At 33.4% G+C, this 135,752-nt stretch overlaps 8 protein-coding genes, 1 long non-coding RNA gene and 1 pseudogene across 10 annotated transcripts in view; 4 read left to right on the top strand and 6 right to left on the bottom strand.

Moving 5' to 3' along the window:
- Positions 1-5,678, bottom strand: part of LOC131942460 (sodium-coupled neutral amino acid transporter 7-like) — a 5,745-nt gene extending 67 nt beyond the window's left edge. The window contains exons 1-10 of the mRNA XM_059302360.1: positions 5,615-5,678; positions 5,273-5,394; positions 4,121-4,319; positions 3,417-3,558; positions 2,682-2,774; positions 2,276-2,333; positions 1,676-1,810; positions 1,311-1,435; positions 698-897; positions 1-133 (exon numbers count right to left, since the gene is read on the bottom strand). The exon at positions 1-133 is cut by the window's left edge and continues 67 nt beyond it. Of these exons, the coding sequence (XP_059158343.1) occupies positions 1-133; positions 698-897; positions 1,311-1,435; positions 1,676-1,810; positions 2,276-2,333; positions 2,682-2,774; positions 3,417-3,558; positions 4,121-4,319; positions 5,273-5,394; positions 5,615-5,678 (1,271 nt within the window). The remainder of the gene's footprint in view (positions 134-697; positions 898-1,310; positions 1,436-1,675; positions 1,811-2,275; positions 2,334-2,681; positions 2,775-3,416; positions 3,559-4,120; positions 4,320-5,272; positions 5,395-5,614) is intronic.
- Positions 5,679-10,768: 5,090 nt separating this feature from the next.
- On the bottom strand, positions 10,769-18,182 carry LOC131942459 (sodium-coupled neutral amino acid transporter 7-like). Its single transcript, XM_059302359.1, has 10 exons — positions 18,119-18,182; positions 16,556-16,677; positions 15,703-15,901; positions 15,092-15,233; positions 14,372-14,464; positions 13,998-14,055; positions 13,414-13,548; positions 12,146-12,270; positions 11,533-11,732; positions 10,769-10,968 (listed from the first exon to the last, which is right to left on the bottom strand). Exons 1-10 carry the CDS (start codon positions 18,180-18,182, stop codon positions 10,769-10,771), a joined length of 1,338 nt encoding a protein of 445 aa, XP_059158342.1.
- Positions 18,183-24,224: 6,042 nt separating this feature from the next.
- LOC131942476 (uncharacterized) lies at positions 24,225-26,929 on the top strand. Of its 2 annotated transcripts, XR_009386763.1 has the most exons (5): positions 24,225-24,457; positions 24,972-25,115; positions 25,869-25,982; positions 26,270-26,327; positions 26,566-26,929. It is a non-coding gene; the product is annotated as an uncharacterized LOC131942476 (long non-coding RNA). The 2 variants fall into 2 exon arrangements; XR_009386764.1 differs by lacking the exon at positions 24,225-24,457 and having other exon boundaries at positions 24,897-25,115.
- Positions 26,930-42,054: 15,125 nt separating this feature from the next.
- Positions 42,055-48,381, bottom strand: LOC131942458 (sodium-coupled neutral amino acid transporter 7-like). Its single transcript, XM_059302358.1, has 10 exons — positions 48,249-48,381; positions 47,438-47,559; positions 46,271-46,469; positions 45,347-45,488; positions 44,652-44,744; positions 44,404-44,461; positions 44,163-44,297; positions 43,118-43,242; positions 42,408-42,607; positions 42,055-42,251 (listed from the first exon to the last, which is right to left on the bottom strand). Exons 1-10 carry the CDS (start codon positions 48,379-48,381, stop codon positions 42,055-42,057), a joined length of 1,404 nt encoding a protein of 467 aa, XP_059158341.1.
- A 9,193-nt stretch (positions 48,382-57,574) lies between these two features.
- On the top strand, positions 57,575-66,428 carry LOC131942456 (uncharacterized). The gene is made up of 6 exons (XM_059302357.1): positions 57,575-57,604; positions 58,101-58,274; positions 58,843-58,966; positions 63,285-63,457; positions 65,622-65,789; positions 66,217-66,428. The coding sequence occupies exons 1-6, from the start codon at positions 57,575-57,577 to the stop codon at positions 66,418-66,420; spliced, it is 873 nt and encodes a 290-aa protein (XP_059158340.1). The 3' UTR covers positions 66,421-66,428.
- A 2,413-nt stretch (positions 66,429-68,841) lies between these two features.
- On the bottom strand, positions 68,842-73,635 carry LOC131942455 (sodium-coupled neutral amino acid transporter 7-like). Its single transcript, XM_059302356.1, has 8 exons — positions 73,539-73,635; positions 72,907-73,028; positions 71,992-72,190; positions 70,547-70,688; positions 70,155-70,247; positions 69,639-69,696; positions 69,392-69,526; positions 68,842-68,970 (listed from the first exon to the last, which is right to left on the bottom strand). The coding sequence occupies exons 1-8, from the start codon at positions 73,633-73,635 to the stop codon at positions 68,842-68,844; spliced, it is 975 nt and encodes a 324-aa protein (XP_059158339.1).
- Positions 73,636-77,130: 3,495 nt separating this feature from the next.
- On the bottom strand, positions 77,131-84,435 carry LOC131942454 (sodium-coupled neutral amino acid transporter 7-like). The gene is made up of 10 exons (XM_059302355.1): positions 84,324-84,435; positions 83,613-83,734; positions 82,442-82,640; positions 80,734-80,875; positions 80,304-80,396; positions 80,049-80,106; positions 79,045-79,179; positions 78,540-78,664; positions 77,550-77,749; positions 77,131-77,327 (listed from the first exon to the last, which is right to left on the bottom strand). The coding sequence occupies exons 1-10, from the start codon at positions 84,433-84,435 to the stop codon at positions 77,131-77,133; spliced, it is 1,383 nt and encodes a 460-aa protein (XP_059158338.1).
- A 10,011-nt stretch (positions 84,436-94,446) lies between these two features.
- LOC131942453 (sodium-coupled neutral amino acid transporter 7-like) lies at positions 94,447-102,476 on the top strand. The gene is made up of 10 exons (XM_059302354.1): positions 94,447-94,549; positions 95,713-95,834; positions 96,660-96,858; positions 97,199-97,340; positions 97,926-98,018; positions 98,926-98,983; positions 99,314-99,448; positions 100,450-100,574; positions 101,283-101,482; positions 102,280-102,476. The coding sequence occupies exons 1-10, from the start codon at positions 94,447-94,449 to the stop codon at positions 102,474-102,476; spliced, it is 1,374 nt and encodes a 457-aa protein (XP_059158337.1).
- A 7,768-nt stretch (positions 102,477-110,244) lies between these two features.
- Positions 110,245-118,604, top strand: LOC131942452 (sodium-coupled neutral amino acid transporter 7). Its single transcript, XM_059302353.1, has 10 exons — positions 110,245-110,335; positions 110,916-111,067; positions 111,773-111,971; positions 112,966-113,107; positions 114,751-114,843; positions 115,464-115,521; positions 115,949-116,083; positions 116,741-116,865; positions 117,738-117,937; positions 118,408-118,604. The coding sequence occupies exons 1-10, from the start codon at positions 110,245-110,247 to the stop codon at positions 118,602-118,604; spliced, it is 1,392 nt and encodes a 463-aa protein (XP_059158336.1).
- A 2,962-nt stretch (positions 118,605-121,566) lies between these two features.
- Positions 121,567-128,792, bottom strand: LOC131942451 (sodium-coupled neutral amino acid transporter 7-like; annotated as a pseudogene).
- Between the last annotated feature and the right edge of the window lie 6,960 nt (positions 128,793-135,752).

Genomic DNA, 135,752 nt, shown 5'->3' with positions numbered 1-135,752 from the left:
GTTACGGTCAGTCCAAATATGAAAGTACCAACAATAATGTACACGATGCCAATCCCCCTACATACATACGCTTTTGTCAGATGTTTCTCGCCTGATTCTATCTTATTCTGCATCGTCTTAAACAAACACAACCCTGTTGGTAGAAACAATACAATAACATTTCCCTACAGCATGAAGTTTACATAATGTTTTAGTTAGATACACTGTGAGAGTGGTGGGGTTGCTATGAGGATGGTGTCGTATGACTGCTAGCTTGGTAGGTTAGAGTGCTCTCCTTGTGGAAGCTCCACAATTCAAACCAACCAGATCGTGATGGTTACCTGACCGTTAAGTGAAAGGGTCAAGGGGCAGGGTACGTCAGAGTACAGTGGCGTGCTGTGGAGTGCAGTGAGGTGCAGTGAGGGACAGTGCTGTTCGGTGCTCTTGATATTTGCTTTTGAGAAACCGAAGTTAGGGTACATCTGTACTACCTCAGGTTACCGGGACTTGCTAAAACTTGATAGAAAACTATGAATTGTAGGCTAAAGCAATACAGTTTATAATTTTTTTTTCAAAATTACAGTTTATCCTTTATATTTCGTAAACGATAAAGTATGGAAGAGTAAAACGGCGAAATCTTTTAAAATACATGTTAATTATTCATTACGATGGCAATATTTTCACTATATTCTGTAAATAGTTTTAAAAAATTACTGACCTGGAAATACAAATATAAGCACTACAGCTAAAGCACCAAGGATCTCTACGACCACGCCCATATTGGGGATTAAGACGGCCAGTAGCAGGGTCAAGGTGAACCACACCAATGTAATTATAACACGTCTCGTCTTTTCTCTTTTTACAATTTCTTCTGGGCTCATTTTCCAGAATATTCTCCATAAGGTTTCAAACGCGGCTCTATTGAGTAATAATATAAATTAAATTTGAATAGCTCGTTTGTGAATCAAATAAAATGTACTTAATTTATATAGAGTATAAAGAAAGTTACCTTTACAAACCTCTTTAATCAAGTAGAATGCATCTGTTTCTTTTACTTTAACACGCAAATAGACAGGTGTGGTCAGCACTATGCAAAGACCCCTTTACTTAAACTAACTTAAGTCAGGTACCAATCAGAGCTGGGTGGACTCAGGGAGTGAAGACTGTGATCCAATATCGAGACTTATAGGTTAGCAGTAGCAAGCACTATTATCCAACCACGCCGTTCCTAATTCTAAGGCCAACATTAACTAGACAGATAGCTAATTTCTGTTGTAAAATACTTTGACGCTGCATTTAAAGTATTCTTGATTTATACTAACTAGACCTACTTTCCGACGAAGCAAAGAATGGGGTATGCGGTGTACGTTTTCACAGCAACAAGTACTACAGCCACCATTACATCAGTTGTTGGGTTAAATGACAGCAGTATGTCATGTGTGATGTTGTCACCAAACTGTCGAATTTATAATTAAAGTCTAATGGCATACAGAGGTCTTATATATATATATATATATATATATATATATATATATATATATATATATATATATATATAACGGCGGCTGGGCAAATAGCTAACCACACCTTCCCTTCATATGCCGTCAAGAAACATATAAACTCTGCTTCATCTACCCCAGAGAATACATAACTCTTTCGTAACTTCTCTATGAATGATGGTATGATTCGAACAAACCTGTAGATAGCCCAGAATGGCTGTGGCCGTGTAAGTTATGATACACAATATCAAGGCAAGTGTTACTGTTTTAGAGAACTCTCCCATGTTACGCTTGGCCATACAGGAGTAGATGGGGACGATACCGACATGACACTAGAAAAAAATAAATAAATAAAATATATTAATACTAATATTTGTCAGAAGAAATATTCTATAATAATATTTAGTTTATATATATATATATATATATATATATATATATATATATATATATATATATATATATATATATATATATATATGTACATTCCGGTGTTGTTCTTTAGTCTATCAGAGTGTAATAAAAATAGTATCGGTGTTCTACAATTTTAAAGATAATATGTTGTTTTCTACGTTACCTTAATTAGCAAATGTTTCCATTTCTAGAGATTTATTTTTAATTTGCTTCAATTAAACAAACTATGACTTTTTTAAAAATCTAAAGTAGAATGAAATTCGATTTTAAAAAAAATAGTTTACTTATAGTTTATATCTACATATCCCAGATAGGAAATAGTTATTAATGTAATATAGAAAAAGTTATTTAACCAGTAACTACTACAGCACTATAAGGCATACCTCAAAGGCGAAACTAATGACTGGGACAAATATTAATACATCAATCCATGAATGTGGTCTGAAATTGTGGAATTGCAACATTTGCAAGCTACATAGAAACTTATGTTATTGTTTAAAAAAATAATATTTGATTTTGTTTAGTAGTTAATAAAATGTTATGTGTGGCGCATAAAATGTACTCAAAATAATACATTATAAGTTGGTGTTTTAAATTATTTAATCAACAAAATGTATTAATGCAAAAAAAAAATTTCTTCATATTTTGGTTGTAAATCAAAAATATATTCTTTAAAGCCATAAAAATAACTGTAAAATTATTTAGTTTTTCTTTGTAAGTTCTTATAGATTAAACTAAATGCTTTTTAGCCATAACAAGAACTGTAAAATTAAGTTAAGATTTACTTACGTCGTGGCAATAGTTCCCTGATTATCATGAGGTAGAAAATATTTGATGACCACTAGAACAGCTACACACAAGCTGCCGATAACACCAATAACGCTGGGTGGAGAGAAATGTTTTCCTAACAATAGTTTATGAGCAACACAATATTTAAAACAACATAACTAACTTCATGTCATAATGTAGCTTAGTATTTACATTGATTTTTAACTGTTTAAGATTATGTCATAGTATGTAAAAGTATTCTTGCGTGTTCTATTTCATAATATTCTATTAAAGTTTTAGTGTTTATTTTAAAATCTTAATTTATGTTTATAAAATATGATGGGAACTAGCAATTTTTCTGCACTTTGGTGGAAAATACAATGGACGCCAGTCTGTTTTATTATTCGTGTATTCTCTTCCGCACAACAGTATTTAGATATTCGTTTTACATGTACATTATTTTTGTGTTTCTACATGTAGACATTATACACCTACAGATCGTGCGGTGTGGTAATTTGTGGTGTATTTTTATACGTACGTATAGTTTATGTTCAAACGAACAAGAAAAACTAATAAATAGATAGTCGTTTTAAAAGTACTTCCATATCCTTTAACTTAGTATTACTCAGCCATGTTTTTCTTTGGATTTTAGAAATCGATATAGAGCTCCTGATAACAATTTTTAAGCTTATTTCAGATTTTTATAACCGATCTAGTAACATGACCCATGTAGAATTTTATGCATGTTCCACTTACCTAGAATGTCTTAGAAAATCAATTTGTTTTGAAAAACATAATGGAAGAATAAACACTGCAGATGTAAATGAAATAACAAATGTTCTTGACATGTAGAACGGTTGTGTTTGGCAGTAGAGATCGTGAGCCACATTTAGGAAAACTGAAATTAAAAAACACCGATTGTTATAATCTGATTGTAAAAGTTAGATTTTTATCCAACTGTGACAAGCTTTAATGTCAATTAATTATTATTTTTATTTTTAAAAAATATTATTATTCGATATTTATCTCAATTCATAACGTCACCAAATTGTAATAACCTTTGGGTATATTTGTAGCCATACACTATAGTTAATAGAGTAATAACTATAGCGTTAGGGTCGGCGTAGTCGACTCGGTAAAGCTCATGGTTGCTAAACCGAAAAGTCTCGAGTTCGATGAGACAACTCCAAAATCAAACAACTGCTGCTTGTGGTTTGTTCTTGATTGGACAAAGGCTATGGAAGCAAATCCAAAATTGAAAAGCAGGCTGAAATCGGAATCAATATTAACACCAGTTGACACGGTCCTAAATTGTGATGGAGGCGTGGTCGAGTCGGCAGTTGATAAATTGGAAAAATAGTCTCAAGTTCAAACCCTCTGGCAGATAAGGCTCGATCCCTTACAGTACTAAAAATTAAAAACGAAGAAGAAGAAGAAAGACTATAACGTTGTTTACTTACAAACTTCCCATTGGTCAGAAATTACAATCAGGAATATGACACACATGACAAAACCGTCTACCATAAGACAGGCAGCACACACCATCTGTGCTGTAGGGCCGCAAATGGATAGAACCATGTCAGGGTAGGTGTTAGAGCCTTTGATGTCGGCACAGTAGGCGAGGATGAAGATTGAAAAAATCACAGGCACTAGGAGGATCTGGGGGAAAAAATCGAATTAAAAATAATAATATTGTAGTTTGTATAATATTTAAAATTAATCATCCGGTTTTAAAAGAAACCTCTTTAATTGTATTTGATTATTGGTGGATCTTTTTCTTCGTTCTTACTTTAATACGTGTGGGAATTTCCTTCAACGCGATTTAATAAAATATGTAAGCCTGTTTTACGGCGCATCGATCGTTGAATACAACTTCAGCCTGCTTTTATGTTTTGCATTTGCTTCCATAACCCTGTCCACCTATGGACAATCTGTTACCCAGCAGTTAATTTTTTTTTCCTTGATTGGTTGCTATTTGTTTCCAGCTAACTGGCTTTATGTGCTAGGGCAGGGGTCTCCAAACTACGGCCCGCGGGCCGGATGCGGCCCGCGAGGTCCTCTCATGCGGCTCGCGGAGATCTTTTTGTCCAAGGAAAAAAAGGGTTTGTTGGTGATGGCTGGGGAACTTTCCCCAGAAAAATCAAAGACATGCCTGGAAGAAACTGGCCCACGAAATGAAATGTGATAGTCAATGCGGCCCTCGGAGTGAAAAGTTTGGAGACCCCTGTGCTAGGGTAAAAACTCGGGACTTTTGGAGTCGCCCGACCACAACTTTCACGTCTAATTTTTATTTACTTTTTTAGCACCGTGAAATCTTGAATTTAAACATTTCTAAAAATTTAAATATCTCCGATTAGATTAACTGAAGAAAATTCAGCTTAAAAAATGTATATTACGTTAATTAAGACCTTGCATCATATGAACTGTTTAATTTATTTTCCCCCAGTTACTGTATCTTAATGTGCCCGTTATCATTTTGATTACATTTTTTTTATAAAACTTTTATTTTTATGCTGTTTTCAAAATGTTATTTAACTAGGTGTTGCCTTGCATTGGCTGAGAAGACCACAAATGACACAAATTTCGGTGAATTTAGTCTTAAGTCAACTTACTGTCTGGGCAATCAGTGCCGTCACGACACCACCAGCCTGGTGATAGGCCATGGGAATGTTTAGAAGTCCGGCACCCAGTGTGGCATTGACCAAAAGAAATGTTGATAGAAACCAGCCAGAACCTGAAACATAGAAAATATTTTTACCTATTCGAGATGACGCAAGTTTGGTCAGAGAAAGCAGATATTACGTATTAGTTAGGTTACTGTAGTGTAAATCGTTTATGTTCGATATGCGAAAGACGGACGATTAAGAAAAAAACTATTTTGAAAAAAGAGAAACGTAAGATCATGTATGCAATTTAAAATGCATATTTAAAATATAAATTTAATGTAAACGTACCTTTTTTTAAATCTGTACTTTCTTTTGCTGTTCTGATAATTTTAAAAGGCTTTTGTTCATTCATTTTTTTTGGAAATTATTTAGAGTTGCAGTCTAAATACTTGACTTAGGTATGGTGCTCCAACTGATTTACTGTGTAAAAAAGTATAAGTTATTTAGATACTTTAGATATTTTTGTAGATATATACTTCAAAGTCAAAACTAAATATAATGAGTATACAATTGACAAAAAATATTAATTGGGTGTTGTGACCTTCTTTTATTCAACTGAACAAACTACGCAGTTCAGGCAGTTTAAGCAAAAATTGACAAAAATGAAATTTTGAAAAAAAAATATGGTCTACTGTGGACTTCAAGGGGTCCTGTGGTAATCCTGCCCCTGGTGATTTTGTACTTGCTTTTTGGGTTTTTAATTGATTAAATGTGGCGGCTGTTAGAATTTAAAAAAAATTCAAATACATGTATCAATATGCTATAGCCGAAAGATGATTAATCATTAAAGTGGACAAATTTTGCAATTGGATTAGATCGACGCATTGAACGACAATTTTTGATTACAAGCTAATAACTTCTGTGCATGCTGCAAATTATAGTCATTGTTTTGAGTTTGTGTAATTAAATGCCTGTTTCTAAAATAGAAGATTTCTCTGAATATTATAAAATCTGTAAATAAATTTGTGTTCATACTTTCGTACTGGAGGGGGGGGGGGGTCAGGTCGCTTAGGGGGACGAAAATAGGAAAATAGGTGCAAAAGAAATCAATGATAAATGATTCCGGTGAAACGCAGCAAGTCAATTTCATATTTGTTGTATTTCAACTTATTTTTGTAGATTATTTTTGGCCAAGAAAATTGTATTAATTTCATAGCATACGTCTTGATAAGTAAATCTATACTACTAAAAAAATTAAATTTGAATAAAATAGTTCATTTCTTCATATTTGATTTTCAATAATATTTGTGTCCCACAAAAAATTACGCCGTTAGTATTGCGTACTTTCAGTAGTTGAAGCTGTTTAATAACATTTTAAAATAAGTATATGTTTCTATTTGTCAAACGTATGAACAGTCAGTACAAGAACCTGCACAGCTCGAGAAAGCACAAAATCTACGAGCAGTCATTGGTAGATCCCCTAGGGTCGGAAGAAAAATTTATTTTCTACTTTTTAGTCCACAAGAAAAACGTGGTTTTTTAAAAAGTTTTTTTTAAGTATTTTATATATATTGAATATTTATTTTCAATTTTTGTCTTTTATCCCCTATAGTTAGCAGAGTAAAGATCAAGACACTTTTCTTTTCAATGGAGTCATGACGTGATCAGAACAAACATTTAATGTTACAGTAACAACAAAATATGAATATCTTTGATTATGATTACTTGTCTTATGTTTGATGAAAGTATATATTTATACTGCCTTTGAATTCCCCAACAGCATATTTGTTTAAAACTATGTCGTAAATTTTATATATATATATATATATATATATATATATATATATATATATATATATATATATATATATATATATATATATATATATATATGATTGTATACATAAATGATACTTACATTAGTGTAGTTATTTCGAACAATAAAATAAAATGCATGTCTAGCTGTTTATATTGTAGATTAAATCAGCCATTTACATTCTTCTATAGTTATGGAGACACCTGTTTACTAATTTGATTAAAACGGTAAATGCCAAGCAGCATTAACATTTTATTTAAAGCGCTTACTTAAACACTACCGTTTTTTGTTTATAAAACAATGTATCTCTAATTACAAGATATAAGCAAAATATATTAACACATTTTATAAATATGTATATATATATATATATATATATATATATATATATATATATATAAATTATATATATATATATAATTTTATAATTAATAAAATTGGAGATAAACGTATATGTATATCATTTGATGTTCCGTATGCAATTAGTACCTCAAATTTTGTATGATATGGTAAAAGAAAATGCTATCGATTAATCGAATTATAGTATTGAATAATATGTTTATAAGCTTTCATTTATCTTGTTTTCCTGTCAACCTTAAATCATGCTTCGATATAGATCACAATTTCGACCACTTCTTATCGACTGATTCGTTTCAAACTTGGCACGTATAATTTGACTTAATAGGATGTTTATATGACATAAACACACACACACACACACATATTGAGCAATCTAAATTAAATCCTTTAAAAATAAATGTTTTCTTTTAGTATTAATAATGCACAACTATCAAAATAACTACAAATAGAAGCATTTAACGGTAGAGTTAAAGTTAGTGTACATGGGTTTCATTCGCACAATCAATCCCAAATCAAATACGTTGCCTCTTATTTGCACCTATGGGTCACCTTAGCCTAGGTCAACCACGTTTTTTATCCACTACCATTCTGTTTTTCTTATTTTAAAATTTTGAGTTATATGCAATTGTTTTTATTCAAGAAAAAATAGAGAGCCACATATTTTATTTTTTCAACGAAAGTATTTTTCACATTTTTAGACTGCCAGGCAAGTCGACATATAAATACGTAGCCTTTTTGTAGGGGTTTACGATTCAAGCATGCAGGTACTTATTGCTTCAGCATGTGGAATAAGTCATTACGTATTGTTTTAATATTCAATTAGGCTTTATAAGTGTTAATGTGGGGTGTATAAGTACTGAATGTTAACACTTGATGGTGATATTTATAGCGCGAGTGCTGCTTGAAATAATAAGAAACAATTTTATATTCTTATCTTGATTGAAGATAGTTCATATATGTTATATTGCTTTTCTATTTTATCGTTTTATTATTTAGATAATTTAGAGTTATCAGTCCTGCTGGACACCCACTACAGTTATCCAGAGATCTCTATATTAAAATTTAAAAAATTAGACATATAAATTACATTTTAGGAGTGTTGACAAGAGCTATAAAGAAGTGAGAACTCTATATTTTAAAAATAGAATATAAATGTTAAGTGTTGAAAAGAATGCTTTTTAAGGTGTCTAGTGGTAAAACACATGTATTTAATTTAATATATATAAGACGTACAGAAAAATTACTTTTAGAATTGTTAAAATATTGGTTTTGATTTTAATACTTAATGTATATTCCGTAAATGAGAAAAGTAAAATTATGATTCATATTATGTTGATTTAGTTTCAAACAATTGGTAAATGTTCAACGAGCAATTGAATAGTTTGCGATTAATAACCTGTCATGCAAACGGTGACCTTTTACAAGAATCTGGGTACAAACAACACTAAAGTATACAAATGATACAATTGTCGCAGCATTAAAAATGTATGACTTTTGATCTAAATTATAGGCCTACTCTATGCGTATTACTTTCTTGTATGCAGAGTATAGAGGAAGTATTGTAATCGGGCAGAAAAATCAAATGAAATTTTGACAGTTTTCACCGTTTTACACCTCAGTACTTCATTATATACGAAAATAGGGTACTTGTTTTTCAAATTTGGCGAAAATTCTAAATCCAGATATATCAAAATTTTGGCGTTTTAAGCGTAATCAAGGCGGGAAAACTTGGCTTTGCAATTCTGTCTGTATGTCTGTTTGTGTGTCTGTGAACACGAAAACTTGAGTACCGTTGTAGCTAGGTCGATGAAATTTCATATATAAGAATTACCCCACTCAAGGAAAAATTATATGGGGCACCTGCCAATCTGGAGACCACAGTCCGTTTTATTCACGAAGTTGGACTTGTTGTCTAAATCCTCCACCGTATTCTCAATTAAGAACGAAGAAGAAGAAGTATTACATCAAATTTCTAGTTATACACAACTATTCAGTGATTTCCAGTAACCGAAAGTAGAATTTTTTCTACTTTCAGTTCTTCCAAAGCCTATAAGTTGCGTACTGTTTTTGATAGATGAAATTTCACATTTAAGTAAAAGATCTAATTCTCTGTTTTCTGTCGAATTTTAAGTAAACTTCGGTGACCGGCAGTAGAACTTTAAGCTATTTACGATTTCTCAATAAAAGGACGTGAACTTAGTAAGTACTAGTGTTCCATACTATTATACACACATTGTTTGATATTCATTTGGTGCGCAATTCTTTTTTGATCGAGATTCTATTCTATTTAAAAAAATAAAATAATGAAATGTTTTAAATAAATAAAGTCTATATACCCGTTGATGTTCCCCAAAGTGTTATGTAAGAACATTCGAGAAAGGTTTGGGAGATCACTCCCGCTTTATTTGCTTTTTTCTGAAAGGTTTATTTAGGCGGTTTTTTTGTGGTTTTGCTATATGTTGGACACTGAAGTACTCGATACAGGAAAATATGACTTAGATTATCTATAATTTTCATTTGTTTTTATAAATGTGTTCAAAGTTTCTCAATGTAGGACTTTTTATAAGCTTTTATTTAACTCACTTCCTATGTCTGTCGCCAGTTGTCAGTCTAGATCGAAACGCCCGAGCGAAATGTCGGACACTTCTAACTGACAGATACGGATCGTAGTTGGTAGGCCCTACGTTGGTCAAGACATGAAGACAATGCATCATGACATTAAAGTTGACTTAATTGGATGCCTAATTAATTTTTTTATGAATTAATTAAAATTATATATATTCCCAAGTGAGAACGACATTTTACTTTACGTTAGGTTTCGTTAGGTTTCTTTGAAGCTATCGCATGGATGTGCATGCATATATTTTTACGAAATAGATAACTAAAAAATTCGTGAATAAAGTTAGCCTTAAAGGGTATCTGAAAATGTTTCGAACTCCGTTATATCATTTTTAAACAAAAGAAAGGACTGACTATGATGTATTATCTGATGTACGGACTACAGGCCTTATAAACAACATGGTAGTGAGGTACATTTACATTGGCTTCTTGCCTTAGAATATGCTAAGTAGTATTTTTTTTAATGAAAATTACTGATAATCCAATTTGGTTTAAATTATTATTTAGTATAAGAGCTTAAACTGAATTATAATAATATACTTTGATTTTAAAATCTTATAGTATGTACAAACCAGTAAGCCACAAATTACTGAAAAAATAATTACATAAAACATATAGCTTCATTTTATGTTTATTTTTAAACATTCATAACACATAGTATTTTATTATAAATTCTAGAACAACAACAACAAGAAAAAAACAACATTTTATGAGCTGCAGGAGAATTTCGACGTGTCCGCCTTGACACCTTGAATGTCCTTTATAATGGCCTGTGTTACGGTCAGTCCAAATATGAAAGTACCAACAATAATGTACACGATGCCAATCCCCCTACATACATACGCTTTTGTCAGATGTTTCTCGCCTGATTCTATCTTATTCTGCATCGTCTTAAACAAACACAACCCTGTTGGTAGAAACAATACAATAACATTTCCCTACAGCATGAAGTTTACATAATGTTTTAGTTAGATACACTGTGAGAGTGGTGGGGTTGCTATGAGGATGGTGTCGTATGACTGCTAGCTTGGTAGGTTAGAGTGCTCTCCTTGTGGAAGCTCCACAATTCAAACCAACCAGATCGTGATGGTTACCTGACCGTTAAGTGAAAGGGTCAAGGGGCAGGGTACGTCAGAGTACAGTGGCGTGCTGTGGAGTGCAGTGAGGTGCAGTGAGGGACAGTGCTGTTCGGTGCTCTTGATATTTGCTTTTGAGAAACCGAAGTTAGGGTACATCTGTACTACCTCAGGTTACCGGGACTTGCTAAAACTTGATAGAAAACTATGAATTGTAGGCTAAAGCAATACAGTTTATAATTTTTTTTTCAAAATTACAGTTTATCCTTTATATTTCGTAAACGATAAAGTATGGAAGAGTAAAACGGCGAAATCTTTTAAAATACATGTTAATTATTCATTACGATGGCAATATTTTCACTATATTCTGTAAATAGTTTTAAAAAATTACTGACCTGGAAATACAAATATAAGCACTACAGCTAAAGCACCAAGGATCTCTACGACCACGCCCATATTGGGGATTAAGACGGCCAGTAGCAGGGTCAAGGTGAACCACACCAATGTAATTATAACACGTCTCGTCTTTTCTCTTTTTACAATTTCTTCTGGGCTCATTTTCCAGAATATTCTCCATAAGGTTTCAAACGCGGCTCTATTGAGTAATAATATAAATTAAATTTGAATAGCTCGTTTGTGAATCAAATAAAATGTACTTAATTTATATAGAGTATAAAGAAAGTTACCTTTACAAACCTCTTTAATCAAGTAGAATGCATCTGTTTCTTTTACTTTAACACGCAAATAGACAGGTGTGGTCAGCACTATGCAAAGACCCCTTTACTTAAACTAACTTAAGTCAGGTACCAATCAGAGCTGGGTGGACTCAGGGAGTGAAGACTGTGATCCAATATCGAGACTTATAGGTTAGCAGTAGCAAGCACTATTATCCAACCACGCCGTTCCTAATTCTAAGGCCAACATTAACTAGACAGATAGCTAATTTCTGTTGTAAAATACTTTGACGCTGCATTTAAAGTATTCTTGATTTATACTAACTAGACCTACTTTCCGACGAAGCAAAGAATGGGGTATGCGGTGTACGTTTTCACAGCAACAAGTACTACAGCCACCATTACATCAGTTGTTGGGTTAAATGACAGCAGTATGTCATGTGTGATGTTGTCACCAAACTGTCGAATTTATAATTAAAGTCTAATGGCATACAGAGGTCTTATATATATATATATATATATATATATATATATATATATATATATATATATATATATATATATATATATATATATATATATATATATATATACATATATATATATATATATATATATATATATATATATATATATATATATATATATATATATATATATGTATATGTGTGTGTGTGTGTGTGTGTGTGTGTGTGTGTGTGTGTGTGTGTGTGTGTGTGTGTGTGTGTGTGTTTGTGTGTGTGTATACTAAAAAAAACAATACTCCCGCACTCGTGAATACAAACCCAATCAACCTTCTAAAACCTTTCCTCAACCCCCACTCTTTTCTCACGGATTGCATAGATCAGAGGAATATAACGGGAGGGGTTGGTCTTCGTCTCGTAGAGTTCCCGATCACACAGGATAAACTATTTATCAATTTTTATCTACTGCACCATTTTTCTATTGTCATTTTATGGCATGCTTGTTAATTAAGCTTTTCTAATTTAAATAAATTCACATTAAATGTCTTTTACTCTTATCATTAATTAACATTTTTTAAAATTAGTAACATAATTGTTAGGTCCGGTCGTTAACTGTGGACAGTGAATTATCGTTTAGTTATCGGAACTGGTTATTAAATTTAATTCCCGCCCTACTCCAATGTCGTGACAAGAGTTCAACGTACAATTTTATAATTACTCACTACTGTTTGCAGTTAATAGCTAGCTATTGCGATGTTATTATTACTTAAAATTGCCTTTCTATTAAAATAATTTCACATATCAGCAGAATATACCATCATTATAAACTTAACCAACCCTTCACGTATTAGTATTATAAGTATTAGTAGAATATCATTTAAAAACGTATCCTTCACTATTAAATTAAGTTCACATATTAGTATAATATAGTTGTATTGAAGCAGTTTAACTTATCAGTTGAATATACCTAACATTATAAAACATTTTCTGTCCCTGTCAAAGGATCGGTAAAAGGCATTTAAATATAAAGAAAAAGACAACACTATCAACCTAGTGTCCGTTGCATTTCTCCCTCAACGGGTCATTTTTCTAGTGCATGAACAATGCTATTTTTCGAACAAAGGGAAACAAGACAAACCTGTAAGTAGCCCAGAGTTGCTGTGGACGTGTAGGTTATGACACAAACTATCAAGGCAAGTGTTACTGTTTTAGAGAACTCTCTTGTGTTGCGCTTTGACATACAGGAGTAGACGGAGATGATACTAAGGTGACACTAAAATATTTCAATACAAATATTTGTCAGTAAAAACATTTTATAATAATATTATATTATAAAATTATATATATATATATATATATATATATATATATATATATATATATATATATATATATATGCATAGTGGTGTTGTTTTTTTGAAACAAGTTAAGTTTTGTCAGAGTTTTATATTTGAAAATTTATTACAAGATTTTTTTAAAATGTTCTTTATGTTCCCTTAATTAGTAAACGTTTCCCATTCTAAATATTTTTTTCTTAATTTCCTTCAATTTGCAAAAATAATATTTGACACTTTACAAAAAAAAAATTACGACTGACACTCAATTATTTAAAAACAATTTTACACAAAGTTCATGTTTAAAGATCCCATATAGGAAATAGTTATTGATGTATTGTATAAAAAGTCATTTAACCAGTAACTACTACAGCACTACCAGGCTTACCTCAAAGGCAAAACTAATGACTGGGACAAATATTAATACATCGATCCATGAATGTGGTCTGAAATTGTGAAATTCCAACATAGCAAGCTACATAGAAACCGATGATATTGTTAAAAAATAAAATTTGATTTTGTTTAATAGTTAATAAAATGTTATATTAGGCTCCAAATTTACTAAATGTGTTACATTATAGGTTGATATTTTTTTTAAAAATCTACAAAATGTATTAATAAAACAAAATGTTTATTCATATATTCTTATAAATAAAAATGTATTCTTAATAGCCATAAAAATAACTTATTATCATTATAGTAAAAAAAGAAATGCACGTTAACCATAAAAATTAATTTAAAATTGAGTTTAGATTTACTTACGTCGTGGCAATAGTTCCCTGATTATCATGAAGTAGAAAATATTTGATGGCCACTAGAACAGCTACACACAAGCTGCCGATAACACCAATAACGCTGGATGGAGAGAAATGTTTTCCTAACAATAGTTTATGAGCAACACATGATATGAAATAACCAACATTATGTATTTAAGTAGTTTTGTATTCACATGTTCAGTTGTTTAAGACTATGTCGTATTTTTGAAAAGTAAAACGTATACTCTGTGTGTTCTGTTTAATAACCTTTTAGTGGTGACCTTAAACCTGAATTCGTACTCATCAAATAGAATCAAAATTAGCTATTTTTTGGACTTTGGTGGAAATCACAAGGAGCGACAGGCTTTAATAGGATTCGTGTATTATCTTCGGCAGAGCAGTGTTTACACACTTTTTTACATACTGATTATTCTTGTGTTTGTACATCTATACATCATTGCCATCATATCATGTTTGGTGGTAATTTTTGGATTTTCGTGTAAAGTTAAGTATCTCTTTTCAGCAATGTCAAACAAAGAAGAATATAAAATAAAAATTGAAAATTTCAAAATTCTGCCATATCCTTAATCATAGTACTACTGAAATATGCTTTCGTTTTTTAAGGATCATTACAGAGCACCTGATAATGAATTTCGAGGGTATTTGCTCATTGTATGACCACTATAATAACATAATCTATGTGGAGTACTATGCATCTTCCACTTACCTAGAATGTCTTAGAAAATCAATTTGTTTTGAAAAACATAATGGAAGAATAAACACTGCAGATGTAAAGGAAATAACAAATGTTCTTGACATGTAGAACGGTTGTGTTTGGCAGTAGAGATCGTTAGCCACATTTAGGAAAACTGAAATAAAAAAAAACGATTGTTGTAATCTGAATGTAAAAGTGAGCTATTTATCCAACTTTAATAATTTATATGTTAATTCTTTTTTATGTATTTACGTCTACAACAAAAACAGTGTTAACTATCATGATTTTAGTGAAAATATCTCAATAATATTCATTGTTATTTGCAAATATAAAATAAAGAATCCTCTTTATATCTAGATATCCATTGGGTATATGAAGTAGAATTCATTTGTTTCTCTACCTCGGAATATGTAGTGAAGGTGTGGTGAGAATTTTGTCCAATTGCTTTTACTTTCCCTAACATGCACTAGGCTACCAACACAAAAGTCTCGATATCGATTTCCAGTTCAAGAAAGTAGAACGTCCCTGAACCAACCCAACATTGATGGGTTTCTAACTCAGGATAATTGCAGATATACTCTCTGGTAAATACATTAAAAATTTCTACAGCGCTGTTTACTTACAAACTTCCCATTGGTCAGAAATTACAATCAGGAATGTGACACACATGACAAAACAGTCCACCATAAGACATGCAGCACACACCATCTGTGCTGTAGGGCCACAAATGGATAGAACCATGTCAGGGTAGGTGTTGGAGCCTTTGATGTCGGCACAGTAGGCGAGGATGAAGATTGAAACAATCACAGGGACTAAAAAGACCTGACCAAAATTTAAAAAAAGAAGAATGTACTTTGCACGATAAAACTCTACATAAAATCCGTCAAACACTTTGGAAACAACAGGTTTTGATTGTAGTTTATAATGCATTTGTTGATTTCCTTCTTCGTTCTTATTGTATTACAAGAGGCAATGCCTCCAATGAAATTTTATATTAAGTGTCAATCTGTTTAACCTTATGTGGCCCTTAGACTCCGACTTCATCCTGCTTTTCTTTTTTATTTACCTCCATACCCCTTGTACACGGATAAACAATCTGCTGCGTAGCTTTTAATCTTGGAGAGTTTTTTTTCTCCTTGATTTGTTACAGTGCCCAGTTTGCGAACATGATATGCCGAGGTACGAACTCGGGACTGTTTGAGTTAGAAAACACACGCTCTCCCACCCGACCACGCCTTGAAAATTTAATTGCGACATTTATTAAGAGCTTATATCATGTGAAATATTTAATGAGTTTTTCTTCCCCAGTGAACGTGTTTTTGTGTTTTAATGTGTCCGGTGTCATTTTTAATATACAATGTTTGTAGAGGTTTTATTTTTATGCTGTTTTTAAAACACTATTTTACTACGCTAGTGCCTATCCTTGCCTATAACGACTACAAACGACACATATATCTGTGAATTTATTCTACTTACTGACTGGGCAATCATGGCAGTCACGATACCGCCAGCCTGGTGATAGGCCATAGGAAAGTTGAGTAGCCCTGCACCCAGTGTGGCGTTGACCACAAGAAATGTTGTTACAAACCACCCTGAGCCTGTACAGAGAAACACGTACCAAAGTGTGATAACGCAAGTAAGGCGATATTTAAAAAATAGGAAAAAGAAAGCAGAGATTATGTATTAACTAGGAGGTCAACGTTGAGTGGATTGATAAGTAGTAGAAAGTTGTGGCGGACAGTTGGATAACAGAACTGCATTGGATAGTAGGTGTCAGTAGAGTAAGGAGAAATATATTTTAACTTGTGGGCATTTTACATAAACTCGAACATCATTGAAATTGACTTGTGCCAGCAATTAAATAATTTCACACTCTCATATGTAAAACAAATTTTATTTCACAAACGTATAATTTTAATTAAAATCATGTGGAATAAAAAAAAATCCAAGAATATGTATCATCCTTCAATTTTTTTTTAAAGTGTACACACTACTCACTGTGTTCCTTTATTGCCATTTAATTCCCTTGATAGATCACATAAAATATAAATAGCCTTTAAAAAAGACATTACATCGGGCAAAAACAAAATACTTTTATTACATTGTTTAATCCTGTGAGCAGTATGATGCAATCGTTCGTTTTAAACAGTGCTATGGACTTTGGATAAAAAGGGTTACTATAGTCCATAACTAAATCGAATCCAGGGCGTCCTCCGGCGCCCCAAAGGGTGCTATTTGCCGCCCTGGGCTTTCCCAGCTACGTTTGTTTTAAACAGTGCGATAGACTATGAATAAGATTGGGTATTATAGTCAATTACTAAGTAGAATCAGATGGTTTCGCCGGCGCCCCGACACGATGCGATTCGTAGCCCAGGTCTATTTTTTTAGCACTATGCTTTTATGTTTGGATTTAAGTTTGTGTTTATGTTCTGCAAAATATTTTTGCGTTTAAGTTTCCGTTTGTATTTGCGTTTGCGTTTATGTTTGTGTTTGTGTTTGCGTTTGCGTTTGCGTTTGCTTTTGCATTTGTGTGTGTGTTTGTGTTTGTGTTTCCGTTGTGTTTGTGTTTGTGTTTTATTTTGTAATTGCGTTAGTGTTGGCATTTTTGTTTGTGTTTGCTTTTGAGGCCGGGGCATGGCCTTGCCGGGACGACTAGTATCTATATAAAATATAAAACGACTTCTCATCGCACTGAAGTCATGCTTAATTTTTAAATGAGCTTTTTGAGAAATAAACTCTCTTAAATCTCAGAAAATTGCAAATATTATTGTAACATTAGTTTTTTATACAAGCCTTTTTTTTTATTTTAAAGTTTTTTTTTGAAGAAAGTTACTCGTGGATCAACTCTTTCATGGTTAAAGTATTTCCTATATACTTTTCAAATAAATAATCATTAAATACATCAATTAATAACTAATATAGTTTTTTTACAATAGGCGTGTGTGAGACGTTTCAAAAACATTTATTTGGAAATAATATAAATGTTAGACCATGCCGATAATAAAAATTGCATCTTAAAATATTTTCAAACAAACTTACCCTTTTTTAAATCTGTGCCTTCTTTTGATGTTCTGAATATTGGAAGAGGCTTTTGTTCAGTCATTTTATTTAGTAAGTATTTACTGGTGCAGTCCAGATGTCTAGAGATACTTGGCTTTTATAAGATGATCAAACTGATTTAAATTGAAAACAAGTATATATAATTCAGTTAGTTTGGCTTTTACAAATTTTAATTCGACGTTTGAGCCTAGAGGACGTCCCTGAGCCTACCCAGCTACGATGGGTACCTGACTCACATTAAAGGCTGTATGGCATAGTTCTGATTTCATCTTCACTTCACATGCCTAGGTAAAAAAAAAACAAGTGACCTGTACTTTAACCACCCAATGGATCATTTAACAGCCGAAAAGAAAGCCCACACCTTTATTCTCATTTATATAAATTTTCCTGACAGAGTAAAACACAATCAAACTAGAGTCGAAGGTGTCGAGTCTAATCCTTACTTAATGTATTCTGATACATACTGAATACTTCCAGCTATTTAAGCTCAACTGTAAAAATTCTGGTTAACTAATTCAAATTAAATATGTGCAGTTATTTTATTTTGCATTTTTGCTTGTTCCAGCGAAAAGACAGCTGTTTAGCAGAAGATGACGAAATAGATTTCGCTTATAGAAAATACAGTTAAAGTACAGCAAATTCACTTTTTCAGATGTATGCGATACCGTCGCAATAATAACCACAACCTTCTAGATGGTTCTTAAAATAAGCGGTATCTTTTGCCTACAAAGAAGGGGGGGGGCAATAGATTTCGGTAAATATGGTGTGCGTTGAGTAGTAAAAAAAAAAAGGGAGTGAACGCTTAAAGAATAAGATGATCGCAAAGAAAAACAAAACAAAAATGTATCTCTTGTGTGGTTAAGAGCTCGAACAAAGTGTATGTTAACTGAACTAAACATGAATCAGAAATATTGTGTCGTGCGTTTTAAGTATATATCGCATTCGTCCAAACGTCCATTCGAGAAAATTATCTGTGGGTAAACGACAATTGGACAAGTGTTCGTCGCGCATTTGTCGTAAACATGCTACATAGGGGCACAAAAATATGAGCAAATGTTAATAGAAATAAATCAATGAATAATAAAATAGATTGATTATACAATGTGCTACATAGCTTCACCGTCTGTTACACAGCATTTATTTTTGACGTTTAATTTGAATTTATTTCGCTTTCTCATACGTCAGAGCTTCTGATTAGTAACTACATTTTAATTAATTATATTCATCTAATTAAAAATATGCGGAATGGTCGCAATGTTAGGAACACGCTTGCTAGCTCAAAGGTCTGGGCTTGATACTGTAAAACCTTCATCAGTCCACCCAGCTCTGAAGTGTACCTGATTCACGCTAGGGAAAGTAAAAAGAACTGCATTTTAAAACCTACCAGTAGCTATTGATCCGTTGAAACCAGCTATCTGATCCTAGTTAGTTCATGATCTACGCTCAGTCAAGAAATCAGCCAACCGTGACAAACTAGCGCTAGTATTTCATCTTTTTATTTCCCCTTTTATTATTGAATACTGTAATTTTTAAATTACATTTTTATTACGAACATGTATAATTGGATTTTTAAAAATATTCTTTGTCATTGAAGAAGAATGTATCTGTAAAGTTTTGAAACAAATCGCTGCATTAAAATTTGGATTAAATTAAGTAATAAGATTCGACACAAGCCAACGGAAAAAGAAAACTGGCGCTGTGAACTAAATACATATGCATACATTAATATTAATTAATTAATCCATAAGTTATAATAAGTAAGCCTAATATTAAAAGTATTATAAATTATTAAGCAGTAATAGTTATACTATCAATATTAATTAATGAGCGGTAACTAATGTATAAGTTAAATTTACAACTCGGCTCAAAATTATAAGCTTTATAGTTAGAAAGCATATTATTTTAAGCAGGGTTTTAGTAGTAGTACCAATTAACTACTAACTTACCAGCTTTCTAAGAAGGCAACTTTTACAACTGTGTCAACAGCAAAAATCGAGATAGTGTTAAGAATCGATAATATGATATAGGCTCTAAATTTAGCTCTTCGCTAAAGCACGTGCCGCCCGAAACTTATTGGTCGGCTAAATGTAGCAAACTTAATACATAAAACATGTGTGGGCTAAAGTACATTTTTTAGAATACCAAATTCACAATATAGTCAACAATAGCAGTGGCAGAACAAGAAAAGGAAAATGCTCCCCCGCAAAAATGTGTATGAAGTACTTATGATTCTGTTGTACAATTGGTTTCCTGTTTTAGTATTATCACAATGTTTCTGGAATTTATATTATAAAATTTTACAGCTATGCCATTATTTATTATGCCTTATTGAAATATTAATTAAGAAAAACAAAGGTCTTTTAATGTGTTTAGTACACAAATATGTTTGAAATAAAGGATTCTACAATAAATATGGCAGGATAAAAATATAACTTTTGAAGGGTGTTTTTTTCTTAAAACCTTCCTACTTGTGTTTCAATATTTCTTCGTAGTCTTCATATTTATATACGTGTTGTGCTAGGGATTATAATGTGGATCTATAGCTAAATACAGCTATAAAGCGGAGACTTGAATAGTCTTCCATATATGCCTGTTTTTTATAAAATAAAAAAAATTATATTCCCCATTCTTTTTCTGTTTAAATAGGGTCTACAATAGCTAATTTGATATTTAAAAGAGCATTATTGCCCCCATCCCCGTTTCGACTTTTTTAAAGAAGTGTTAATGACCTCCTTTATTATTCGACTACTTAAAAATGCAGTGGATCCGTTTTTTATTTTAGCGAAAACTAGTAAGTACAAGAAAAACGGTTCTTTACAATAACAAATTTAATATTTTCTTTTAGTGGAATTTAGGCTTCCAATCGGTTTGACCCCCCCCCCCCCCCACCCCATTGTGTGTTGGCATGATAGTTTCGCCCCTGAATAAGACAATCCTATAAATGTTTTTTTTTTTCTTTTAAATAAAAAAATAACTGATAAAACAGCTTTTTTGTCAACCCTTAAGTTGGTTCTAGGTCAAAACAAACCCTGGACATAAACCCCCTGGATAAAAAAACCCCGCGACAAAAAACCACTTAACATAAACAACCCCCCCCCCCCGCGACATAACCCCCCTGGACAAACAACCCCCACGACATAAACCCCCTGGACATAAGCCCCCTGGACAAAACACCCTGGACAAAAAACCCCCATGACATAAACCCGCAGGACAAAAAAACTCCACGACATAAACCCCCTGGACAAAAACCCCCACGACATAAACTAAATGGACGAAAAACCCCACGACATAAACCCAATGGACATAACCGCCCCCGCCCCCCCCCCGCGACATAAACCCCCTGGACAAAAAAACCCCGCGACAAAAAACCACTTGACATAAACAACCCCCCCCCCCCCGCGACATAACCCCCCTGGACAAAAAAAACCCACGACATAAACCAAGTAGATAAAAAAAAACGACATAAACCCACTGGACAAAAAACCAACAAGACATAAACCACATGGATAATAAACCCCGACTCGGGTTTATGTAATGAAATAATAACGATGATGAGAACCAAGAAAAACGAGTTTAAATTAAATTAATGTAATTTTTTAACGACTTACAAAAGAGTTTCTACATAAAACCATGCAATTCGAGAGTCAAGGAGTGACCGTGGTTGTATTTGATATAGGTCATCCACATGTGATAAAAGGATGCTTTTTCCATCTTAGCCCAAACATATTCCAAATAGTTAATTCATAAAAACATTACTAGGCAATAAATTACGTCAAAGTTAATGTCGTGTTGCATTGTCTTTATGTTTTGACTCATGTACCAACCATGAACCGTATCTGTCAGTTAGAAGTGCACGTAATTTCGCTCGGGCGTTCCGATCAAGACTAACGACAGACCGACAGAGACAGTGATTTAAATAAAAGCTTGTAAAAATACAGGACTCCGAGCTTCAACAACGTTACCAAGTTGATGTTTTGTATAAACTTTTCCGATAACCGGAAGTGGAACTTATTCTACTTTTGTTTTTTTTTAAAACCTATATCGCCAGTACTGTTTCAGATATATAAGCGAAATTTCACAAATAAATAAAATATCTAATTGTCTGTTTATTCTAATTGTGAGTTATTTCCGTGTACCGGAAGTAGTTGTTTACGCCAATAGCGTAGCCAGGATCTTCTCTTGGGGGTTCAAGCATACCGAGGATGGATATTTTGGGTCTAATATATTTTTCCTCTAACTAATTAGACCTTCTCAGTGTATATTAAAAGTATTAAATAAATATTAAATAAAAAAATAAATCGAAATAAACTTGTAACGCAATATCATCCAACTTTATGACTTAGAAATACTGAAGTCATTTCTTTTAATATTTTTCTCCTTGTCCAATATATTTTTGTCAGGCATATATTATCGGTGGTATTTGTCTGGAATAATATTATCTGATGCCATGAGATATGTTGCCTTTGAGATCGTTTGAGTTACTTCGTCTCTAAGTAGTTTTAAGATATTTGAAGTAAGATACGTTGGTTTGAGGGGCTTTTAACACAGATGCTTTGACCATTAGTGATTTGACCTTTAGTGGTTAGACCACAGCAGGGCTTTGAAAAACAGATGCTGTTACCATTAGGGATTTGGCCATAGCTGATTTGACCAAAGTGGGGCTTTAAACGCAGGTACTTTGACCATTAGGCATTTGGTCATTGATGGTTTGTCCAAAGCGGGGCTTTGAAAACAAGTGCTTTAACCATTAAGAATTTAGACGTTTGTGGTTTGGCAATAGCGGGACTTTGAAAACAAGTGCTTTAACCATTAAGAATTTAGACGTTTGTGGTTTGGCAATAGCGGGACTTTGAAAACAAGTGCTTTAACCATTAAGAATTTAGACGTTTGTGGTTTGGCAATAGCGGGACTTTGAAAACAAGTGCTTTAACCATTAAGAATTTAGACCTTTGTGGTTTGGCAATAGCGGGACGGGACTTTGAAAACAAGTGCTTTAACCATTAAGAATTTAGACGTTTGTGGTTTGGCAATAGCGGGACTTTGAAAACAAATGCTTTAACCATTAAGAATTTAGACGTTTGTGGTTTGGCAATAGCGGGACTTTGAAAACAAATGCTTTAACCATTAAGAATTTAGACGTTTATGGTTTGGCAAAAGCGGGGCTTTGAACAAGTTTAGTGCTTATAATAATGAAATGTAGTTGAGTATTAATTGTATAATACAGTAAATGCAATGTTATATGACAAATTTCCTTAAAATTGAACATGTACTAAGTTACATATCACATATAAATTACTTAGTAAACTTTCCAATAATTTAGTCGGAAAAAAATACTTTTTGGTTAACTAAATGACAGATTGCAATAGCACACAATTATATCAGGACATCTGTCTGACCGTGTGTCTGAAAGCACGTTGTACTTTGCCGTTCAGCATCACGTATCGCTTCACAGCTGAATGACTTGTAAGTGTACATGATGAATAATTATGTTTTTAAATTAGGCAACACCATACAACATAATTTCGCAATGTTTTATTTCTTGTTTTGCACCTGTGATCAAACTCCCGCTGTGGGCAAACAAAATGTGATCAAAAACATTATGTGGTCCAACCACATATGGGCAAACTCATATTTTCAAATTCCCTATGGTCAAATTCCCTATAATCAAATCCTTTATGCTCAAATTCCATATTGCAAAAGCTTCGTGTACTACTATTTCGATATACTTTGATATATTTTGAGTCTAAGATATTTTTCCCTAAATAGTTGGATAAAAATGGTCTTTGATAGTTACAGTATGACAGTTTGTCCCATTATTAAAATAGTTATTTTTCAGCAGCCAAAAAGAGATTACGAGGGAGAGAGAGAGAGAGAGAGAGAGAGAGAGAGAGAGAGAGAGAGAGAGAGCACCCCATGCGAATGGCTATCTCTGTATCTGTCAATGATCGGATCACTGAGTAACTAATAGATATACGGTCACTTCCTGTGTGGATCGCCCGACTAATTCAATGATATAAGCCTATCTTTTCTTAGCTCCGACTCTATAAATAGAATCTATAAATAGAATGACAAAGCGAAGGAAACGAAATTTTAAACTGATTTCCGCCATTAAAAAATAACATGAAACCTACAGTTCACGACACATCGCATAGGAATTTAAAATAAATATTAGGCCTATAGGTTTAATACATACTGCATAGAATCTAGAAATTTAGATCTAGTGTTCTGGTTAGTTTAGAATATAGTCTAGAATCTAATCATACGGCTGCATAAAAAGAAAGTTTGAAGGAAACAGAATAGGAATCTGCAGAAGCGAAGGTAAGAAGGTTAAATTAGTAATTTACATGATTTTTATTGTACTTTCACTGTTTGTTAGGCCCAATTATTAAATCTTTAGATCAGAGGTCAAGCTTGATCATGTGTAGTATCCATTGTGGTGCATTGGAATGAAAAGCCCACATTCTTAAATATAGAATCTACTATGCCTATACTACAACTATAGCCCTATACTTTAAATTTGTTACCACAAGAAAAAGGCCTATTTACTATTTACTATTATTAGTTAGAATTAAATTAAATTGAAATATTTGTTTATCTTTATAGTTTATAGTGAATGCATGCTAATGAGCATTATTCAAGCTGCTGTTATATTTAGGCTCTATAGTTTAGGCTATATACTATAGACTATATATTATATACCAATATTAAGCATACACAATAATAATATTCATTAGACCCATAGTTACGGTAACTAAGACTCGTACTATTTAGTACTACTTTAATACTACCTTTAAACTATTAGGCATAATGAAATAATGATTAATGATTTCAGTGTTTTCCGCACTCGAGAGGAAAGAGGTTGTAGGGAACTTAGAGACTAAACCTTGCCAGCATACTGGAATTCTGGTGATGACAATAGCAGCAGATAGTATGCGGCTCAGTTAATACTAAAAACAATTGATTTTAGTAATTAGTGGTAAGCTCTTTTTAAAATAATATATTATAACATGGTATCGCAAAGATTCAGGTTGTCCGGTAAATAGTAATTAGAGTCAAGGTTATTTAGGACTATAGTTTAGTGCTTGGTTAGTAATATGCATCGAGTTGGGAAAGACAAAGAAATGGAAATACATAGAATTTAATGTGTTCATTCGCAAACGTTACTATTTTAAAAAATTTAGGCCTGCTTTTTATTGCTAAATAATAAAATCACTATACTTATCCACTATATTATGTTTAAATAAAGTGAGTTTAGATCAGTCGAGTAAATAAATTTAATAACAAGACATAACTAAAATTTACAAATTTTACTTTATTTACACTGAATATATATATATATATATATATATATCTATATATATCTATATATATATATATAATATATATATATATATATATATATATATATATATATATATATATATATATATATATATATATATATATCTATATCTATATCTATATCTATATCTATATATATATATATATATATATATATATATATATATATATATATATATATATATATATATATATGTGTGTGTGTGTGTGTGTAATTTGATTGCTATTTTATAAAAGTATGTAAATCACAGAACAAACATTACTTTGTATTGTGTCTACAGCTTAAACAAAATGCAACTACTTTGATGGATTGATCTAAATAGGGGTTAGCTTTAATTTAATAATTAGTGAGATATTCTTGCTAATCTATGTGTAAATTACTTTTCAGGACTATGAGTGTGTGTTTGTCCATCCAGATTTCATAACTACAACTGATGTTCAATAACAATGGATATTAATCAGTCTCACTGTGCCTAATCACTGTGCCTAGTTTCATCCTCAGGTAACTGTACTATAGGCATAACCCATTTTTTAAAGTAATTATTATAGCAAGAGATAGCATTATATGTTATAATAAATATAATGGATTTTAATCCAAAATATTGTATTAATTATTGTCTTTTCTTAAATTCTAATAAATCAGTGAGTTGTACAACATAGAGGTTATTTTATTTGAATGATAATTGAAACACATATTGTTACAGAGCTCAAAACTATGTACTTATCTAATGTAATTAATATACTGAAACAGTTTTATTGAAGCATATTATTTCATATTTTACCACACAGAGACTGATGTGTAAGCTTAAAGTAAAGACATCAAATCAAAGTATCAGCCATCAAGAGGGTAAATATTGATAGTCTACTTCCTTAATCTTCAATATGAATGAACACAATTTTAAATCTATAATCTTTTCTGATAATGTTTGTTTCTTGTTATTCATCATGTTCAGTGCTTTATCTTTTCAAAGTAATTAGTCATAGTAAAGAAATATTAGAGATAGTAATATAAATTTGTAATTTATTTCTCTTGCAAGTTCCACAAAAGAAAGTATCAAAATATTTTGCCTTTATTTCATTTACAGAAAAACATTCAAAATCATATTGTGATACACAAGTCAAGCAAGTCTATGACCAGCATTTTGATACAGGCCAAGAAAAAGCTGGATACTTGATTGGAAGGGTGGCACAAAAAACATGGGTTATCACTAGGGAAACAAGCTCGGAATACAGTTCACTGTTAGGACAGCAAGCCAAATACTTCTAAACTTATTTGAATCATTCTTGCTGTTTATTATAATTCATCCAATTGTCTTATTAAATATATAAATTTATATAAATACACAATTCCTAATATAGAATTTCTAAAAATGTTTTATTATAATATTTAAAAATGAAACAGACATGTTCCCAGAACACAGCCACATAATGTCAACATGTTCCCAGAACACAGCCACATAATGTCAACATGTTCCCAGAACACAGCCACATAATGTCAACATGTACCCAGAACACACCCACATAATGTCAACATGTTCCCAGAACACACAAAATGGCAACATGTTCCCAGAACACACAAAATGGCAACATGTTCCCAGAACACACAAAATGGCAACATGTTCCCAGAACACAGCCACATAATGTCAACATGTTCCCAGAACACACCCACAAAATGGCAACATGTTCCCAGAACACAGCCACATAATGTCAACATGTTCCATGAACTCACAAAATGGCAACATGTTCCCAGAACACACAAAATGGCAACATGTTCCCAGAACACAGCCAAATAATGTCAACATGTTCCATGAACTCACAAAATGGCAACATGTTCCCAGAACACACAAAATGGCAACATGTTCCCAGAACACACAAAATGGCATTATGTGCCCAGAACACACAAAATGACAACATGTTCCCAGAACACACAAAATGGCAACATGTGCCGAGAACACACAAAATGACAACATGTGCCGAGAACAATGCCCCTTACAGATGACATGTTCCCAGAACACAGCCCGTAGTTGGCCTGCCATAAAAAGTTAACAATACTTCACTTTTTCCTAAACAATTTTACAAGCAGGTAAGAAAGCCATAAATCTTTACTGTGGTGGATATAGCCAATAAAAGTAGGGTAACCTTCACTATATGCAATTTGTAGTTTTCAATGCCTGTCCCATGCATATTATTTAGCCTAGTGTTTTGGGCCTTGCTTCATTTACTCAATAAATTATATAGGCATGAGAATTTTCATTTTAATCTGCAAAAGCTACATTCTGTAGATTATTATTTTCAAACTACATCATATATTTTTCTCTTCTCTGATAAAAAATATTCCTCATATTGTTTGTGTCAAGTATTTTATTTTTATCTATGCAATACTATATTCCTATTTTATAATAATTACTTAGATCTATATACAAATTCTTTTGAAAACTGTTCTTTATTGATTTGTATCATTTTCTTTATTTCTGAAAAATAAAACTTTGTTTGGGAATCCTTTTTTTTGTTTCTGTACAAATTAATAAACATAAATACCTACTAGGCTTAATATCCAGCAACATTAAACAATTAAGTAGGGCCTATTGTTAGTAATGGTAAATTATATACTAATAAATGTGATTTCTCCTGGCCACCTTGTTCTGAATACCTTCAACTGTGTCAATGTTGCTACCAACTCCAATAATTAAAACTGAAGCCATTTACTATAAAGTAAAACTTGGGTGTAATCCAAATCCACCCAGTTGCCGGGGGCAAGGTACCAAACATGATGTCCAGTAGAGGGTTAAGAAAGTATCATTATTAAATCACTATTAAACCCCTCCTCGCCTACGCCATTGCTTGTATGCATATGGACGTTATAAGTCGAAAATGCGAAAAAGACACGTTTAACATTACTGGTTTGAAGAATAATATTCATGTTAGCTGAAACAGGTGTATTCTAAAGTTGTTTAAATTCATTTTATTGTTCATTACGATTATGTTGTCGTAAAATATAGGCCTATTTAAAAAAAGCATAACTAAAAAGTGTTTTAACGCATTTTCTTCTTACAAAAGCCTCACATGCATGATATCATTAACATTACGGCAAATCAAACCCTTGAAGAAGCCCCATCAACCATTCAATTATTACGATGGGCAACAAATAAAACGCCCGCATCAAGGTACAGTCCTTATGCTATCGACATTAGCTCAACCCCGGCAACTAACGTGTCCCTAAACCAAGAATTGAAATCTTGACCCATTATTCTGATTAATTAGTGGTTAAACATCTTTAGGCATCTGAAAACGTCAGTTTTTAATCTAGTGTACTCAAAAAGGAACAACATAAAGCTTTATGTTGCCTTAAAAACCCAATCCCATGTTACGCAAGGCGTCGATAGAGAAAGAATAAGGCTTTGAGTCAGAACAGGCAAGGGCTTAGATAACTGCCAAAATACCTAATCTGTAGACCTCACAAGTCTAGACGATATATTTGTGCCTCTGTTTTTAGACTTTCAGAACAAATACATGTGATGTGGTCAGTAGGCACATAAAAGAGAAAAGTAGTTTTAATCTAGACACTTCAAACATTTCTGAAGGACCAAATTTGAACTTGTAGGCCGTGGTGTCGATGCCAAAGTTTAGCGTCGTCCGCAAAGATAAGCTATCGTTATATCATCTCTATGCCCATATTGTGACAGATATTTACAAATGTGTCTAATATAGGACAGAATACATTGCTACTCAACAGAGATAAGCGCAATCACTTGTCCACGACTTAAGAAACCACTGTACTGCAAAACCCACCTAAATGGAAAATGTCTTAGATCTGTATTTTAATACAAATGTGTACCTCGTCGCGAGTTAGGACGTGTAGGTAGTCTGTTACTACTCTATATCTAAAAACAATAAAAAGATAACGTGAATTTTACTTGTTCGATTTCTTGGTTAACTGTATTTGTTGCATCTTGTTCAATTTTGTTAATATTGATTAACCTAAAGGGTTCAAATGTAACAAAGAAAATTGTGACTAAGTTTCCGGGTGCGGGTATGCGGACACTAGTTAAAGTTTATATCTATTTATATTTATAGAAATGAAAGTATGTTTATCTGTTTGTCCTATATGAATTACTACATCTTTTTCATCGGATCGCCATAAAACTTTGTGAACAGAGTTTTTTCCAGGAATCTATTCGGGGGGGGGGGGGGGGAAAGCAGAGCCCCCCCCCCCCACCCCCCGAAGAAAGTCTATCGACCCCCATCACCCCCGAACAAAACGGAATTTATATAGAAAAAAATATATACTTTTAACAGTGTCCGCACGCCCCCCCCCCCCCCCCGGAAAGATTTCGCCAGGGCGGCGCCCTAGCAGGAAGCAGAGGCGTAGCAACCTATTCCGGCGCCCGGGGCGAACTATCAATGTTGTGCCAACCCTATTCAAACGCTGGCAAAAAGGCGCCCATCCCTACATACACTCCCCTATATAAAATAATTGAGGATATCAGTCATGTATAAATCTGTTTTCTTAAATTTTACTGAAGAATGAGGATTTTTTAAAAATTGTCTACCCCTTTTGGCGCCCCATTCGATCTGGGGTCTCTGACAGGAAGCAATGCAATTTTTCTCCATAAAAATAAAAGCCAGATGCAATTTGACACTGTTCGTACGAGAGTCATAAAATTTTGGGGAGTTGGTGAAAAGGGTTTCGAGAAAGAAAACAATTCTTGAGTGTGGCACCCTGGGAGGGTTCGATTTTTCTCATTATACGATTATGAGCCCAGAATCCAGAGGGGAATCCAGAGGGGCTATCTCATCAATTGCGGTCATAGGTAATACTAAATTCAGCAGAGGCGTAGCGAGGGGGCCGGGGGTACATATGTCCCCGGGCGCCAACCCTAGGGGGCGCCAAAATGGGTGGGAAAAATTTTAAAGCTCATTTTAGCTACAGTTTTGCATTATAAATATAAAAAAATACGGGGGGGGGACGCCAAATTGAAAGTTTGTCCCCGGCGGGAGGGGGGGGGGGGGCGCCAAATTGAAAATTTTTCCCCAAGCGCCAGGAATGGTGCTACGCCTCTGAGATTCAATGATAAAACTACACCAGGTTCAACCGCCAGCTCCCCGGCGGTTGAATGGCCCAGAGCGGCCAAGACCCACCTCGAACGACACTACGGTTTAGATGGGTTACTATAAATGTTCACTAAGTAGAATAATGAGCGCGCGCCGGCGCCCTGGCAGTTGGCGACAGCGAGCGCTCCGGGCTCTACCGAGAGTGCCTCTTTAAAGAGCACCCTACAATAGGGACACGGTGGCACACGAAATTTTATAATTAAACCGAATTAGGGGCGCCCCTGCGGAAGTATAACCAGTGGCTCCCTGGAGCACCAAGGGACGCGTCTCTAACACATGGGCAGTCGCCAATGTGTGTTCTACCTCACTATTACAGAGGTTGATTAACGTACACTCAAGGCTTTCATACAGTGAGCCTTGGTGCGTCTAGACGGCAGTGTGGACAAACCCGCGCCCCAAAAAACGAATATGTGGGTTTGTTTGTTTAAGCATTACCAAAGATTTTATTCGTTTGTCATTCAAATTTGAGAAGCGAATGCTAATACCCCTGTGGTGGTTTCTGCGAAAAAAAAATTCGATTTGGTGGCGCCCCGGCAGGGTTCTGTTTAGCTCCCCGGGTTTTCCCGTGAGTACTATGGTAACTTTGTTCGTTTTAATAATTGCGAAACGCTATGAATATGATGGGCTTTTATAATCACTCACTATACCGAGTGAGGCGCCTTCCTACCTAGGCCCACCTACCTACATACGTAACTCCCTGCCTACGTACCTACCTATCTACTAACCTGCCTGCGCTGCTGCCTTCCTACCTACTTTCCTACCTACCGTTATTCCTGCCTAACTGCTTTCCTTCCACCCCGCCTGTCTACCCACCTCACATCCTACTTACACCCACACATATCTTCGTATGTATATATGTGTGTTAGTATGCTCTAGGACTATGTATTTTTACATTTTTGTTGTTACATAGAACTATTCAGTATAAAGGAGTTTCCTTTTTTTTTTGACGTTGTAACTGCCGCTAAAATATTCTTTTTTGTATGTGTGCATAAAATAGTGTAGGTTTATTAACAAAAGTAAATTTTAGTATGTATTTAAGTGTATATAATCATTTTCGTCAAGCCAATGTGTTCATAATCTTAAATTTAAAAACCCATGAAACTCGATAGCCAAAGATTTAGAATGAGAATAATTGCTATTTAACCAGAAACACCTTTTCTAATTACTGTAATATTTTTAAAATAAATATACACAGAGATAGATTGTTTTCTTATATAATTAATTTAAAGTCAGCTGTATTTCATAACGAAAATTAACACAAAATACATTCGAATAGAAACTGTCAAGGGAGACTACTCTAATATTTGTAGGAATAATAGTTTTTATTTAGAGTTTTTTTTATTATTAGAAGAAAAGTTAATCATGTAGGTTCTATAAAAGATTACCTTGCATTTAAAAAAAAAGATATTCGATAGGTTTAGAAAGAGAAATAGTCAAAATTATTTATTATATTCATTAGTTTTTTTTAATAATATAGTACAAAGACCTGTTTTAATTATTTTAAAAAAATCTTATTTTAATTAATAAATTATGAATGAAGATCGAGGATCTATATTTTTAAAAAATAGTTTAACTGTCCCTAAACAATTGTATCAATCGCTGAGAAATTAACAATTAATAATTACGTTTAACGCTTTATTAATTAAACGAGTTGAATTATTTCCGTTTTGATAAACTCTCTCTTTATAACTACTAACGCTTTATCATTGAGTTTCTCGAGAGAAAAATACAGGAGAGCGGTATTTATCATTGACTCTGTCATTGATAATTTCATTGAGTCTTTCATAGAAAATAGTGTTTGATCGGCTGGAGAGAGAGAGAGAGAGAGAGAGAGAGAGAGAGTATGGTAGGTGTGTTTTTTATGTTAATTTGTGTTTATATTTGAATGCGTATTTGTATGTGTGCTTGTGTGTGCTTATGTGTGTTTTTGCGCGTGTGATTGTGTATTAATTCACTAAAACATATTGTCTAAGCCAAAAAAAGTTTTGAATCGTTTGTTATTTATAGGATACGAGCCGACCCGCGGCGTATCATACGCCGCTATTTAGTTGTTTTATTATTATACTTTTCAGTAATTTATAATTTGAGAATTCGACAGTACCAACGCTGCCACTGAAAATATTTGCTTTAAAACACTAAACCCCCCCCCCCCTTTCCCCTAACCCCGACCCTACACCCCCCCCCCCCGTGAAAGCAGCCTCCTTTTAGTTACCTCTTGTAAGTTTAAATTCGTTTCAAACTAAATTATCTGCCCCTAATAGCCTTCACTAAACCCTGCTCTACGATTTGTAAACATTTAGCGTGACCACAACTCACCAGACCATGTGGGAGTGGGGTGGGGGTGGTAGTTATAGTGATAGAGAGAAAGAGAGGGGACTGCAAGGATGCGCTTGCAGCTTGTTTTCTAACGGCTCCCAGAAGAGAATTATATATATAGATATCCAACAAGGCAGGTAAATCTTGGCCGGCTAATATCCAAAATCACCTGAAGTCTGCCAGTAAATGGAAGGTGATATTGGCCAATTCGCACATTGTGCCCTCTTATTCGCCTGGGAACATCCTTAGAATTATGTGTCTGGTAAGTTAGCATCATGATTCATAAGGCGTCAAAGGCACTAATTTGCAGATAAATATAACTTCGAGTGTCCTAAGGCGCGATGGTGGTACATTGACCGATAGAGCCTTAGTACCCCCACCCCCAACAACCGCTACGGCGCCTAAGATAGATACAAATAGATATAGTAGACACCTAGACAAAAAGTGTTAAAAAAGAGACAATTATAATTCATTACCTACGTGTAGAGACGGGGCCTGCTACAAGGGTGACATCTGACTTTCACAAGCTGCTGTCTACGCCTTGATGTTCAAGAAGGAAGTTTCCATTCGTCTATCAGACTATTCAGGAATTTATGTATTTATTCCGATCGATGACACAACAGAAACAGAAAGGTGTCCGATGTTTCTGCAAATGTGGTTTTGACTAACACCCGCGATGTTCAACACTTGGGTGGTCGCTGAGTACGTTTTACCTAATTTTTAAGAAGTGTGATCTCAGGATATTTTAATACAGCACACTGTGGTGCTTCTGTGCACTATTGTTAAAAAAAAACCGCTTCCCAACAGTTTTTTACTTTCTCGTATATACGAAGTATAGAGAAAGTCTTGTAATCGTGCAAAAAAAAAGAATCGAGATTTTTACACTTCTCGACGTTTTACACCTCACTGATACGGGAAAACATAATTTTGCAATCTTGTCCGTATGTCTGTGTGTCTGTCTGTCTGTCTGTGTGTGTGTCCGTGTGTAAATACGATAACTTGAATACCGTTACAGCTATGTTGATGAAATTTCATATATAAGTATTTTATCAAAATCGTAGATCCGTATCAACTTTTGAGCGATTTCCGATAAACGGAAGTGGTACTTTTCCTACTTTGAATTTTTCACATGACTCATACACCAAGTTAAGGGAAATTTGTTGAATTTTTTTTTAACTAAAAGTACAGTAAAAAATGTATTATTGTATCTAAAATTAAAAATTGTCATATTGTTTATTATATCATTGTTCAAGCCTGTACACAATGTCATTGAAATTTATAAAATAGTTGGGTTTTTTATGATTTTTTTTGTGAATTTGTAAAATTGTAGCAAAATTACACCTTGTGCTCAATAAAAGTAAAAAAAAAAACTTGTTTTAAACTTAGTTATGTATATTGTCATTGAATTGTCATACAAGTAGTATACGTTTAATATTTGAGGATGAAATTCAATGATCTAAAAAAGAGGTTTACCGGTATAGGTATCACATCTTGCATAAAAAATGTTATGTGTTAACATAATTACTATCATTAGGCCTATTGGTGCCCACGTCAACCTTCTCCTCTTTCTAGACATGCTTCCATAGCCATTTTCCATACGAGAATAAACTGCAAGGCAACAGCTGTCCCCCACATCCACCCCATCCCCATCCCCGCCCACATTTAATAACCTTGTAGCTTGTCAACAGATGTGTGAAAATGACTTTATATATTGCTCGACAAGAGATTAAAAACCAACAATTTTAATTCAGTGTTAACCAGATAGATATTCAAGGAATTTATTCTTAACAATACTTAACATAATCAATAAGTCTGTAGGCGTCGTGAATATCTTATAGGGCTTGTAAGTAGGTCACCGACATTTCGTTCTCGTACATGCCAGCTAGTAGTTTTTAAAAACCAAATGTGGATATTTTTATAAAATCTGTAAAAAAAAAAAGAAATAAATGAATAGAAATGTAACTTCCTCTAAACCAGTGTTATTTAAAATCCTAAACAATAATACAGATAGACTAAAAGATGTATGCTAGCCTGAAGAAAAATATAACTTTCCTGTAATTGTAAGTTTTATTTCAAAGAAACAAAGTTTGTTATTATTATTTCGAACCAATTGAACTAAACGCGCTAAACGCGCTAAATAGCCTAATCCTAACGGTACTTAATCTGATTCGAGTATCACTAAAAAAAAAAAGACTTGTTGTTTTCAGGTATTCTTTGTATCTTCAAATTATTTTTCAAGCGAGTCGTAAAAAGAAGCGCTAAATGTTTACAATCGTAGAGACGTTTTAGTGACGGCTATTAGGGGCAAATAATTTAGTTTGAAACTAATTTGAAACTTATTTTAAACTTAGGGAGGTAACTAAGAGGAGGGTGCCTTCACGAGGGGGTGGGGGTGGGCTAGGGGTTGGGGGAAAGGAGGACTTTAGTGTTTTAAAACAAATAATTTCAGTGGCAGCATTGGTACGGTCGAATTCACAAATTATGAATTACTGAAAAGTAGAAAAAAAAAACAACTAAATAGCGGCGTATAATACGCCGCGGGTCGGCTCGAGCATTTATGTTTTCATTTAAGTTTGAGTTTTGTTTGCGTTTACTTTTGCATTATTTTGATTTATTGTTTGGTTTTACTTTTGTGCTTGTGTTTGTGTTTGTGTTTGGGTTTGTGTTGAATTTGTTTATGCGTTAGCGTTTATGTTTGCGTTATAATTGCCGTTTTTTGTGTGTTTCGCTTTTGGTTGGTTATGGTTAGGGTTATTTCGAAATGTAATATATTTCCTAAACCCGGGAAATGCCGGGTATATGTATCTTAATAAACACACAAGTCATGGTCCTTTACAGATAGGTTTTTTCACAACGGCCAGTCCACGACTGGCCAGGACGGCTACTATATGTAATATATATATATATATATATATATATATATATATATATATATATATATATATATATATATATATATATATATATATATATATATATATATATATATATATATATATATATAAACATTAAACTTAAGATCAAAAAAACGTTCATTCCCAACAACCATAACATATCTACCACAAACTATATATATTAGCATATTTTAAAACTTTTAAGCCCATTTAAAATTGTGAACTATTGTTTTTATTGAGGTAAACTAAACATACTAGGATATTTTTTTTAATAAAAGAATATTTATGACAGTCTTTTGGCATGTTTACAAATGTATGCTAGTTGTGACAAGTTTAGCTTGACATAATACATTGCACTCAGCATTTATAACTCCTTTTGACAGACTATTTTGAAAATAAATTAGCTGAATTTTTACCTGATCGTAAAGGGACATAAATGTTTTAATGCTTTGTTACGTGGACAGCGTAGTTCGTTGCCCCTGTATTTTAGTTTTTAATTCATGATTGTTTTATTTTTTTAAATAGCGCGGTAAAATTGTCAGGCATGATTTTTTTTTAATTGTTCGCTGTAAAAAATTTTTTCAAGTGCAAGGGAGGTCAACCAGCATAAAAAACAAGTAACAGTAAATTTATGATTGCGATTATTAACTCGTTCTGGATGGATGTGTGTCCGATGTGTGTCCGATGTGTGTCCGCAGCTTTAAGTCGTATCTCCTCCTCAACGAAGCAATATCGAGGACTAGTTTCAAAAGCAAATATGTTAAGCAAGTTCCGAGGATGATTGTGGGCCAAAAAAATTCCCGGAATTCCTTTCTGGATTTCCCGGGAAAGCAAAAACAAAAATCGAAAATATGCAGTTTTTGGCCCATATCTCGGCAACCAGACTACTTAGCGACTTGAAACATTTACCAATCGATTTTTGCCATAATTTAGAACAATATTGCCGAAGAAAGTTTTCAAAAAAAAAATTAATTACGGAAATTGCGCTTAAATTGTCACTAGACTTTTTATTAACTTGTTTAACTAGAGGAAAAATCTTAATCAATATATGTGTGTTTTATAAAAAGTTAAATAAATTGGTTGAAATTTTACAAGTTTTAAAGGGAAACAACTGTTGTAAAATTTTGTTACGTGGTCAGTGTAGTTGCTGCCCTTGTGCGTTAATATTTTTGTATGATTGTTTCATTTTTTATAGTATAGTAAAATAGACAGGCATGATTTTTAGCGCAATTTCACTACTGGCAATTGCGTTTAATAATGCGTCATTTCTGGATGGATGGATGGATGGATGTGTGGATGTGTGGATGTGTGTCCGCAGCTTTAAGTCGTATCTCCTCCTCAACGAAGCAATATCGAGGACTAGTTCCAAAGCAAATATGTTAAGCAAGTTCCGAAGATGATTGTGGGCCAAAAAATTTCCGGAATTCCTTCCTGGATTTCCCGGAAAAGCCAAAAAACCTCATAAAAATGCAGTTTTTGGCCCATATCTCGGCAACCAGACCACTTAGCGACTTGAAACATTTACCAATCGATTTCTGCCATAATTTAGAACAATATTGCCGAAGAAAGTTTTCAAAAATATCCTTTCGTTCGGTCACAATTTTTTTTTTTTAAATTACATAAACACCTACAAACCAATCGTTCTCCTAGCTTGAACGCACCCCAGCATTATACGTCTTGTGTTTTGTCCCCATGTGTGCTTTACGCTACGACAGATCTATTTTTAGATAACTTATAAGGAAATTGCGCTTAAATTGTCACTAAACTTTTTATTAACTTGTTTTAATAGTACGCTGTAACTAAAATAAAATAAAGGGTCAGGGGAGGTCACCTCGCATTTTACAGCACTTATTCCTAACAGGGTAGATCAATGCGCTCATGCCACGCAACACGTACATAATTCGTAAGTTTAATTAAGACGAAAAATTTCACGTTATAAGGATATGTAAAGAAAATTTAGCCGAACTTTATTTATTTCACTTTTATTTGCTATGTTGACTGAAAATTTTCTCATGAACATGATTTAAAAAATTATTTTGTCGAGATAGCGTTAGATAAGTGGTAATTGTCTAAAAAAATCGCATCGTTTTTATGAATATCTACTAGAACACAGGGTAGACAATATACTACAACTATTAAGACGCGGTAATATTTTATTTACTTTAATGTTTAATGAACATGTACAAGAAAATGCAATATCAAACACTTGTAAAGTTTATCGTAAGCATGCTTTTTTATTTATACTCATAATTTAAGCACTACATTATATTTTTTGATAAACATTTATCATTGATTATAAAAAAATTCCGGATACGAATATTATTTATTTAAAATATTATTCGTGCAACGTTTCTTCTTCGGCTATTCTTTTTCTGATTTCATAGTCCAAAGTAGCAGCAAATCTCAAGCTGGGAAGTGTCACCTTTACCAAATTGTTGTCAATTTCTTCTGCTATGGTCCTCAGACTTGGTTGAATTGTATGAGCAGTATGCAGAACTGAAAATAAAAGCATTTATTAGCGTTGATGTGTGTGATTTCGGTAGTTTTATAAATAAGTTTAGTATTTTTTATATATTAATAAATACGTGTTTAAGTGTAAGGTAATAGCATAAAGTACATGATTTTTTTAAAAAATAGGTTAATTAGTTTTACCTGTAGTAGTCAACAGAACGGCAAAGAAAATCATCTTTATTGGACTAATCATGTTAACTGAAATAATTGGAAAGAGAAATAGTTGAAAACACAAAGTGTGTTTCTTTTCTGTTTATTAACATGAATAATTATTCATTTTTTTCTTTTTATAAGAGCTACTAAAATATGTTTATTTGATTAATTTAATTGTAAAACAAACCCTATATTTAGTAATGAGCTAACATGTTAAATACACTATGAAATTGATCTAGACGTTAAGTTTAGGTCTTGCAAATCATGTTATTGTGTGATATAATGAGTTATAGAATCTACAAATACAGTGATTAGTAACAATCCTAATTTACTGCTAAATGTTGTGTACGAGGAAAACACTAAACTTCCCCTTATTTATTTAATTAACAAATTCGACCAAAACTTTTATGACGTGCTACTTTTCCATTTTTTACTTTCTCGTATATACGAAGTATAGAGAAAGTATTGTAATCGTGCAAAAAAAAAATCGAGATTTTTACAGATCTCGACGTTTTACACCTCACTGATACGGAAAAACATAATTTTGCAATCTTCTCCGTATGTCTGTGTGTGCGTGTGTGTGTGTGTGTGTCTGTGTGTCAGTGTGTAAACACGATAACTTGAGTACCGTTACAGCTAGGTTGATGAAATTTCATATATAAGTATTTTATCAAAATCGTAGATCCGTATCAACTGAAGTGGTACTTTTCCTACTTTGAATTTTTCAAAAGCCTATAACTTGAGTACTATTTCAGATAGATAAATGAAATTTCACATGTAAGTAAAAGAACTAATTCTCTACCTTCTGTTAAATTTTGAGTAATTTCCGTTGACTGGAAGTAGTACTTTACGCTACTTCCGATTTCTCAAAAAACTAATGTAAATTTTTTAATAAGTACTAATAATATTGCGCACTATTATGCGCTTTTTTATTTGGCGTTCACTTGGTGTGCAATTAATTTGTCTACGAGATTTTATTCTATTTTAAGTATTTAAAATGGATTAAAAATCATGTCTATAGCCCGAGTTCCCATCCCCTGTTATTTTATAAAAGAATATTCGAGAAAGTTTAGGGGAGATCACTCCCGGTTTATTTTACGTTGATGTTAGGTTTTGCCATATGTTGCTATGTGTTTGTAAAAAGCTTACATAATACTATTCCAGTATTTTATTTATAGTATTTTAATAAAACCAAAGGTGTTATTGTTTACAAAGAGCGGGAAATGAAATACAAAGTGGTTTTCTGTATACTGATTTGACTAGCATACGTATTATATTCGTGTAACGCACCTTGCTATCTAGGAATGGCACGTGATGTGTAAAGTATAGAATCAACTAAAAGTAGAGGTGTTTTGGGTGTTGTTTTGTGCATTGATGTTGACATATTTAAACATGAAAAAAAAACATTTGGATTCAGCTAATATTTAAAGTTAGATATTGCTTAAACGGCTTGAGCAAAGACTAGCCGGTAACGAATAGTTTAAATGTTTAAATATATATATATATATATATATATATATATATATATATATATATATATATATATATATATATATATATGTATATATATATATATATATATATATATATATATATATATATATATATATATATATATATATATATATATATATATATATGTATATATATATATATATATATATATATATATATATATATATATATATAATAATATATATATATATATATATATATATATATATATATATATATATATATATATATATATATATATATATATATATATATATATATAAAGAAAATGTTACTTACGAAAGTAGTAAATGCCTACTAAGTTTTTAAAAATCAGCTGCCCTTGCCAACTACCAGATTCAAAACTAGCTTACATATAATAAATATATGCAACACCTGTGCACTTATTTAAATAAAACGATGCAGTTAATCTTCATTGACGTTTTGTAAGCTTGCTGTTGTAACTACACGTTTGGAAGTGTGTCCTATTATGTAGGATGTAAAGATGTTTTTGATAACTCTATAGTAGGTCCTAGATAGCGGGAGCAGAGTCGGGTCCTTTTGAAAGAACTTCATTTATAAAATAAAGAATCAATAATATAGGGAGCACAAATATGTATTGTATGTAATAATAAGTTTATAAAGTGACGTTACGTTTGTTTAGTTAAACATATAATATTGTTCAGAAATTAATCAGACATTTGCTTGATGATATAAATAATTAACAAAAACCATTCACTGGGATCTAATTTAAATAATAAACATATTTCTTTTTGTCTAATTGAACGTAGTATTTCAAAAGAAGAAGGAATAAATTAAATCCAGTCTAGTAAAGCATAATTTGTCATTAGTAATAGAGTCAAACATGGGTTACTGACTCCAGTTTCTTAAAACCTATTCGCTAAAAATCTATCTATATACTACTAAAACTCAAGTTTATTTACAAGTTTGTATATTTGTGTTTGTTTGTTTGTTTTGTTTCAGGAGAGAATCTGCACTATGTGTAGAGCCGTAAAATACCTATTTATGTAGAGAAAAATGCTCTTTTTTACTAACTGTTAATTACAAATTCATTTACAGACGTTGATTAGTTTATTAATATATATACACCACTTTAATTATAAAAGTTCAGTACAATGACTTTACTTATAGTAACGTCACATGATACATTTTTTACAAGAATTATGGCGTCTTCCATGCAAGATCATGTTGCTCATTCAAAAGTTTAACGCATTATAAAGCTAAATTGTCTGTCGGCTATAGTTTAAACGATACTTCCGTTTGCTATTTTTATTAGGTTCCAACACTATTATCAATTTTCAACAGTTCTTCTAATTTGAGTATACAATACATTTCTCAAGATCTACAAATAAGCTGTCGGAGGAAGGAAAAGATCTAAAATCTAGAATCTAGGTCAAACCAAAATTAATTAGTTAAAATAAAAACCATAATAAAATCACAATAAATTATTGAGTTCCAAACTACGGCCCGCGGGCCGGATGCGGCCCGCGAAGTCCTCTCATCCGGCCCGCGGAGATCTTTTTGTCCAAGGAAAAATCGTTTGTTGGTGATGGCTGAGGAACTTTGCCCAAAAAAATCAAAGACATGCCTGGAAGAAACTGGCCCCCGAACTAAAAGTTGAAAGTTAATGCGGCCCTCGGACTGAAAAGTTTGGAGACCCCTGCTTTAAGGGATTAAAGCTGTATTACTAAAACGAACAACATGGCAAGGTAGACTGAATCTATAAGTTACATGTCTGAGGCAAGTAAAAATAGATAAAAAATAAATTCTCATACACACGCAAACACACACACACACACACACTAAAATAGATGAAAATAAATTCACACGCACACACACACTCATGAACAGCCACCAGGTATTTATGAACTATAAATATAAAATGTAATCATATATATATATATGTATATATATATATATATATATATATATATATATATATATATATATATATATATATATATATATATATATATATATATATATATATAATTAGAAAAAAATGTTTGTTCTGTAGACCAATTTAATTCGTTATTACAAAACAAAGTTGTATCAGTAATGAAAACGTTGTCTCTATCTGCACGTGAATATAGACGAGTCACGCTTGACACCACGAATGTCTTTCATTATAGATTGCGACAACGTCAGTCCAAAGATAAACACACCAACAATGAGAAAGGCGATGGCTATTCCCTTCATTACGTGAACTGTCTTGGGCTGTTTCTCTCCTGTTTCAATTCTATTCTGCATAGTCTTCAACAAACATAAACCTAAGAGAAAGACAAATATATCCTGTACAATTAATATATCTGTTTTGAGATTTCAAATTATTTAAATATGCATAAACTAGAAACTGTAACGTTACACTTTTTTTTTAATAATATGGAACTTTTTAAAATTAATAATAATTCCGTTAATTTACTTACCTGGAAATACGAAAATAAATACTGCCAGAAAAGCACCGATGATCTCTATGGCAACGCCTATATTAGGAATGAAGATGGACAGTAGCAGGGTCAAGGTGAACCACACCAATGTGGTTATTATGCGTCTCGTCTTTTCTCTGTGTAAAATTTCTTCTGGGGTCATTTTCCAGAACATTCCCCACACTGTGTCGAATGCGGACCTTGAGATATTATGTGTATCGAGTAAGGTTAGTGACTCGATTACTTTACTCTAAGACTTCTGGACTTACATTTATAACACAGGACTTTAAAATTTAATATTTAAGACTATGAAGTGTCTGTCTAGATTTATAGTAGTTATCTTTTAATTAAATACCAGCTTTAAAACAAAACAGATCTGCAGTTGAAGTTATAATTTATTGTGAATTATTTTATATTAAAAAGAAAATAATATTATTTATATTTCCCAACTTTTCTTAGATTATTTCTATAGTGAGGTAAAAGCTAACGTATCTTTTTGTGTTTAGTTTTACAGTTAAGAAGTTTTAAATGCTGGATTTATTTCTATAATATTTATTGTACTATTTCTTCATGCTTTTTTATGGTCCCTAAAAAAAAAACACAATATTTACATCCACAAAATTATCGCTCTCGATTATCATTAAAACAACTTAGACCTACACATTCTTTGATAGCGTCCCAACTTTCAGAAACATAAACCACATACTTACTTTCCCAGAAAACAAAATATAGGATATGTGGTGTATGTCTTCACTGCAACAAGAACTACAGCCACCATAATCTCGGCTGTTGGGTTAAACGACAGCAGTATGTCATGTGTGACTAAGTCACCAAACTGTCGATAATATAATTTTTTACAAATTTACGCTATTAGAGTGTTGTTGTTCAAATATCGTTCTACTTCTATTATCGCATTGCTTTGCAATATTCATTCATTATAATTATCAAGAAGATGGTAATGATGGTGGAGGAAATCTGAGTTTCCGACCGCAGTAGACCTGTGATTTTGAACTATTCTACTATACTTTTGTTGAGTGGGATTAGGATTGTTGCTCATTGGTTTCTATAAGTTTAATTAGATTATCATCTATGTTAAGTAATTCTTACAAAATAATAAAAAAGGGACTACTAATCTTATGCATGTGACAAACTACATAGATTAACTAATGAAATTATACCAATAGTAAAGGGGACATCATGGCAGGTATAGAAAGCTTCCCCTTTCAGATCTAACGGTCCATAAGGATGGTGAAGTAGAGTTCACATATTTCATGATCTAGGATTATGAGAAGTCCAGCCACCTTTACTTTCCTTTACCTGAGTCAAGTATCCGTGGAATCCATACATTGTATTAGCTATTTATCTTTTGGGTTTTTTCTTCTTGTTCTTCATTGTAATGTTTGACGAGATTTCCTTCAACATAATTAAGTATTGCCAGTCAACCTGTTATGCGCCATATAGGCCGTTGTCTTAGATTTCAGCCAGCTTTTCTGTTTGGATTTACTTCCAACTAAGAAAAAACTTCAAGCCAGCAGTTGTTTGATTTTGGAAGTTTCGTCTGCTAGATAGGTTGATTGCCCCAGTTATCGAGCCTCATCTGTACGGGGCCGACCTCTTTATTTTATATTTAATTTATTGCTTGTCTTTAAAAATGCATTTAAAAGCTGTCGCTATAAAAAAAAATTATTATAATAAATATATTATTGGTCATTTTAAAAATATATGCTAAAGAACAATAATGTGTAGGCTACTAACCTGAAGATATCCAAGAGATGCTATGCCTGTGTAAGTTATAATACACAATATCATGGCAAGTGTTACTGTTTTAGAGAACTCTCTCATGTTACGCTTGGCCATACAGGAGTAAATGGGGACGATACAGACATGACACTAGATCAAATCAAGATAAAGTTATAGTAAATTCAGATTTTACAAATACATGGAAGGACAATCAGTTTCATGGAAACTTGACATTACACAAGTAGGATACACTCACCTCATAAGAAAAACAAATTTCTGGGACGACAAGAAATACATCGACCCATGACTTTGGTCTGAAAGTTAAAAAGTCTTGTGCATAAAGTAAAAGGAACATTAGCTTTATTTATATTATCCGCTATTTATAGCGAATCTAAAATATGTGGGTTAATGGGTTTCGCATTTTTAAAGAAATAAATAATCCAATAATTTACATTACTTTTGTGTTTAAAATTTAAACTTTTGTTTGCAATAAAATCAACCTACCGAGTGGCAATAATTCCTTGATTATCATGAGGTAGAAAATATTTGACGGTCACAAGTGCCACTACATACAGGATACCTATAACGCCAATAATGCTGAGAAGAAAGTAAAGTATTGATCTTTATCGATATCAAAACAACTATAGTGATTTATCACATGTAATATTTTTCTTCTGCAAGTGGGGACACAACTTTAATTTCAATATTTCTAAAGTATACTTCTATTTTCTACTAATGATGTGTTAAGGGTGAAGAGGTAATTTGCCTTTGATCATATTTAAAAAAATGAAACGAACTAAATTTCCCTACATCTGAGTAATCGTGCGCTCTACATCTACTTGACCACGACGTTCCATATAAAACATTCCGTTAAATTAAATAAATGTAAATGTATTAATGTGTAGTCAAATAGTAGAGCTCAAGACAGCTAACTCAAATTTCGGATCCCGTACACGAGTCTCTAAGACGTCTTGTAGTACTCCCAGATCAAATAGGTACCTGACTCATCTTAGGAAAATATTGACGGCTTGGAGAAGTACAATATCCCCTCACTTGCTGAAGTCATTAAAACAGATAAACTCTACTTCATCTGTCCTAAATGATGAGGGTGAATGGTATTAATAAATATAAATAAATGTAAACACCACCGTTAACTTTAAAATGTAAACTATAATTGCAATAAATTATGCTACACGTACCTGGCATATCTCAAAAAGTCAATTCTTTTAGGAAAACATAACGGAAGTATGAAGGCTATAGATGTGACTGTTATAATAAAAGCTCTTGACATGTAGAATGGACTGGAGTTACAATAGTGATTGTATGAAACATTCAGGAAAACTGAAAAACGTATGGGATAGTTAATGTATAGGTTTAGGTCAACTTCAATGTGTAGGTTTAGGCGTAGGTGTAGGTGTAGGTGTAGGTGTAGGTGTGGGTGTGGGTGTGGGTGTGGGTGTGGGTGTGGGTGTGGGTGTGGGTGTGGGTGTGGGTGTGGGTGTAGGTGTAGGTGTAGGTGTAGGTGTAGGTGTAGGTGTAGGTGTAGGTGTGGGTGTAGGTGTAGGTGTAGGTGTAGGTGTAGGTGTAGGTGTAGGTGTAGGTGTAGGTGTAGGTGTAGGTGTAGGTGTAGGTGTAGGTGTAGGTGTAGGTGTAGGTGTAGGTGTAGGTGTAGGTGTAGGTGTAGGTGTAGGTGTAGGTGTAGGTGTAGGTGTAGGTGTAGGTGTAGGTGTAGGTGTAAGAGTAGGTGTAGGTGTAGGTGTAGGTGTAGGTGTAGGTGTAGGTGTAGGTGTAGGTATAATATGTATTAAATGGGGTTAATTACGCAAGGGTTTAATATAAAGATGTTACTTATACAGTGTTTTGAATCTGATTGTTTTTTTAAATTCTAATACTTTTGTGATTTCGAGAAATGTCAAGTAAAGGGTACTTTATTTTGTCTAAAATTACGTAAATAGTTCGTATTTCTGATTTAATCGTAGCTATAATGATTGCTCTTTTGTTTTAAAAACAACCAATTTATTTCAACGCACACGTGTTTGAGTTTACATTTGACTTAAAACATCAATATATATTACCTATACAGTTAGTATAATATAAAATGTGCTACAAAAATATGGACTCACTTATTTCCCATTGATCACTAATTATAATTAGAAAAGTTATGCAAATGCAGAAACTGGAGATGGCTATACTGATTGCACAAGCCAGCTGGGCTTTAGGGCCACAGATGGAGAGAACCACGTCTTGGTAGGTGTTGCTTCCCTTGATGTCAGAACAGTAACAGATGATGTAGATCGCTACAACAACAAAAAACACCAAAACCTGTAAATAGATAGCAATAAAATGGTTTTAGATAAAAGTAAGTAGTATTTAAACTCTTTTTTTTTTGCGAGTAAAGATGATTTTCTATCTGATATAGGTTTACACAAAATGTAAAATTTGTAAGATATGTTTAAACTATATGCGTGATCTTGCACCATAATCCATTAACTGGCTTTACTAGAACTCTGAACTACTTCATATCTGTTTAATATATGTTCCTAATTACTATACTGTCTGTTAGATAAATGACTCTAAACCCAAAAACTGCTTACTGACCCCATTATTGACTGTAAGATCTAGATTCGTAAACTGTACGATATAGGATCCTATACTTCTTTCTATCTCTACGTTCTAGGACACCATACTCAATTTTATGTGTAAGATTTGATACCATAAAGACAGTTGTTTTTTTTTTATTAAGCCCCTAAACACTTTACTGTCCGTAAGATTAAGATCTAGGACACAACTCATTACTATCTGTAAAACTAGGACACATAACTCCTTACTGTCATTAAGATCTAGGACCCATAACTCTATACTGTCAGTAAGATCTAGGACCCATAACTCTATACTGTCAGTAAGATCTAGGACCCATAACTCCTTACTGTCATTAAGATCTAGGACCCATAACTCCTTACTCTCTGTAAGATCTAGGACCCATAATTCCTTACTGTCTGTAAGATCTAGGACACATAAGTCCTTACTGTCATTAAGATCTAGGACCCATAACTCCTTACTGTCCGGAAGATCTAGGACCCATAACTCCTTACTCTCTGTAAGATCTAGGACCCATAACTCCTTACTCTCTGTAAGAACTAGGACACATAACTCCTTACTGTCTGTAAGAACTAGGACACATAACTCCTTACTGTCTGTAAGAACTAGGACACATAACCCATTCTTGTCTGTACATTCAATGATAATTAACCCCTTACTGTTTCTTAAAATTATGACCTTTAACTCCTTACTGTTTGTACGATGACTGCCGTAAAGATTCCACCAGCTTGATGATACGCCATGGGAAAGTTTAAAATCCCAGCTCCCAATGTGGTGTTGACAACAAGAAACGCCGAAACAAACCAGCCAGAACCTGGCCATAAAAAAAAATATGTCAGAACATTGAAGTATTTAGGTTAAAATTTTATTTTATACAAGTTTATTTTAATTCACTCTGTCTGTTCTTTACAGGTTTATGCAATATTTTGTAACTCAAATTCAACCAACTTCTAATGCAATAATTTCGTTTCAACTTTCCAGCTACTTTATGTGTTATTTATAAATGTGTTAACAGATACGATGGTTAGTTCCAAGTTATCGTGTCAAGATTATTGTTCGATATTTATTGTTGAAATTGAACTAACAGCAATGTAAATTATAATTCATTAGTTTATGAAAACATCATTAACAAAAACAAAATATTAAACGAAAATAATATTATTTAATTAATTAAATACATGTTTGTTTTCACCATGCACAAGCTAAATTATCATTTCAAAATACACTACAAGTAAATTGTCTGATTTATTAGCTGTATTTATTATGCTTATTAACCTTGCTATTAAATTATCATTTAAAATACACTACGAGTGATTATATTAAGTAGCTGTACTATGCTTATCATCCTTGCGATTAAAGTATAATTTAAAATACGCTACGAGTATGTTGTCTGATTGTTCAGCTGTTGCTACTGTATAATAGAGCTGGTAAGTAGGTCACCAACCAGTTCTACGGCTCAATAAAACCTGCATGAGCCATAGAACTGGTTGGTGACCTACTTACCAGCCCTATTATCATCCTTACCTTTTTTCTTGGCTGTACTTTCTGCTGACGAGCTACATACTGCTAGAGGCTTTAGCGCATTCAGCTCATTGTCTAAGTACTTAGTGGTACAGTGGTCCACTTCATTAGACATGCTGGACTTGGGTGAAATAATCATACTACTTGGTAAAGGTAAAACAAATTTTTACTAAGCTCGTTGTGTTAGTATTAATTTTTTTCTTTAAAGTATAAAAAGACGTAAAGAATCCACTATTGTCCAGATAAAGTAAAGTTCAAATGATTCTTATTCTTGACCTCGCATATGAAGGGAAATTGTGGTCAGCACTTTGCCCAGACGCCTTTACTCTTCCTAACATTAGTTAGGTACTCATCAGAGCTAGTTGGGCTCAGGTAAATTCTACCTGAACCCGGATTCGAACACGAGACTTTGAATTAGCAGTCTAGCGCTCTTGAAACTTAGACCAAGCCGTCCCTTTTGTGTTAGTATTACTGGCACATCATTTATAAATAATATTATTTCGAATTTATGTCCAGATATAATCAATCTGCAAGGCATCAATTGACTGTTGAATCTTCTCTAAGAGATGTGTTTGGTAAACAAAACAAAAACACTAACATGCTTAAGCTAGGGACGGCGTAACCTAGCTAGAGCGCTATTGTTCGAAACCGGGTTCAAATACCTGATTCCATCTAGCTCTAAGAGTACATAAATCACGTTAGGGAAACCAAGGCTATAGTGTGAACCAAATCATTCGAGGTTTCTAAAAATAAAGAACTCTACTTCACCTGCCCAATGATGTTTGAATAAAACCGGGAAAATATGATTCTCTTTTGCCTGCCAACGCCGTTCTGATTCATGGCTTTAAATTCATTTTTATACTCCTCATTTGAGAAAATACCTTTTTCAAGACCAATTCATAACCATAATAACAAGAAACAATTTCTAAGTTACAACAAAATAAGGGAAATCAACGTACATGGTTCAAAGACAGTAATTCCGTCCCACTACGCTGGCCACCTAATTTTAATGAAACAAAACATATTCAAAATTTAAAATCGCTCAAGATTCAACACTGTTTAAGTGCAGGTTAAACCCCAAAATTGAAAATTATGTTTTAGGAATTTTTCGAGTGGTAAGGAATTTGTAACTAACATAGAATCTGGAAAAAATGCAAAAAAAAATTACTAAACAGTTATGGTTTTCTGAAAATATTTTCCAAAAAGTTTTTATTTTTAGGGTAAAATAGCTCGAAATTAGCTCAATCGCCACCACATACCGTTTTATTTTATAAAATTTGGTTTCAAAAATATAGATATTGTTTTAATTGATCGTTACAAGCAGTGTTTATTAAAATCTTTGCAAAATTTCTGCTAAATATCTCAAGAAGTTTTTCATTGAACTGTGACTTAACTGGTACGATTTTGTTAAAAAGTAACATTTTGAGAAAAAAGCTAAATAGTGAAAAATATACTATATGTGGAAGACATAGGAAAAAAATCGAAACATATAGAGAAACAATCATTTTTAAAACCTCCCAGTTACATAAATTGCATCTGGAGCCTCTTACTCAGCAGTAAGAACATTTATCCAGGTTTTTTAAATTTTTATTTTGCCATATGTGGCTGAATTTAGGTGAATTACGTCCTTAATCTAATTAATTAAAAACACATTTTTCAAAAAATATTAGCAATACGTAATTAGGCAAAATAATTATACAAAAAAATCATAATTAAAATATAGTTTCAGAAACAAAAGATTTTAAATATACATTTTTTCTGACTTTAATATATATTTTGGTGGCGTTTAACACGTTGAAATAACACATACCTACCTGTCAACATTTAAAAGTGTGCATGTATTCCAAATTGTGTCAAGCTCGACTGCACCACAACAGTTTGAATTTTTGGAAACTAGCATAAAAAAAAAGCTCGTTTCAAATTACCAATGCAAAAGTATTGGCAGCAGATGTCGCTTGTGGATAATTGAAATATCGTTGACCGGAGACAGTTTGCAATATATATATATATATATATATATATATATATATATATATATATATATATATATATATATATATATATATATATATATATATATATATATATATATATATATTTCTTTTATTGTAGCTGAATGGTCTGTCTGCCTCTTGGTATGACGGTACTTTTGGTCCATGTCGCATGCATTAAATAATGTTAAACAAACACGAACCAGCTATATTTTTACCCACTCTTAAAAGACAGCCAGAATAATAAAACTCAAATCTCAACGTTGAATATTTTCCAGCGCGTCATACAATACACGTTTTAAAATGGAATTAAAATCGAAAAATGTATCGTTTACGTATTAGTAAGTTAGTTACGTACCGTTTCAAACTCAAGTCTTTTGGGTTCGCAGTCGTATGCTCTATCAGTTAGACGACCACGCTTTTACCTTTATGTAAAGCTAGTGAAAAACTTCTCAACGAATGGTTACGATAAAGCATTAAAAGAGAAAAAATTTGCAGAATAAAGTTGATGAGGGTCATGCCCCTACACTAGAGTCTTTTGTATTCCTCGTTTTGAATTTTAATATTGGAGTTAATTACCTTTTATATAACAATGTGTCACGTGTCAACATATTGTGTTGACGCCCACCTCAGGACTTTTTTTTCTTTCTAGACTTGCTTACAAAGCATTTGTCCATTCGAGAATAAACTACAAGGCAGCAGCTGTTTGATTTTGTAGTTTTCTCTCCTAGATGTGTTTCTGTCCCCCGGCTAGACGTGCTTCATCTGTCTGAGGATCGAACACATGCACTAACCCACCCGACCACGCCGTCCCCACCCCCGCCCACATGTAATAACCTTGTAGCGTGTCAGCAGAGGTGTCAAAAGGACTTTAGATGTTGCTAGACGATAGTTTAAAAAACGATTCTGACATTTTATATAATTTTTTATCAGAAATGTATTCAAGGAATTTATTCTTAACAACATTAACATAATCAATAAGTCTGAAGGCGTCGTGAATATCTTATAGGGCTTGTAAGTAGGTCACCGACATTTCGTTCTCGTACATGCCAGCTAGTAGTTTTTAAAACCAAATGTGGATATTTTTATAAAATCTGTAAACAAAAACATATATTAACAGAAATGTTACTTCCTATAATCCTGTGTTGTTTAAATTCCGAAACTATAATACAGATATACTACAAGATGTATGCTAGCTTGAATAAAATATAACTTACCTTAAATTGTGATTTTGTTTCAAAGAAACATAAAGTTTGTTTTAATTTTTTCGAACACGTTATTCTAATCTTAATAGCCTTAGCCTTAAGATACTTAATCTGAATCGATTATCATTTTAAAAAAATGTTTTTTGGTATTCGTGGTATTTTGAAATTGATCTAGCTAGACCAAAGAAACAAATAGGCGGCACTAATCCGATAGAGACTTACAAACCCGATCGTAACGTTTTAAACAGCACCTAATAACCACGATCAATTAGATAGTGACATTTAAACTAATCACAACATTAAATAGCCTTCTATTTTAACAGATGAAAGTTCAAATGTTCATGTTCCTTACCTTTTTCGAGTGGCAAAGCCAGTTTATAAAAACACACTGACCCATGACCTGGGTGGCATTGAAAATGACACATTCAGCACCATTAAAAACATTATATAATAATGAATATTATTTTACTACTCATCATCACAAAAAGCACATGGTGGCCTACTTAGAAGTCACGACCCAAGACCTTATACATGTAAGGAGTGTAACATCTGTTTACTTTAAATTATCTCAATTTGTCTGACTGCTAAATGGGTCAAGTGTTTGTTGCCTGTGAACATATTTTTATTTAAATATACAAAAAGTTAGTGATCGCTGCCCTGTACATTTATTCAAGATATTAACTTTTTTGTAATGGGGGACTTGCCAATAAACGAACGTTTTTACTAGACGTCAGAATAAAAAATAAAATGTTTTTATCATGCAATACTAAAAGTTAATGATCGCTGCCTTGAAATTTTATTCAAGATATCAATACATTTATTAGTTGGACTTAGGGTTAGGGTTAGGGTAGACAGCATGGTCAGAAACTAGTTCGATGTTGATTCAAGCTTCGATAAACAGATCCTTGTCTAGATGGTTCGAGTTCGGATCTAGGTTCGGACTTGTGACAGTAGGACGTCACATAGTCCTCCTTGCTTTGATGGGTATGTGACTCACGTTAGGGAAAGTAAAGTTTGTAGGGTATAGTGCAGACGACACCATTTCTTCAAATGCCGAGGTTAAGAAACATGAACTCTACTTCATCTGCTCAATGAATCTTTAGGTATCGAGTAGAATCATTACTGTTTAATTTAAAACAGATGTTAAGAAAACTTGCTTGTGTGAAATAACTGTCTGATGTCGATTCGATGGAACTATAAACAGATTTTATATATTTTTAAAGTTGTTGGGAAATCTAGTGAAATAAACTAACCATGCTTGGTTGAAGATGTATATATATATATATATATATATATATATATATATATATATATATATATATATATATATATATCCTCTGATCACTAAAAAGTTGATACAGAACTACAAATTAGACAGATTAGATATAATACTTATATATGAATTTTCATCAAATTAGCTCTAACGGTACTCAAGTTATCGTGTTCACAGACACACACACACATACATACACACACACACACATACATACGGACAAACGTGCAAAACTATGTTTCTTCCAACCTAGGGAGGTGTAAAACGTCGAGATTTGTGAAGATCTCAATTATTTTTTTTTGCACGATTACAATATTTCCTATATACTCTATATACGAGAAAGTAAAAAAGATGCATTTAAAAACACGGACATTAACACAAGGACGTAGAATATGAACGTAGAATCTTACATCGGGAAGGTCTGACAACTTAGCCCGTGTCACATTTTCATTTAGTTGAACGTTTTTTGACAAACATTTTTTTCTGGCATCTCGCCGCACTTCCAATAACACGTTACACGCAGCGTCGTGTTACACGTGTTACATGCACCATTAGGTTACACACACCATCGTGTTACACGTGTTACATGCACCATTAGGTTACACACACCATCGTGTTACACGTGTTACATGCACCATCGTGCTACACGCAAAATTACGTTACACGCACCTTCGTGTGCATTGAAATCGGGTATTCCCGTAAAGCGCCATCCTAGTTAGCAGAATGTCGCGCAGTACTTGAAACGTAATGCTATCACCACCAAAACACGGAGAACTAGATGTTTACTACCGGACACATAGTTGTATGAAATATTTTACCCTGAAGAAATCATTAATTAATTGATAAAAGAAAGACTTAATCACAATGAGCTGTGAGCTTCAAGCTCATCCACAGTGGAATCATTAATTAATTGATAAAAAAAGACTTAATCATAATGAGCTGTGTGCTTCAAGCTCATCCACAGTGGGAGCAGCTCCCACATTTGTGTTTAGTCAAAGTCTTGCAATGTTTACCCTTGGAGAGCAGAGTAGCAGCAGTTCAGGTGGAGTTCAAACCCTAACTAGATCTAGATCTACGTAAAACTATCTTTATTCTTAGTCTTTCTCTCTCCCTCCCCTCCCTCTCTCCCTCCCCTCTTTCTCTCCCTCCCCTCTCTGTACCTCCCCTCTTTCTCTCCCTCCCCTCTTTCTCTCCCTCTCCTCTCTCTCCCTCCCCTCTCTCCCTCCTCTCTCTTGTATCCGATCATGATCAGTTCAACTAATGGAGGCAAGTGAGTTGACGAGAATCCTTCCATCATGTTGTTGACATGGAATAAAAACGTGCTTTTTCGATTTAGACCGTAAAAATAAAAAATAAAAACTTAAGCCTAAAATTAATTTAGAAATTTTATATTTTTAGAATAAATGCTTTAAAAGTTGCAAATCCAGAAAACTTGAAAATAAATTGTTGAGTTTAAGGCTACATTTCTATTTATTTTCATCAAGTTATAATAGGATGTTTCACTTTCGTAAGACACATATTGATTGGCTGCACAGGAACTCCGTGATCGATAATTATTTGTTTACAAAAGTTTTTAGATGCAGTTTTTAAATTAAAATGCAAATTTAAACCCCATGACCTAGTTTTTCTCTTTTTAGCTTACAATGTGTACAATAAAATTTATGGCAGCCTATCGAATAGCAGGTTTACACGTGAAAACCAAATTGTTTTTGCTTTTTTTTTTTATTTTATTTGGTTACCGACAATATTAAAAACATCAATTACATCCAAACTTTAGTAAAGTCCGAAAAAAAACCAGACAGACATGATTTTATAACCATATTAAATGAAACTACGCCATGCATGATTTTTAAATTAATCAATGGGAATCTCGAATACTTTCTCGCTCGCGTCCATTACCCTGGCAGGCCGGAAGAGGATGTAGGATCGTGTTTTACTCACACACATGTAAACCTTTGTTTAACGACGGTTATATTCCGGAATGCTGTTTAAAAAACACTAATATAATGGCAGTCTATCACACAGTTTCGGAATCCACATTAATTTACTTTATTTGGCGCCATCTTTTGTTATTAAATCAGAACGTTTAAAATTTTAATAGATTGATTTTAATTGCATGTTATATACTGCTTTACTAATCATTTTATATTGCTAATTATTTTAAAGTGTTTCTGCTAAATATTTTTGCTACTAAACATTGTTCTAGGCATTTTTGCTATTTTCGTAATCATTTTACTAGTCCTAGCAGCTAGCTAGATCTAGATCTAACTTTAATAATTGTCGTAAATCCTCTGCAAGTAAAAAAAAAATCAAGCATATTACTACATTTACTTTATTATTTATATATAGGCTATATATTTAGATCTAAAAATAGTTTCCTTATGTCCATTAAAATTTAAAGTTAAAAATTAAAACATTAATTTACTACAATCGACTTTATCTACATTTCAATCGTTATATAAACCATGGTTTACCTATACTTATGTTTTCGAAACTCAACAAAAATTTCCAAATAATTCCTTACGCAAAACTAAGGTTTTACCCAATGTTTGTTTATATGTGAGTGAAACACGAATCTAGATTTCTTTCCAGTCTTCCTGGCTAATGAGTTGAAGTTTTACATGTAACCAGTCTTATACTACTGTACTACTGTACTACTATACTACTGTACGACATTACTACTGTACCACTTTACTACTATACTACTATACTACCGTACTACTTTACTACTATATACTACTGTACTACTGTACTACTGTACTACTGTACTACTGTACTACTGTACTACTGTACTACTGTACTACTGTACTACTGTACTACTGTACTACTGTACTACTGTACTACTGTACTACTGTACTTCTGTACTACTGTACTACTGTACTACTGTACTACTGTACTACTGTACTACTGTACTACTGTACTATTATTGTACTGTTCTACTGTTCTACTTTTCTACTACGCTACTGTACCACTGTACCACTCAACTAATGTATTCTTTATTATTTATTGTATTCTTAATATCTCTTCTGGTTGAGGCATACCTATCGTATAGCCTTTTAAATAAACCGGGAGTGATCTCCCCTAAACTTTCTAGAATATTCTTATATAACTCGGAATATAGACACGATTTTTAATTACTTAAACTTTTAAAAATAGAATAGAATCTCGTAGAAAAAAGAATTGCGCACCAAGCAAACGCCAAAACAAAATGTGCATAATAGTGCGCAATATTATTAGTATTTTCTAAATTTACATGCGTTTTTTGAGAAATCGAAAATAGCGTAAATTACTACTTCCGGTTAACAGAAATTACTCAAAATTTTAAAGAAGGTAGAGAATTCGATCTTTTACTTACAATTAAAATTTCATTTATCCATCTGAAATAGTACTCAAGTTACAGGCTTTTTAAACATTCAAAGTAGAAAAAGTACCACTTCCGGTTATCAGAAATCGCTCAAAAGTTGATACGGATCTACGATTTTGATAAAATGCTTATATATGAAATTTTATCAGCCTAGCTGTAACGGTACTCAAGTTATCGTGTTTACACACAGACACACAGACAGACACACAGACATACGGACAAGATTGCAAAATTATGTTTTTCCGTATCAGAGAGGTGTAAAACGTCGAGATTTGTAAAAATCTCAATTATTTTTTTTTGCACGATTACAAGACTTTCTCTATATTTCGTATAATCGAGAAAGTAAAAAGTTCAAATAATCAAAAAAAAGGCTTAATCTCGATGTGTGCGGGTATGGCTGATGTAACTCTGCCTCAGTAGGGATGATATTACCCACTGAGGTGTTGTGTTTAAAAGGGCTGACTCTGAGAGATAACACACAACGAAACGACGCTTTTGTTGTTAGATATGGCTTTATTTGCATATCCGTATCCGGCTAGTCATTAACATCAAAGCCATAAACGACTATGTAGACAGTAGCCCTTCATTAGGTCTACATGACTAAGTTAACATAGGCAACGGCACCATCCGTGTGGTACAACTACCCAGAGTCCCAGAGGTCACATGACATAGAACACGGAGACGAACATCGCTCAAAGAAGAGAATAAAATACATCAACAGTTGCGGTCCCACAGGGGCCGCAACCCAATAAATTATAACTTATAACTTATCCCCCTTGACTGTTAACCATGATGTGTTACACTAACATTGCTTTGGTTTGTGTTTAGGTGTGCAAACACTGGTCGGAGCTGCGTCAACACGATCCTCTCTGGCATAACCTGACCGTGGTGTTGGATGATACAAAAGAAATAGATTTAGGTTAGAGATATATTTAACTTTAGTTTCGAAAATTCTAATGCCATCATAAGACTTCGTTAGTTCGTTTGTTGGTTTGTTCCTTGGTTTGTTCGTTTGTTCGTTGGTTTATTATTTGATTTGTTCGTACGTTCGTTCGTTCGTCCGATCGTCCGTCCGCCCGTCCGCTCGTTCGTTTGTTCGTTCGTTCGTACGTTTGTTCGTTTGTTCGTTCTTTCGTTTGCACTTTTACTCATTCACTCCTTCCTTTTTTTTTCGTTAAGCTTGCGCAATAGTAGAGACAGCTATTAAAAAAGCCAAACGGTTTTCGGCAACAGCTAGAAATGTAAAAATAAAGTGCTACGAGAAAAACCCGATGTGGTTCAGCAGTGAACGAACCTTGAAGGCAATTAAGGATATCTTGAAAGAACTGAAGAAACCTCAAATAAGATCGTTTAAAATTGAAGGCTTAACCCTGGTGGATAAAAATCCTACGTTCATGAACAAATTCGCCAAAAAATTCATCGAATTTCTAAGCCTGCAGACAAATCTTGAGGCAAGTGTTTGATCATTGTCGTGCATGACTGCAAACTTTCGTTTACTTGTGTTGGTATACAGGACTAGAGCAATGACCTTTTCATTCAGACCACCACAGAAAGATTAATTCTCCCACCTCCATTATCTCACCTATTTCGCTAGACCCGTCATTTCTCTCACCTATGTCGCTAGACCCGTCATTTCTCTCACCTATATCGCTAGACATGTCATTTCTCTCACCTACATCGCTAGACCTGTCATTTCTCTCACCTATGTCGCTAGACCTGTCATTTCTCTCACCTACATCGCTAGACCTGTCATTTCTCTCACCTATGTCGCTAGACCCGTCATTTCTCTCACCTACAACGCTAGACATGTCATTTCTCTCACCTACATCGCTAGACCTGTCATTTCTCTCACCTACATCGCTAGACCTGTCATTTCTCTCACCTACATCGCTAGACCTGTCATTTCTCTCACCTATGTCGCTAGAGCTGTCATTTGTGTTACCTATATTGCTTAAACTGTCATTTCTCTGACCTATATTTTTGCTTATGATCATTAAACAGGTTTTTTCAGTGAAAGGCTCAAATATAAGATTAGAGCATCAATTGACATTTTTGGAAGAGCTTGGAAAATCTGCAGGCGAAAGAATAATTCACATTTGTCTGGAACGTTCCTATAGTAGAATCTATTATGGGATGAATGGCGCATCAGTTGATGATTTTGGAATCTTTTTAGCAGTAAGTTTGGGTTGAGGTTGGGATTGGGTTTGGGTTAGTATTAGGGATTGGGTTAGTTTAAGGGCTCGGATTTAGTTTGGGTTTGGGCTTTTGTTGGAGCTGGGCTTAGAGTTAAAAGTAATAAAACAGAACTTTTCATTCAAACTTCATTAGCGTTTGAATTTGTGTTTGTGTTTGTGTTGCGTAATCCTTTTGAGGGGTTTTTGTGTTTGCGTTTCTTTATGTTTTTGTTAGCTTTTGTTTTCATTTGTGTTTAGTTTTGTTCTGCTCCTAAGTTGGTACATTAAAATAAAGATTCACCGTGGCGTAGCAAGTGTTTGTAGTATATATATATATATATATATATATATATATATATATATATATATATATATATATATATATATAAATTGTGTTATTGTCAGCTTAGTTCTTGACAGTTTCACATTTTGACCACATAACTCGACCTGTCACAAAGAATTATTGTTTGCTAATTAGTTTTCTCTAGCCAAATCTTAGCAGTAGCTTTAGGTTGACGATTTCAGCTGTTATTTTCAACTCATTAACTTTTTATTTGTTTTGTATCCAGAAATTTAAAAAGCTCCAGAGATTAGACATCGATTATAGCGGCCTCTCTGCAAATCTTTTGGATCTTCTAGGAAACGCTGCTACACAATTAAAATATTTCAACATTACATTCCATTATGAATATGGTAAAAAGTCACCATGATCTCTATACTAAACATTGCAAAATATTCATACTCAAATTAGCAAACATGCTATATATACATTATTTTATAACAATATTTTAAAACAATAATTAACGGGTCTAAAAATATTATCTCTACTTGATTTTTTTTTTCTGTTAGAGGTAATGCTTTAAAAAATGTAGACACCGCTTTGTTATATAAAGTAGGTAGTCCAAACTGAAATTAACTATTGATTGCAGACTTCTGGAGTGAGTATGTCATGAAAGAACTTTTAATTGTAAGGTCTATGCCACAAATTTTATAAAAATATCTCAATAAATAAAAAAGTTATGCGATTTTTAAAAAAGCAAAATTTGGTAAAAAACTGATTTTCAAAAAGTGCCAATTTTGAGAACCCATATTTTTTAAACTAAATAACATAGAAGTGTAGAAATTGGTAAAGTTGCTGCAAAGTTTGTAATATATATGCCCAATTTTTTTCAGTCATCTAAAATGAGTCTTTCTAAGGTAAAAAAATAATTGAAAATGACAAAAATGCGTTTTGGTCACTTTTATTTTCATAAAAAAAAAAAATTCAATTTTTTTTTTTTTGCTTTGGAATAACTCTAAAACTATTGTGTTGGTAACATCAACGTGGAAAAATGTGTTAATTATTTTCAAAAATCACATGAGTTAAAATATTATTTTAAAAAATACCACAGTTATCTAGTGCAGGAGAAACAGAATCAAAATTTAGTAGAGTAAATGTAATGTAATGTAGTTTAATAAAGACGTGATGCCTACAAGTGATGCAGCAGTTGATGCCACATGCTTTGGTTTCTTTTCAAACCTATACGGTTGATAACTGCTTTGGGGGAACAGTTTTTAAAACTACAACTACACATCTTTGTACGTCTTGTTTCCCTCAACCTTCATCTTGTGGAGCATCAAGAGTAAGTAATATGTTTTGGGAATTGTAGGGGGGAGTGGGGTCTTGGCCTTCTTCCCTTCCCTTGTAAGGAAAGTTCTGGATAGGCCACTGTAAATGTCTCCAGCTATGGAATAAACAATTGATTTAGTGATTAATAAAATAGAATTAAATTTACTACCAGCCTATTGTGTAGGCCTACTATTTGTCCTATGACTATAACTGGAAACATATGAAAAAGACTGAAAACACCTTTTTGTTAAAAGTAATTTATACTTTATATATATTTTTAAGAGTAATTCTACTGAATGAAATTTAAAATATTTGTTGCTTGTGCCACACTGGTTGAGATATCCAATAATGAAGATGCCATACTGTGGTTCTCAACATCCTATAGGACAACTTAACTGTCCTTCATTGTTACTATTATATGCATATAAAATAAATAAATAATGAGAAATACTACTAGTACTACTTACACTTACAACTAATATAACATTTAAAACTAAGTCACACCATGTAGAATCTTAATAAATTGCACCACCATCTAAAAATTGATCTGGTACATTTTATTACGGAGACTGGCGCAGACCATTTCACATTATTTAGCAGGGGAATCAGAATCAGAGCACACAACAGAAAATAAAAAAAAATAATCACATTAGTCCTTAAAATTTAGTGTCTTTTGTTTTAAATAAATTGATAAAAATGTATAGTTATTTTAATTATACATTTCTTTTGTGTTTCATTAATATTTTATAAGTATTTAACCTTCGTTCCCTGTAAATAATTGAGTTCGTCCACATAGTAACCAAGATAGTCTGGTGGCCATTTTGAATTTGTCGATTCATAATTTTGACGTGATAGTCCAGATAAACTGTAGTAATACGACCCTATCATTGATCCCAGTCAATAGATTTTAAAGAATTAGTAAACACTAGCATCTAATAGTTAAGTGCATCCATATTTTAAGTCCCTAGAATGTCCTGAATTAAATAGCTTCATGTCTAAACACACCCTGTGTACAAGCGTAGTTCACACGCTAAAACCGTGGACTTGAAGCGTTCAAATTTACATTAATAACGTGTACTAATTAAACCAAACTGACATTCAAACTTAAAATTCATTTATTAAAATGGAAATGAAACTTTAAAAATGATACTTACAACTTGTTTGAAGGCTCTAGCAAGGGTAAAATCCGTTTAGCATCATCGGTCGTCAACCTTTAAAACCGTTCGGCGAGCAACTTACTCGGGGCTGAAAGTCGACTCGAGGGTTATATGTTTATTGGGGGTACGGCTTCGCGACCGTAAATCAGAAATACTTGAATTTACAACACAAAGTAGTTATAAAACTGAACTTTACATCGGTGTAAAAATTGAAACAGAATTAGTTTGTTTCCGTGTATATATCGTCATTTAAAGTTTAAAATCTGTATTTTTTAAATGAAATAAACAAGTTATTTTTTCAATTTATACATCAAACGATAGCCTAGAATTCGATCTTTAAAATGACATTAAGATTATGCTTCTACGATGCTTCGTCGCGAAGCCGCGACCAAATAAAACAGTGTGGGGTCTATCGGTACACGCAAAACGGTGAAATTTGTTGACGTAACTGATACTTTTCAAACAAATATAAAACACATTCAGACATGTGTTACAGATATAAAAATACCAGATTACGACAGATAAAGACTTAAACTTTATTGACATATAATTTTTATTCTTATAGGACAACTAGAAGTAGTGAAATTTTTTTTTTGAAAACCGCAAAAACTGACCCTAAAACGCACTTTTTCGCCAGTTTGGACTACCTATATAAAGAGCTCCTTCATCAAAACATACGTGACACATGGTGTAGTGGTGTCAATTGTAGAAAGCGGACACATGCTGTAGTGGTGTCAATTGTAGATGTAGACCCATGGTGTAGTGGTGTCAATTGTAGATGTAGACCAACGATGCAGTGGTGTCAATTGTAGAAGTGGACACATGATGTAGTGGTGTCAATTGTAGATGGGGACACATGGTGTAGTGGTGTCAATTGTAGATGTGGACACATGTTGTAGTGGTGTCAATTGAAGATGTGGACACATGGTGTAGTGGTGTCAATTGTAGATGTGGACACATGGTGTAGTGGTGTCAATTGTAGATGTGGACACATGTTGTAGTGGTGTCAATTGTAGATGTGGACACATGGTGTAGTGGTGTCAATTGTAGATGTGAACACATGGTGTAGTGGTGTCAATTATAGATGTGGACACAAGGTTTAGTGATGTCTACATTAGATGTTGACAGATTACTAATTGCGTCCGACTAGTAAGTAGACTGCACAGAATGACGATACGTATTGTCAACGAAAGGACGAGAAAAGCGGGACGGTAGAACAATGAGAATATTGTAGAGTTAGCAAGCATTAGTTTAGTGACGGTAGAGGAAGTGAACATTGAGCAGCAATAGATTTGAGTGACTGGAATTTATGTGGAAGGCATTACCAGTATCCTATAAATACATAAATTGTGTATTGAGCCATCGTGTGGTAGGGCAACATAAACACGTATTTGGGTTTAGAGTGCTATAGTACTAGTAGTAAATAAAATATTAAATAACGTTAAAAGGACAGGGGCCATATTTATAGCTCTAGCTGAAGTTGGACATGCCGTTAAAGACAGTTTGATAGAGATGCAACAGGTGATAGAGATGCACGATTTTGAGACCCAGAGAACTGTAATTTCGGTTTGTAATTCTTTAGCGCTGGAGTGGGGGTGGGGGGGCTATGTAGTAATTCGACATTGTTATCGCCATAAGCCAGATATAAACAAAGCTAGGGGAAGCATCAGGTTAAACAAACGGAACCGCCTAGATATAACATAACCTATGACTTCGGACGATTTAGATAAGACTGACTGTAAGGTGGAGGTTATACAGACGCCGACCTTGAAAGCTAGTCGTTGCTGTTGTAAGATAGGTCGACCAAGTTAGCTGTAGAGTTGACGGCGATCAATTCGGTGATTTACGGTTGGATGGTTATGTCAGGTTTCTTGTTTTTTTTTGTTTCAAAGATTTGGAAGTCTGCTGTGGAAGCCGGTTGAGTTTTTATTTAGTGTGTTTTCTTGTAATAGATATTTACTTGACTGAGACGAAATAAAGAACATTAAGCATGTGATTAAAAATATAACTAGACATTAGATGCTAGTTTGAATTACGTGTATCCGTTTAGCACATTTCTAGCTTTGGTAGAACCATCACAAACAGTCGCACTATTACATTATATATATATATATATATATATATATATATATATATATATATATATATATATATATATATATATATATATATATAGATCTATATATATATATATATATATATATATATATATATATATATATATATATTATTTATTTATATATAGGCCTGGAAATCATTCACGATTTGAGATGGAGGAACTTTGCACAAGCCTATCCCCATCTGATTGTGACACTAAAAGCGTTGGAGAACCCAAAAGAATACGTCATTTTGTCCCCACACATGCAGTTGGTCAGCCTAACGACCCAGTTCACAGGACCCCTTAGACCCAGGGATGAGGTCTCGGTGATATGTTTCAGTTTAATATCCTTTTAATGTGTTTACATTTTCGTGGGTTATATATGTTTAAATGTATGTATAGATAAAAAACGAAAGCATGTCAGTCTGTGGGCTTGTTCGTTTGTGCATATGAATTACTACACGTTTCATTTGTCCTTCATGAAACTTTGGAAAGCTGTTGAGAATAGCCTACTTCTGGAAAGATTTCTGCAAAAAAAAAATCTCAAGGAGCTTCGCCCTGGCATGGGGCCCAGCACTGCGAGTCAGGGGCACTACTTGATTGAACGGTCAAACTGCACTAGGCACATTGATAAGCACCCAGGCAGTCGGGTGACCCGGAGCACACGGGGCTTCCCTATGAGCACTATGGCACTTACACTAGTTTTAAACAGCACTCTACAGTTGGGACACGGTAAGCCACTGCAATCGGTGACAAAACACAACCAGGGGACGCCACTGCTCAAGTGGAACAGGTGGCTCCCGGGAGAGCTTGCGACGTGCTCGACACACGGCTAGTGGCAGGTGGCCCCCGGGCGGCAGTGTGAACCGACCCGCGCCAAAATATCCTTATATCGGGGCGAGGGAAGACACCCGGATTCGATTCAGCTAAAGACTATAGTGCAGGGGTCTCCAAACTTTTCAGTCCGAGGGCCACATTAACCATCAAATTTCAGTTCGGGGGCCAGTTTCTTCCAGGCATGTCGTGACTTTCTGAGCAAGTTCCTCAGCCAACTTCAACAAACGTTTTTTTCCGTGTACAAAAAGATCTTCGCGGGCCGGATGAGAGGACCTCGCGGGCCGCATAGTTTGGAAACCCCTGGACTATAGCATTCTTTCTAATCCATAGTCTATCGCACTGTTTAAGAAGAAATGTTGCACCATGGTGCTCACAGGATAGCCCAGGGCGCAAAATCGAACCCTGACAGGGCGCTAGCGGACGCGCCTGTTTTAATTTAGTGATAGTCCTCTCTGCTCCTTATGGAACATAGGGCCTCAACCATTTCCTTCCATTTCATCCGATCCCCGGCTATTAATTTTGCCGTCTCCCAAGACATTCCTGTTGGCTTCAGTTCTTCGAGAAGACTCCGCCTCCAGGTCTGTCTTGGGCGCCCTCTTCCGCTTTCCCTTGGGGTTCCACTCAAGCGCTTCGCGTGTCAGATTTGAAAAAGCCTTTCTCAGCGTGTGTCCTGCCTTGCTTTTTTCCATAATTCTATGTTCGGCATTTAGTCCTGCCACCTGAGTTTCAAACTCTGTCTAAGGAATCTGTTCATGAACATTAAATTAGTGAACGATAATACCCCAAGCTTAACGGCAAACGGAAAGATAGAAGTAAACATAGAGAACATTTAGGAACGGCTTCTAAACTGCTATTGATTACAAATAATATTTAGTAAACAGTACTTTCAGTGCATAAAATAAAAAAAGCAGTATTTAAAATATCCGTGTTTTACCTAACACATTGCACTTTATCAATCCGTGAAATTCTGTAATTATCTTTTCCCAACACCAAAACAAATTGATAAAAAATTATATTCTCACTCTATGTAATTTTTGTAAAGGGAAGTAATTGTGTTTTTGTAATTTATCAAGGAAAATAAATAGTGCTAAAGGACTAAAGGAAGTAATTTTCAAACACAACTAGAATTTTTGTTAAAGGTTGATACATTTTCTTTCATTGTATTTAATGCAAATGCCGTCAATTAACATTATAAGTTTGGAAAATGAAATTTGTTTTAGAAAAACTTCAAAATTAACTTTTTAAATCAATAATTTAGATATTGAGCACTTTGTTACCACAGGTCCGTCCACTCGTCCGTCAGCCAAATACAGAATTAAAACTTTATAGTCATTTATATGGTTGGTACTGATGGTGGTGATGACTGCATTGAGAGGTTCAAGTAAAACGCAAACACAATTTCAGCTAGGCTACTTTAATGGTTACTACTTTAGTCTTCAATAAAATGGGAACGTTCAACTGTCCTATCTTTCTGGCCCTCACCACCCAGCTTGTGGTCTATGCCTCAAATACAATAGGGTATCCCATTACGTGTTTTCCCATATTTGCATAGACTCAGTCTTAACATATATATATATATATATATATATATATATATATATATATATATATATATATATATATATATATATATTCAAATGTCTACAGTTTGCCATGGACAAACTAGCCGCCCAGTATCACCGTTCGCTACACACATTGCATCTCAGTCAGCACTTGTTGAAGCAGGATTTAACGGATGAATATATTCGTCATGTGGAATCTTTTGAAAGATTACAGACTCTTTCTATATCAATCAAATCAAGGGCTGCGGCTAATGTAACTATTAAAAAATACGTTTATTGCGAATACATCTTCATATTATACCTATATCTGTATGCTTAATCTATAACCTATTCGCTGTGGATATATATATATATATATATATATATATATATATATATATATATATATATATATATATATATATATATATATATATGCATATATATTTATATAAATATATACATTCTTTATTTAGTTGTGTGTGTGTTTGTGTGCATGTGCGAGTGCGTGTGCGTGTTCGTGCGCATGTGTATGTGCGCGTTTGTGTAAATGGATAAGCATACTGGTGTCCCCGAACATGACATTACAGTTTGGAGATGTTTTAATTTATATCGCTCAGTTTGTTTAGCGAAAGTGACCACGTTATGACAAGTATTTTCAACACTTTGCTAACAAATAAATTTGTCCTGTTTATTCACAGGTGATCTTTTTACAGGCTTTCTGTGAAATGGTGAAAGTTCACAAATCTTTAAAAAATGTAACCGTAAATTTTGTCAGCCCCAAGACCATCGGTTCAATTCTGGCTGATAAAGTAAATCGTCTAGAACAATTAATGTCCAACTCTGCTGTAGAAGGGGGTCCTCTGGTCAAGTTTAACTATGATCGGTGGCCGACAAAATCTTAGGAGTTACGGGAAACTTTGGAGAAGGCGACTCAGACTGGGAGACAGGAGAGGAGAGGGTGTAACGAACTAACTTTTTTGAAAGTGTTTATTTTTTAAAGTTATTTTGTAACATGTATTTGGTAGAAAGGGACGTGATTTATATATTTTTTTTTAATTTTAATTTTTGTAAAGGGTAATACTTTCATTTTAATTTTGTTCTTTTAGCGTTATATTAATCAAAATGATAATTTAAAAAATGAAAATTTACTTTAAAATTTATCAATATTCAGTTTTTTAATTATGAATTTTGATTTTTTTCAAAAGTACTTTAAGAAAATCACACTATGACGACCAAGTTGAATTTTGTGCTATATGAATGTTTCCCAAGGGTCAGTCGGCCACATACAAAACTTCAAATCTAGGTTAATACTTACCAAAGTAGCCATAATTTTATTAATTAACACAAGATGAGATTATTCTATTTGAATGTTTTTTTTTTCCTTTTAGGCTTCTAAGTTTATCTTATTGCGTCTTTCATTTTGTTGGATTATTTTCGTTCGATATATGTAAAATGTTATTTAAAATCCACTTAATGACATTAAAATTGAATTTGAAAAACAATATAATAATAGTTTTGCTATATTGTCTGTCTGTCTGTCTGTCTGTCTGTCTGTCTGTCTGTCTGTCTGTCTGTCTGTCTGTCTGTCTGTCTGTCTGTCTGTCTGTCCGTCCGTCCGTCCGTCCGTCTGTCTGTCTGTCTGTCTGTCTGTCTGTCTCTTTGTCTGTCTGTCTGTCTGTCTGTCTGTCTGTCTGTCTGTCTGTCTGTCAAGATTTCTCTAGAAGATACATAATTAACAGGGAACTACAATGACATCACATTAAACGTATAGGATTGTATTCAGGCGAAACGAAACGTGTACAGTTTTTAAGTCGGAAAAGTAAAAACAATAAATTGACGCCATGTATTCTAGAATAAACAAAGAATCAAACATCCAATGCCGAAACCAATACTGAATAATATTAACGTCATCAATACGGTGGTAATGGCATATGTTACCGGCAATTAGGGATAATGTAATGTCTAGTAGTGGAAACAAATTTAGAGTGAAATTATCAAAAGTGTTACTTAATTAAAAGTTTACAGTTACCTAAATGAAATTACATCCTTATGTTTTTGTTCTAATTCGCAGGTTTCTTTCAAATTTTAAGTCATTTCCGGTGACCGGAATTAGTACTTAAAGCTAATTACGATTTTTCACAAAAGGAAATGTTTCTTTAGGAACGTACCAATTTTCCAACCAATCTAAAATATTTACACTGTTTGCAATTATTTAATGCATATTTTTTTTTCTTCTGCGCTACTCTATTTAAAAAAAAAATAAGTATAAAAAAAATCTAATAAAAATATCCTCTAGCCCTAAAGAGAATCATACCCAACTGTTGCTTAAGAATATGCGAGAAAGTTTAAGGAGATTATTTGTGTCTAGATTTGGAGTGATTTTTTTTTTAAAATTAATATTCAATAATGCAAATGAATTTCAATAGTTATCAAGTTGACTACTAACGCATATATCAAAATAAATAAATTTATATATTACATAATTTAAAGACGGTTATATTGGATTCAAATGTACGAAATGTATTGCACAATTAATTCGTGGTGTGTCCAAGGTAAAATTAACTGAATATTATTTTAGATTGCTATTTTTGGAGTGAGCTTTGTGTGACAGTACAATACGTTGCCAACGGATTTAGCTAAGTAAGGATCAATCACATGTTTTAATATATTGTTTTTGGATTTCGCTAATTTGCAGTAGTGTGTAAACACGAGAGTATGTTATAATGTTTGTAACTTAGGTGTTCTGGGTCTGCAAGGTTTTTATTGGAGCAGTTTGCGTCTATAAAGATTGTTTTGGAGGTGTTCAGGGTGTATAAGGTGTGTATCGGAGGTTTTTGCGTATAAAAGGTGTGCATTGGAGGTAATTGGATTTTAAACTGTGTGTATTGGAGGTGATCGGGGCGACGCCTAGATTAATGTAAGCAGACACTAAGTTCGTTGACTGTGAGAACGAATATAGGCATCAATGTGTTGTTTAGATATTTATTCCAGTGTTTTCTTATGTTGACTTCTGTTTAGATAAGTATTATATCCAGTACTTATTTCTATGATGGATATTCAAGTGTCATAAGTATTGTGTATTATGTAATTAAAAATTTAATTTATATTTAAAAGTCTGCTGTTGCCTTTTATTAAAATTACCCACAACCAAAGCTGCATTAGTCATTAGTATATGCTATGACATCAATGTATAACATCATTTAAACAATTTTTACAGACTTTTATAAAGACAGTGAAGCCTAAATTATAATTCACAAACTACCTAAACGAATTGGTACCCAATGAAATAAAAGTGACAACTTAAAGAAATATAAAGCACAGACTTACTTCCCAAGGAAACAAAAAATGGGATATGTGGTGTAAGTCTTTACAGCAACAAGAACTACAGCCACCATCACCTCGGCTGTAGGGTTAAACGACAGCAGTATGTCGTTTGTGATATTGTTACCAAACTGTAAAAAAAAAGGTTGTAAAATTAAATTAAATTATTTAATGATACAATTGTTTTAAACTCTAGTTTATTAGAATGTACATTATTTTTTCTTTGAAAGAAAACATTGTTAAATGATTGTAAATTAGACATAGTTTAGACAATAAAATCCTAAATTAAGAGGCTATTTAAAAAATGACCGAAAATCTTTGAAGTACTAATTACAATATACTTGTATGTAAATAGTTTAAACTAAACAAATTTGTTGATAGTAATGGCTTACGTAAATCACAATACCTTAAATTTATCAAAATAAGAAAACAGAAAATACAATAATAAAACATTTAAAATTACAAACTCACATGTTCTTGAAATGCTTTCTTTTACACTATTTGAAATAGTTTTCTTTGGAGAAAAATCTAAACAAAACTAGCTTTGCAAACCTGTAAATAACCCAGAGTTGCAGTGACTGTGTAAGTTATGATACACAATATCATGGCAAGTGTTACTGTTTTAGAGAACTCTCTGATGTTGCGTTTGCCCATACATGAGTAAATGGGGACGATACCGACATGACACTAGAAAAAACAAATTGAGGTTAATTTAACTTCAGATTTCAAAGACAGAAAACGGGATAATATGTTTCATGTACACTTAGCATTAGTCTGACATGAATCAAATCGAACTCACCTCATAAGAAAAACAAATTTGTGGAACGACGAGAAACACGTCCAACCATGAATGAGGCCTGATATTTAAAAAATATTCTTTGACTATACCATTGAAAACGATTCACAGTAAAATTACAAACGGAAAACTGCGTTATGGAAAACTGAGCAAAAAGATAAATGCGCAAATACAACTAGTTATATTTGGCTAATTTCATGGAAAAAATGTTTAAGTGTGCGCGCATGTGCATTTGGTCATTCTTTACTAATGTCCGTAAATGCTAAATTTAAGAAAACAAAAAGGACATTAACATATCTTTGTGCGCAGTTTTCTGTTTTACATTTCTACGTTGCGTATATATTCTCTGACCATTGAAAACATACACTACTGTCATCATATTTTATTCAGTTTATAAAAGAATTTTAAAATTTGAACATTTATTTGTTTTAAATAACACTTAACGTTTTCATATTAGGATTTAAAAAAAGAGGTTTACTTATGTTAAAAAGTAAAATGTTTTTCATAATTTAGGCCTACCTAGTGGCAATAATTCCTTGATTATCATGAGGAAGAAAATATTTGATGGTAACAAGTCCAACTACATACAAGATACCTATAACACCAACGATGCTGGGACGATACAAATATTTACATCAGATTGGTTATATCTCATCAAGAAATACACAATACTTCGCTAAATGTAATAATATGTTATTTAAATTGTCCTACCTTATAATTTAGACATATTTTGTCATCAAATTACATTATCAGTGTTAATCACCCAATGTTTTTGTTTGTATTAAGTTATTCAGAGTTAAACTATAATTCAACGATTACACTAACTAGTGGGTTATAATGTAATTTCGTTTTTTTTTTAAATTATAAACTTATAAGTCAAATTGGCAATGATGTGTTTTAAATTTATTTACCTGGCATATCTTAAAAAATCTATCCTTTTAGGAAAACATATCGGCAGTATGAAAGCTATGGACGTAGATGATATAATAAAAGTTCTGGTCATGTAGAAGGGCTGTGTGTTACAGTAGTGATCATATGAAATATTGAGGAAAACTGCAAAAAAAAGATTCGTAAATAAGTTAGATGCAACTACATTATATATATATATATATATATATATATATATATATATATATATATATATATATATATATATATATATATATATATATATATATATATATAAACTGAGTTAATTCTTGGATCTGATATTTGTCCACACAACAGCATAGTCGTCCTTTTGAGTGCTGTATGAAAGTCTTGATTCACCCTCTAAGGAGTTACCAGTTACACTACCACAGGGACGCCAGGGACGTCTCTGGTTTGGTTAAATTAATGATTGGTATCTGCCCCCGTGTTCCTAGCGTATCGTGCTGTTAGAAAATAGATGTATGCGCCATAGTGTTCGCGGTGAATCCTGGGGCGTCGAATTGCACCCTACTGGGGTGCCGCCTCTTCAGAATTTAATTGATTTTCGCAGAAACCTCTCCAGGTGTATTCTCAACAACTATCCAAAGAGTGAGCAATGCATAAAAGACAAACATACAGATATACAGACAAAACTTCAATTTTATATGCTTAGATAGATTACCAATCCGTATTTTCAGAATTGAAACATTTCTTACAAAACTGTAGATTTAAACCAAAAGTATTAATAAGCATTACTTTTAGAACGGTAGACAATCCCAGTTTTAGTTATGATTTGTATGGACAAAGAGAAACAACCATGTTATTTCCTTTGAATATTCAAAATTCATAAATTTATATATATATATATATATATATATATATATATATATATATATATATATATATATATATATATATATATATATAATTCTCTTCTTGGAGACGTTAGAAAACACCAAGATGTAAGCGTGCCTAACAGTCCATCCCCCTCTCTTCCTCTCTAGGCATATCGCAACCACCCCCATCCCCACATGGTCTGGTGAGCTGTGATTCCCGCTAAATGTTTACAATCGTAGAGCCGGGTTTAGTGACGGCTATTAGGCTATTAGGAAGCAGATAATTTAGTTTGAAACTATTTTAAACTTAGGGGAGGTAACTAAGAGGAGGCTGCTTTCAATGGGGGGGGGGGGGGGAAATGAGGGTTTTAGTGACAGCATTGGTACTGTCGAATTCACAAATTATGAATTACTGAAAAGTAGAAAATAAAACTAAATAGCTTCGTGTGATACGCCGCGGGTCGGCTCGTATTCTTTATTTCTATTCCGAAGTTCTCGTGTGCGTTTTTGAGCCCATTAGGTTAAAATATTTGTTACCACAAAATTTTCCAGGACTATTCTCAAAAACTTTCGAAAGTTTATATAAATATATAACAGCAATGTCCACTCACTTATCTCCCACTGGTCACTAATTATAATTAGAAATGTGATGCACGTGCAGAAGCAGGTGATGGCTATACTGATTGCACAAGCCAGCTGGGCTTTAGGGCCACAGATGGAGAGAACCACGTCTTGGTAGGTGTTGCTTCCCTTGGTATCAGAACAGTAACACATGATGAATATTGCTATCACTACAAACACCATCAGGACCTGTTCAATAATTATTTTTTTCAGGACAAAATTTTTGAAAGACTTTGGCGAAAGAGCGTATTGTCAAACGTTTTTAAGACAATTAATAATTTAGTTACTATTGGTTTCAAAATTTAAACATCTGTTATAGACTTAATGAGGTCTATTATTTAGGTAAAATAGAGTTCATATGTTCCTTTCTTTTAGACATAATAAGTTGTAGAATCGTTATCGGTAAATTAAATTTAATAGATTTTTTAAGAATAATTTTTTTTAAACTGCTAATAAATTATGCATGAAACATCGCCATTAAAGTCAACAGTGTAACAGCGACACAACAGCTCATTATTAGCTTATTGGGTTTTATCTATCACTTAAACAAACGTAAAGTTTTTGTTCTTACACTTTTCAGTGTGAATTCTAATGAAATAGAGTTTATCATAGTATGGTGGAAAATGGTGCCTCTTTGCTCAGTCATGTGTCAGGTACCCATAATAGTTCAATGGATTCATCAGACAGGAGTGTTAGATCCCAACCCTTTACTTTTGTATTAGCAATCATACGCTCTACCGTCCGACCAAGCCGTCTTACCAGATTTACATTAAGTCAACCATACAAATCCCTAAACTTTAGCCACTCATCTTCTTACCGTCTCACTAGTATCGAGGAAATGAGCAAGAGAATACAAAACAAAGAATAAAAATTAGTATGTAAATCATTGACCCCAATCTTCTTACTGATTGCACGATCACAGCCGCCAAGACACCACCAGCCTGATGGTATGCCATGGGGAAGTTGAGAAGTCCGGCACCCAGTGTAGTGTTGACCACAAGAAACGCTGAAACAAACCAGCCAGAACCTGGCCCAAAAAATGCATTATTTTTATTACGATGGTATTATTTTCACGAAATAAAATAAACCACAACGCTGGAAGATTGTAATGTTACTTCAGTCTATAGGTTAGGTTAGGTTTGCCTGTCGCCCCTCCTTGGACATAGGCCGCTGGCAAGAGCTTTCAGTCTATACCAGGCTAAGTTGATAAATAATTTAACCAATATTTTTGTCAATGAGCAGGATCATGAATACAACTATTTTGTAGGCTATAATCGTAGAGTTAGAACTCTACTTTAAAATGCAGATAACAAACATCAAGTGAAAAAAAAATTCGTTATTTATAACCGATATCTTTACATGAATAACTTTCACAACCAAATAAAAATGTTTTAGCTAAAAACTGTATTCATTTAAAGGTCGCTTAACTACCTTTAACAAATGGTTTACTCTGACTTTCAATTATCATTTGTGATTTGAATAACACTGCGATCAATTTTTATTTATTTTTCGCTTAACTGTCTTTTATAATTCTTACCTTTTTTCGAAGCTGTACTGTTTGCTGATGAGCTACTAACTGCCAGAGGCTTTAGCTCATTCAGACCATTGGCTAAGTGGTCCACTTCATTAGACATGCTGGACTTTCGTGATATGCTCAGACTACTTTGACAAAAATAAAACAACATTTTACTCCTCTCACTGTGTTATTAACGGTAACAAATAATAGCTGAATATTGAATATATTTTACTAACTATTTTACTAACGCCTACGTTTACTTTAAGATTAAGATTTTTAAAAAATCAAGCTTAGTATACTTATGTTTTAGCTTTTACTCACAAAATGTGTAGTTTATTAATATAAGTTTTAAACCAAAGAATAATTTTGTGCCCATAATTTATAACATATTTTAAACTGGAATTGAACTGGCGACATAAATTTGGCTGGCGCATGAACTGTCTTACACAACGGTAAAATCATTTTGTATCGTCTCAATATTAAGAACATTTACATTTATTTTAACATTATCTTAATCTATTGTAAACTATAGTTTAAAAGCTAATTTAATCCAAGATATATCCACTTTGATATAGTTGATTTAAAATAAAAAACGTATTCCTACCAGTCTTAACTGTACCTGTGTTCCATTCACTTTACACAAGGCCAGCATCACAACCGCTCGCTTGAGACTGAAATAAACTCGCTTCATTTAACTTGCTAATGAAAATACAATGGTAGCAGATGTCTTTTTAAAACGATAACGAGATAATAATCGTCCTGCTTTTATGTAAGTTGTAGTAAAATGTATGTTTGTACATTTTACTACAACTTACACTAAAGCATATATATGTATGTATGTATGTATGTATGTGTGACCGGAAGGAGCACTTACAGCTATTGCTAATTTTTCAAAAAAAGGTAATAGAAGTTCCCTTTCTCTGCTTGTTATACTCACACTGTTTCCATTCAGTTGGTGCGCAATTTTGCGCGGTTTTGTTTAATTAAAAAAATGTAATTATTATAAACAAATTAATGCAAAACATTTCTTTAGCCTTTGTAGTGCCACTCCTTATAGTTGCAGAACAAAATACGATAAAATTTAAGGGAGATCATATATTATATTTTTTGCCTTGCCGATTGTTGTAATTATCTGTTGTAAAGCAACACACATTCAAAAAGTTTTTCTTTCAGACATTTTACTCCATGAAACATTTAGTGATAAGGGCGAACCAAGTTATCCTAGTGGAGGGACGGGGGGGGGGGCGGAAACTGGTAAAAGTAAATTTTGATATGCAAGCTATATTTCATTGGGGGGTGGTAGACTTCCTTCGTGGGAATTGTGCCTTCCCTAGAGGAGATCGTGAAAGAAACACTTCAACAATCCGTTACTCCCCGACTTTCACACCGTTTTTTGCTTTCTGGATAAACCCTTGGCTAGTTGTTGATGTAACGACCCATCTCTACACCTCTTCATTTGCATTTAGAGTTGAAGAGAACAAAGAAAAATCCTTCAATATTCATTAACCCATGCAATCGTTTGTCAATGAGATATTGAAACATGTGTGGATGTTGACGCTTGTATGTTGTGGACTACTGTAAGAACCCTAGTAAGTTTCATTTGTGCGTATAATAAATAATAAGTGACGTTAGCTTTCCGATCTGATGGTCCATTTGGTAAAGTACATAACGTATGTTTATGTGATGTTGGCAACTGGTGACAGCGTCGTCAATACTATTTCAACCAGAGTATGCATTTCCAGATCAAGTTGTATTAAAAAATGTCAAGGTTGTGCCAATAACTTTCGAAATAGTAATAAATCGCTTTACCGTATTATAATGATATACATTTTTAGAAGCGTATTTTTATGTTGTATGTAGTGTGGCATAACTGTGCGTAGTGTGACTTAATTATTTGTAGTGTGGAATTAATGTACAAAAAGCCGCACAGATGTACGTAGTACGGCACATGGGTATGTATTGCAGCACAACAACAGCATAAAAGACGTTCTACCGTATTTTTTAATTTAATATCTTTCAACACATTGTTCAACATCTCTTGATCATTCAAATACAACTCTAGTAAAAATGAATTCGTTATAGAAGGAAATTGATAAAAAAAATTTATAAAGAATAGATCACATATGTTACTTTGATACTACTTCATTGGTTAGTCATCACCCGGTGTAGGGATTCTTTGATGTCTCTAACAACATTATACATATCAATGTGTAGGCGAGGCTTTGATCTCCCTTATATGTTTATATAGCACCCGGTGTAGATGTTACTTTGATGTCTCTAACAAATATTCATATGTGTAGGTGTTATTTGTATTTTTGCATGTCTTTCACGTGTGTTGGTAATAGATGGCTAAAAAAAATTCAACTAACCATTTACATCAAAACTAAAATAAGGTACTGTATGGTGAATAGCGGTTTATTTTCTTAACCGTTGGATGATCAAGTGTCAAATTCATGTTGGTGAATGTATCCCCTGTGATGAAAGTCTATGTACATAATCTGGGCTCCACTCCCATATGTTGGTAATCTCATCACCCTTAGAGCCCAACACCCAAGTATGGAGGCGTATCATGAAGAACAATATATAGGTCGATTGACATAATTCTAATTCTTTGCCGAACATGTTGTGTTATTCTGACAATGGCCTTGATAATTATTATACGTTGGGGAGATCAACATTGTTCCAATCAATTATTTACTTTTTTGTATACAACGCGAATCCCTATTTTAAGAAAAAGTACGCGCAATATTATACTTCAGTTTTCGTATCTTGACAGTAAAAGCAAGTTATTTCAAAAAATATTTTTAGAAAACAGTAGTTTATTACCCATCTAGCCGTCGCGGTCAGGCCCTATACTGGCCTTTGTGAAAAACTTATCTGTAAAAATACAGCGGCTTGTTAGTTTATTAAACAGCATATACCAGGCGCTGTCTGGGATTCGGAAACACATATATTAAGTTTCAAATTAAATGTCTAGATTAAATGAATTTGTGAAACTAATCTAAAACCTAATTCTAAACCTTACCATAACTAACCACAACCAAAACAACAAGCACGAACACGACAATTTTTTTTTGTTCAAACCTATTTTGGCGCCCCTAGGGTGTGCTCCCGGGGACATATATACCCCCCCTCCCCAATTCGCTACACCACTGGCTGGATGACATTATATACGTAGGTATATGTTCTCGTTCGCAGGTTTCTTTCAAATTTTGAGTGACAAAATCATGTTTCCTCTAGAATGTACTAATTTTCCGACCTATAATATTAACACAGTTTTCGTTCATTTTTCTTTATTATTATTTTTCGCGCAAATCTATTTAGTTTAAAAAAAGTATTTTAAAAAATCTAATAAAACATTTCTATAGCCCTGGAATTGTAATCCCCCTACCCTCCACCCCCTCCACCCCCCCCCCCCCCCCACTGTTATACGAGTAAATACGAGAAGTTTTAAATGATATTACACCCTCTTTATTTTTTTTAGTTTAAATGTTCGACAAACCTTAGACCAGTATTTATTATATTATCCAATCATGCATTGGATTTATTTTGTCAGTACTAAAAATGTTGCATCCAGAACAAAAAATGCTATCTCTATAAAAAAAAGTTGATTCTATCTGCACGTGAATATAGACGAGTCACGCTTGACACCACGAATGTCTTTCATTATGGATTGCGACAACGTCAGTCCAAAGATAAACACACCAACAATAAGAAAGGCGATGGCTATTCCCTTCAATACGTGAACTGTCTTGGGCTGTTTCTCTCCTGTTTCAATTCTATTCTGCATAGTCTTCAACAAACATAAACCTAAGAAATAGAATAGTATTATCTGGAATGTACCTTACACTATTATGATTATTTAAATATTATATATATCTATATATATCTATATAGACTATATCTATATATATATATATATATATATATATATATATATATATATATATATATATATATATATATATATATAACACATGGAATATTATTTTTTAAGCTTAGCTTCCGAATGTATTTCCGTCTTTTGCTTACCCGGAAATACGAAAATAAATACTGCATCAAAGGCACCGATGATCTCTATGGCAACGCCTATATTGGGGATGAAGATGGACAACAGCAGGGTCAAGGTGAACCACACCAGTGTAGTTATGACACGTCTCGTTTTTTCTCTATGTAAAATTTCTTCTGGGCTCATTTTCCAGCACATTCCCCACACTGTGTCGAACGCGGACCTGTGTTGATGGAGGTAGACGTTCTTAGAAAGTTATGTTTAGTACTAGCATTGATTTAATTTAAATCGTCATAAAATTTAGACAGGGATTCGCATTCTATTTATGTCTAGTTTTGGAGTATATTTCGTCAATAATTGAAATACGTATCAAATGCTATTAATGTTTACTAGACCAACCGTCATCCGTTGTATAACTATGGGTTAAGGAGTAATTCATAAACGGGACCTCACGTTTTATTTGATGACTTTTATCTCTCCTCCAACATACCCCATCCCCACACCATATCGTCTCAAACAACCAGGCCTCCACATGTAAAATGCATTATTTCGTCATTAAATTTAATGATTTTATTATGTTCTTATTCCAATGAAGTTTGAGGCCAGAACATATGTTTTAGCAGACAAAAACATGAAGGATCAGGTGTGACATATTTTTATATGTGGAGGTATGGCTTTTTGAGACGATATAGGGGGGGGGGTTACGTTGTTTTTTTTTTAATTGAGACTTTTAAAATTAGCATCCATCACTCGTTCAATTTAGCAACGACGCCAGATGCTAATACAAAATGTTGAATTATTTTGCTTAGCCTCCGTAAGAAAGTAAAGTTTTAATTAAAGTCACACAATAAACAAACAGTCGGGTTTTTATAACCATATTAATTTCATTTACACCGTGCATGATTTTAAAGATTTTTAATGGGCCTCTTGAAACATTTTGAAACCGTTCTTGGTAGGGTCATTTGATACCCACTGTAAAAAAATCACAATCTGCGAAAATATTAACCACATACTTCCCTAGAAAACAAAAAACTGGATATGTTGTGTATGTCTTCACAGCCACAAGAACTACAGCAACCATCACATCCGCGGTAGGGTTAAACGACAGCAGTATGTCGTTAGTGATGGTTTCACCAAACTGTAAAATAATGCTGTAAAGTTAAATTAATCCATGATACAACAGTTTTTTTTTCAAATAATGTAAAACTGAAATCGTAAAAAAAAGGTGTTTATTTTTTTTCCATACGGAAGATTACTGTTAAGTCTTCATCAATTACAATGTATATTATTTTTTAAATGAAATCCGTAATAAAGTATTAATTAATTACTGATCAATTTTTATAGAAAAAAATGGCAAATTATCTAAAATGTATTGAAAAAAAACAAGCAGAAAATGTGTAAATATACTTTTAACATAATATTTCAAAGGTTGGTATATATTACGTTTTCTTTTTCAATATTAGAAACAATGTACGGTTTTGTTTGGCGTAAATTTAAAACAAAACTGGCTTCACAAACCTGTAAATATCCGAGAGTTGCAGTGACAGTGTAGATTAGTACACACAATATCATGGCAAGTGTTACTGTTTTAGAGAACTCTCTCATGTTACGCTTTGCCATACAGGAGTAGATGGGGATCATACTGACATGACACTGAAAATAAAACAAATATAAAATTTTAAAAAAATCGTTACAGCAACAGGCTTTTTAATGCGTTGAAAATTAGAAAATAAAACTAATTTGCTTTTTTTTTATAAAAAGCTTGGTCGCTCATGATATCTTTTATATATTTTAGCGCCAAATAGCTTTCATAGAGAAAATGCAAATTTTTGTATTTTTTTTTCAGTGCATTTAATAACCTTATAAAGGTGTTTTATATTTGTTTTATTTCTTAAAGTATCTTTAAAAAAGCATTTATTTTTTTAGCTTTTAGTAATTCTAAATTTATGAAATTGACACGACTAAACATATTTGATTTAAAACACCATCAGTAGCTCACGATAACTTAAAGACGCCTTTCTGACCCGTGCAAAACAGCGGTCAGTGACCATAATTTACGGATAACAGCAAGCCGATAAAATATTTCTATATACCTCCCCTTAGCTTTCACTAGATTGGCCTATGCTACGATTGTAAACATTAGGGGTGAGCCACAGCTCATCAGACTGTTTGGATGATCGCGTCTAGCTAGTTATCTCCTCTTCTGTTATGGAACATAGTTATCTCTTAAGTGATTTAATTTTGTTATCTCTTCTTAGTTTCCACATCATTTAATTCATTTTTTAGGATAATTAAGCATCTAATTAAGATTACAATAGATAAACTTGTATTGTCATTACAGTGAAACGTATCTACAAAGTTTGATCAAAATCACTGCATTAGAAATGGGTCAAATTTGAGTTACAAGAAATAAAAACAAGCTTGAAAAACAACTGAGGTTAATGTAACTTCAGGTTTTAAAATATACGGGATAATAGGTTTTTATGTACACTTTGCTTTAGCCAATCTTGACATAAACTCACCTCATAAGAAAAACAGATTTGTGGGACGACTAGAAAAACATCAATCAATGAATGTGGCCTGAGATTTAAAAATAAAATACTTGAACATACTAATGAAAACATACACAATTGTCCTATTATTTCTATTTTATATAAAATATTAAAAAATTAAACGTACAATTTTTTTTAATAAATAAAAATAAATGGATTTGCATTTCCTTTTTTTTTATTTCATCTTTACTTTTGTTAACTATTGATATGTATTACATAACGTACCGTGTTGCAATAATTCCTTGATTATCATGAGGAAGAAAATATTTGATGTTTATAAGTCCTACTACATACAAGATACCTATAACTCCAACGATGCTGCGACGATATAAATAGTTACATTAGCTTGGTTGTATCACATCATAAAATATACAAAACTTCGCTAAGTGTAATAATCATGCACTTTAAAATTGAAAACACTTCTAGTTTAATTTTGTATCAGTATTAATCACCAAACTGTTGGTGTATGTAAAATTATACAGGTGAATGAGAACCGAACCAAAACACAAACAAGTGGCAGTCAATTACCCAACCATACTTTTTTTTACAGTTCAATCACAACAGCACATACAAATAAAATCAAGATAATTTAGATTTTTTAAAAATTAAAAACCTATTGAGCAACCATAGTGGTAATCATTTGTTCGACACTTACCTGACATAATTTAAAAAATCTATTCTTTTAGGAAAACATAATGGAAGTATAAAGGCTATGGACGTAACTGAGGTAATGAAAGCTCTTGACATGTAGAATGGATTGGAGTAACAGTAGTGATCGTATGAAACATTCAGGAAAACTGAAAAATAACTCCGCACATAAGTTAGGTGTATCTGATATATATATATATATATATATATATATATATATATATATATATATATATATATATATATATATATATATATATATATAGATATATTGCTATTATTTCGTACCTCTACCAAGGGTAAAGATTACGCAACACCCCGATTCGTTTTGTATGGTTTTAGACTGACGGGATACAAAACTAAAAAGACTATCAGAAAATCAAAAACTCTCCGTGGACTCGAATCTAATGTCTAGGGTAAAAACACACGCGAAGACCTTCTGCAACTAATAATACTTTTAATCAATCTAGAAACTTCTAAAATGCATACAAGCCTAGTAATAAATGGCTATGTAAGAACAATAGAAATATACAAATAATGACAGACCCAACTTACGATTTAAAGAATAACAAACTGAAACTACTAACACTGGATAAGATACCTAAGTTATCAACACAACCTACACGTTATCAAATTGAGACACAGAAAAATACCGAATACACTGGAACTAAGGGATATTTACTGCTTAATCTAGAAAATAGAAAATGTAACATGGCGTCGTACGTGGCTCTCTCTCCTGTGGATATCTAATGGGCTGCCTCGTGTGTGGAATATTCCTGCTTTATATACCACTCTGAAATTATGGGATGTTGACCTAAATGCGAAGGACCGTTGGTAGGAAGGAGCTAAAGCACGAGCCACACGAACTCAGTGGTGAATACTACCACATGAGCGTGATGGAAAAATTCTTGTTTAAACCACAGACCACTAAAGGCCATTTAAATATTCATATAATTATGATGGGTACCTAACTCCAGTTAGGGGAAATTATTGTTTCTGGGCATGGTGTTTACCATACTATCACTTAAAATGCCGATGTCTCTGAAGCTGATGAGATATACTTCGTCTGGCTCATGTGTATTGGGAACGAACGGGGACAAAAAAGAAAAACAATATGAAGGGCTCAGTGGATAAAGTACTTAAGTGTATTTTGAGAGTTTTGAGAAAATGAGTGCAAAGTTTCTAAATTGAAGCTGAAATACCAAAACAGCTGATGCAAAGTATTCTTCTTCTTCTTCGTTCTTAATTATTAGTGTTGAGGGGGATAGAGACTTTTGTTCAACCATGAGCTTTTTTGCCGACTCGACCACGCCTCCAACACAATTAAGCGTTACTTGTCAACTGGTTATGCGCTATTGGGGCCATTGACTCCGATTTCAGCCTGCTTTTCTTTTTGGATTTGCTTCCACAGCGTTTGTCCAACCAAGAACAAACTACAAGGCAGTAGTTGTTTAATTTTTGGAGTTGTCTCTCCTAGAAGAGTGGCTGTCCCCAGCTAACGAGCCTCATCTGCCCGAGGGTTCGAACTCGAGACTTTTCGGTTTAGCAACCATGAGCTTTACCGACTCGACCACGCCAAACCCTCCGATGTCTCTGAAACTGATGAATTATACTTCATCTGGCTCATATGTATTTGAACGAACGGGAAAAAAAGAAAAACAATATGGAATAAAATCATTATATTATAGAACATGTGATAAAAATGGTCCACTCACTTAACTCCCACTGGTCGCTAATTAGAATGAGATACGTGACGCAGGTGTAGAAACAGCTGATGGCTATACTGATTGCACAAGCCAGCTGGGCTTTAGGGCCACAGATAGAGAGAACCACGTCTTGGTAGGTGTTGCTTCCCTTGGTATCAGAACAGTAACTCATGATGAATATTCCTATCACAACAAATACCATCAGAACCTGTGTAAAAATAAAAAGTGGTAAAGTTGTTTTAAATTTATGAGAGTAAGAACTTATTAAATGATAATTTTGACAAAATTAAACATTTAGTTACTATTGGTTTCAAAATTTGTATTAAAAGTAACGCAACAAATATAGTCAGGTGAAGTAGAGTTAATCTCTTCCTTTCTCCTAGACATATGAAGTGCTAGATACTTTATCGGTAAATTTAATAAAATTGATTTATTTTTTAAAGAATAGAAACTTTGTCTTTGAATTGCCAATAATCAATACATGAAACAACGCCATCAAGTACTTCAGTGTAACAACGAGAACAACAACCAATTATTACCTGATTGGTTTTTATGTAACACTTACACAAAATGTAGTTTTTCTTATTACTCTTTAAAATGTGCAAGGCTAAATCAATTAAGTTAAATCAATTAGAGTTCAACCTATTAAGGGGAAAATGTCAGCTCTATGCCCAGCTGCCTTTACTCTTTCATTGAAGTTTCAGGTTCTTAGAATATTTTAAGTATGTCCATCGCTCAGGAATATCAGATCCCAACTCTTCACTTAAGTTTGAATTATCATGCACTCACCCGTCCGACCATGCCGGTTTAACGTAAAGTCACTCATACACTACCAAAGTGTTTTTGTCCCCTAATCTGTTCACGTTATCATTAGCTGTAAATAAGTGAGCCATAGAACAAAGTTTGTACCCTAATCTCCTCAGTGTCTCACCCATTTTAACTAAGTGAGCCAAACCATACAACACACATAATTTAAGACAAGGTTTCTTCCAGGCATCTCTTTGGGGGCGTACCTCGTCAAATCCCCGGGGGCTCGGAGAACGTCTACCGCTCCCCGAATAAAATATAATTTATATGGAAAATATATACTTATACCAGTGTCTGTCCCCTCCCCCTGCCCTGAGAAAAAAGACTAGAAAAAACAATAATTTAAGATTAGTTTGTAAGTTAATTTTCTTACTGATTGCACGATCACAGCCGCCAAGACTCCTCCAGCCTGGTGATAGGCCATGGGGAAGTTCAAAAGTCCGGCACCCAGTGTTGAATTGACCACAAGAAATGCCGAAACAAACCATCCGGAACCTGTGAATAGAAAATACTGTAGACCTGAAATTTTTTTTGCGATGTTATTTTCATGCAATAAATTATAAATTATAATAAGTTTGAAAGTTACGATGTTAACTACAGTCTACGCTAGGCTAAAATTATCAATAATGTAAACAAATATTTACGACACTAAACAGGATAATGACTACAACTATATTTGTTGGCTATGATCATAGAATTATACCTCTACTTTACTGCGGATGGCAGTCAAGGGGAATGTGTTTTACTAAAAATATTTGATAGAATTACGTTTACCACATAATAATTACGTTTTCATGGTCAAACAAATAGTATCTTTAATATAAGCCACTAGGTAGTGTGATTCCTTACTTCATTACGACATTCCGTCATCGGTATAGACGCATGTTCTATCATCCAAAAACTGCATCTCAGAAAAACAACACGTGCCGAGGCAGTTTTTTAATATTATTGTCGTTTTTATCCACTTCAAATACATTGTTTACTTATACCTTTACTTATCATTTTAAATCCACTATGAGCAATTTAAAATACACTATGAGCAATTTTAACCCGAATTAATTGCAATATCGCTTATCATCCTTACCCTTCTTTTCAGCTGTACTATCTTGTGATGAGCTACATACGGCTAGAGGCTTTAGTTCATTCAGACCATTGGCTAAGTATTTAGTGGCACAGTGGTTTATTTCACAAGACATACTGGAATTGTATTAGATGCTCAGACTGCAGAGTAAATGTTAAACATTAGTTTAATCAGATTTTTGTATTATTAATGGTATTATATGTCTCGACTTCCGACCCTTGGAAAATATTATTATCTGTATTACATGCAGTGTCTGAAGCCTATGTTTATTGTTGTGTTTACAATGAAAACAAAATTCATAAAAAACGTTTTAATAACAAGCTTTTATGTAATAATGCACTAAAAAGTAGAAAATAAATTATACACTATTATTTAAATTACTATAAAGAAAAGCGTGGGTCACTTTAGTACCGCTTGGATACCTTTACTAATATTTGAGAAGAGACCCACGCTTTTCTTTATAGTAATTTAAATAATAGTGTATAATTTATTTTCTACTTTTTACTTTTTCGTATATACGAAGTATAGTGAAAGTATTGTAATCGTGCAAAAAAAAAAAAAATCGAGATTTTTACAAATCTCGACGTTTTACACCTCACTGATACGGAAAAACATAATTTTGCAATCTTGTCCGTATGTCTGTGTGTGTGTGTGTGTCTGTGTGTCTGTGTGTCTGTCCGTGTGTAAACACGATTACTTGAGTACCGTTACAGCTAGGTTGATGAAATTTATATATAAGTATTATATCAAAATCGTAGATCCTTATCAACTTTTGAGCGATTTCCGACAACCGGAAGTGGTACTTTTTCTACTTTGAATTTTTCAAAAGCCTATAACTTGAGTACTATTTCAGATAGATAAATGATATTTCACATGTAAGTAAAAGATCTAATTCTCTACCTTCTGTAAAATTTTGAGTAATTTACGTAGACTGGAAGTAGTACTTTACGCTACTTCCGATTTCTCAAAAAACTAATGTAAATTTTAAAAGTACTAATAATATTGCGCACTATTATGCGTTTTTTATTTAGCGTTCACTTGGTGTGCAATTAATTTGTCTACGAGATTTTATTCTATTTTTAAAACTTTAAGTATTTAAAATGGATTAAAAATCATTTCTATAGCCCGAGTTCCCATCCCCTGTTATTTTATATAAGAATATTCGAGAAAGTTTAGGGGAGATCACTCCCGGTTTATTAGTGCATTATTACATAAAAGCTTGCTATTAAAACGTTTTTTATGAATTTTTTTCAGTACTTTACATGTTTTATTGGTCCTAGGACCTTTGACCACAGGTGCTTTGACCATAGGGGGTTTGACCACAGCGGGGCTTTGATCATAGCGGTGCTTTGACCATAGGGGGTTTGACCACAGCGGGGCTTTGACCATAGCGGTGCTTTGACCATAGGGGGTTTGACCACAGCGGAGCTTTGACCATAGGGGCTTTGACCATAGGGGGTTTGACCACAGCGGTGCTTTGACTATAGGGGGTTTGATCATAGGAGGTTTGACTATAGGGGGTTTGACCACAGGTGTTTTCTCAGCAGAGGGTCTTTGATCACAGGTGGTCTATCAACTGGTGTTTGATCACAAGCGCTGTGTCCGAGGTCGTCGCATCCGTGGTCGTGGCGAAAAGTACAAGCTTGCTTTGTTTCCAGTTGAAACTTGGAATCAAATGCACACGATTGGCGATGGTGTAGCACGAACAAATAACATTTGTGAATGATGGCATTACAGTCATCAGTCTCTCCTCCAATGTAGTCACCCAACAATGTGGCGTTTCCTTGAAGGTCTACACGGCAAAAGACAACTTTCTTGCAAGGTGTCGCAGGGGCAAGCTACCCAGCTGAGAAGCGATACAAGATGCTGCACGAAAAAGTACAACGTGCTGTCCAGACATATGGTCAAACAGATGTACTGACATATTTGCGTGCTATAGCATATCTGTCATTTAGTTAACCATTTTATATATTACATCTTTGACTAAATTGTTGGCAAGTTTTGCATCATTTTTTATCCTTTCATCCTTTATATATGCTATGTATTTTCAAGTACATCTACATTATTTATTTGTGAAACTTGTTATATGTCGCATTATTTGTGTTTCATTTATATTTAAAATAAATCTATGAGGCCTAGCACCAGCCTTTATGTGGAGACTAAAATATAGTTCTTGGCTTTTTTTAAATACATGTTAATTTCTATTAACGTACTCTCAGGAAACATGTATAAAATCGTGTTAATTGTATCACACATATGATCAAAGCCGGACACAGCGCTTGTGATCAAACACCAGTTGATAGACCACCTGTGATCAAAGACCCTCTGCTGAGAAAACACATGTGGTCAAACCCCCTATGGTCAAACCCCCTATGGTCAAACCCCCTATGATCAAACCTCCTATGGTCAAAGCACCGCTATGGTCAAAGGCCCGCTGTGGTCAAAACCCCTATGGTCAAAGCCCCTATGGTCAAAGGTCCGCTGTGGTCAAACCCCCTATGGTCAAACCCCCTATGGTCAAAGCACCTGTGGTCAAAGGTCCGCGCACCGTTTTATTTACAATAGAGTTACATGACTAAAAACCATTGCGCGCCTACTGAACGTGATGGCGCAGCTATTGAACGTACCGTGATGGCGCAGCTATTGAACGTGATGACGCGTGTGGTGTGGTTGGCTAGATATGCCTACTAATTCGGTCCAAATTTTAATTAATTCATAAAAAATTAATTAGGCATCCAATTAAGTCAAATTTAGATTCAGATTGCATTGTCTTCATGTCTTGATCCACGTGCCAACTGTGAATCGTATCGGTCAAGTAGAACTGTCCGAATTTTCACCCCTGCGTTTCCATCTAGACTGACGACAGACAGACTGTCGACAGAATGTTGACAGACTGTCGACAGAGGAAGTGAGTTAAATAAAAGCTTGTAAAAATCAAGCCCAGTATACTTATGATTTTGTTATGTTTTTACAACCCAAAGTTTGAAGCATGATAATATAAATTATAATCAGTACAAACTTGTATGCCAACAATTTATTACCCTTTTTTAAACTGTAAATTAAAATTGTGAAATAAGATTTACAATATTATAGACGAATCCAAAATATATCACTAGCGTCATCGCTATGGTAAAGTTGATTTAAAATATACACAATAACGAATTCCTACAAATCTAAATACAGTTTACCTGTAATCCATTTCCTTCGCACCAGACCGTCATCACAACTATGTGCTTAAGAATGACGGGAAGAAACTTGTTTTAACTTACTTATGCAAATATATTTGCAGCAGCTGTCTAGTAGCCTACTTCTAGATATGATGTGCTGATAATAGTTTTGCTTGTGTGTAAGAAGTTGAGAAATATCGAGATCAAGAGACCGTATACATACACATTATACAGCGTACAAAAATACTCATGTATATATATATATATATATATATATATATATATATATATATATATATATATATATATATATATATATATATATATATATATATATATATATACATATATATATATATATATACATATATATATATATATATATATATATATATATATATATATATATATATATATATATATATATATATATATATATATATATATATATATATATATATATATATATATATTGTAAAGTAGTCACTAAACTCAAGTTGATATCAGTGGCGATCTACAGTCTTTTAAGTGTGAATTCAAGACCTTTGGATGAGTAATCATGTGCTATACTCGTCATCTAGCCGCGAAATGTTATAATGATACACAATTTTAAAAAACGTGTTTCTTACGTTGTATCTAGTGTGGAATAATTGTACGTAGTTTGGGACAAGTGTACGTAGTTTGGTACAAGTGTACGTAGTGTGGGACAAGTGTACGTAGTGTGTAACAAATGTACGTAGTGTGGCACAAATGTGCACAATTATAGTTAGTGTGTCACAAAGGTAGTTAGTGACGCACAAATCTACGTAGTAAGACACACGTGTGTATAACGTGGCACAACTATAACTTACATGACGTTCTACAGTACTTTAATATTATGCAACCCATTAGCCTTGATCATTCAAATAAAACGCTAGAAAAGTTAGCCCTTTACAAAAAGGTAGTTGATAAAAGAAACCTTCGTAAGAAAATGGATCACTTGCGTTACATTAATACTACTTTAAAGATTAGTCACCAACCGATGTACGGGTTACTTTTATGTCTCTTACAAGGTTAAATATTCAATGTGTAGGCGAGGCTTTGATCTCCACTTCATGTTTATATAGTACCCGTTTTAGTTTTTACTTTGATGACGCTAACAAATGTTCGTATGTGTAGGTGTTATTTGTATGTATAAACATCTGTCACTTCTGTGGGTAATAGATGGCTAAAAAGTGTTGAATTGATCCTAACTTGATAATATAGTAACTAACATTCCGCAGTACAATATTATCGAACACACATTTCAGAGTGCAGTGTTCAGAAACGATGGGAGGTAATTTTAATTTTACAAATAGTTTTGTTTTAAAAAATAGTTGTATCCCCTGTTATTAGCCTTACCAGTTAATCGTTTTCTGATATACGATTATTACCGTCTCAAACTATGCTCATTAGCAAGGAAGACTAGAACATAATTGAGACTCCCTGACCCACCTGCCCAGGCAATAGACCGATGGAATCTGTTATGATTCATCTTCTCAATATAGATGGTGCGAATGAATATTGGTACTTCATCATATACTAAGAATAGAAGACTTATATTAATGGGGCAAAAATAATAAATCTAGTTTTATCCAAATTTAGGCGTTTTATGCGAATCGGAAAAACTAGGCTTTGCAATTATGTCTGTATGTCTGTGTGTGTATGTGTGTCTGTGAACACGATAGCTTGAGTACCGTTACAGCTAGGTTTATGAAATTCCATATATAAGTATTATATCAAATTTATAGTTCTGTGTCAACTTTTCAGCGATTAAAGGTCATCGGAAACGGGACTTATTCTACTTTCAATTTTTAAAAAGCCTGTAACTTACTATTTTACATAAATAAATGAAATTTTACATGTTAGAAAAAGATTTAATTCTCCGCCTCTTCTATCAAATTTTGAGTATATGCTGTTGATCGGAAGTAGTATTCTAAAAATAATATGAATTTATAAAGACTAACATTTCGCACTATCATACAGATATTGTTTGCCATTCACTTGGTGCGCAATTTTTTTCTACGATATTTTATTTCTATTTTAAAAATTTTAAGTAATTAAAAATTGATTAAAAATAATATCTAAATCCAGAGTTTCCATCCCCTGTAGTGTTATTTAAGAATATTCAAGAAAGTTTAGGGGAGAACATTCCCGCTTTATTTTTACAAGCTTTTATTTAACTCACTTCCTCGTCAGTCGTCAGTTGTCAGTCTAGACCGAAAAGCAGGAGTGAAACTTCGGAAACTTCTACTTGATCGATACGATTCACACTTGGCACGTGGGTCAAGACATGAAGACAATGCAATCTGAAACTAAATTTGACTTAATTGGATGCCTAATTAATTTTTTAAGAATTAATTAAAATTTGGACCGAATTAGTAGTCATGTCTATCCAACCACACCACACGCGTCATCACGTTCCATAGCTGCGCCATCAGGTTGAATAGCTGCGCCACCACGTTCAATAGACGCGCAATGGTTTTTAGTCATGTAACACTATTGTAAATAAAACATGTAAAGTACTGAAAAAAAATTCATAAAAAAACGTTTTAATAACAAGCTTTTATGTACTAATACACTAAAAATTAGAAAATAAATTGTAGACTACTATTTAAATAACTATAAAGAAAAGCGTGGGTCTCTTCTCAAATATTAGTAAAGGTATAAAATAGGTACTAAAGTACTAAGTGACCCACGCTTTTCTTTATAGTTATTTAAATAGTAGTCTATAATTTATTTTCTACTTTTTAGTGCATTAGTACATAAAAGCTTGTTATTAAAACGTTTTTTTATGAATTTTTTTTTATGTTTTTGTTTTTCTTAAAAGCGATAAAACACTAACTATTGCGTCTCGCATTAAACGATTCCTAAAACCCACTCTATTGTCAAATGTAACAGTTGTTTTATATTGATGTGTAACCCAAGTAAAATTATAGTAAGCAAACCACCTGTGACCTCATTCATTGTAAACTAAAACACTGCAAAATAATAAAATAGTATCCACTCTAGTGTATGTATACACACACACACACACACACACACACACACACACACACACACACACACACACACACACACACACACACACACACACACACACACACACACATATATATATATATATATATATATATATATATATATATATATATATATATATATATATATATATATATATATATATATTACATATACATATACATATATATATAAATATAAATATATATATATATATATATATATATATATATATATATATATATATATATATATATATATATATATATATGTAGAGAGAGCGAGAGAGAGAGAGAGAGAGCAGGAGAGAAAGAGACTGGTAGGTTTCGAAGAATGTTCTATTTAAATTCAGAGTGGTCTAGCGGTAGAGAGCTGTACTGCTAACATTAAGTCTCGAGTTTTACTCCTGGTTCAAGTCAGCAGACCGTCCCTGAGTCCACCCAACTCTGATGGGTACCTAACTCACGTTAGGGAAAGTAAAGGCGGCTAAAGTGCTGATCACACTATTTCTTCATATGCCTAAGCAACAGAAACAAGTAAACTCTACTTCACTTGCCCTATAGACCGTCAGGTTTGAAAAGGGAACTTTACTACTACTAAGATGTTAGTTTTATTTAGTTAATTAATCTCGAGCATTGTTCCCAGACCATTTTTTACTTTCTCGTATATAGGCCTACGAAGTATAGAGAAAGTATTGTAATGGTGCAAAAAAAATCGAGATTTTTACAAATCTCGACGTTTTACACCTCACTGATACGGAAATACATAATTTTGCAATCTTGTCCGTATGTATGTTTATCTGTGTGTGTGTCTGTGTCTGTTTGTAAACACGATTACTTGAGTACCGTTACAGCTAGGTTGATGAAATTTCATATATAAGTATTTTATCAAAATCGTAGATCCTCGTCAACTTTTGAGCGATTTCCAGTAACCGGAAGTGGTACTTTTTCTACTTTGAATTTTTCAAAAGCCTATAATTTGATTTCTGTTTCAGATAGATAAATGAAATTTCACATGTAAGTAAAAAATCTAATTTTCTACCTTCTGTCAAATTTTGAGTAATTTCTGTTGACCGGAAGTAATAATTTACGCTATTTCCGTTTTCTCATAAAACGCACGTAAATTTATAAAGTACTAATAATATTGCGCACTATTATGCACATTTTATTAGGCGTTCACTTAGTGTGCAATTCTTTTTTTTACGAGATTCCATTCTATTATAAAAAGTTTAAGTAATTAAAAATGGATTACAAATATTGTCTATGTCCTGAGTTGCCATCCCTCGTAGTTATTAGAATATCCGAGAAAGTTTAGGGGAGATCACTCCCGGTTTATTATATCTTTTAACCCCGTGTTTTACTCTCAGACATACATGACACCAACAGCCACCCCAATGATCACGTGACAGAAAAAAACCTAGACTGACTGCGGTCTTAAATACATTAACATTTTTAAACAGGGTTTAACAGATGTACCAATTGCAGAGGCATCGCAAACTTGACAGTTGGTTATTAGAAAAATAAAGCTGACCTATGCTACTAGTACACAACTAGACCAACTCAAGTTAAATAAAAATTACAATACTTGCCCCATTTTTAATACACTAAAAGAATGAATAAAACATTAGGATGCAATTATTATTCCTTTATAGATTAGGTAAAACACTATTTAAATAGCAGCGAAAATAAATTAGTAATTTCTAATAGTTTATACTTGTTACATTGCCAAATTTATTTTTAAAAAATTGTAATATCATCGCATCTTCGTTACTAAACCGTGCATCAAATGCGCGTCAAAATTAACCCACATATGGTGTTTACTGTAGATTAGCACATTTTAAAACTAATAAACTATTGTATAACTTAAATTGATGAAACAACCAATACATTGGAAAAAATCCTAAGTACTTTACCAAAATGTCTTCCTAAGCTAACAATGACATAATTAGTCTTCCAATGGAGTCCCATTTTATTTCCTCAGTTGGAATACTTACGTATTTTCACTATCATTTGTTTAATTATTGTTAAAACTTTTTTTTTATTTAACATACAGTCACACATAGTCAAGAACAAACTACAAGGCAGCAGTTGTTTAATATTGGAGTTGTCTCTCCTAGAAGAGTTGCTGTCCCTAGCTGTCGTGCCTCATCTGCCCGAGGATTCGAACTCGATACCGTTCGGTTTAACGAACCTTAAGCTTTACCGACTCGACCAACCCTAACCCCATATTCCAATTCTCTTAACGGTTCATGTTCAATCTCACTTAGCAGCTTTATCGTTTCATGGTTAATGAGAATATTCGCAAGTTTAATCTTTCAAGTTTTGGTTTAGCAAATGTAACGTCTCATGTGACCCTCTCCTCTTGACACCAGACGTATCCTCCCACCCCCACCCCACCCCCACATCACATTGACATTGTCCCAGAACTGTCGTCATTATTTATATCGTATGTAAAGAAGCCAGACCAGTCACGATAGATACTGCTGATAAACATGTCTGAATCCCTAGACCAGCTGTTGACTATATATAGGTAGGTTGCAGTAAAAAAAACTGTTATCCTCTAAATCAGGGGTCTCCAAACTTTTCAGTCCGAGGGCCGCATAAACTATCAAATTTCAGTTCGGGGGCCAATTTCTTCCAGGCATGTCTTTGATTTTTCGGGGAAAAGTTTCTCAACTATCACAAACAAACAATTTTTCCTTGGACGAAAAGATCTCCGCGGGCCGGATGAAAGGACTTCGCGGGCCGCATCCGGCCCGCGGGCCGAAGTTTGGAGACCCCTGCTCTAAATGTTGAAATCGTGAGAGAAATTTCGTTTCTACTCTGGTAATCGTTTTTAGTATTTTTATACTGTATTCAAACGTGAAATAAAAAATGTTATATTGAGTCTCCCCTAGATTCAATATTTTAAATTAAACTGGTAATGTAAACTGATAAAATAAACTAATTAACTGATAAGCTTAACTCGTCTACTGATAAAGTAAACTTATAAAGTTTACTGCTAAACTGATGAAATAAACAATAAATAGATAAAGTTAAATCAAAATCTGAAACGTATAAAGTAAAGTGATAAAGTAAAAGTAAACTGATAAACCCATAAAGTTAACTGAAATTTTTAAAAAAGGAAAAAAAAATGAACTTATTAAGCAAACGTAAAAAGGTGCTGATTAAAAAAATAAAAACCAACATTACACGCTTGATGTGATACTTTTTTGTAGTTAAAATGTGAGCTATTTGAAAGAACTAGCTTCCCCTTCATTGACCCAATAGGGCCTATATGTAAATTTCGTGAAAAAAATCTGGAATGTGTTATTATTCATACTCCGAAATAGTTTTTAATTATTTTCTATGATTCGAAATAACTATGTTTATGCTAATTCCAAATAACAAGCAACATATTGGATTATGTACATCGTTATGATTATATATATATATATATATATATATATATATATATATGATAATATATATATATATATATATATATATATATATATATATATATATGCATATATTCTTATTTATTCTTATATGTGGGAGCACTACTTCGTCTGCCTATTAACCAAACGTCTGACTGGTTAACTTTACGTTTACTGACAACGGTGATAGCTACTAGAGGTTATGAATTGACAATAACATGACATAATTTTTGTAAAAACAACGCATAAAAATAAATTATTTTAACAGTACGTGCTGATTATTTTTGGTCTGTCTGTGTAGCTTGACGTGTAAAGCTAGTAAAAGTTTACGAAAAAAAAAATTAAGTAAATCAAAAACCTGTTACACATTTTATTTAGTCCCATGTCGTCACTTATTATATAGTTACAGTGACATACATAACTAACAAGTACTAATCCGCGTATGAGGAAAAATTCGCAGCGGATTATTTTTCACTGTGTATTTTCTTATCAGACGGAAATCATGACTATTCAAACGAATAGCATCAAATTTGAATACTTAGACGGTGAGAGAAATGGGATCAAGTCGATAGACTTACAACATGATAAAGTCGGTACAACAACAGGTAACATTGATTGAAATTATTTCTATAAGATCTACATATTTTTTTATCATTGCATTGTTAATGGTATTTTGTTATTTAAAATGACAAGTTAATTAACAACTAGGGAGGGGGGAATGGGGGGGGGGCTACCTTCAGAGGCACACCCATAGAGTAAATAAAGAACATTAATGTATTTGTAAAATGGAGAGATGCTAATTCTTTCGATTATTAATCTCTGGTAGACGGAAAATATTGGAAGTACCTCAATCTTGAAAACAAATCGAACTCCAGATTTTGACACCTATGAATCAGAAGAGCTTAGTTTTACAATCGTTAATGTCTGGCTGTCGGTCTGTCTATCTTTCTGTGGACAGCTTGTGTACCGTTATAATAAGGTGGACGAAACTTTACATATAAGTATTAATTCTGACTCGTATTTGAAGGGCTCAGTGGAAAAAGTACTTAAGTTACATTTTTTCAAAAATGAGTTAAGACCGGTATATTATTTGAATGCCTCCCCTTAACCATCCCTGTAAATTTGGACCATGGAAAAAGTACCGAAGTAGCTTAATTTGAATACTCTGCATCAGCTGTTTTGGTATTTCAATAACAATTTTAAAACTTTGCACTCATTTTTCTCAAAACTCTCAAAATACACTTAAGTACTTTTTCCACTGAGCCCTTCATTTGCTTTCGAGAAATCCCCGGTAACATGAAATGCTCTACACTTTACGGTTTTTCAAAACTAAATAACTTGCAAACAGTTTCAATTACATAGACATATATTAGTTTTAGATAGTATTCCTAGGTTTCTTTCACATGTTCAGGGATTTTTTGCTCAACACTATGTCCAGCTTCCTTGCTCTCCATAACTTGAGTTATGCACCCATTAGAGCTAGGCGGACTAAAGGAAAGGTCTACTAACTTTAACATGGATTTGAACTCGAGACTTTTGAGTTAGCAGTCTAGCTTTACAGTATGTACCCCTTCCCTCATGCACTGTACTATATTATAGTATTTACATTTTTTCCCCTCTGTTTTAGTGTATTAAAGTGTATTACATTGTAATTTTCTTTGCAAATGAGTCAGTAGTTTTCTGTGTTTTAAACTGATGTATTCTAATTTCCTCACACAAATAAAAACGGATATGTAACTACAACTGTTGATACATTGTATGTGTCCAGGTACAGGCTGGTTTGTCACAGCGTTTCTTGTGGTCAACGCTGTACTGGGCGCTGGACTTTTAAACCTCCCCATTGCCTTTCACAAAGCTGGAGGGGTTTTCTCTTCAACGATGATTCAGTCAGTAAGTTGATCAATACAAGTTCTGGTTCTAAAATTTTATAAAATGTCATTGGACTAAGAAGTTTTAAGTCATATTCTCCAAAGCCGCATATTTACGTAATTTTATAGTTATACATTCTGTTTTTCTTTCAACTCAGTTATGATGTCTTCGGTCACATTGTTACTTAATCTATTCCTTTAAGCAATTCGTGGAGTTCTTGACATCCTGCTTTCAATATTTCTGCACATTCTTTAATTGCTCTTGGGGCTCATTTCTGCGCACATTTGCCCCGGTCCAAGACAAATGATCTCAGACAAAATATCTCATGGACAAATGATCCGAGGATAAAATACCCCACGACAAAAGATCTTAATGACAAATAATCTAAGGACAAAATACGCCATCCAAAATTATCTTAATGAAAAAATATAAATGATCTCACGGACAAAACATCTCACTACAAAATATTTGTAGTATTTAATTTGAGTTGATTTAAAAATTTCCAACCGACCATTGTTTTCAGGCTTATTGTGTTTACGTCTTAAATAACACATTGCATCTATAATAATCTTTTCGACAGAAATCTAATTTCGCTCCGAAAATGTTTTATTTCATAATTTGGTATTAACACCTTTTAGCCATCTATTCCTAACGTTGCCGACTTCTAAAGCCACGTTATTATTTTTTTACGATTTGAATAATGTTATCCCTTACGCGAAAAGCTTCTATCTTCTAGAGTGTATTACGTCTGTTCTTGGGTTGAATTAGCCACACCATCCCTTAAGCTCAGCTTGAAGATCTGCCGACCCTTTTACTCAATTAACACGATTTACTTTTTATTGCCAGGTTTTGTTGGTGTTTGTCGTGTTGACATTACTTACCATCGCCTACTGTTCTGACATCAAGGGAAGTAACACCTACCAAGACGTGGTTCTCTCCCTGTGTGGCCCTAAAGCCCAGCTGGCTTGTGCTGTTTGTATTTTACTCTACTGCTTTGGTTTATGTATCACGTTTCTCATTATCATTGGCGACCAATGGGAAATGTGTAAGTTTTTTTTAAAATATATAATTTATTATATATTATCAGATCTTTGACAATTCCGGAGAACGCAATCGTGGTGCATACATTTACAAATGTTGTTAGGTGGAAAACTAAAACATTATGGTGTCTTGGACTGTGATTTTGTATTTATAGTTTAGAAAATTAAATGTTGATTTGGATTACGCTATCTTTATTAACAATAAAAACACTTTTTAAAATGAGCAGTGGTTTATTCTACTGCTGTTCTCTACTTTGAGAGATTAAAATTATTTTTGTTAGATGATTTTCAGTTATTTAAACGAGACCTAATGTTTTTTCTCATTCAGGATATTATTTTTTCCAGTTTTCCTCAAAGTGGCGGAGGATATTTTCTGTAAAACAACCCCATTCTACATGACAAGAGCGTTCATTATATCAGCCACGTCTATAGTCTTTATACTGCCGTTATGTTTTCCTAAAAGAATCGATTTTTTAAGCTACGCAAGGTAAGCGGTATGTTTAAAAAAATTATATATATATATATATATATATATATATATATATATATATATATATATATATATATATATATATATATATATATAATTTAAACATCCTTTTTGACTGGTTACTGACCATTGCTTGCAAATCTATTGACTTAATACCAGAGAGTAGGAGAGAGTAATAGAGATAGACAAAAAAGAGAGAGGGAGAGTATGTATTGGAATATGTTTATAAAAAATACAATTTCTGATTTTATTTTTTAATGTATCTTAATCAACTATGTTGCTTAATCTGGTTTAATTTGTTTGCAATACCATTTAACTCATGCATAAAATATACATTTGGCTGATTTTTTCTACTGATTTGTTTAGATTTGTATAAAAATAAATTAAAATGCGAATGGGATGCAAACATAACTCAATGTTTCTCATTATTCCGTAATATTATATATATATATATATATATATATATATATATATATATATATATATATATATATATATATTAACTATCACTAAACATGTACATTAGTGTAATAAAACCATGATATTATTTCTATTGTCATCATAACTTTTCTTTTCTTCTAGCATCATTGGTGTGATAGGCATCTTGTATGTAACAGCACTTGTTACCATTAAATATTTTCTACCTCACGATAATCCAGGAAATATCGTAACCGGGTACGTTTCATTCGAAATGATCTTTGTTTTTTACAAGAATATATCATATACAATAACAATATTTATAACAGACATTTCTATCCAAATTTAACTCTTATACTTCTTCCTTGTATTCACACTCCATTGAGAACAGGGCAGAAAACAAGTCACAAACAAACGATTCAAAAATGTTCTTTCTGCTTAGGGGTCCGGACATAAACTATGCACATTAATAGAAATTACTTTTTTAGTCGGAAAACTGCGCAAACAGAAAATTGCGCAAACAAAAAAATGCGCAAACAGGAAAATGCGCAAGCACAAACTAATTTTACTAAAACACTTAATTTTGTTCATGTTTGGTAGAAATATTTTTTATTAGATTACAATTTACATGCATTCTTTCGTTGTTAATGTCTATTGATGCTCGGTTGAAGAAACTAAAATGGCCTAGCGCACATTTTTTTGCACAATTCTCCTATTCGCATCTTTCCCGTCAAAGGGTTTATTTCGGCGGCATTGTTCCATATATGTACTCTATCCACCCAAATTTCATTTATATTTTTTAGCTACCATAGTTTGTTTACATATCTCTTCTATGCAAATTATAAACATTTTGACTGGCTAATGAATTTATGGAATTACCTAGAACATGTAATAATTTTAAATATGTGTTAAGTATTCAGAGATTTATTTTGCTAGACTTACACTTTAATTTTAACGTGACGTTAGTTTGTTAAAACATTATAGACGCCATGCAAAACTTTAAATTATTAACCCCTGTAGGTTGGAAGTATTAAAAGTACAACATATTTTAATGCTTCAAAAATGATTTATAACTTTTTCCTTATTGACCATTTGTTAATATTATAAAAGAATTTAACAAACTCTGGACAAATTCATCTATGCTCCAGATGCGCTTATTTTTCAGGCCACATTCATGGATTGATGTGTTTCTTGTAGTCCCAGAAATATGTTTTTCTTATCAGGCGAGTTTGTTATACTGGTTGTAGATTGCAGAAGTAACGGTAGAACATTTAGCTTTAGAATAAGGTATTTGGTAATTTCCACTGAAAATAGTCGATATTAAAGTTTTGATTTTGTAAAACAAAACTATTATTTGTCTTGTTTTTTTTTTTTTTTTTTTTTTTTTTTGGCATTTGTAAAGAAAAAAATGACAATAATATTAAGATGAAATTTTGAAAAAAATCTTTTTTTTATTATTCCAGTTTTAAAACTATATTTTTATATGGCAAACAACTTGAACAATATTCAGTACTGAATTCAATGTGTTACTATTTTATCGTTACATATTTCAGTGTCATATAGAAATCGTCCCCATCTACTCCTGTATGGTCAAGCGTAACTTGAGAGAGTTCTCTAAAACAGTAACACTTGCCATGATATTGTGTATCATAACTTACACAGTCACTGCAGCTCTGGGATATTTGCAGGTTGTTGTGGTTTTATTCTTTAAATTTGTGATTAGATATTTGGAATGGATTTGTGATTACTTTTTATTAACTTTTTGTTTGTACTTGATTGTACTTGTTATGATTTAGGCGCTGTAATGCAGTTATATATATATTTTTTTTTTGGCGAAAACATCAAATATTTATAATGATTTATAATGATTGAACAAAAGTGAAAAATGATTGTAAGTTTGGAAATAACTTATGATACATTTAACTTCTTTCACAAATTTCTCAATAGGGGCAGCTCCTCCACACACATACCCTTGGATGAACTAGAAAATATACATAATTTACATAGTAATAGATATGATAATATTAAAAAAAACTTCCCGCAAACCACCGGAAATTTAATTAAAGTGCAGTAGACTAGATAGAGATCGTAAACCTTTGTTGAAGGATCTGTATTTAAGATATTGTTTTATTGAGGAAAAAAAGTAACAAATATTTAAAGGTTTACATTGGGTTATTCAGTTAAACAAAGGGAAATTATCGGTGATAAATACCTAGCTGGGAATAACAACAAATCAATGGTTAATTTAAACAAAGTTAGTTCCCCCAAATAACATGAGTTTTAGATAAAATAATTATTAAAGGACTGAAGAGGCGTTTATTTTCCTAGATAACCGTCATATAACTTTTTTTCAAATTCTATAAATATACAAATAACTAGCAAGGACATTTGTTTTTTTAAAGATGTAGTCTTAATTTTTATGTCTTAATAACACATATTCAATAACATGGGAATATCAAATCTTCATGCATGAAATTTCGTTTTTGTAACCCACTTCTAAACAATGCATTTTATTGAAAAAATACTTTGTCTTATAGTCTATTTCTGAGTGTATTTAATAGATTATTATTAAAACGAATTTTCAAAAATATGTTTATACATATTGATGTGTAAGAAACATATATTACAGTTTGAAAACTGACCTAGAAATGCCTTTTAAAGTAAAATAAAATTCTCAACATTTCTACAGTTCGGTGACTTAGTCACCAATGACATATTGCTGTCGTTTACCCCTACAGCTGATGTGATGTTGGCTGTAGTTCTTGTGGCTGTCAAAACTTACACAACATACCCTATCTTTTGCTTTTGTGGCAAGTAAGTCTCTTGGTATTTGGTAAATTGATGACATCGGCATCGATTTTTATATGCACGAAATGGAGCTCACAACAAATAACATTAAGTGTGTTTCTAGTGATATGGTTCCCAGAAAAACGCGAAACCGGAAAAGTGTGCAAAAGAAAAATGCGCAAACAGAAAAATCCGCAAATACAAACATTATACTAAAACACTTTAATTTTGTCATATTTCAATAATATATGTTTTATTTTGCTGATGTCTAAATTTTCAGGTTTTAAAAAAAAATTCCATTACGCATTTTTGTGCGCATTTTTTCCGTTCTGTAAATTTCCGTTGTGTAGTTTTCCAATCTGTACTTTCCCGTTGTGTAGTTTTTCGTTGTGCAGTTTTCTGTTGTGCAATTTTCCGGTTACCCTTCCAAATAAATTGTATGTTAATCACATTTATAAATACGCTTTATCGAATGGTTTTCCTTTAAAGTCGAATAAAAATACGGAATTTTTTTTTCAAGAAGTTGGTGAAAAGTAAACAGGGAGAGTTATTAAGTAGATTCATTTTCGTGCCTGATGGTTAATTGGTCAATTAGTCAGTTGAAGTAGAGTTCACTTTTCGTTATTTAGTAGACTTAATTATAATGTAAAAACAAATTTTAAATAGTAAATGGGAAATAATTCTGAGGAGTTTATTTTAACCTATTTTATTTTATGTTCATATATATGTCCACAGGTCCGCCTTTGACACGGTGTGGGCGGTGCTCTGGAAAATGAGCCCCGAGGATCTTCGGTACAGAGAAACGTCGAGACGTGCCATAACGACATTGGTGTGGTTCACCTTGACCCTGCTACTGTCCATCTTCACACCGAACATCGGTGTGGCCATACAGATCCTCGGGTCACTAGCCGCAGTTTTTATTTTTGTATTCCCAGGTCAGTCGTTTCTCTCTTTCAAGCTGAAAACATTGAAAAAGCAACACCACGTAACAGGTTCTAACACAAACATTTTATTTCATATATAAATTAGTTAAAATAATGGAGATAACATCTCCAGTGCCGACAGGATATAGAAATGTAAAAAAAATCAATTTTCAAATACTTACATTTTTTTAATAGAAGAGAATCTTATAGAAAAAAGAATTGCGCACCAAATGAACAGCAAATAATATGTGTATAACATTGCAGAACATCAATGATTTATAAATAAAGAGGAATCAAGTTTTTAAAAAATCCATACGCTTTTTTTTTTTAAAATGGGAAATAGGGTTAAGTACTACTTCCGGTCACCGTAAATGACGCAAAAACGAAAGTAGAATAAGTTCCCATTCCGGATACCGGAAATAGCTGAATAGTTGATACAGAACTACAATATTTTTTATAACACATATATATGACATTTCGTCAACCTGGCTTTAACGGAACTCAAGTTATCGTGTTTAAATACCGACACACACACACACACACACACACACACACACACACACACACACACACACACAAACACATACAGACAACATTGCAAAATTAAGTTTTACCGACTCTGGGAGGTGTAAAGCGTCAAGATTTGTGAAATTCTTGAATTCTGATTACCATACTTTCTATACACATATATATGACATTTTGTCAACCTATTTCATTAACAAAGATAGACGATTAACAATGATAGAAGTGGAAAAGAAATAGAAAGGAAAACACAAAAATAACCAGTGTATAACATTTCTTTTCTCCAGGACTCTGCTTGTTTAAGACGATGCAGAATAGAATAGAATCTTTTGAGAAACAGCCCAAGAACGTCTACGCGTTACAATGGATGGCGATGGTTTTTATTATTGTTGGTGTATTTATCTTTGGGCTGACGTTTACACAGACCATCACCAAAGACATTTACGACGCCAAGCCAGACTCGTCCAAATTGTACTGTAGCTGATCAGAAAATATCTGTTACAGATGAATACAGTTGTTTTTCTATCTCAAGTTTCTAATTTATTTGTCTAATTTTAAGAACATCGCCCTCCTTCCCCCCCCCCCCCACCTCAGAGGCGTAGCAACCCTTCCCGGAGCCCGGGGAGAAACTTTTCGATTTGCAACCCCCCCCCCCCCCTCTCAAACTTTCGATTTCCGACCCCCTCAACCTTTCAATTTATTTTTCCAACCCATTTTGGCGCCCCCTAAGGTCGGCGCCGGGGGACTTGTCCCCCCCCCCCTCGCTACGCTACTGCTCCCCCCTCCCCCAAGAAATACAATTAATAAAGTAGGAAACGGGTCTAGATTTTACAAGTTGGGTCTGCCTTTCGTCTGTGTGATCGACAGATGCGACAAGTGTTTCTTTCAATGCTACACGAAAAAGAATGACCTTATGGATTGTACAGTAAATAATTCTAATGCCACCAAAATAATGACGTCAATGATACTCGATAATAAAGACACTAACATTATCGCCTAATTTTTTTGTCTAATTTTATTTAAAAGTGGTCTGCATGAAGAATTTTTTAGGCATCTCTTTGGGTAGGTGAGGTGGGGGCTGAGCCGAAAAACGTCTGCCGTCCACACCCCCACCCCCGAATGAAACACAATTTATGTAGAAAATATAAACTTTTATTAGTGTCAGCCGTCCCTCCCCCAGAGAATTTAATCCCACTCCCCACCGGAGAAAAAAGTCTGAAAGAAACACTTCTTGCATGATTGATGTTTAGCGGTCAAAAGTAGGAAACTGGTCTAGATTAGAGAAGGAAGGGTCAACCTTTAGTCGGTACGAGTGTGACGTCATTTATGGACGACCCCCTACCCCACCTCCCACCCCCCCCCTTGTGAAAGTAAACTCCTCTTAGTTACCTCCCCTAAGTAATCGTTTCAAACTAAATTATCTGCCCCTAATAGCCGTCACTAAACCCGGCTCTACGCTTGTAAACATTTAGCGTGAACCACAGCTCACCAGACCATGTAGATACCTGAAAGAAACTCTGAAATGCGAGTTTTGTCAAGTTTGAGCTTAGGTGCAAGGCTTAGGGGTATGACTACGACTATATTTAGTATGAATGTGAAGTAAGTACGTGTACATCAAGCTTCAATTCGGTTAAAATGCCGATTCTGGGTAAAAATCCGTTTTAAGTGACAATTTTCGTTTTTGGTTAAATTTGAAGATGAGTTGGAGATTTTGGTTTTGATTTAGGTTTAAAGAAAAAGACAACACAATCATCCTAGCGCCCGTTGTATTTTTCCCTCAATGGGCCATTTATCTAGTATTGTGAAATTAAAGGGGTTTCATTCAATAAAGTATTACGTGTCAATATGTTGTGCGCTATACGGCCAGTTGACTATGATTTCATCCTTTCTGTATATTCGTCCTTAACTGTGTCCATCCAAAAACAAACTACAAGGCAGCTTTTGTTTGATTTTGGAAATTTGCCTCTTTGATGGGTGGCTGTCCCGAGCTAACGAACCTCATCTGTATGGGGTCCGAACTTGGGAATATTATTCAGGACAACGTATCGTACGATGTCCCATTCTGTCATTGTTCATCGTTTATCTTTGTTGATGAAATAGTAACAAAATGATAACTATGACGATTTTCAAACATATGTACACCTTGTTTGGGAATTGTTCTTCTAATAGTAACAAAATGACAAAACAACAAATTTCAAAAACATGAATAAACAAATTTAAACAAATTATACATACACAATCTAAAATACGGTAACTTTCTAACACATTTACAGTTTGTAAAGGCCTCCGTGCCTACTATTGTTACCGTTATTGAATGAAATAAATAAATAAAATATATTGTATGGGAACTGCTCGTATATTAGTAACAAAATGACAAATGCGAAGATTTCCAAACACATTTACATTATATGAAACTGCACAAATATCTCTTTGCGTCATGCATTTTAAGTGTTTAGAGCTTGCTATATATAAACATCATGTAACATATGGCTGAACATTTGAATGAAATCATTCATGTCCACCTACATGTTTTCTATTCATTCAACATTTCCTTTCAACATACCTTACTTGCATATCGCCATTATGTTATCATTAAGTTGAAGTACCGTGTTCAAACCCGTTGCCATCTGAAACAGGTGTTATAAAGTGTAAACAATAATTTTCAATGAAATGTTAAACATATAGGAATAAGTTTATAACATTGAATAAGAAATAAAATGTTGCGATGCACATTTGCCATACATAAAATAAACAAAGTTGAAAAAGATGACATTTGAGATAAATGAAATAAGAGGTTCAATGGAGTTTCTCCGTGCTGATGCACTGTCTATACCATTTTCCTGTTCGTATCAAAGACACGCAGGGCAGATGAATTAGAGTTTATATGGTTCAGAGACCTAGCCATATGAAGGGATAGTGTGGTTAGCACTATGTCCAGTCGCCTTTAATTTAACTTAATGTGAGTTAGGTTCCAATCAGAGCTGGGTAGATTGACTTGAACCCGTTTCTAACTCGAGACTTTCGGGTTAGCAATCTCGCTCTCTACCGCTAGGCCACTCCGTCCAATACTGTCTATACCAGTGGTTCTTAACATTTGTGAGGCACCGAGACCGAACAGCTTCATATGCTCATACGTGTAATGTCGCTGTGGTGAATTTTACTACTATGCCGTGTTGCTCAGCTGTCGTATTAGAACCGTCATCGTCCGCAGCGGCTAACTCTATCGTCCGCACTGATTAATTACGACTGCAGATCATATGAGTCGGGTGTGTGTCTTGACCTCCACCAAACACGAGATTAACTCACTGAACTAGGATTCGACTTGGATCAAACGAAGTTAAAATCATTGTTCTATACAGATGGGCTACTAAACTGCGCAAACAGAAAACTGAGCAAATAGAAAAATGCGCAAACAGAAAAATGCGCAAATAGAAAAATGCGCAAATACAAACTCATGATTATCATAAATGTTCCTTTTTTCATATTTCCTAAAAAAAAAAATTTTACTATGTTGCACTGTGCATGTGGTTATTCTATGCTATCGCCTGTACATTAAAAGTTAAAAAAATTATTAATGTAAGTGCGCAGTTTTGAGCTGCGCAGTTTACCGATACTCCACAACTAATTTATTCAAGTGACGTTGACTGTTTTCATCCATCCAACCCCCTAGAATGTTAACCAGCGAAAAAGAAATGAAAAACACTTCACTAAAGTACGTTCGTTTTATGGCTCGTTTCATGGTAAAACACGATACTTATTAATGACAACTCGAAATAATTGATACAAGTCATGGCTTTATAAATTGAAATGAAATATTTGACAATAATTATTGGTCTATATGTGTTTCATTTAAAAGAAATAAGACAGGGATGAGAAAGTACATTTCACGTATTGGTCATTGATACGTGTATCATGCTTTAAAGTCATAAACATTATGCAGCGTCCGCACACGTAGGTAATTAAATGTGTTGATACTAAATGTAAATGCATTACAAACATTGTCACATTAAGATCTAGTAAACTGAAAAAGAAGTGAAATTCTCTTTTAGACCTGACTATAAATCAGAGTTTCTTACAGGCATCCTTTAGGGGGGCTCGGCCGCACCCCCTCCCCTCCCCCCCCCCTCCCCAGAAAGTCTACTGACCCCCCCCCCCCCCAAACGAAACAGAATTTATATAGCAAATATATTCTTTTAACAGTGTCCGCCCCTCAGAAATTTGAGTCCCCCTTCCCCCCACCTCCGAAAATTTTAAGTGCTCCCCTGGAGAAAAAAGTCTGGAAGAAACGCTGCAATAAATGGCGCAGGTGAGGTAGAGTTCACATGTTTCTATGACCTCGGCATTTGAAAAGATAAAGTGGTCAACACTAAGCTCAGTCATCATGTGTGGTCAAATGGTAGAGCGTTCCGCTTCTAGCCTGAAGGTCTAGAGTTCAGATATTTGTTCAGACTTGTTACTGTAGGACGTCCCTGAGTCTGCCCAGCTGTGATGGGTACCTGTCTTACGTTGGGGAAAATAAAGGCGGCTGGGTATGGTGCAGATTACACCATCCCTTCATATGCCGAAACACGAATTCTACTTCACCTGTCCAAAGGAATATTACTATACTCAATAATCTTTACCGAAGTAAAGTCTGTAAAGTTCCATTTTTGGCAGTCATGTCTAAAGAGGAACATTTTTATACTTCCTTATAACTGCTGACGAAATGTCTACGCCAACATTTTTTTTTTGCAACGCGCTATCTCCAAACAACACAGTTAATTAAATATTAATTAATTCATATTATTTTAAAAACAACGTAGAAGGCTAATTGTGTACTGATGCTAATGAATATTCCTAGAGCGCCATAACATCTGGCTACTCTATCTGAGCGTGTGTAGGTGTGAGACCAAACTTTCAGTCTAACCATCTCTCTCTTCTCTGTACGTCTCTGCTCCTGTCATGTGTTTGTGAATGATACTCATCTTCATTTGTGATTGATTGTATAAAGTAAGTGATTTTCTATTGGAACTTTTAGTAAAATGTATACGTTTTATGTTCCATATTATCCAAATTGTAAGTCGAATTTATTATCTAAAACGTACAAAGTTATATCATGTTTTATTATTTTTAAGCAATAATAAACTTTGTATATGTTGGTTAGTCAACGTGTTAAAAAAATCTAAATTTTAATTCGCTAAAAAACCTTTTTTAATTTTTTTTATAGAAATAAATGTATAGAAAGGGTTGTGTTAAACATTCAACGTAAGTTAAAAGAATACAATAAACAAAACAAAAAAAAAGAAAATGTCAAATTTTCTATTTACCAAAAATTGATCTTTGGTGTAGGGTAACTGTCGAGTTGTGAACTCTTACTCAACTACGGCGGGTTAAGCTCCACAAGAGACAGACTGTCCGTCCGTCCGTCCGTCCGTCCGTCCGTCCGTCCGTCCGTCCGTCAGTCCGTCTGTCCGTCTGTCTGTCTGTCTGTCTGTCTGTCTGTCTGTCTGTCTGTCTGTCTGTCTGTCTGTCTGTCTGTCTGTCTGTCTGTCTGTCTGTCTGTCTGTCTGTCTGTCTGTCTGTCTGTCTGTCTGTCTGTCTGTCTGTCTGTCTGTCTGTCTGTCTGTCTGTCTGTCTGTCTGTCTGTCTGTCTGTCTGTCTGTCTGTCTGTCTGTCTGTCTGTCTGTCTGTCTGTCTGTCTGTCTGTCTGTCTGTCTGTCTGTCTGTCTGTCTGTCTGTCTGTCTGTCTGTCTGTCTGTCTGTCTGTCTGTCTGTCTGTCTGTCTGTCTGTCTGTCTGTCTGTCTGTCTGTCTGTCTGTCTGTCTGTCTGTCTGTCTGTCTGTCTGTCTGTCTGTCTGTCTGTCTGTCTGTCTGTCTGTCTGTCTGTCTGTCTGTCTGTCTGTCTGTCTGTCTGTCTGTCTGTCTGTCTGTCTGTCTGTCTGTCTGTCTGTCTGTCTGTCTGTCTGTCTGTCTGTCTGTCTGTCTGTCTGTCTGTCTGTCTGTCTGTCTGTCTGTCTGTCTGTCTGTCTGTCTGTCTGTCTGTCTGTCTGTCTGTCTGTCTGTCTGTCTGTCTGTCTGTCTGTCTGTCTGTCTGTCTGTCTGTCTGTGAACACGATAACTTGAGTTCAATTTTAGTTTGGAGGTCGATGTTTCATATATCCAATGTGTAGTTTTCTATCAACTTTTGAGCGATTTCAGATAACCGGAAGTATATTCATTCTATTTCTGGTTTATCAAAACCTAATAACTTAAGCGCTGTTTCAGATAGCTGGACGAAATTTAATATAGAAAAATTAGATCTTTTACGCTTGTTTGGGTAAACATTTGAGTGATTTCAGAAAAACGGAAGTAAGATGTTATTATACTTCTTGGTTTTAGTTTTATATTGGTGGAAGAAATTAATTAAGTGAGTAATAGCTTAGCACGTATCTATTTTTGTGCTGTGAGTAATAGCTTAGCACGTATCTATTTTTGTGCTGTTTCCGGTAACCGGAAGTTGTAATTTATTCTGCTTCACTGTAAACACGAGAAACTAACTATGGCTCAGCCAGGAGGGCGAAACTGCATATATTAGTATTAGCTCCTGTAATTCGATTTGTAGCAACTTTTGAGCAATTGCCAGTAACGAGCAATTAAGTTACAAACGTTTATATTTCTTTAGCATAATTCAACTACAATTGCAATCATACCCTTACTGACTCGTTAGGACCATAGAAGAAAATTTATAGTCGCTCACTTTTTAAAAATTCAAAAGTTTGATGAAAAACGTTCTTACCCTCCTCCTCCCCACCCCCAGCCTCCAATAATTCTTCCTATCTCGTCTCACTTTAAAAGACAGAAAAGCTCTTTACAATGCCGTATTTTGTTATAACCCCAACACCCCTTACTTTTTCCAACTGCATGTATATTATTGCATTATTATTGCTACGATCAGTAACTAATATTAGCAATTGGTAATACATTACCCACACACACACACACACACACACACACACATATATATATATATATATATATATATATATATATATATATATATATATATATATATATATATATAAATGCAGAGAAAATGTTTAAAACTCATCCTCCCCCACCATGAATAATTCCTACCCACATTCTTAATTAACTAGATAATGACAAATTAATCAACGAGGCCACAAAGTATAAAAATCCCCCTGTGACATAACGTATTGCCTCTATATATAGCTATATTGCTGTCAAGGTGACATACCTGAACGAATAAATAATATTTCCCCACGTTCATGAATGTGAGCTCCACAAACCGTACCTGTCAGCGCGTGATGTGTCTGAGTGGTGTACCGATGTAACACCTGTTGTATGTTGGTCCTAGGCGGATGTGACGTGGTTGAGCCGGAATGACAGTAGAGAGAATATCGGTGAACTCAATCTGTCAGACAGGTACTCCAGAATTTGATTTCTTAATGCTGGAGTCGTTCATAGAGTTAGGGTGGTTGTAACATTTTTGGAAGTACCGAGCCCCACCATTTTCACTCACTTAACCCTTTTTAATGGTTCTATAGTCCTCACTGACACAATCCGATCGCGAATCATACGAGTAGGGTCTATGTTTTGACTTCCGCTGAACCCCTGAGACTGACTCAACGAACCCGTAGGGTTTGATAGAACATATGTTAAGAACCTCTGAATTAGAGCTACAGTTAGTGTATGATCATCAACAAAATTACATCCTGACGACGTGTTAAATTTTTAAGTAAAATATACCAACTATAGCAGTTACAAAAATGATCAGAATAATAATGACTGCCTAAGATGTAAATTGATTCAAAGTTGTAATCTTTTTTTTTGTCAGGTTAGATCAATCGCATCTTAGATGGTATTCCCTTGTCGAATAGTTCAATTATGTTAATAAATGGTCGCATTTAAATATGAAAGATGAGACTACCGTTTCGATGTTAACATAATGAATATACCTATCTGTTATGAAAACACTGTGCAATGATATAGTTTAAAATCAGGCATGACAAATAAATAATATTGATATGGTAGATAAGGTAAATTTTACGTACATGTGGTAGTAATTTTATATATATGTATATATATATATATATATATATATATATATATATATATATATATATATATATATACATTTTTTTAGCTAACCAATGTATTGTTTGATTCCTTGTTAAAATATAAATTAAAATAATAGAAACGGTATTTTATTTTTAGTTGTGTTTATTTTTTTCTCTCACCACATTACCACAGTTAGAGTTGGAAAAAGACTAACCATGGGTATTCAAGTGAATAGCATCAAGTTTGACCACTTTGTTGATGAAAAGAATGAGCTGAAGTCTTTGGCAGGAACAAGTAAAAAATCTGGTAAAGTTATTTCCATCACTTTTTAGTAAAGAATTCTTCCAGTTAAAGAGATCTCTTAATTTATATGAACCTGCAACCTAAGTTTTTTTAATTGCTGGTAGTTTAAATAACATACATGATTATCTTAAAGTAATTACGGTTAAATTATATTTGGAACAATGTATGCATATTTTTACTATCATTTTAAGAATATTAAGTAGGTCGCAGGCGTTTGTCAAGTATTAATAGTAGTACAAAATGTTCTACTGCTTGTAGAAAATAAAATAAATTATTCATGCTTTGTATGTTTTTTGTTTGTGTGCTATAAAACACAGTTATCTAGTGAATATGTTGTCATAAGTATATATATATATATATATATATATATATATATATATATATATATATATATATATATAATTGATACATATACTTGTATAAACATACTACATATAGGCCTATAAATAATATATATATATATTAATATAAACGTATTTATTTTTTTAAATATTTATTCTATTATGGGATCTGTTTAAATACCCCCCCCTCCCAACCAGCGTAGGCCAGTGATAAGCCTTCAACATGACATAACGGACACACTTAACTGTTATTAAAATATTCTATCGCACAGGTTCCGGATGGTTTGTGTCAGCTTTTCTCGTGGTCAACGCGACACTGGGAGCCGGACTTCTAAACCTCCCTGTAGCCTACCATCAGGCTGGTGGGGTCTTGTCAGCTGTGATAGTCCAAACCGTGAGTTCGTTCACCAAGATTCTAGAGAAACCCCATGTTTTATTCCATGTGTATAAATATTGTGTCAACACCATTCAACAATTCACCACAATAATTTCTTTCCGTATTTGCACAAAAATACACGAAGCCGATGAAGTAGAGTTTATATGTTACAATAATGACATTGCCATAGAAAGGGATCGTGTAGTCAGCACTACACCCAACCGCCTTTTGCATGTCTATAGAGCTGGTAAGTAGGTCACCAACTTCTTATCATAATAGCCAGCTAGTATTTTTCGAACCAATTGTGAATATGTTCATTAAATCGGTAAAAAAAGAAATAAAAGTTACTTACACTATTGTTAAGTTATTTAAAATCGTAAAAACTGATAATGATACCTTGAGAATTCACCTGACCCTGGCTAACGAGATTTCAAATTATAAGTAAGAGAAGCAAAGAGACTTACAAGCCCTATAGCTGGGATTAATTTAATTTTTTGTTCTATCAGCATTAAACAATACGCTCAAATGTAACATAACAATAAACCTAACGTATTATTTAACTCAAAGATAGACAGTGGTAAATGATATAATTATGTTTAACTAACAATGCATTCTTCCAGACTCTCTTCAATTTTTACTTCATTAAATTTTTATTACATTTAATTAATTAAGTTTATTTTTACAATTTCTTAACGATCTTGTAATATTATATTCAATCGACAGGTAATGCTGGTATTTATTGTGTTGACTCTACTCATCCTTGGGTACTGTTCTGACATCAAGGGAAGCAACACCTACCAAGACGTGGTTCTCTCCCTGTGTGGACCTAAAGCCCAGCTAGCTTGTGCTGTCTGTGTCTCACTCTTCAGCTTTGGCTTGTGTATCACGCTCCTCATTATAATAGGCGACCAGTGGGAAATATGTACGTTTTATTATTTAATTGTTTTAATATATTATTATTTAATGTATAACAAATGTTACAAGTCCCTTGATAGTTTTCACATTATGTATCATTATGTTTTGAGTTCAATTACACGTTTAAATTCTAAGGTATAAAAAATTGGATGTGATAGCATTCAGTTTACTCGGCTAGCCAATAGTAGGATGGCACAAGAACGATAGTGAAGCATTGAAGAGTAACTAGCTGGGGAATGGGCTGCCTAGGTTTTTGTCTATAGGCACACAAGTTGTAGAGGTACAAAAAGTTGTTTACCATAATTGCCCAATAGAACGTATGGAGAGAAAAATTAAATCTATATATATAATTCTCTTCATTGGGACCATGCGAGACACCAAAACGTAAGCTCAACAGACTATATCACTATCACCCCCACCCCACCAGTCTGGTGAGCTGTTTACTATCGTAGTGACGGCTATTAGTGGCAGATAATTAAGTTTTTAAAAATATTTGAAACTAAGGGGAGATAATAACATATTCTGCTTGCTCTTTTCATTCTCGCATGTAAACTGTTGTCACAGATGGCTGCTTTCACGGAGGCGGCGAGGGGAGGGGGTGGGAGAGGAGTGAAAAGTGAGGGTGAGGATAATCGTCCTACACTAGCTACTGATAGTGTTTTAAAGCAAAATATTTACAGTCACAGCATTGGTAGTGTCGAATTTACAAATTATGAATTACTGAAAAATAGGAATTAAACTAAAGAGCGGCGTATCCTACGTCGCGGGTCGGCTTGTTTCACTATATTAAGGTGGGCACGCCATCTCTTTTATCCCACGGGGAAAGGGGTGTGGCTTCGCGAGTGTGGGGTGCCTGAATGATTATCTGCCTCCATGGATATACACATTACACTTTCAATTATTTTCTCTTAGTACAGTTTTTATATTTCCCAGACATAATGATAATGATCAATGCAAACTGAATTGTAAAACGATTTTTACTCGTTACATTTTCTTTTCAGTTTTCCTGAAAGTAGCCTATGACGTCTACTGTAAAACAAACCCATTCTACATGACAAGAGCTTTCACTATATCAGCCACATCCATAGTCTTTATACTGCCGTTATGTTTTCCTAAAAGAATCGATTTTTTAAGATACGCCAGGTAAGTCGATCATTTCAAAATCCCTTTTTAAACTATCGGAAATATGTTTAATGATAACCATATTAAAAAACAAAAATAAACAACTATAACTCAAATAAGTATTTTTGTGTTTCACTGTAAACGTCGTTTAATTTATTTTTTCACTCTAAATTGTGTTTAGTCTGGCTAGAACCTTGTAATGAACATTAAGATTAAAAAAATTTTTGTTAAAACATCTTTTTTCTACACTTGAAATTATACGAACCTACAGATAGAAAGGTTTTTAACATACAAAAATGTTGGATAGTTTTCAGCAGATTTAAAAGCTTTTCATCAAGTGTTCCGACTAATGGTTTTGAGTTTTAATACACGATTACATCCCTTTATCACAAACTAGACCAAAGTAACAAAATAATGTCCAGAAAAATACATAATTAGCTTTAGCCATTTTTCACTCACCCCGATTTTGAAAATTTATTGTAAAAATTAGTTTAAAAAAATATAAATTACACTATATCCGCGCCCTATATGTCACTACTTTAGACACTTTAATTATTTAGAAAATATCTTATTTTTTTAAAAAACACGATTATATTTTAAAAAAACTATTGCGATAAAATGTATTACTATAGACATTTATGTCAAGCGTATTATAAAAAAAATTAAATATTAAAAAAAAGATTAAAATAAAAATTAAAAACTAAAAATGCGTGCGACTTTAGAGGATATGCGCCGCAAACAAAAAAATCACAAAAATTCTTGTTTATCGACATGAACGGTATCTTGCACTTTTGGATACTTTGTCCGTTTTTGTATTAAGAAAATAATAACTTTAATGAGAGAAAAAAATTGTATGTATTTAAAATACCATTTTAAGACCCTATTAATTAAAAAAAATAATCAATTTTCCTCAATCTTAAGTTCTCTATGAAAAGTTTTATATCTGTCATCATACTGTATTTAGCATAATTGGAAAGCTGGATTTCTCATTTATTTGAGAATCTTAATTTTACATTATCTTGCAAACGGCCAAAGTTTTTAATTGGCTTTACCGTTTACACAAATATGGTATTTTTGTGACGTACTTTTCGTTACTTTTGGCTTTTTTTTATTCGCAGTTTTTTAGCGCTAAAAAGACTACAACTTTTTCTTTATTAAATAATGCCCACCATATTTTCAATAATTGTTCTTCATGCAAAAATACAACTTTTTTGTCACGAGAACATTGTGATGGCTTTCAAAGGAAAAAGTATTTGGTAACTAATATGCAAATTTTGGAACCTTTGAATACTAAAAAGGGTATAATATTTAGATTTTGTAAAATTCTTACTATTAGCTATTTCAAAAAGTTGCCGTGACAAAAGTTTTAATATATACTGAAATATAAGCAGTTTAAATTTTGTTGCTATAATTTTATAAACAAAAAAGGCTTATTTTTAAAAGTACCGAAAAATTAAAAATGGCGGAGGTTTTTTTTTTGGGTTTCCATGACAGCCGAAATTGTTTTCAAACCGTTTTTTGCTGTTTAATACTTACTTTCATGTTCCAAACATTGTAACAGTATTCAAAAAGATTTAAATCTTAAATTGTAAAAAAAATAAAACGGCGCATATTCAAAACACTGTAGATATTACTGAAAAGAAAAACTTTTCCTTTCACCTCAGTGTTGTTGGTGTTCTGGGAATCTTGTACGTTGTCGTACTTGTCACCGTCCGATATTTCCTGCCTCACGACAGCCCTGGTACCATCGCCACACGGTACGTTAGACAACAGCCTCATTTTATCTGAACAATGCTATATACAACAGCAAACAGACTTATGTTTTATGTACCAGCACATGCTAGATTATGAGACAGCGTGGCCTAACCGTAAAGACTGCTAACTTGAAAAATGATGAGTTCGAATCTAAGTTCAAGTCAGTAGAACATCGCTAAGTGTTCCCTACTCTGACGGGTACCTTACTCATGTTAGAGAAAGTACTAGATTAATAAGTATTCATATATTTTTGATAAGTAAAAACATTCACCTAGAACTAGCTAATAATTATTTGCAAACAAAGTAACAAAACAAATCAATACAACGTAAAACATTGAACCGAATGTGTTCACTAAACTATAATATACGTTACCGCTCATAGATCCTTCAAGACTTTCTTTTGTAATTGCGTCAGCCTGATTGTGATTGTTTTGATGTCATTCTATAATTTTGAAAGCTTCTATAAATTTTGGATATTAAGCTTATAAAAAAAGTTTTAGAAAAATATAACTTATTTAAAATAAAATAAACAATATTTTAAATAAAGCTTTAAACACAAATTTATATTTATATTAAAATATTGCAGAAGGACTCATTAACTTACAGAGTGTTTTAATTTCAGGCCGAATTCATGGGTTGATGTTTTTCTTGTAGTTCCAGAAATTTGTTTTTCTTATCAGGTGAGAAATTTCAAAAATATTGTAGAAGAACTGAATCTTTTAGAGATGTAATTTCGGGTTCGTTCTGTCGGGCTACATATATACACACTGAGACACACACAAATGGCAGTTTTTATTGTGCTAGTTCTGTCAAGGTTATACTATTCTTTTTTGGTACCACCAACTGCGTAATACTTTTGCATTGGCTGATCCATCTGTGTCTTCTGCGTTTGTTAAAAACAATTTGTTTACATCACGTATCACGTCCTGTTGAAAGTTAAATTATACTTTACTCAAACAAGTTACTCATCAACATCTTGTTTAAGTCACAGTTGCGGTATAGCTCGTTTTGATTTTGGCCTTATCGTTTTTGTAAGAAAACTAAGTTGTTATCGATTGCGGTGTTTATAACTTTACACCAGTTTCATATGTTTATGTAATATTCCAGTGTCATGTCAGTATCATCCCTGTATACTCGTGTATGGCCAAGCGTAACATTAAAGAGTTCTCTAAAACAGTATCACTTGCTATGATATTGTGTATCATAACTTACACAGTCACAGCAGCTCTTGGCTATCTACAGGTTTGTGGCTTCTTCTTTGCTGCAGTATTTTCCATAGATTACTTTTATTAGTGATTATAAGAGCTTTTATATGGATGTCCAATACAGTGAGAATACCAGTTTGATTCAACTTGCCAACAAACACGAAGAAGGAGCAACCTGTTAGGCTCGATTCAGTCAATACTTCAACATACGAACAAGGGGGGTTGGCGCGGTTGTGTCGTTAAAGCTCGTTGTTGCTATTCTGAACAGTACAGAGTTCGAACCCTTTGGCAGATGAGGCTTGATAGCTGATGACAGAAATCCATCTAGAAGAGAAAACATCAAAATCAAACAACTGCTAACGTTTAGTTTGTTCTTGGTAGACAAAGGCTACGTAAGCAAATTCAGAAGTCAACTACTTATTTGGCGCATAACCAGTTGACACATAGCCCAATACTTAATTATATTAGAGTAAATCACGTCCATCATTACAATTAAGAACGAAGAAGAAAAATAAGAACAGTAGAGCATTAAATAGTGGTTATACAAATCTTTTGAAAATAAGGAAAATCCGAGGTATTCTAAATTTACTACTTTACATAAAACATATTTTCTTAACACATCAATTAGTAATTTCAATAAGCCAAAACTAATCTTTAGCTAAATGTAAAACTATGTTTAATTCTGCTTTCACAGTTTGGTAACAGCATTACAAATGACATACTGCTGTCGTTTAACCCTACAGCTGAGGTGATGGTGGCTGTAGTTCTTGTGGCTGTCAAGACTTACACCACATATCCTATAACATGCTTTTGTGGCAAGTAAGTCCGGTACATGTACACGTATAACATTAATTTGATAAATACCCCGTTAAAAAAGGCTCATGGTTGCTGAACCGTAATGTCCCGAATCCGAAACCCCGGGGATGATGCTCAATGACTGTGGACAATAAACAAATAACCGCTGCCTTGTCGTTTGTTCTTGGTTGGACAGTGGCTATGGAAGCAAATTAAAAAAGAAAAGCAGGCTGAAATCGGAGTCAAAGGCCTATATGGCTCATAACAAGTTGACACATATACTTAATTGTGTTTGAGTAAATCTCTTCCAACACTACAATGTTCATGTAGGTTAGTAAAAATTAGCAACAAAAACAGTTAGTGTTAGTGTCCTCACAATATGAAGACAATATATAACAAGTACCGTGGGACTTTTAGACTTAAGGCTTCGCAATAAATAGAGACAGCTAAAGGATAACAGGGACACAATTTTTGGACTTACTTCAACAGCGACTATACGATTTCTCTGAAGGCAGTGATATCCAAAGGAAGAAATGCGGGTTTGAAAAATGTTTTAACGAACCCTCCCCTCCCTTCTCCCGGATACACATGTGACTTGCTTCGATCAAGGAAAAAATTTGTGAAAAATTTCATTCATGCAAAGTAAAAAAAAGTTTCTTTTTAGCTCCAGCGATCCAGTGTGCAGACGAAGTAGAGTTCATACGGTTCTTGACCTCTGTAGATGAAGGGATAATTTGGTCAGCCCCTTTACTTTCCCCAATGCCAATGCAAATCCAAACTGAGTAAACTCAGGGACGTCCTACAGTCACTATTCCCAACCGAGATTTGAACTCCAGACCTTCGGCGGGCTAGCAGCCCAACGCTGCAATTCATGCATCCAAATCTATTTTTCTCAGGGCTGCACTTGACACAGTATGGAAAACGCTTCGGAAAATGACCCCAGAGGAAAGTTTTCACAGAGAAAAGACGAGACGTGTCATAACGACATTGGTGTGGTTCACCTTGACCCTGCTGTTCTCTATCTACATCCCCAATATAGGCGTGGTCATACAACTCCTGGGGGCATTAGCTGCAGTCTTTATTTTTATATTTCCAGGTGAAACATTTCTCTTAATTTACAAGTTAACACGAGTTTCAATGATTATAAAATAAAGCGTTTTGTTTGTCTAGTTTTTTTTTATTTCGCTGATACTAAATATATTCCATTTATTAAGTAACGCTAAGAACAGTAGACACGGAGGCCTTTTTTCACATTGGCCGTTTAAAAAAAAATAACTTAATAACAGCATTGTAATAAAAAGCAATGGAGTAGTAAACACATAACAGTAACATTTGTAACAATACAAAAAGAGATAGAATGAGAATATAATAGATAAATGTGAAATTTTGCAATGAGTCAGTTAAGGGGGCCATTAGATAATTGTTGTTTTAGTTTAGATTTGAATATATTTTCAGATAAAGAAAGTTTTATTTTATTATTAAGATTGGTCCACAAATTAGAAAGATAAAGAAAATATGATAAGATATAAGATTAAACGCTTAAGAATATCATTCATTTTTTTGCAGGTCTTTGCTTGTTAAAGATTACGGAAAACAGAATCGACTCGTGCGAGAATCAACCCAAGACAGTGTACTTGTTAAAGGGGATGGCTATCGTCCTTCTGATTGTTGGTGTGTTTATCTTTGGCCTGACATTGTCACAGGCTGTTATACAAGACATTCGTGGTGTTGTGTTAGACCATTCGGAGTTTACGTGTGCCTAGTCACAACACAAGTGTTTATTTTTACTTTCTCGTATATACGTAGTATAGAGAAAGTATTGTAATCGTGCAAAAAAAAAAAATCGAGATTTTTACAAATCTCGACGTTTTACACCTCACTGATACGGAAAAACATAATTTTGCAATCTTGTCCGTATGTCTGTGTGTGTGTGTGTCTGTGTGTGTGTCTGTCCGTGTGTAAACACGATAACTTGAGTACCGTTACAGCTAGGTTGATGAAATTTCATATATAAGTATTTTATCAAAATCGTAGATCCGTATCAACTTTTGAGCGATTTCCGATAACCGGAAGTGGTACTTTTCCTACTTTGAATTTTTCAAAAGCCTATAACTTGAGTACTATTTCAGATAGATAAATGAAATTTCACATGTAAGTAAAAGATCTAATTCTCTACCTTCTGTTAAATTTTGAGTAATTTCCGTTGACTGGAAGTAGTAATTTACGCTACTTCCGATTTCTCAAAAAACTAATGTAAATTTTTAAAGTACTAATAATATTGCGCACTATTATACGCGTTTTTATTCGGCGTTTGCTTGGTGCGCAATGTTTTTTTTAATGAGATTCTATTCTATTTTTAAAAGTTTAAGTATTTAAAATGGATTAAAAATCATAACTATATCCCCAGTTACCATCCCCTGTTGTTTTATATAAGAATATTCGAGAAAGTTTAGGGGAGATCACTACCGGTTTATTTTTTAATGAGGTGATGTTGCTATAGATAATGTACAGAAAATGCTCTCCTTATAAATCCAAAACTACAGATAATGTATATTTATTTTTGTTAGTTAATTTAAAGAAACATTGATTGTACTTTATATTAATTCTTATTACAAATGCAAAAAAATAATATAAAAAGTGTATTATGTACTATTTAAATTAGTAGTTTATTTTAAGTATTATCGTATTTTAGTTATACAGTATTTCAAAACTCGGAAATATCCACAGTAATCTACATTTTATCGCCTTTGCTTGACTAATAACATTTTCAAACCGTGTTTTCGATTGTGCCGATATTGACAAGTCAAAGCATGAAGAAATTACATTATCGAGAATTATATCCAGTTTGAATTAAAATAAATTAATTATTGTAATGTCTTAATTAATCCTTTAATTCTGGTCGTCCATGCTGCATTTATGCTGTATATGTATTTTTTTGTATGCATAAGTTAAAAGCTTGAAATTGTTTTATTTAACTACTTGTTTGCTTCCCAGATATTTGAGTAAGCATGGTATATAAACTTGGTAATTTATTTTAATTGTATTGATAGGCTAGGTGAGTTTTGAAGTTTGGGTTATTAATTTATGTGCGGGGAATTTAGGTGAGGTAAATCGTTTAGTTTGGATTTATTTGTAATTTTGTGAACCAAATTCAAGATTAGTGTAAATTTAAAACTAGTCTAATTAGTTTATGCAAAATATTGGTTTTGGTAAAAATTTGGTTAGTTTTTGAATAAGATAGGTCAGTGTTAGAATTCGCTTGAGGTTAGGATTTCGTAATTTTTTTGCCATTATTTAAATTACATTAGATTTTTTTTTAATTATGTAGTCTAAACTTGATATGATATAAGGAAATTCCCGTTGTGTTACATGGAAACCGAGTGCAGATAGATCGTACATCTGCTGCAGTGTAATTTGCAATTATCACGCCTAAACCATTGTCAGGATTGCGAGTTACGCAATTTTTAGTCAATACATGGGAGTAAGATAAATAGACATGCATACATCAATGATTTTATCCGTCTCGCAGGCAGTGTAGGGTTAAAAACATGAATGAACAAAATGGCTATTCAATGCCGGGCATTTTGGAAAATTTTTAACTAGCATTTTTTTTTCAAAACATGAGCTCTGATTACCATTAAACGCTGTTTCATTGGCTTAGATTTATGTTAAAAAATCAGAAGAGTTAAAAAAAAAAGTTAAAACAGATTTCTGTTATAAATATTTATTATTTTTATTATTTTGTTTTGATATACATTTCAATGTTATTCTTCGTAAAATTATTTTCGAGAAAAATATTTATTTAAATAAAGAAAACAGAAAAAAAGTAAAAAAATTGGGTAACTCGTTAAACGTCTAGACTTTAAGTTCGTATCATATTTTATACAATAAGTTAATCCTAAGCCTAACCCTATTCATCCATCTAACCGTAATTATTTTACATTGCACAGCTTTAAGACTAAATTAGCGATTGCTGTTGCTACTGCTATTCAATAAGAAATTCCACGTATTACTAATTCTTAATAATAAAAGCCATAAGTCACGTACAAATCTTTACGCGTGGCTTATTTTTCAAGAATTGATTCAGCTTGGCTCTTCATAATATCTCCAATAAAGTCTTTTTGATTCGATGGAATCTCATAATCGATTATTGTACTCAAATGTGGTAGTTAGTAAAAAAGTAGCTTAACCAAATAATCAATTATTTTTTAAAAACCTTTGTTCTTAGCGTGTTTCGGCCTTATGGTCTGTCGCCTTTTAGATTTATAACATAAAAATACTGCAACACATTATAATCTATATATATAATTCTCTTCTGGGAGACGTTAGAAAACAAGCTGCAAGCGCGCCTTGCAGTCCCCTCTCTTCCTCTCTATCGCTAACACCCCCCCCCCCCCACCCGCCCGCCCCCCACCCCCCCCCCCCCCATCACATGGTCTGGTGAGCTGTGGTTCACGCTAAATGTTAACAACCGTAGAGCTGGGTTTGGTGACGGCTATTAGGGGCAGATAATTTAGTTTGAAACGATTTTAAACTTAGAGGAGGTAACTAAGAGGAGGCTGCTTTCACGGAGGGGGGGGGTGAGTTTTTTAAAGCAAATATTTTCAGTGGCAGGATTGGTACTGTCGTATTCACAAATTATAAATTACTGAAAAGTAGAAAAAACAACTAAATAGCGGCGTGTGATACACCGCGGGTCGGCTCGTACATTAAAAAATTTGAAGTCTAGCTACAAGAGAACTTTGACGAATCCCGTTCAGCTCCGTGGATGTTTACCATAATAGCCTGACACGTGACTAGTCCAATGGTAAACACACCAACCACAACACAAACCACGGCAAACGCTCTTAAGACGTGCACTCTTATAGGCTGCGTCTCAAAAGATTCTAGTCTCTTCTGCATTGCGTTCAACAAGCAAAAACCTGGCAAGAAATTCATACAAAGTCAATGTTGTAGATAGTGATCTATGAACTATAGAGCATTACAAAGAAATATGGCACAATTTATTGATGAAACTGTAAAACATTTACTGGTGAGTTTGTAGCTGTGATGTAAATCTAACTTGTGAGTGCCCCTCTCGAAATATACACGCACACATATATACACACACATATATTATATATATATATATATATATATATATATATATATATATATATATATATATATATATATATATATATATATATATATATATATATATATATATATATATATATTTATATATATATATATATATTTATATATATATATATATATATATATATATATATATATATATATATATATATATATATATATATATATATATATATATATATATTACATATATGTAACCGTTTTGAAATTTACTAATACATTACAATTTTCAGGAAAAACACACTGAAACTACTAACACTGGATAAAGTACCTAAGTTATCACCACAACCTACACGTTATTAAAATAACACACAGAAAAATATTGAATACACTGGAACTTAGTGAAAATTGCTGCTTAAACTAGAAAATACAACATGGCGTCGTGGCTTTCTCTCTCTGTGGGTGTCTAGTGGGCTCTTCGTGCGAGGAAAATTCTTCCTTTATATACCACTCTGAAATTATGGGATGTCGAACTCAATGTCACGGACCATTGAGGGGAAGGAGCCACAGCACGAGTCACACGAACTGAGTGGTGAACATACTACCACATTAGCGTGATGGTTAATTTCTTGTTTAAACCACAGACCACTCAAGGCCATTTAAATATTCATAAAATTAAACAATTAAAAAAAGAAGACCTAAGTATGTCACATGTCTTTTTCTTAAAACAACGAGAAACACTGACCTGGTAATACAAAAATAAACACAGCTGATAAAGCCCCTAGAAGTTGTATGACCACGCCAATATTAGGGATAAACATGAACAACAGCAAGGTCAAGGTGAACCACACCAATGTAGTTATGACACGTCTAGTCTTTTCTCTGTGTGAAATTTCTTCTGGGTTCATTTTCCAGAACATTCCCCATATTGTGTCAAAGGCATCTCTGTTGAATCAAGGTTTACTTTTATTATTTGTTTGCCGTTTGTAAAGTCTATGCGCGAATAAAAAATTATCGATGTAAAAATATTATCACTGTTCGAGGTGCATATTTCCGTTAGATGTATTAAAATGTGCAACGATACTTACCTTCCACATAAGCAGATCAATGGGTATGTGGTGTATGTTTTCACAGCCACAAGAACTACAGCCACCATCACTTCAGTTGTTGGGTTAAACGACATCATTTGCAATGTTGTCACCGAACTGAGAATATTTGTAAAAAAATGTTATGACAAGGGAAAACATTTTGGTATGGTGTGATAACTCTACATTAAGTAACAACCCATCCTCGTGGTCGGGTCGTTAAAGTTAATGGTCGCTAAACCGAGAAGTCTCGAGTTCGAATTCCCAGGCTATCATGCAACTCATCTAGGAGAGAAAACACCAAAATTATACAATTTCTGCATTGTAGGTTGTTCTTCGTTTTCTCAAGGGGTGTGGAAGAAAAGCAGAATAAAATCGGTGTCAATGGCTTATATGGCACATACCAGATTGACACGTAATACTTAATTTTGTTGGAGGAAATCCCTTCCAACAACACAATTAACTACACAGAAGATGATGAAGAAACAACCCTTAAATAAAAATACTGAATTGCTTAAAGGCGTGTTTACAATATGAATATTGTTAAATCCATAGTTTCACATGGACTAATATATTACTCACAATTTATTTGCGGACTTATGTATTCTGATTAATTCAAGCACAACATATAAAATTTATTTACACATTATAATATAACAAATAATATCTGTCTTTAACGTACAAAATTGAAAAGAACAGTACCATCACACAACTAAATAGTAATAATAAAACTGCTAGCATATAAAACTATAATAACAAACCTGAAGATATCCCAGAGTGGCAGTGGCCGTGTAAGTTATGATACATACGATCATGGCAAGTGTTACTGTTTTAGAGAACTCTCTCATGTTACGCTTGGTCATACAGGAGTAGATGGGGACGATACAGAAATGACACTAGAAGAAAAAAAAATTCATAAAAAACGTTTTAATAACAAGCTTTTATGTAATAATGCACTAAAAAGTAGAAAATAAATTATACACTATTATTTAAATTACTATAAAGAAAAGCGTGGGTCACTTTAGTACCGATTGGATACCTTTACTAATATTTGAGAAGACACCCACGCTTTTCTTTATAGTAATTTAAATAGTAGTCTATAATTTATTTTCTACTTTTTAGTGCATTATTACATAAAAGCTTGTTATTAAAACGTTTTTTATGAATTTTTTTTCAGTACTTTACATGTTTTATTTACAATAGAGTTGAATGACTAAAAACCATTGCGCGCTTACTGAACGTGATGGCGCAGCTATTGAACGTACCGTGATGGCGCAGCTATTGAACGTGATGACGCGTGTGGTGTGGTTGGCTAGACATGCTTAATAATTCGGTCCAAATTTTAATTAATTAATAAAAAATTAATAAGGCATCCAATTAAGTCAAATTTAGTTTCAGATTGCATTGTCTTCATGTCTTGACTCACGTGCCAACTGTGAATCGTATCGGTCAAGTAGAACTGTCCGAATTTTCACTCCTGCGTTTCTATCTAGACTGACGACTGACGACAGACAGAATGACGAGGAAGTGAGTTAAATAAAAGCTTGTAAAAAAAGATTAAAATTGTTACTATTCTTCTTCTTCTTCGTTCTTAATTTTTAGTGTTGGGATGGATTAGCCTAATTAGCCAGAGGGTTTGAATTCGAGACTTTTTTCGAATTTATCAACCATGACCTTTGCCGACTCGACCATGCTTCCATCACAATTAAGGATTACGTGTCTACTGGTTATGCGCCTTTGAGGTCATTGACTCCGATTTCAGCCTGCTTTTCTTTTTGGATTTGCTTCCATAGCCTTTGTCCAACCAAGAACAAACTACAAGGCAGCAGTTGTTTGATAAACTACAAGGCAGCAGTTGTTTGATTTTGGAGTTGTCTCTCCTAGAAGAGTGGCTGTCCCCAGCTAACTAGCCTCATCTGCCCGAGGGTTCGAACATGGTTTAGCAACCATGAGCTTTACCGACTCGACCACGCCTACCCGTTAATATTATTAAATGTTCTGAATTTTAGACACTATTCCCTCTGTCCATCTGTCAGTCTCTCATTCTTTAACTCAGTTCAGATGGGAAAATATATGTACTTTTAGCACAACTTTCAGTAATAGTGCTTTTAACAGTGCATAGACATAATAAAGAATATTCTATGTCTGAATTAAGATTACCGCTAAGCCGTCATTTAAAGTTTACTAAAATTGTAGTTTTTCTACTTTGACAATTGGGTATTTTCGACCGTCAAGTAACTCGACACAATAAGGAATTTCCTGTAATCAAACGTGATACTTTACTCCATTTTCGGTTTCACGAAAACCTCCGGACTTAGGAATGTGTACACTTACATATTTTGTAATATAACAGCAATAAAATGTAAAAGAGACTAAATGTAAGTCTATGTAGTTGGCATGAATCGAATTTCGGCAAACGATGTACACACTTTAAAAAAAATATCACTCACGTCAAAAGAAAAACAAATTTCTGGCACTACGAGGAAAACATCGATCCAATGCGTTGGCCTGAAATTGTAAACATCTTCAATTTATTCAGATACTTGAACATGAAAAATACTTTTAATACTCATTAGGTAGGGACAACAATCCATCTAGTAGAGATAATTCCGAAATCAAACACGAGTTAATAGTCGATATTATCACCAAGTCTGGTTTCATATTAGCCGCACCTGTGACACAGCTGATGCCTGGTTGAACAGGTAAAACCTCTACCTTGGGAACATCAATATGGATACAGGCAACAGCTGTCAATTCATATGCATTGTGTAATTTTTATTCCGGGGCAAAGACATCAAACTTTCTATAAAGACTATAGGATCTATTTTCAATTAAATAACCATTTTGTTCATGTATGTTTAAGTATTAAGTACAATTATTTGAGAAAACAATATTTTTTTTAATATTTATATTTTTACATACCATGTGACGATAGTTCCTTGAATATCATGCGATAAAAAATACTTTACTGTAACAAGCCCCGCTGCATACAAGATAACTACAACACCAACCATGCTAAGAAAATTTTTAAAATTTAACGAAAATAAATTACACACATTTTGATAATTTACATAACTAGATAATACATTTTAGTATAAATCATCTATCTAGCATCCATTAAAGCTTAAAACGATTTGTTGGTTGATTTTTTTAATACAAAAAAAAATGAAAATTAGGAACTACTAGTCTGTACTAAACTTCAAAATGGTATGAAATGCAAAGTATTATTTAAAATAAACAATGTGCTAGTTATTAATATCTGAATTTCTCATTAATTGTTATCAGAAAAAAAGTGAAATTTTCAAAAATATAATCTTGGTTTTATTGTAAAATAAGACAGTTTTGAGAAACTCTGTAATTATTATAAAAAATTAAGTTAAGTCGTTTTTCTAGGGCAACTTACCTGGAATATCTTAAAAAATCGATTCTTTTAGGAAAACACAAGGGCAGTATAAAGAGGATAGATGTGACGGACGTGATGAACGTTCTACTCGTGTAGAATGGTTTTGTTTTACAGTAGAGGTCTTGGGATATTTTATAGAAAACTGAAAATAATGAATATACAATAGAGGTCTTGGGATATTTTATAGAAAACTGAAAATAATGAATATACAGTAGAGGTCTTGGGATATTTTATAGAAAACTGAAAAATATCCATGTTCGAAGAATTCATACATTTAACATTGACTATATATTGTAGGTTATTTTAAGCTTTGTCAAACTATGTTCGTATTAAAGTCTTTTTTTTTTAAATATGGACAAATCTAACGTCAGTGTTTGAGAACATTTATGTTGGTATACAGCTCTAGGACTTAATCAGAAAGACAAGGCAGGAGCCTATGACAGTGCAAATAAGAAGGAGGAAGTTGCGCTGGGTGGGACAGGCTGCGAAACGCTCACCCAAATGTGACACGCCAGGCGCTTAAGTGGAACCCCCATGGAAAGCAGAAGAGAGGACGCCCATGACAGACCTGGAGGCGGAGTCTTCTAGAAGAACTGAAGCCAACAGGGATGTCTTGGGAGATGGTAAAATTAATAGCCGGGGATCGGATGAAATGGAACGAAATGGTGGAGGCCCTATGTTCCATAAGGAGCAAAGAGTCAAAGTCAAGTCTGGGAATTAATCACGTGCCTATTTCAACCTTCGTCATTTTAATAATACTCTTTGTTTACTTTTGTTATTTGATATGTAATAGCATTTTCGATAACGATGTTACTTTCACTACGGCATTATACGACTAAGTGGTCGAATAGTAGAGCATTCGTCTTCAGGTCCTATTTTGTGTTTGAGATCCTTTGCTGTTCCATTATGGCATGATTTTTAAAATCGTAAACGTTAAAGGGGGATCGAGGTGGTTTTACGCTTTCATATTGTTATATGTTATAGTACCACATGAATATTTCACTAACTCAAAAATATATTAAAAAGTGGATATCTGTGGTTTATCCCGTGTAAACATTATATAGTCATCAATACACATTTAAAAATACTCTCACACATTTCCCACTGGTCTCCTATAATTATGAGAAAAGTCAAACAGACTCCGAAGCAGTGCAGTAGAAGACAGACAGCACACAGCAGCTGGGCTTTAGGGCCACACAAGGAGAGCATCGTGTCTTGGTAGGTGTTGCTTCCCTTGATGTCAGAACAGTAGGCGAGGATGAAACACGCCAACACAACAAAGACCAGGAAAATCTGTCAGGCAATTGTACAATCTGTTAGCTGCCATGTTGTCGTTTAAATATAAAAACAAGTAGCGTCTATTAGCCGTCATCTTTATTTAATAAATTAAACATTTCCATCTACAGCTTTGAAAATAAACTTTGTTGTCGATTAAAAAGGCAATGACGTTAATATTCTTTTGATAAATGGCAGAAAATGGGATAATTTGCTGTGTTTTTAATATAATATTAAGTAGCATTGCTTAATAATTGTATTTAGTTAAAATATAACATTTTATTTACGTCAAATCCAAAATTGAGTGTATAAAACTATATATATATATATATATATATATATATATATATATATATATATATATATATATATATATATATATATATATATATATAATTCTCTTTATGGAGACGATAGAAAACACCACGCAGCTTAGCCACCACCCTCATCCCCACCTGTCAGGTGAGCTGTGGTTCACCCCAAATGTTTACAATCGTAGAGCCGGGTTAGTGATGGTTATTAATTGAAGATAGTTTAGTATTAAACGATTTGAAACGTAGAGGGAGGTAACAATTTGATTTCTGATTGATCTTTTCTTAGTCTGTAAACGGCTGCTTTTACTGGGCAGGAGGGGTGGGTGGGGGGAGGGCAGGAGGGGGTAGTGTTGAATTCACAAATTATGAATTGCTGATAAGCAGAAAATAAAACAGCTAGATGGCGGCGTATACTACGTTGCGGGTCAGCTCTTACCCAATAAATTAATAGCTAAGGCATAATTTATTTAACTAAATATTAAAACTTCGACAGATTAAAAAAAACTCCTTTGCTTAAAATAAATACAACTATCTACTTTAAGAAAAGATGACGATGTTATTACACGGAACACCTTGTATACATTATGAACCGGTTGTTCTGTCACCATCTGAATCAAAACCACAAAACTATATTTTATTTAAAAGTTTGTACTTGGGTCAACTTACTGACTGGATAAGCAGAGACACCAGGACCCCACCAGCCTGGTGGTAGGCCATGGGGAGGTTGAGAAGTCCGGCACCCAATGTGACGTTGACCACAAGAAATGCTGAAGCGACCCAACCTGATCTCGTCATAATTTTTTTTAAATTAATAAAATATTAAATTTTGATACCAGCTAAAACACGTTTTAAGCAGTGCTAATTAATTATAAGTAGTTCTTTGACAAACAAAAAAAATACCATTAATACGCTACAATCACAAAAACTATAAGATACACACACACTCACACGCAAACACGAACTATATTTAAAACGAATAACAAAACCGAGTACAGTAACAGCTAAGTTAATAACCACCCCCTCTGTCACACGGCAGTGATACTCCATTTATAAACGACCCATTACCAAGTATCAAGGTATAGTAGAGTCCCCGTTTCGAACCAGACGGGCAGGTGAAGTAGAGTTCACCTTTTTCTGCGACCTCGGCGTATGAAGTGATAGTGTGGTCATTTACTTTGCCCAGCCAACTTTACTTTTCCTAACCTTAGGTATACATCAGTCTAGCGCGTTACCGCTAGGCCTTATTTGTCACGGTATATGTTACTGTTATTTTACAATAATGTTAATTTTCAAAGTAATACGTCTTTGTTCAAGTACTCTATAAGTAATGCTGACAACCTTACCTGTTGTCCTACTCAAACTGGTATTCGACGAACTGAGTCCGGATGATGATTGAGTGTCGCGCCATTCTAAGTTGATCACCGCGCCTTCAATGCTCATTCTCTTCTTTTTGCTGGTACTCTCAAATGGTTAATACAAACTCGTAGAGAAACAGCGTTGTGTCCGTTTTTTTTTAGTGTCTAAGAAGTGATTGCATGATTGTTACAATGTTTTCTAGCTTTACTAAGTGTATGCCTCTCTGAATAATGTATAAATATAATAAGAATTTAAGGAATTTGTTTATAAATACACACATCACACACACACACATATATATATATATATATATATATATATATATATATATATATATATATATATATATATATATATATATAAACTTAATACTAACCAAAACCAACCAAAACACAAAAAAGCAAACATAATACCAACACAAACCCAACACAAATGCAAACGCTAACATAAAATACAAACAAAAACGCAAACACTAACGCAATTAAAAAAGCAAACAGAAACCCAAAAGCAAACACTACCGCAATCATAAACACAAACACAATTTAAACTCAAATGCAAACACAAACACAACCATAAAAAGCTCACGCGAACCTAAACGCAAACAATAACGTAGAACATAAACACAAACATAAATGCAAACATAAACGCATAGTTATCATAGTATAGCCTATGGCGCCAAATCGCACCCTGCCGGGGCGCCGGCGGAACCGCCTGATACAACTGAGTAAACAACTATAATACCCCATCTTGTCCATAGTCTATTGAACTCACTAAATCGAATGTAGGCGCCATATCGCTCACGGGAAATCCCGGGGCGCCAAATAGCACCTTTTTGGACACCGGAGAACGTCCGGATTCGATTTAGTTAAGGACTTGTGTAACTCTTCTTATCCATAGTCTATAACACTAAAGCGAACACAGGCACAATTGCGTTCTTTGGATAGCCCAGGACGCTTTATCGACCCTGCCGGGGCGCCGGTGGACGTAACTGATTCGATTTAATGAACGACTATAATACCCCCAGCTTGTCCATAACCCAAAGATAGAAGTAAACATACAGGACATTAAGGAGCGGTTTCTAAACTGTTAATGATTAAAAATGATAATAAGCCAACAGTGTAAAATAAATAATAAACCGGAAGTGAACTCCCCTAAACTTTCTCGAATATTCTAAAATGAAACTACGAGGGATGGCAACTCAGGACATAGACAATATTTATTTGTAATCCATTTTTAATTACTAAAACTTTTTATAATAGAATAAAATCTCGTAAAAAAAAAAGAATTGCACACCAAGTGAACGCCTAATAAAATGTGCGTAATAGTGCGGGATATTATTAGTACTTTATAAATTTACGTGCGTTTTTTTGAGAAATCGGAAATAGCGTAAATTAGTACTTCCTGTCAACGGAAATTACTCAAAAGTCGACAGAAGGTACAGAATTAGATCTTTTACTTACATGTGAAATTTCATTTATCTATCTGAAATAGTACTCACGTTATAAGCTTTTGAAAAATTCAAAGTAGAAAAAGTACCAATTCCTGTTATCGGAAATCGCTCAAAAGTTGATCAGGATCTACGATTTTCATAAAATTCTTATATATGAAATTTCATCAACCTAGCTGTAACGGTATTCAAGTTATAATAAAATTACAGCCTAATTCATGTGTCTAATCTAAAAAGTGGTTTGCGTGCAGAGTTTCTTTTAGTTTAGAGAAAAGAGACAGCACTATCAACCCTAGCGCCCGTTGTATCTTTCCTCAACGGGCTATTTTTCTCGTATAAGAATATTCGAGAATGTTTAGGGGAGAATACTCCCGGTTTATTTATTTTTTTAAATCATTCAATTGGATAATAAGCGATTTAATAATATTACACAATGGCGATCAAGTTTTTTTATTATATGAATGTGTGGTAAAGGTCCGTCGGTCCACTATCACATACAGAGACACACACATATATATATATATATATATATATATATATATATATATATATATATATATATATATATATATATATATATATATATCAAACCAAAACATATACTCTTCAACAAATATTGGTACCTCCGTTTGTTTAGAATAAATATGCAAAATGTTAGTAGGAAATGCTAGATAAATACAGGTATAATGAGAATATAATATTTTCTACAAGTCAAGCAAATAAGATCACAACATTGCAGTTTACTGTAATTGTCGTTATGCTCATTATGTATTGTATCTCTCTCTTATGATCGATCACTCTCGCGCAAAACATTGCTAGAATTCTAACTTTAAGTCATTGAGGCGTAGTAATTATAATTTTAAATTATTTATATATTTTTACTAAAACAAAATCTAATAAGAATGTACTTAAACTACGCCTGTTGACATTTCCTGTTCACTGTGTACTAATATATGTGATTTTCACTTAATGAACCAATACATTACCTTTAAAATTTTACAAGCGGCCTACCATACAACACGGAGAAATATAAACAACTAATGTATTGACACAGCTTTTATATAACATAGTTTAGAGGTCGCATATTTAACATTTAAAAAATAAATTATGTTTCATTACAAAGAGCTTTCTCATTATAATTATCATTATATGCTTACATCATTGATGATGTGTTTTGTTTTAATTTGTGATATATATTAATCTACATGGAATCTTTTTCACTAATATCACCTTACTTTGCTCTCGTTAATATCGTTATTTTTGTACATGTTCCCAATATGCTTTTAATAATAGTTATTGAAATTTCAAGTTATAATTGATCGATGAAAACACGCAGGAAATTTAGAGACAATGGGTTGTTTTCAATTGTGAGATTAGTGTGGGTAACGATGCCAGCTGTTCGCTCATGGTGGGTCACAATTGCGTATGTCAGCTTAGTTTGTGTCACATTGACATATGTCAGTTTAGTTTGTGTCACAATAACATATGTCAGCTTAGTGGGTCAGGATGACATATCCAGCAGGTGAACGGACCTCTGACTATAGGAATACACCTTTAAGGCCATAAGACCTACATACATCTTTGTGTAAAAGTAGCCTAAAAACACAATACCAACTTTTTTTTGGGTTGTGGGTGGGAAAGGGGTATGTTGACAAGATTGATCTTTATTGTTGAAATACATTCACATAATAACTGACAGTATTATGTCAAGGGCTACTTCATGGCCTGCTCGTGTTGACCAGTGTGAAAATAAACATCGTCTACTTGTCTTTTTAGTGACGTGTCTGCTCACAATATGGATTGGCTTTTCTGTGACCAATTATTCTTATATAAGTGCATTGATAATGATAACATTGGAATATTATACAACTTAGATTGAATTTTATGATTGATTTAATATTTAAAGTACGTGTTTCATACACATTATTTTACATAGGCCTTCGTGTTGTTTTATTTGGCGTATTATTAACACCAATGTAATTAGTTAGTTTTAGGTCTAATATGATTATCTATTCCATTGCGTGAAAATATTTTTCTATACCGTAAAATAATTAATTAAAATTGTCAGAAATTTGTGCATTGTATCTGATTTAGTTGTAATTAATATTATTTGTATTAATTATTTAATACTCTGTTTATTTTCAGTTGTTTTTTAATTGCAATACAATTTAAATTCATTAAAAATTCTTACCACCCTCATTTCGCTTGACCCAAATGATAGAAAATCGCGGGAACCCGATGATATTATTCTGGATGATTCAAATGTCGGCAAAGTTGAGCCAACTCTTAGCTTTTATAAAATAGACATCCGGCATAGCCGTATAAATAAGAACATTACTGAAAAAGATAATCTTTCTACCACTGAGTACATTTTTCATGCTTCGACTGTGGTACAGTTTGCACCTCTGTGTAAAACTGTAGTACAGTTTTGTAATTTTTTGTCTTAATTACTGTGTACTTCTTTTAAACACATTAAAACATTGGTTGCTTTAATTCTTCTTTAACCACAAATTAACTGAAGGTTTTGTTGTTGTTGTTTTTTTCACTTGTCACATCTTTATAAAAAATTTAGGATTTCTAAAAAAAAAAAAAAAAAAAAAAAAAAAAAAAAATCATCTCTATCAAGAAAATTCTGATTGCGTTTATTGTAAAAATGATTTATGAAAATTTTTTGTTAAAAGAAATTGTCTTTTAATAAACAGACGGGATGAAAATTATCGCGTTTATGTTTTTATACACCCCAAAAACCTGCGTAGATGCAGTACGACATAGACGTTCATGGTTACATACTTTTCAACAACCTGCGTAGAAACATTAAGACATAGACGTGTAGCTCTCACGTCGTGACCCTCACTACAATAAAAACATTCACCTGACGTCACAAGTTTACCTGCCTGCACTGGGAAAACGGAGTAAATTATTCCATGGACTTTTTGTTCGGCTGGGGAATTATGAAGTTTTCAATACGGAAACTCCAGTATGTCATTTAAATATTTTATCATTTTATTAACATCGAAGTATTTACTCTCTGGATATTATATCACGTAGAAGAATTGGTAATGGATGATTATAGGAAAATATAAATAACATGACAATGCCAAATAATAAATACAAATAAAACATTAACAAACAAGAAAGAAAGGAAGAAAAAATAATACAACAATGCAGAACAAATCTCAAAGTTGCTATACACGTTACGCTAAAAAGCTGAGCTGAACAACAGCGTAAAAAATAGTTATACATAGTAATTGAAAATCCTCGTAAAATGTTAATATGTTGGCTTTTTGTGTTAAAATCTTGCTTGTAATGAGAGGTTTGATTTGAACCAACATGAGGTTTTTTTTTCGGCAGTATGCTAAAACTAAACGGTTTATTTCATTTGTTTTCATTTATATTATATTTCGTATTATGGATTGTGAATCCGGTAAGAAAACAAAATGTGTGAATTTACAGTTCAATTAAAATAAACTAAATTAAATTAAAATAAGGAAATGTGTATGTTGAGTTTTGAAATATTTGCTCTATGAACCTCGAAGTCCCATAACCGTATTAAATCACATAATAAAACCACACAAGTAAAAAACATATAGCTTATTATTTATTACATATTTGTAATAATGATTCAACAATTTTGAATATGTTATATTTATATTTTGAAAAATTAATCTTTAAATTAATGGTTCTCAAAGTTTTTGGAGGTAACAAACCCCAGTAGTTTCATACACACATTCACTGGAGCCTTGTTATTAGTTCTATAGTCTACACATAATCCGATCGTGAATCATGAGTCATGGTTAAGTTCTTTACCTCCGCCAATTCCCTGACTCAGACTCACCGAAACCCTAGGGTTCGATTTAACCCAGGTTAAGAACCTTTGCTTTAAATGTATTGAAAACTCAAGATACTTTATAATTCTAAAGCAAACTAATAATTTATTATTGTTTTTAATAAAAGGTATGTATCAAATTAAATAGTCGCCTCTACGGCTAGATGCACGTGAACTTGGATGAGTCCGGCTCAACACCTTGTAGATCTTTTATAACAGCCTGACATACGATGACTCCAATAATGAATGTCCCAACAACTAGAAACACCATGGCTATCGCTCTTAGGACGTGGACACGTTGATCCTGCTTCTCACCAGACTAGTCTTTTATGCATCGCATTTAGCAAGCACAACCCTGATTAAAGACACATTTTTTAACGTTTACGTGGACTCCACATGAAAATAAACTTATTATATATATATATATATATATATATATATATATATATATATATATATATATATATATATATATATATATATATATATATATATATATATATATATATATATAATTATTATATTAACAACAGAAATGCACTAAAAAGAAAAAAATAATACAATTTTCATTAAATATAAAATAATTATAAAAATATAATAAATCTGCGGTTACTTCAAATATTAAAAAAAATTACTTTCTTTAAATATATTAAATAAATGAAAGCGTGTACCGCGTGTTTAAATACTAATTTTTATAGCGGCCCACGCTATATATAATTTTTTTACATTTATATTTAATAAAAATTGTATTATTTTCTTCTTTTTAGTGCATTTATAAAAGCTTGCAATTATAAACTTTTTTTATGTATTTATTATTTTTATACTTTATAGTATTAACGAGTTATACGCATGTTAAGACAATATAGTGTAGCAACAAATATTATGATACACAATTTGAAATGTGTAACCGGTGTAACGGGCTCAAATTCCCATGAGGCGGGTGTAGGCCTGACTTTCCCCAATCTTACTAGCTCTCTATGAAAAGTCTTTGCCTGTTAAAGATAACGGAAAACAGAATCGATTCGTGCGAGAATCAACCCAAGACAGTGAACTTGTTAAAGGGGATGGCTATCGTCCTTCTGATTGCTGGTATGTTTATCTTTGGCCTTACGTTGTCGCAGGCTGT

This window comes from Physella acuta, unplaced genomic scaffold (genome assembly GCF_028476545.2).
Source record: "Physella acuta isolate Inbredline_101_S28 unplaced genomic scaffold, ASM2847654v3 ptg000406l, whole genome shotgun sequence".
NCBI classification, from domain to species: domain Eukaryota; kingdom Metazoa; phylum Mollusca; class Gastropoda; family Physidae; genus Physella; species Physella acuta.
The sequence above is the reverse complement of the archived record's forward strand: the minus strand, read 5'-3'. Positions and strand labels throughout refer to the sequence as shown.

Bases quoted from the DNA above. Each gene is read 5' to 3' on its own strand.
- LOC131942453 (XM_059302354.1), top strand. From the start codon at position 94,447: ATGACTATTCAAACGAATAGCATCAAATTTGAATACTTAGACGGTGAG. The intron at 96,859-97,198 runs GTAAGTTTTTTT...TATTTTTTCCAG, and splicing joins TGGCGACCAATGGGAAATGT to TTTTCCTCAAAGTGGCGGAG. The intron at 99,449-100,449 runs GTTGTTGTGGTT...ACATTTCTACAG, and splicing joins CAGCTCTGGGATATTTGCAG to TTCGGTGACTTAGTCACCAA.
- LOC131942458 (XM_059302358.1), bottom strand. From the start codon at position 48,381: ATGTCTAATGAAGTGGACCACTGTACCACTAAGTACTTAGACAATGAG. The intron at 44,745-45,346 runs GTACGTGTAGCA...CTTTCTTCTCAG, and splicing joins GACTTTTTGAGATATGCCAG to CATTATTGGCGTTATAGGTA. The intron at 44,298-44,403 runs GTGAGTGTATCC...GATTTGATCTAG, and splicing joins AAATTTGTTTTTCTTATGAG to TGTCATGTCTGTATCGTCCC.
- LOC131942455 (XM_059302356.1), bottom strand. From the start codon at position 73,635: ATGTCTAATGAAGTGGACCACTTAGCCAATGGTCTGAATGAGCTAAAG. The intron at 70,689-71,991 runs GTGAGTGGACAT...TTTTTTTTGCAG, and splicing joins TAGTGACCAGTGGGAGATAA to TTTTCCTCAATATTTCATAT. The intron at 68,971-69,391 runs GTTTGCAAAGCT...TTTTTTTTACAG, and splicing joins CAACTCTGGGTTATTTACAG to TTTGGTAACAATATCACAAA.
- LOC131942459 (XM_059302359.1), bottom strand. From the start codon at position 18,182: ATGACTGAACAAAAGCCTCTTCCAATATTCAGAACATCAAAAGAAGGC. The intron at 15,234-15,702 runs GTAAGTAAACAG...TTTTTATTTCAG, and splicing joins TTCTGACCAATGGGAAGTTT to TTTTCCTAAATGTGGCTAAC. The intron at 14,465-15,091 runs GTAAGTGGAAGA...CTCTCCATCCAG, and splicing joins GATTTTCTAAGACATTCTAG to CGTTATTGGTGTTATCGGCA.
- LOC131942452 (XM_059302353.1), top strand. From the start codon at position 110,245: ATGGGTATTCAAGTGAATAGCATCAAGTTTGACCACTTTGTTGATGAA. The intron at 116,084-116,740 runs GTTTGTGGCTTC...CTGCTTTCACAG, and splicing joins CAGCTCTTGGCTATCTACAG to TTTGGTAACAGCATTACAAA. The intron at 116,866-117,737 runs GTAAGTCCGGTA...TATTTTTCTCAG, and splicing joins ATAACATGCTTTTGTGGCAA to GGCTGCACTTGACACAGTAT.
- LOC131942454 (XM_059302355.1), bottom strand. From the start codon at position 84,435: ATGTCTTGTGAAATAAACCACTGTGCCACTAAATACTTAGCCAATGGT. The intron at 78,665-79,044 runs GTTTGTGAAGCC...ATTATTTTACAG, and splicing joins CAACTCTCGGATATTTACAG to TTTGGTGAAACCATCACTAA. The intron at 77,750-78,539 runs GTATGTGGTTAA...CCATCAACACAG, and splicing joins GTTTTTTGTTTTCTAGGGAA to GTCCGCGTTCGACACAGTGT.
- LOC131942456 (XM_059302357.1), top strand. From the start codon at position 57,575: ATGACTGCAAACTTTCGTTTACTTGTGTTG. The intron at 58,275-58,842 runs GTAAGTTTGGGT...TTTTGTATCCAG, and splicing joins ATTTTGGAATCTTTTTAGCA to AAATTTAAAAAGCTCCAGAG. The intron at 65,790-66,216 runs GTAACTATTAAA...GTTTATTCACAG, and splicing joins AATCAAGGGCTGCGGCTAAT to GTGATCTTTTTACAGGCTTT.